Here is a 140,009-nt window from a genome sequence, read left to right on the forward strand (position 1 = left end):
AAGGGAGGATTCAGGGTCCCCTGATCCAGCCCTAACTATATGCTTTATCAAAAAGAAAAGTTTAAGCCTAACCTTAAAGGTAGAGAGGGTGTCAGTCTACTAAATTCAAACTGAGAATTTGTTCCACACAAGAGGGGCCTGAAAGCGGGGCTCTGCCTCCGACTCCAGAGATGGGGTGAGGTCCACCACTGGTAGTGTTTTCATGCAAATCTGTCCATAACTAACAAGCTAATCACAAATAAGGACAGATCTTAATAATAACCCTGAACCAAAGGCTGCCGACAATCACAATGTAATTACATGGTTGTTATTTGAAAGTTCCAGCAATCTAGTGCTTTTAAGTCCTCCTGACCTCTGCCTTTACAGATGGAGGAAAAGAGCAATAGAAAGAAAAGAGGATTTCTTTGATGAGATGTTTTTGTTTTGTATGCACTTTTTCATGAATTTTAGATTAGATTTTGCCACATTTGGGGTTTTAAGACATCATTTCATTCCCCATCAGTCAATGTTTGATCAATCACATCTTCACTGTCGCACTCACTCAAACACACACACACGAAATAAACAATTTGCCCAGCTTACTGTAATCCAGACAAACAGATTTGTTAGTTAAATCTCTGGCACAGCCTCTTTTGTCTGTTGCTGTCATGTGCATCATAAGTCTCTGTTGCCCCCTTAGCTCGAACCCCCCCACCTGTCAACCCATCACTTTTTCTTGTCTTGTTTTATTTCGCACCTTCTACCAACCTGTCTCAGCCTCGTACTAACTTTTCTCCCCCCCCACTTTCATATCTCAAAGAGACACAGATTTAAAGTTCATGCTGAAAACAGAAACACACCCTCTGACACTGACACAAGCACACACACACACATCATCCTCACACCAACATCTCAGGCCAAGTTCTTGACAACAGACTCCGAGCAGTCTCTGCCTCCTCCACAGCTTCATAATTGACCTTCTGTGTGTGTCTAGCCATCTGTGTGACTCCAGTCGCCCCGTTTGAACATTTTCGCCTTGAGTACTGCTCACTGGGCCGTCTCTGCTTATTTTCTTTGCCCCCTCTTTCTCCTTCACTGTCTGCCTATCCCCTCAAACTCTGCAGCTCTAAGTGGAAATGGCAGTATTGATCAATTTCTCCATAAAAACTCCCCTTCTCGTCCTCCTCCTCCATCGCCTCCTCCTCTCTTGTCTGATGGAAAATGTACTGCAGTGTGGCACAGATTTATCCAGTCATGCTCCTGTTCTGACTGCAATGTGGTAACCACGGGGCATATTTTTCACCTCAGCTTTGTGTCTACAGCTCATTTGGAAAGCACAAATATTTAAACGGAGAAGACAAGTTTACCAGCAGTAATGAAGCATGCAGGAGTCAGTGCACTGTCATGATCTGATGCATTCCAGCTCCCAGAGAAAGCAGTGAGGAGAGCGGTAAATGGTAATTGTGTTTTCTTTGCTTAGAATCTAATCTGCAGGATGCTGCTAATGGTAGTGATCAGGGTGCTCCTGATGCTGACCGCCCTGATCATCATGATGATGACGATTACTTTGATGAAGAGGATACTGGCTCTGCAGCACTGTCATCTGACCTCTGAAATGAGCGGAACAAGAGCGCCCCTCTGTGGCAAAGATTGGAAATTTTTTAGCTGAGAAAAGAGATTCACATACATGCTTTTTTTTTTTTTTTTACTTTTTCTTATTAGGAACAGTAAACCGTAAATAATCTTGCATTTCTTCAATTATTTGAAATAGAGTATTTCTTTAAAAGCCACTTTAAAATTACCTTTAAAGATCAAAATTAATCAAACTGAACTGGTGTTAAACTAAAAGCTTTTATTATCATTCTTAAACAGTCTGATCATGTACAGTTATGATGGTTTGCCCTCAGTTCTGATTGACTTTTACACCTGCACCATCACTTAAATCCGCTTCTCATTTTTTTGGCAGTAAAACAGCGCCCTCTAGTGTGACGGACGCATTCCCACAAATTTGAGCCATGCTAATGATTTATGGTTAAGGTTTCATCATGATTATTTGGGCTGAATGAAATACTGCACGTAGGAGGAAAAACTGTAAGTGTTGATTTTACAAGGTTTCTAATTGCTGTGCAATTCAATGTACCGATGCTTTTTATTCCTGATCCCTTTACTGCAAACAAAAACTTTAAATACCATCTGAATCACATGGCTGAGTGGACATGTGTTACGTTTAGGTCTTAAACCAGCAAAGCAGGGGCACACTGGGCCAACTATCAGCTTTCTTAAAAAGCTCTATGATTTACACTAAAGACTCTTAGGGTTTAAGTTTAGTGTTAGGTCACTCTAGTGCAGGGGTGGGGAATCTCAGTCCACGAGGGCCGGTGTCCCTGCAGGTTTTAGATCTCACCTTGGGTCAACACACCTGAATCACATGATTAGTTCGTTACCAGGCCTCTGGAGAACTTCAGGACATGTTGAGGAGCTAATTTATCCATTTAAATCAGCTGTGTTGGTTCGAGGACACATCTAAAACCTGCAGGGACACCAGCCCTCGTGGACTGAGATTGCCCACCCCTGCTCTAGTGTCACCTCACATATGTGTGTGTGTGTGAGAGAGAGAGAGAGAGACAATGTGCTCATAGCCTGGATATCAAAATGTAGAAACAAGGAGAAATTAGATATAAACTCTAACATTCATTCATCTCCTTACCTGTCTCTGTTACCAGTAATAGTCACTCATTACTTTTTCTTACCACCAGAAGAAGACAGCAGAACCCTGTGAATGAGCAATTAATAGGACCAATTGCATTTAGTGCTGCCTGCTGACTGTGCAGTAACTTCTAATTTGCATTCAGCAAAAGCCAAACAGACACCAAGTTGGGTTCTCAGTGCCAGGACTTTCTCGTTGATGGAAGTCTGCATGGAAATACACATGAGGATCCACATCAGTTCATGATGTGGTGATTTAGGGTGTGCAGAGCTTGTCTAAGAGCTTTAACAGCTTTTCCCCTATTGTCCAGATTTCCAAGTACTGAAATGAAAGAAAGTAACAACACTCCTTCATTTTTTGCATAACTAAAAGCACAATTTTTGTGATCCTTATTTGCCCGTGTCTTTTTTTCAGAACAGATAAAGACTTCATTGTATTCAGACCTAAAGGTATCTTCCACTTATATATTACACTAGTATTGGAACATACGTGTAAGTTTAACTTGATCCTAAACCCACACTATGAGTAAATGCCTACAGCTAGCCTTGCTAAAAGTTACTACGGTGTGTAACGTGAGATCATTTTGTGTGCCAATCAGCTTTACGATGCAGGAATACACCCACACGATGCAAGGCTGCACACTCTGCATACACAAAATATCTTTTATACAACTCTACATTTTTAAGTAATAACAAGAATTGTGACTGTTTGAAAGCATGTGCACACTGTCAGCTGTCGGGTGTCTGTTGGCTTTGGTTTGGATTCGTTACCTTGTGAAATTTTTTGGCGAAACTATGCAGGAGCCATTACGAACCCTCTTCAACATAAATGAATGCCGTTGTCATGGTCACTCATGCCTCAGTTGCAGTCCTCACTTCTCCCCCTGTCATTTCTCAGACTTCACATCCTCTATTCGTCCTACATTGTAGGACACCCACCTCCTTCCCCTCAGATCATCGCATTGTTGTAGTGTTCATGATATTTTTATATATATACAGGTAGAATTTTAATTAAAACTCACAATATACTTTTTTTTATCAAACACTGAAACATGAAGGTCAGAAAGTTTGATCATCTAAAATAGCTGAAGCAACATGAATAGAGAAATGAAATAACACTGCATGGCATTTATGAACAATTTTTTAATAAGTTTGCATGAATGCAAAGCTCAAAATATGGCTACTTTTAGTAACAGTCTGTCATGATTTAAATAGATGTCTTTTTCATTAAAATGCTCTTCCAAAAGCAATTGAGCTGGTAGAATGATACAATTTTGGAAAAAGCAATCTCAAACAGAACAGCTGCAGGAGGAGTGCTAACTCATTACGATTTGATTTAACTAACCCTTGTGCTGGGCACCAAAAGTAAATGGAAAACACGTTTTTTTCCCCACTACAAGAAGATTATATTACTGGTGTTGCCAAATAAAAGAATACCAGACAATAGAGAGTAAAAGGAAGGTCACAAAGGTAAAGAAGAAGGAAATGGTGGTGTTGGAGCTCATGGAGCTTTGTGGGAAAATGAACACCTTTCACCAACCACATGTCGTTAAATTTAGACAAAGACCCATATATTGGCCTGTTTTCTCTGGGCACTCAGGAAGGTGAACAGCCACCCCCTAATTTTATTCTCTGACATGAATCCCAGTGTCTGCACTGCACCCTGACAGTTACTTCATGTGGCTGTTTTCAAAGAGCCCACTCTCTTAGTTGCATGTTCATAATTTGGCTTATGGCGAAGTGGAGCGCCATTACATTTGCTGTGCACAGTGAGGGGAAATAATCATTTGATCCTCTGCCAAATTTGTGAGTTTGTAAGTACCCAAGAGGCACACAGATTAAAATCAATCAATCAGTTACAGAAACTCCTGATCTCAAGTCTGTGTATGCCTGTCCACAGAATCAGACCTCTCCGCCACGATGGAGAAGACCAAAGAGAAGAAAAGTGAGGACAGAGAGGAAAGTGCCGTGGTCAAATGAAACCAAAATCGAGCTTTTTGGTATCAACTTGACCCACCGTGTATGGAAGAAGAGAAATGCTGAGAATGACCCAAGGAAAACCATCCCCACGGTCAAGAATGTAGGCGGAAACATTATTCTGTGGGATGTTGTCGTGCTAAGGATACAGGACAACTTCACCGCATTGAGGGGGCAATGGACCGGTCATGTCCAGTAAAGTCTCGGACGAGAACCTTCTTCTATTGACCAGAATACTGAAGATAGTTTGCGGATGTATCTTCTAGCATGACAGTGACCCAAAACATACCACAAAGACACAATGGAGAGGCTAAAGAAGAAGCACTAAGCATTAAGTTGATGGAATGGCCTAGCCGGTCTCCAGACCTCAGTCCTGTAGAAAATCTGTGGAGGGTGCTGAAGATTTGAGTTATCAAGCAGCATTCAAAAAACCTAAAGGATTTGGGGAATTTCTATAAAAAGGAGCGGGCCAAAATCCCTCCTCAGATGTGCACCTGATGATGAACTATAAAAAACGTGTTACAGCTGTGCTTGCCAACAGATGTTTCTCCACCAACTGTTAAGTCATATTTTGCTTGGGAATCAAATAAATACCATGAAAATAAATTTTAAAATTTTATGTAGCGTGTGTTTTTTTCTGGATTTTTCTTTTTTAATATTCTGTTCTGCCCATTGAAATTAAACTACAATTAAAAAAAATAGACACAATTTATTTCTTTGAACAAACTTACTAATTTAGCTGAAGATCAAATATTAATTATCCCCATGTTCTGTCTTCTGCCCTGCTTTCCTCTTTTTCCTGTAGTTCAGTCATTTCTGCTTTCTGCACTGCCAAAATCTCTTCATTTGTGGTGTTGATGTAAGTATGCTTTTCCAATGACCTTTTCTTTAACATTTCCTCTTTCCACATCCAAATTTCAGTCAGCCAAAGTTTCAGCCAAAAAGTCATCTGGTAAGAAGTTTCTGATGTTTCTCTGTGGGGTTTTAATTGTTAATATTTGCTTCGATTGATGAATATGTTTTAGGCAGCAGGATTTACAAAGGGGTATATGAAATAAAGAAATTAACTATTTTGCAAGAATCGTAATGACTTTGAGTTATTGTACCTTCGTTATGTTCTATGTTATCATTAATCAACTCCTTTGGTCACTTAAAATATCCTGATAGAACTGTGATATTGTATATGTTGCAATTTCTCCTGCACGATCTCTCTTGAAACAGACTTTTATAGTGTCAGTGAGAGTTTTTACCTTGATAAGTAAAGGATAGCCCGTATGAAAGTCCCTGTGTCAAAGATGACTTGATGTCATTCATGGGAGATGTGTTTCACATAAGGTGACAGATTATAGGGCTCATTTACAATAGTTTAAATACCGACAATAATTTTTTGGCAATTACAGGAAATCGTTTTTTGCACATCAGCAGTCAAAGTAGATTAAATGAACATTCTACCACTACTACTAAACAAACTAATGGCACATAATAATCAGCAGGTTATATGCAGTGCTCATTAAGGTTAGCGAGCTAACTTATTCACCAATATTTGAACTTTTACGCCGTTCACTACATAAGAAAGCAGTGAAGATAGTAAACATCGCGCTGTACATCACGCTGTACATCACGCTGTACAATACTGTAAGTAAAGTCTGTCTCAAGGCTTCACTGCAAAATGAGATTAACGGCTGGCAAATATGTTGAGTCTAAAAGCCAGACTTTACAGTTTCATCGTTTCATGAAGGTGTTTCTCTTTTTCTGGTTGGATCACCATAGCAACTTGTGCTCAGGATGTAAACTGATACAGAACTAGAAGGAAGCCCTGTATTAAAGTCACTGATATTTAAATTCAGTTTTAATTCTGTCGGTTTTGTAGATTTTAAATAATCGGTCCTTATTTGCTGCCAACTTTGTCCAGTTTGAACTGACCAAAAATAACAGTGGCTGTCATTAGGCTATGGGATACTGTTAGACCTGAACACAGTGTAAAGGCTTTAAAGTTTAAATCGATCGAGGTTATAAGCTGTGCAACATTGTAAATAAATGGCAGCATTAATAAATATGAGAGACTTTTCTTTATTTATCTTTATCAAGGTTTGTGTAGCCCCTTTGTGTGATCGCACACAGAGCCTGGACAAGAATTTAGTTATTATTCTTAATTCCTCACTATAAAAAAGTCTGGATTAGCAAAATACAGAGTTAATCCTGCTATGTCTGACTAGGATCTTGTCTGACGAGAGCCAAGAAAGCATGGCCATGCTGAACTTGCCTTGTAGTTCCTCCTCAGGTCTAATATCCCTGCTCAAATTCATTTTTCCCTTTTAGCCTACCATTTAAACACTTTCTTTATTTCTGCTGCTTCTATTCAAACTGTTATAAATGAAATATTACAGAACATTTTAAATTCTGAGTTTCATTTAGGATTAGACTTTTGGGTCATTTTTATAGGAAAAAAATCCAACTGAATTCACTTCTATTCAATCAGATCCCTTACCTTTCAGCGATGGTAGATAATAATAAGCTGATTTAATTTAGGTGAAAATCAGGTCAAGGTCACACCACATTTGAAAATTAATGCAAAAATCTTCACACTTAACAATGTACTAGGTCTTGGGGTTCAAGAATACTTAGGATGGCCAAGCATTTGTCCTTGACCATCACTGTTAACACACAAGGTCAAAGTTGACCTTGAAAGAAAATTTCAAGAAACCATATCGAGTAGCTAATATATGAAATGAAAGGTCATGGAGAGAGCTGCTTTCCATATTAACAATGCTGACATCAGCATAAAACAAAGTTTTACAATAGCTGGGGGGACTTGTGCTCTTATAATGTACGTGAAGGTTTTCAGCCTTTTATTCCCAGCCTTTCTGCCTTAGCCCCCCTTGGATTTGTTTGACTCCTGTCCCTGAACAGGCTGTGACTGCACAGTACAACCAGGTACAGATTCAGCAAACCCTATGCATCCACAGAAGATGTGACTCAATTAACCTCCTACACTGAGCAAGTCTATATTTAGTACAAGAGAGCATTCGGCAGCTTGAGCCATGGCAGTCCCGCTGGTGTCGTCCACACTCAGGTCTCAGGTTGTTCCATTAATCAGTAATTTTAGCTGCTCACCTGTGGCCAGACCACGGAGCGCCCCATGTCTTCTGTCTTCCTGGATAGCTGCCTTCTCCCCATTTTTCCTCCAGCTCTCCATTTGAGGAAATCTCATTGCTCACTGTCGAACCACATTGCGTCAGGGTGAAGACATTTTTTTGGCACAATGTTAATCTCTTGTTTCAATTTGACAAGGCTTCAATAAACCAATATTAAACCGTGAGCACCAGTGCAGCTCATCACCTTTCAGCTGATATCCACATGTCCACCCTACTGCTGAGAAACTACACATTCATTTAAAATGCAAAGCTAAACTTCCTTGTTGTGTTTCTGTACACCTCACCACATGAACCCCACATTGCATTGACTGTTTATGGCTAATTTGCAGGCTGACAGGCCCAAAAGACATTAATTACGAGCTTAATTAGATGTACCACAGAGAAGCTTGGCATTATAAAAGAGAGCTGATAATTAAATTCTAGGCTAAGGTTGGATGGAGATCATATTACTTAGCTGCTGTCACCCACTTTCTGGCAAAACTACATTATGATATGCCGAGAGAGAATATGCCCTTTCTGTAGTACAAACAAAAGGCTCATGTTGACATACAGAGATCATGAAATTAAATGTCTCCAACTGGGAACAGAGCTCCCCAGCCAGCTCTTTTAGTCTGAAAACACTCAACTGTGAAAGTTTCACTCAAACAAGAGTCTTTTCTACTTCAGAGAAAATAACAACTCTGATCGGCTCGATTGTCTGTGCTTGGACAAGCTCTTTCACCACACCCGCCCACTCTGTGTCAAGTTGCCCAGGATGAGAGCACCAGCCGAAGCTGAAGACCACAGTGGCATCAGAGGGCTTATAACTTTAACACTTAAAACGCTAAAAACATGGCACTGACTGAAAGTAGTCACCAAGGATGCAGTGCAAAGGGTTTTTGCTCCTGACGCTATTGCTCCCTTTTGAATTGCGTTACTCAGTAGTAACAAGTTTATTTCAGTCCAGCTTTGTCAAGGTCAAATTGTTCTTCTAAGTCACTGAAAAGGAGGTAAACGTTCTTTCACTTTAGAAATGAAAAAACAGATTTTTGTAGCATAATCCAAAAGGAGCCTGATGTACACAGCACAAAACAAACAAACAGATAAACTTCAATATCAAGGACATGTTCTGTACTTTGATTTCAACTAAAAAAAACAAAAAAATTCAAGAGATGATTTTTTTCAAGAGGGTTTACTTGTGTCTGTCTCAGTTTGTTTTGCTTTGTGGGTTTGGAATGCTTTCAGCACAGTAGCATTAACAGAAGCACACACATCTTTTTTTGCACACAACTCATCAGCATAAGAGAGTGAATTAGAGCCGTATGCATTTATATCAGCGCTTTGCAGGTCAGTGTACTGTGCCTCAGTGGAACATACCCTCACAAAAACACCCATTAACACTTGAACAGTCACCATTTACACTTCCATGTGTCCAGAGATCACAACTGTATTTTTGGATAGAGAGTTAACAGCATTTTAGAAGTAAAAAAAATAACAAGACCTAGTTTTATATATTAGTATATAAAAAAATAATCCATTCATCCACCCATTTTCTAATACTTATCCTGGTCCTGGGTGTGAGAGCAGCAGACCTGAGCATCTCTGCTTAGGAGCATCCATCCATTAGCCCAACCTCAGATTCAGGGGGTACAGTGTGATTTTCATCCTGCCCGTGGAACAGTGGACAAAGTCAAGTGGTTAAAATGTGATAAATAAAATAGTAATAAAGGAGTATAAAACTGAAAAGGCAGTTTTAAAAAAGAGTAGATATATAAATAAAATAAATCAAAAAATGAAAATGGCCAAAAATGGAGTGGTAGAGCACATTTACTGTGCACTTGCCCAAACTATGAGTCAACTAAGATCTGATTAAAAGCACTGAGAATTGGTATGTCTGAGTTTTTCGGTCAGAAGGTCACCCCGAGGAAAGTTCTTGAGACCACGACATCAGTGACCTGGAAGCAAAATGCATGATTAAAAGATCTGATATTATATTGTGAAACTGAACAATGAAGGCCTTAAAAATAAGCAATAACATTTTAAAATCAATTTTAAATTCCACAGGCAGCCAGTATAGCTATAACAAGAGTGATATACTGTCTTTAGTGTTGGGGTCTTACTCAAAAAGAGCAGTGCATTACGCATTATTCATTACTTTGTTTAGAAGTAATGTAGTATGTTATTTAATTACATGCCAGAGAAAGTAATTCATTACACTCCATAAAGTGACAAAGTTAAAAACCAGCCCAAAGAAACCCTCACAGTGATTCTCTGTAGAAGTACAAACAGGTACTAACCCTCATAGCCACCTCTTTTACCTCTTGAAGTTTGGGGTCTAGCTAAGGTCAGCAAACGCTCAGCTTTCTCATCACTTTGGGTTCCTGACCAGCTTAGTTTAGTATAACGTCTTTACAAATGCTTCCAAAAAGCTGAAGTTAGCAGTATTATATGTTAAGTCTTTTATACACAAAACTGGCCTTGATTTTGCAATTTTGCAATCACAAAAACCCAAAGATTTTTAACTGCAGTTTGGATGTATGTGGCTAAAGGGCCAAGTGCCTCAATGGGAAGATTTTTAAGTGTAGGCAGCCAAATAAAATCACTTCCATTTTGCTATTATTTAGTTCAAAGAAATTTATGTAATGCAGGATTTCAGATCACTCAGTAAAAGAGTTTCTGAGTCACTGTCAGTAGTCTGCCTGTGTTACAGGTAGATAAATCTCAGTGTCATTCACATATCGGTGATAGTCAACAAAGCTGTGGGTTATCATACATAATGGAAATAAAAGAGGACCTAATTGAATCCTTAAGGGATGCCACAGTTAATGTAAGCTGAGGATGACAAACAGTTTCTCATGTGGACAGGTTCTATATTTCAGACATGAAGAACCCAGTGCAAAACTAGACCCAGCAGTCCAACCTTATGCTCTATAGGACAAAACCAGGAACTGTTCAGAAAGCTTAGAGTGGTAAGGTAACTTGGGGTGTGTTATTAATAAGGCTGTTAGGCTCAAGGTTATGTTTCTTTAGGAGTGGCTGTGTGACCGTATTTATAACACATGAAGAAATGACTCCATTTGTCAAACAGTGATCATAGACAGAACACTGGGGGAACACTAATTTGTTATGCACAGAATTTTTAGCTGCAACCAAAGGGGCTCTCAGACAGTCTTGTTCCTGCTCTTCTGGCCACACTGAGCAGCAGCCTGATATGAGAATCTTCAAATCTAGTCCACTGTTATTAGAAGGAAGCAGTGCCCACTCTGAGTGTGGAATCATTTGCTCCACAAGCAGTTTAAGTGTGTTGTGGTCCTGTTCATGAGTGATGGAAAAGTGAAGTGGGAGACTGATAGACAGATTGCTAGAACATTTGCAGCAATGTTGTAAAGATCTGTTAAAAATCCATGTTGTTACCCATGTTGGGTGGCTGCAGCTCAGGTGGCAGAGCAGGTCAGCCACTAACCAGAAGGTCGGTGGTTCGATCCCAGGCTGCTCCAGTCTGCATGCCAAACATCCTTGGGCAAGATACTAACCCCATGTTACTCTCCGATGCATCCATTGGAGTGTGAATGTGTATGAATGTTAGATAGAGCACTTAGAGCTTAGAAGAAGTGCTGGTGTGATTGGGTGAATGAATTAGTTGTGTAAAGCGCTTTGAGTGCTCAGACAGAGTAGAAAAGCGCTATATAAGAACCAGTCCATTTACCATTACCATTCCCTTACTGTACCAATGGTCACAAGCAGAAATGAGCTTCCTCCAAAGAGTGTCTAGGTTCAGCCTTAGAGGTAGGATGGGGAACTTTGTCATCTGAGAGAGCCTCAGAGGAGACTTGCTGTTTCTCCACACTGAAAGATGTTCATGTCCCACATCCAGTTTGAGAATCTTGCCTCTCCAGAAGACCTAGAGAAGGCAACTGAGGAGATCTGGTAAGCAGGATTTATTGCCCCAGCAAATCTTTTCTAAGTATTGAAAAACAATAAAAGATGTCAAATTTACTGTCATAGAATCAAAATGCATGCATGTTTCCCTATAAATTGATTATTTTCCTAATGATGCTAATGAGATTCTTGGAGAAAAGCAAACAAAGAAACTAAATAACAATGTATAGTACTGAATAGTTAAAAGGGTGTTTATGCTTAAATATGGGAAAGTGTCAGTGGCCTCCAGTGTGATAAGCAACTTTTAAAGATGAATAATTTTAACAGTGCCTGAAAGAGGTTGTTAAAAAAGAATATGATGGGAATAACTTTGCATTCAAGATGAGGTAAAAGTGCCTCTGCCAGCAAAGGCAATATCTGGATTTCCTGAGGCGAGTATGAATGAAATGCAGACACATGAGCGAAATATGAATGCTGGGTGTGAATGAAATAAAGCCGTGGAAGATACAGTTGTGCCTTTTGAAGCAAATATAAACAAAAGTAAAAGAATGAAATCCTCCTTCATTACCAAGGTGCAGCTGAAACTTCAAAATAAAGAGTTTTGGTTTTAAAGTTTTAAATGCAGTGAATAGCCAAGTCATTGCAAAGATTCAGAACATGGATACATGTTACGAAACATGCATGCAGACAAAATAATGAGAAAGACAACATGTCTTGGGTTTGAATGCAGAAAGACTGTGTGTGTAATCCTCATGAACATTTAATATTATAGATTTAATAAGAGCACAATAAGGAACACAATGTTTTTATAAAAGCTAAAGTGCAGCTAAAGTATCTAAATAAAGACTTTCTGTACCGCAACCCATTGGCATTAAATGTCTGTAATAACTTGCAGGCTTAATAATGAATGGTTTAGTTATTTTTGTTTAATACATAGGTTATCATCCTCATCAAAAAGTACAAAAAATGAAAAAACAGGCTCACAGATTACTCTTAAAGATGGTATTTAAACTCTATGCAAAGATGAGGAGAAGCTTTTTGGGTTTCACAAGATTAAAAGTTTGAGTAACAGTATTGATCCGTAACCCTGAGGAGAGATATGTATGGGATTTGTACTCAACTCAGTACATATTTAAAGTTATTTCAACAGCTTTCAAACTTTTTCCCACAGCTTTCTCCTAAAGGTTGATAACCTTTACCTAAAAAATCCCCGTGGAGCTTTATAACGAATCCATTGCTATTTGGTACTTTGCATTTTCATTACAATAACACAAAGTTTTTGTTGCAATTTTGAAATTAGCTCAAAACAAGCTCAGGTCCTCTGCCAGAGGCCTGTGAGTTTGAGTGTTCTTCCCAGTATCTTAGCTTTTCCTGGAGTCCTCTCTGCCTGGAATCTACTGGGGACACTCTTCAGGTTTTGGGGTTATAGCTCCTAATTCTCCTATTACCAGTGTTAACCACTTTGAAATTTATCGTCTACATCTGCTCCAGTTGTTCCTTCAGCCCCTGGTCTTTCTCTGTTTTCCTGTGCTCCTCCTTCCTTATGTTGCTGTCCACTGGGATCGACACATCTATCACGCCTGCAGTCTTCTGCCCTTGTCAACTACCACTATGTCTGGTTGGTTGAACAACAAATGTCTGGAACTTGAAGTCCCAGAGGATCATAGCTCCATTATTCCCAACCACCCTTCATGCTTGAAAATAACGACTTAATGTTACCGATGTACAGGAGGCAGCTGATAGTCACACTACTCCTGAATTCATATCTGCTCTTAGTAATAAGCTGCCTCAGGTGGTTAAGCCCCATACAGAATAGTAGTGGGGACACCTTGGTATATTCTGCACTTGGTAATTTTCATAATTGCTTTGGAGTTGTCCTCCATTGTTGTCTTCCACAGAACCATTGAGTTTCTCATGAATGTTATTAATACACTGGTGTTATTAATGTACTGGCCTTCTACAGTGCCAAGCACTCAAGTATCCATGTGTTGTAGGCTTTCTTGTCGTTAATCCAGGCAGTTTCTCTGGTCTTAAGAGTCCTGGTGTGTTGCTTTATCAACCAGCAGCTTGAGTTTGACCTTTGGTGTTTCCAGAACATTTATTGGCAGTGGTCATGTACTGAATCCATTTAGCTTTCCTACTATGATGGCTGACCAAGCATCCATGGAGTGCTGTTGGCATCTTTAGCCATTAAGTGTGGATCATGTTGGGTCCAGTTGCTGTCCAGCTCTTGATTCTGGAGAGATATTGATGGGCGAACAACAACAACACCCTACTTTCTAGCATTAAAAAAAAGCTTAAGGAAATGCCATACCCTGATTCCCATCACTGCTGGGACTTCATTCTGCTGTGATAGGCAACCAGGGTCTAATTGTCAAACAGCAGAAATGAATTCTGTATATCAATAACTCCTGTTCAATTCCTTCTAATCTATCCTTATTGAACTACTAACTAGACTGTAAAACTCTACATCTACCTGTTGAAAAGCCTCTAAGCAAGCAGAAAAAAAATCAAGCACACAGAATGTAAATATGTTATTAAGTTGTTTTATTGTTAAGTGAAATGACTGGAACATTTATTGAAACAGACTCAGAATGAATGTAAAAGCCAAACAACACAGAGGTAAAATCAGCAACTATACACTTGGTTAAATTCATTTTCTGATATGACACAACTAAATATTTTTAAATATCTCTCCCAACTCGTTTTCTTCTTCTCTTCAACTTCTCTCAAGCCTCTGTATTGTAAACAGAAAGGTCAGAGGCCATGGTCACATGCAGTTCCCATGGAAACTGATTAACAGGTCTCTTGACTTTGTGCTGTTGACGTCTGCCCTCCTTGATCATCAGCTGGACATCCTCATCATCCAGGATACGAATAAGGTCACCATCAGGGTCGCGGTAGTTCAGGGCAATATCATCCACCTTGAAAACATTCCTGGAAGAGACGAGCAAACACTTCAATAATCAGTGTGTGTTTTTTAGAGAATAAAAAATATTAAGCATATTCTACAGAAAGAGAAAAACTTTGTGGGTGTCGTTAATTCTTGTTGGCAGAAATTCTGAGAGATCAGCGATTAAGATTATCTCAAAGCCAGTTAATGGCCTGGCTCATACCTCATAAGGGCCATGCTATTCAAGCTGCAGCTGCACCCTGTATATTGTCATCACTCATCTGCAAGCTACTTTGCAACCCACTGCCACCCTAGCTCCTCTCAGCTATACTCCATATTCCATGTATATGGATGGAAGTGTGACAAAATGCCAGAACAGAGCCATATCACCAAATATAAATGACTGCAGTTGGACTAACAACCACATTTTGAATTGTTATGATTCAGTGTTATCAGTGTTTGTATTTTATGTGTGACTCCTCCCACCAGAGGATGGCTGTGGGTTTTTCCTTTTCTCTCTTAGGGGGTGGACACCTGGGAGTGGCTGCTGAGTTGTTGGGTGGAGTTTGCTCCTGTCCTGGGATTGGATAATTGGTTGATCACCCCCCAGTATTTAACCACCAGATGACAGCCCCCTGGCCCCCTCTCTCCCAGCCTCCACCGTCCTCCACCACCAGCCTGTGTTTTCCAATTGTTGATGCTTAGAGTGCCTTTGCCAATTGATTCGCAAGTTTAACCTTGTGTGTGTGTGTCTGGCGTTAGAGCCTTGATCTTGTAAATAGTTGTAAATAGAATTGTAAAGTAGCATATGTGTACCTTTTTTCACTGTGTATATATTGTTCCCTGCAGCAGCCTGGTAGGCGTGAGAAGACATTTTTGTTGACTCAGTTTTCTCCTGTTTTTCTTTTAGAATTTTAGGTAAGTGAACTGTCTTTTGGTTGGATTGGTTGCATAGGGACCTTTTCAGGGAGTTTTGTTTATTGCTCACTGCTGAAGCAAATAAATGGCTGCTTAGCACTTTAAAAGGTATTATTGTTTTTGCTCTTTCTTGGGTGGTGCAAGAGTGGGGGCTAATTTCTTGTTGCATTCAATGCACGCCTAGACTTAGAACGTAACAGAATAAAACAGTCTTGAGATAAAATTGTTGTTGATACCTTAGGAGGCCCATTTTCTGAGCTTCCTTGTTGTACAGCGCTGGCATCTCTCTTTTCTTTTCCTACTTCCTGTCTTCTCATATGTAACCAACACCCTTTCCTCCCTATCCTTATTCTCCCCCTCCCTTTTATCAGTGCTAAGCCATATTAAAACTCAAGACCAGGGTCTCATCCATCCTACTCCAGGGCACAATAGGCCTGAACACAGAAAAACAATAATGAGCAGATAAGCGGCGGAAATGAACTGATTATGAATGGGGAGGGCTAATAATCATAGCGTTCACATATCTAAATTACCAGATAATGAGAAATAGAGGGAGAGGGAGAATGAAAGAGAAAAAGACAGAGGAACGGATACCATAATGAGCACATGCATCCGGTGATGTTGCTGTGGGAAAGATTGCAAGAGGGCGGACTTGGAGGTCCCACAGGAACTAATTTGATGAGTGGTGAGGATTGGCAACTGGCAATTTGCAGGTTTGAAGTGCACAATGACTAAATATGTTGCCCCTCAGGGCAGGTCGGTGAATTAATGGATTCATACCCATCGTTGTTTGTTGTGGAATTTCATTTTAACCTCACAAAAAATGAAATGCTGAAAGCTCACAAAGGTCAGCAATCAGCATAGTTCATCAGTACATGCTGGAAGAAACATCAGATATGCAAATCTGCTCAATTTTGCATGGACAAAAGCTTATATTTGTAATGTAAATTGTAATCTTTTAACATCTAATTGGTTATGTAGAAATAACCAAAAGAAGTGGTGTTTTTTTTAATTCAGAAAAGAATTTGGAAGAATATTTGATATAAGAATATTAATGTGAATGAATGTACAGTATGGTTCATGTTTTTATGGAAAGAGAGTTTACTGAAACTGTTTATGAATTACATACTTATACACAGCCCAGAATTTTAATGGAATAAAAAGCAATTGGATCTGGGATCACATTCATACAACCTTTAGTAAACATCATGAAAGCGTTTAATAAACTGCAACATATAAACTATGACTATGTGAGAGAGAACCAGAAGTAATTTGCTGTTAGATCCTAATCAATCATTTTCTAATGTCTGTCATAGTTAATGAAGTCCGTGCTGTTGTGCCACGTGTGTAAATGAGCGCAATCCTCCTGCTTTGGATGGTTTCTGTTGCAATTTCTTGCCGCTGGTATGCAATAAACTCAGAAGAAAAACAGAATCAGATTATAGTCATTACTGCTGAATCCCTTTAATTTCATCTTTCACTATTTTCACTGGAGTGATAGTAAAGCTGAATTAAATTTGCCAGTTCAATTAAATTTTTCATATATATATATATGTGTGTGTGTGTGTGTGTGTGTGTGTGTGTGTGTGTATTACATTGTAAAGCTGCTTGGACTTTTCTCTAACAATCAGATCTTGTTAGAGATCCTTGGCCAGCACTTGGTGATACTGGGGAAGAAGAACTCCCTTTTAACAGGAAGAGACGTCCACCAGAACCAAACTTAGCTTCTGTAATATTCCAGACCAAGACTGAATATAAATATATAGATGTATTTAGGAGTTATAAGATGTGCAGACAATGCACCAACAGACCAGTAAGACCTCAGTGCAAATGTAAACAGCTGGAAACAGCATGAATGTCTCCTTTAACAGTATTCACAAGCTTTAACCAAGTAAATCATTATCACATTTTAGAAGGTGTGGTAATTTGCTTACATGTGTGAAGTTGCTCACAGTAATTTCTCCCTCAACGCTTATGCTAATCTTTCCCATATAGGTGTAAATGCAAAAAGGGTGCGACATTAGACACAAGCTTTTGTATAACCTAAAATCCAACTCTACTACAACACTGAGAGCAGATTACTGAGGAACTGAGGATAGGTTTACCTCATGCGAGACAGCAGGTCCTTGTATGATGGCTGGATGCTGAGGTCCTCTTGTACACACACATCTCTGTTAAAGAAGGAACACACAATTCTCTGATTGAACCTTTTAGAAAACTGAAGGCCTAAAATTTATATACACAATGCTAATAGGAAAGATTCACTTTCACATTATGTTGCCTGCAACAATAAGTTCAACAAATTCACAGTAAGAAATTCAATCAAAGGTTTTTTGTTTGATTTTGTTACATCTGAAGTCTGACTGAAGGGGATTCAAATCCCTCCACAAAGCTGAAGTGTGTGAGAAATGCAGTATGAACACCTCCTGATGAGAAAGGATTCATTTTCTTTTAACTTCACGAACAAATGTGCAGGATTTAAGGGATGTAATTGTACAAATAGAAGATAGTGCTATATATTAGTGTACGATCACCTGTAACGACTAACTGTACCATTTTCATTACCTGATGGCTGAGACTAACATCTGATGTTAGTCATCAGAAGCCATTAAAGTATAAAATTAAAGGGGACCTATTGTTTTTTTTAAATTATTTTTTTATTCAGGATTATACTCAAGCAGCTTTGCATGATTCACAGTTTGAAATAATCCTTATTTATCTTATCCTGGGCCTCGGTGTATCCCTCAGTTTATCCACTGTCTGAAACAAGCTGCTTATCTACCTTTAAGCCAATATTCTTGTGATTCATTTGAACCGTAATGTGCATATATCTGTGGTGATCATACGAAGGATAATCTCTTCTCACTGGCATGATGCTGTTTCAAGAGTAACATATAAATAAACAATGCGTTTAAAACCTGAAATCTAATCTCACATGATATCGTCTTAGCTCACTAAAGTCAGACAGACCTGGTGTCGACTCCAGAAGGGGTGAGCAGGAAGCAGCGCAGACAGCTGTATGTGTGGCCTCCACCTTCACCTTCAGAGTCACTCTCAGGGAGGGGTTTAATAATCTTCACAAAGGTTTCTGGGAAGATACCGGTCTGATTGTTTACTGTACCCTGAAGGAGAAAAAAAAAAGAACAAGAGGAAGAAGAGCATAAAGAAGAGGAAGCAAATGATCAAAAGATGAGCGAACAAATGAATTATGTCTCAGAGGATGGAGTGATAGGGGACTGATGATTAGACAAGGTGATGATTTAAAGGAGAGAAACAGAAGAAAGCAGCATGGAAGTGCGTCTAGAGAGACGTTTTCCCGACTAATTAGCGTGTTCATAATATGCTGCTGATGTTGAAAGCACTAAACACAATCATACAGCCTTTTTACTACACCCCTGGTGTCTCACTGTGTTACTCTGCAGAAACACATACAGAAGCTGTTTCAAAAAGCATCCAGCACTTTCACACATTTATTGTAGAACAAGGAAGCAGTATTATGTGAAAAAAAGCCTTTCATTGTAACACGCCGAAATCACAACTTTGGATCAAGTACAATGATGATAACACCCAGTCTGTCCTGAGAAGTTGTATATTCAAACCTCTTCAGTCAGCTGACTTGTATGTTATCTAATGGGTGTAAATTTAATAAAAAATGGAGCATTTGTAGTATCTTGTGTTGCAACTTTAAAGCAATTGATAAATGTTAAGTTAAAAAAGTTGGGATCTGAAGACAGCACATTCAGATAATCATTTTGTAACAGAGTGCAACGTAGAAGCAGGCCAGAGGTTTCTATCACAACTTCACATGCTTCTGAGGTCCGTGGAGCAGGGCAAAAGTCGAAAGAAGTTGAAAGAGGTTGTAGCTGTAGAACAACTTTGCTGCTTGATCAATGTGGTTCAGCCTGCAGCACGATTACCAAAAAATTGCCATTTTTTAAAATCCTGGTGAAACCGGCGATTGGTCCTTAAAGGTACAGTGTGTAAAATCTCACCACTAGATGTCAGTAGATTGCAATTGACTCAATTCAGTTTTCTTAACCCTCACAATTCAAGAGTATAATTCTAGGTGCGGTGGCCACTGTAGGACAAACAACTATGGCCACCATTTTTGTACAGTGAGTGTAGGCTGTAGGTTCGCTCTTTACCTCAGCTGTCAATACATATTCATGGCTTTTTACTTTGGAGGAGGCTGTAAAACTTTATGCCCTGGCTTCATTTCAGGAGATTACATAATAATCAACTCAACTCAAAACTACTGACTGTACCTTTAATTTGCTCTTTATACTACTTTATAGTGTTGATGGAGCTTCAACCTCTTCCAATTCAGAGCAATGAATCTATGTAATCATTAGCCATTGTTTTTTTATGAGGATTAAAAGAGGCTAGAAAGGAAAATGGCATGTGCTTCTTTTCTACGTTCAGTAAAAACAGAACACCATTCGAGAAATACATATATCCTTATATACTCACGTGATAATCTTATTGCAAGTTAATGTGCTTAATTATTTGAGCTTAGTCTTTCTTAAATTGGAGTAACAGTACTCTAAGTACTATGAAGTACTACAAGAGGTACTTTTACTTTATTGTGACCTTTTGAAGTCTATTGAAAAAAATGACAAAAACTGGTTGGTTGGTTGGCAGGAATAAGGTTAAAAAACATGGACAAAAAGTCACTGATATGCAATCATGTAAAAAGAAAGTTCACACAGAACTTGTTTGGCACTTTACTGCTATTGAGCAGTCAGATGTGTGTTTACACAATGTGAAGAAGAAAAAACATCATATCTTTAGGCAGGAAATTATGGGACCCATCAGTCTGGGAAGAATTACTGTATGAAGCCACTTACAAATTATTTGAAGTTTATAAATCTACAGCAAGAAAGATTTTTCACAAATTAAAAATATTCAGGACAGCTGCCAATCTTCCCAAGAGTGGACAACCCCCAAAGATTTGCTCTTTTTTTTATTTTAGCAAAAATATTTTTCAGTTTAAAGGGATTCTTGGCTGAAAATACACTGAAAGGGGTTAGATTAATAAAAAGAAAAATCTGATTACCTCTAACTGGATTACAAACCCATCTAAGCTGATATTGTCCCTAGAATAGATCATGTTGAAACAAACCTGGATCATGCTTTGTGTCTCTTTCTACAGACTGTAGATGTACTCTCTGTTGTAAGTCACTCGATAGAAGTCACTGGTCACTGCATTCATGGGCTGAGTATGTTCTACTACCAGTGTACTTCCAGTTCTCCTTAAAGTCAAAGCTGGAGACCAGTCCAAGCCTGCAGGCTTCTTTCTCTGCATTAACACTTCACAGCTGCTCACTTCTATCACTCTCCTTTCAGTTGGCCGCTGAGCAGCACTGTCGCAGCAGCTAGAGATGAAGTCTCTTTCTCACTGGCAGCTTTGCATCCGCTGGATTCTTGGTTTCCAAAACTGTGGTTTCACTCTGGTGTGTTTGAAATGTTTACCTTGACGCACCAGTATGCCAGTTGGATTTGTCACGTTTTCCACCCACATCCACTCTGTCCACTGACTAACTCTACGCACTCAGTCAACTTTTCACAAGTTGTAAGTGTTGCATTAACCTCACCCCCCCATCAAAAAAACTAAAAAACAAAAGACATACTACTAGTGTGGATAACAGCGTTGCCAAAAAAGAACAAAACCTCAGCATTTTGCAGTGTTGCATAAGGACAAATAGATTATGTTTTCTGTTACTTTTTTTCTATCTCTTTAGAAAGCCGGGGGCAGGTTAAGTTCATCCTCCTCCTCCTCTGTGGTGATTCTCACTCTTCCCTCTCCCATCAGGGCAGCTTCCACCTCCTTTCTCTCTCCCACTCACCCAGCGTCGTTCTCACATCTCGACACCTCACATAGTTTTATCAAGCATGTTTCTTTACCTTTTTTTTCTTGACCTTTCTTTAAGTACTCACAAAGTGAGTGAGTGATGAAGAAGAATTACTATGACATCTATTTGCCAGCAGCCATATTCCAGCATTGCATTTTTTTTAAAATGCAGAGTATTAGATAAAAATATCCACTTGTGCACGACTCATACATACACACAGTTGAAACTAGAGCAGGGCTTCTCCAATCACACCAGGGAAGGCACTCTGTGGTCACCGTAGTAGGCTGATTCCAAGTGGGATGTTGTCAATCTTTTTTTTAAATGATTGTTTTCATTATATTTTAACTCACTGGACTACTCTACTCTGATATGTCACAGAGCTGGCTCTTTATGCTCTGCAGTTAAAAAAAAGCAGAGTGAAAACATTTTTAAAATATATAAAAGACAAATAAATCAAAACAGAAGTGAGTGACATTTGATCATTTAAGTGACTGCAGGCGGAAAAAGTGCTGGTGATGAGAAGTTGGTGGGACCCGTGATAAACTATTTGCTACTTCCAGGTGAATAACTGAAGCAACTACCAATGACAATGAAGAATTCTGCTAATTGAAACCACACATGAATCAAATGATTAATTCTTTGCCAGCCCTCTGGAGAACTTCAAGACATGCTGAGGAGGTAATTTAGCCATTTGAATCAGCTGTGTTGGATCAAGGAAACATCTAAAACCTGCAGGACACCGGCCCTCGAGACCTGGAGTTCCCCCACCCATGTGTTAAAGAGTCACCTATGAAACAAAAACCCAGAATAGCTGCAAGAAAACAGCTGTTAGCTTCAAAGGGATGTGTTACCAGCAAATCAATTCCAATGTGTACGAGGGTCTAACAGTCTCTGTACACTAGAGGAACATGTGCATCCCATGACGGTTTCATGATTGCTTCCTAGAGCAGGGGTGGGCAACTCCAGGCCTCGAGGGCCGGTGTCCTGCAGGCTTTAGATAACACCCTGGGTCAACACACCTGAATCACATGATTAGTTCATTACCAGGCCTCTGGAGAACTTCAGGACATGTTGAGGAGGTAATTTATCCATTTGAATCAGCTGTGTTGGATCAAGGGCCCATCTAAAAACTGCAGGACACCGGCCCTCAAGGCCTGGAGTTGCCCACCCCTATCCTAGAGCTTACTGGCTGTCGTTAGGTGAAATCCGCTGCAAGGAGTCTTCTGCACCAAAAACGTCCACGCGACTGCTTTGGTCACAAGCAGATGGCAGTGATTGCATGTAGTTTACAAGGAAAACACAGAGCTGTCTGCAAACACTGTTTACTATTCTAGTGTGTTTCCTTGTGTCACTCCTACTGCAGGATTTATCTTACTTTGTTTATGGACTTCAATGTTGTAGTTTTATTACCAATAAAGTTGTGCTTTTTGTTTATTCCACCTGCCTCCTGAGTTTGCATTTGGGTCCTCAACCTGCAAACTGTAACAGCCTTTAAAGTAAAAGTTGTGCCTTCCTCCTTAAACCAATAAGTTTCAACGGACACTTTTACTTTTACACTGAAGGCGAATGTTGAGCTACACTCCTCACAGCTGCATCTTCCATAAAAACTACAGGTGGGCGCAGCGATCAGTTACTGAAGTGTTTGTAAGGCGGTACAGTGGTTTGAAAATGTGTTTGCCCTCTTCCTGTTTTTTGTATGTTTGTCACACTTAAATGTTTCAGATCATCAAACAAGTTTAAATATTAGACAAAGATAACACAAGGCAAACTAAATCCAGTTCATAAATGAAAGTGCTTGTAATTATATAAGGGGAAAAAAATCTAAACCTACATGACCCTTCGTTAAAAAGTGATTGCCCCCTAAACCTAATGACTGGGCCATCCATAGAATTGTTGTAATTCACCCAAGTTGAGGGTTTTCGAGCATGAACCACCTTTTTAAGGTCATGCCACATCATCTCAATCAGATTCTGGTCAGGATTTTGACTAAACCACCCCAAAGTCTGGTGTGTTTTGGATCATTGTCCTGCTGCAGAATCCTCCAGTACTCTTCAGCTTGAGGTCACAAACAGATGACTGTTTGTAAACAGCAGAATTCATGGTTCAATTATCACAGCAAGTCTTCCAGGTCCTGAGGGAGCAAAAAAGCCCCAGACCATCACAGCACCATATTTTACTGTTGGTATGATGCTCCTTTTTGTTGTTTTAGGGTCTTTTGTGACCTCTTGGATGAGTCATCGCTGCACTCTCGGGGTAATTTTGGCCAGCTGGCCACTCCTGGGAAGGTTCACTATCACAGTGTAACTCAGTTTAACACCATAAAGTAGACCGATCAGTCTCACAGGTTGTGACGTCATTGCCTAACCTGTTTACCAATTAAATTAGAGCCCTTCTTCCTTTTTTCCCTTTTTGACTTTTCAAATCAAGCTGACTTTTCAGTCAGCTTGATTTGAGTGAATTCAGCTTTGACAGCAGAGCTGCCTGTAAGCGCACGAATCTACTGCAACGCTCGCCAAGCAGACACTCGCGTCTACAATGGCTTCTTTGTGCATCTAGCTGCTGAGTTCTACGCGCGGGTTATTGATTTTGAGGAATTTGACTGCACAAGTGCCAAAATATAATTCCATATAAATATATGTGTTCGTATATTTACTGGAATATATCTGTGCACACAGTCCGGGCAAACATTAGAACAGTCTGCGGGACTCAGATGTGTGTAAAATTAAAATATCTCAGTCTTTTGTCCATCAGTTTTGTCCATCTTTTGGAAGAGGTGCTGGACAACTGGAAACTGGATGTGTGTGCATTTATTTAGGCTGCAGTCTCTCTCTGTTCTCCTTACTTTCTTATCCTGCCTATTTTTATCTACTAAGTTAAAAGCAGACAACCATCACTTAACCATTACTTTCTTCCTCTTCTTCACTCTTCTTCATAATTGTATCTCTCATTTTCCCTCTCTTGATGTTTCCCTAATTCCATCTCTCTTCATTACTCCATCTCTTCCTCCACCACTCTGATCTTTTGCTCTTCCATTTTTATTCCTCACTTTTCCCAATACACTCCCAATGAAGACACCACGTCTTTCAACTTAAAAAAAATCTCTTCTTTTCTTGCATCTCCTCTCCACCTCCACCTCTTCTTTATTTTCCCACCCCTCCCTCTCACTCTCCATCCAGCTTTCTCAGGCTTCCACTCTCCCACTCTTTCGCTGCCTCTCTCCTTCTCTACCTTTCTCTCTTTCTCTCGTCCCCCTCATATTCTCGCCCTCTTTCTCTCTCCGTTCTTACCTCCAGCCAGTCGGCATTGACTCGTCGCAGCAGGAAGATCACCTCTCCCTTCTTCAGGTTCAACTCCGCCTTGCCGTTGCCGCGAAAGTCAAACATCGCCTGAGAAACACACACACACACATACCACAAAAGAGAGAGTACACACACACGCACGCACACACAAAGTCAGTGAGAGAAAAGAGGAGCGATTTAAAAGAGCATACGGATTCAACACAAAGAAGGAACAATGACGGGTAAGACACTTTTTGCATGTGTATAATTAAGAGAAGAGAGAGCGAGAGAAAGAAGGGACGCTAGAACAAAAATTAGCCTGAAGATGATAATATTTTTGAGCAGAAAAGATATGTGATACAAAAGTGAAGTTGTGAGTGTAAGAAGACTTTTAAGGTATGTTTGTGTAAGAGAGAAATAAAGCACAGGAATGAGGAAAGGAGGGCTGCAGAAGTAGCAGTGTTCTTGCTGATACTGGTTAATATGTGTAAGCCTGTCAACGTCTACGTGTGTGTGTGCGAGCTAGCACTGCAGCTGAACATCAGTTCCAGTATCAACTATTATATATTTATGGAATTTTGGGAATCAAAAATAAAAGTGTGACAAACGCTTGTATCCAAGGTTAACCATTTTTATAGATGCCTATTTTTTTGAATCTAGAAAACATTTATGTACTTTACCTGCATGTGGCAGTTTACATAACATATGATATACGGTGTCTGTCGTCACTTCTACAAGCGTGAGCGTGTGTAGGATGAAGTCAAAAGCTGGTACGAGGACATTGGAAAACTCAAAAGTTATACAGCCTGAGGAGGCGCCACACTGCAATGTAAAGGTGTGTGTGTGCATGTGTGTGTATGGAGGGGTGGCTAGATACTCGACTGTCCTAGTCCGCATCAGTGCGTGTGGAATAAAAGCCTCCCAGAGTTGAATTTGCATTTAAAGTAGACCTCAGTAGAGTCATTACTGGGGCTCTACACCTATTCCCATCCTTTTGCTAAGAGACTCCTCAAACACACAGATGACAAACAGCCCATTACACACATGCACATTGTGTAATACACAACGACAAACACGCACACACTCAAACTACAATAATCTTTTACTAATACTTGTTCTCTATTAATCTGGAGTGCACACTCAAATATACAAACACAACATTTGTGAACATTCTTGTTGGTGTACCGCACACTCACATTAGCCCGTGTGGGGCGTGAATGCTAATGAGGAAGGGGACGAGGGAGGGAGCTGGCGTGGTGGTGGGGGTAGAGTGAGAGACAATGGGAGGAAAGCCATTACACGAGGGAGTGAAAAATAATAAATACAATTTGGAGAATCAGAGAGGCAGGGAGCGACTGAAAAAAGAATGCAGAGCGGTTAAATCAGTGGGAGGGAGGTGAAGATGAGGAGGAGGAAGAGGTGGAAAAAGAGGAGGAGATAAGAAAAGTTAAAGTTAAGCAGAGGCACGGTGCTGGGGAAGGCAGTGAGTGAGTGATGGAGTGAGATAGCGAGTGAGTAGGGAATCTCTGTTTTTTCGTACTTCGTGATTTGACAGGACGTGAGAAAAACCTTTTCCCATCTGCACTGTGCTCAGAGGTCTGTCTTTAACCTGCCCACTTTCTAACTAGAGAGGCTGCTGAGGGATGTGAGATTGAGCACATGTGTGGACAACAGAGGTAACGCTCTTGTGAATTCACAGTGATGTGTCACATGTGCTGCCTCCTGCACACCATCCGTGCAGCTCTCTGACATAAGTGAATGGAGGATTTATGTGTTCAACCTGATCCTCCTGACACACTGAGAGAGGTTCATGTCTGTCATGTTTTGTTTTTAAATTTAGTGCTTTGCAAGTAGCATCACCAATTCCAGCCAATCTGTGATCTTTTTCTATGCATTTTAGCCGTTTGTCCACACGTAAACAATGATTTAGGTCATTGAAAATGGAGATGTTTTAAATCCCTTCCATGTAGAAGAAACAGAAACTTTTGTCTTGGCGCCTTTATGTTCTTTTTGACACCAGTTCATAATGTTTCTAAGCATATGATTGACCAAGATTTCTGTTCAGTTACATTTATATTTGTTGGCCTTTTAATATTGTTTGTTTGTTTTTGTTTTTTGCATTTTCATGTGGCCATTTTTTCCAAACGAAAGCTGAAAATCTCAATTTTAAAAATACCTGTGTGAATGGAGCTTTAATCAAGAATCACAATAAATGCTAACGCTATGTTGTCTACTGGATGTGTAAAAGCAGCTGTTTACCAACATGCTAGCTTTGATATGTTCGCATGGCATATGCGACACTCCTGCCAGAGACACAAATCCCCTTTGGGGCCATCCTCGTCAAACAAGAATAACTACCTGCTGTGTTGAACCCTTGTGACAAGGGAGCAGTTGACAGTAGCTTCTTCTTCAAGGTCTGTATGGAGTGTGCGTGTTGTTGCACTCCCCCAAATGGTCAAAAATATTACTGCAGGTTCAAGAATTTTGCCCTTTTTGAACTGGTTCTTGTGGTAAGTACATAGCATACTTGAATGCTACATATCCCAGTGTTCCTTTCTAAACAGCAAGCAACCAATCAACAGCCAAATAAAAATTAAGTTAACCACATACAGAGATGGTAATATGAATAGTGACTGTAAATAAATAAATGCTATAAGCTGTAATCAAGAACAACAGAAAGTGCACCGGTGCTTAGTGCACTGGTGGTGTTTTTGTCATTTCCTTCATGGATGTCACTCCTGCGATGTTTGGAAATCCCATTTTGACCACTTGCAGGCACATCTGTAGAGCAAAGTAGATCTCCTTAAACCACATTAAAAGTGAGCCTCTAACTCAAATTGCACTGAACGTACTAGCTCAGGACCTCAGGGAGTTAGAGTACAGCGCGCTCTTAACAGTCTGACCCGGCGGGGCAAGTTCTGTTTCACAACGCAGCAAGCATATCAGTGCATGCTTTTGGTCACGCTGCTGACCTGATGCACCACCTTCTGGCTTGGGTGATGTGGGTGTGTAAATAATAGCCACAGATCTAACTTTTGTCACCATTCAATCCTGTCTGTGTAAATCTGAAGTTCTTAGTGAAACGCCAAAAAAACCCCAAACAGACACAATCGCTGAGCTCTTTGGTCGCACCTGCAATAGCCTGCATTACAAACTTGATTAGAAACTGAATTTTACTTTCAGTTCTGTTTCTGTGTCCAAATCTGAGTGTGAGTGTGAGTGAGTGCATGTGTGTGCTGCATGTGTGTCCACAGAAAATGAGACGCAGACTGGTGGCAGATTAATGAAGCTGGGGAGAGAGGGAGCTGGCTGGATTAACAATCCACTGAGATTACCCTGACCCTGAGGACACGTGCGCTTTGAATTTGGGGCTGCTATTTTTAATGCATTATTCCAGACGCTGTTTTTATTACAGCGTTGACCCGCCGCTGCCTGTAATTTATAGACGATGGGACAATGTGTTGGAGATGATAAGCTGGTATCTGTAGCACAAACACAAAATATGATGTGACAAAGCAATTCCCCATCTTTCTGCACCTCTTTTCTTTCTCTCCAGCTTTATTTCCCCTCTTTATCCTTTTACTTCTACTTGTCATTTTCCCTTTATCTCTGTTTCAGCCTGTTTCATCCAGAGACTCCTTTCTGTTTTTAAACTATGTCCCTCTGCATCTCCATTAATAATTTAGCCTTCTAATCAAGTAGTTAGCTTGATGAGTGTAGACTACGAGTTCTCATTGTTGGTAAGTTTGGGCTGCGCATAGACATATGACTAAGTGTTAGATGCAATAAACGTTATGATGGTGATGTTGGTCGCTGTTAACATTTATGGAAGCTGGGTGGAAAGAATTTGTCCTCAATGTTATACTGAGAGGCACACAGGAGGAAATCAAAAGGGGTTCAGCTCAAGCCCCCAGCAATCATTAGCAGAGCTGAGCTTTGAGGTGATTTTAGCAATGTGATGACATTATGATCATGTGATGCCAAATGACCCAAAAAGATGTCTGTCATACAACACCGTAACAAAATGACCACCTGACTCTTTATCTGGCCAGTACCATGAATTTTGATAGACTGTACTGTACTTCCTTAAGGATGTAAGCTGTATTTAAGTCTAATCTAAAACTTCCAGTCAGGCTAGATGTGGAAATGTATATCTCCTCTGTGGGACCAACCAACACATCGTTTTCATACATTTATAAAGATGTAGATTTTTCTTCTATTAACCAATTGTCTTATTCCAGCATTCATTTAAGATTAAATTCTTCACACAAGAAGAAAAGGAATCAGTTCCTCCCCCCAGCACTGACATCAACAGAGGCAGAACTGAAAGCAGTCAAAGCATCCGTCCCTTAAAATCTGTCTTTACTAATGTATCACAAGACACATTAGTGGTGAAAAAAGGACTTCCTGATGTTCTTCTCTGTGTCATTTCTTGTTGTTCAACAGCCATGCAAAGCAAACTATAAGACCGTAGAGTCTTGTCGTTGTCTACACACACGCTACTTTCATTATCGTACGCCCATGGTTGGTGTTGGTACGCCGCGGGTGCACAGCGAAAAGCTGGTCTCTAAATGTAGTCACACAGCCCTTGGGTTCAGAAAGCCACAGGGGCAATCATCCAGTACAATTAGTCTTTCACTGACCCCGCCTTAATGAGCTTGTTAAACCCTCAGCTCGTTAGTGTGGCAATAGGGAGGATGATGCTTAATGGAAGTGTCTTTTTTAAATGGATGCCCCATTTCCTAGAAGGCCTGGGGTGAAGGATTATAGTAGAAAACATGTCTTTTTATACATATAAGAATGGACACAGGTTGCAGAGGTTGAGTGTGTGTGCGTATAGTACTTCCAATGAGACAGACTTTACTTCTGGTGTTGAGTGATAGTTCTCGAGGGTCTCTAACGGTCTTTCAAAGTGTTTCTTTGGACATTGGCTGCTTTTTCATTCATGTTTCAGTCCAGTCCTTGTACCCAACTATTCTCAGAGGAATGTTCTCTTTTTTATTAATTTGTTAAGTATAACAAAACACTGCAACTCAACAGAAGAACCAGTGTTCACAGCAAACTTAGCAAAGAACCAGTTATAAATTGATTCTTTAGGCACTTTGTTATTAGCAGCAAGTCACAAATATTTTTTTCCCCCATTTCTGAAGTTGATTCTATGGGAAATGCCAAAGACAACAGTCTGACTGGCATAAAATAATATATTTGAACCAATAAGGTGATTCCCTAGAAGCTATACTTAAACTTGGCATATCCAAAGGAAGCAGCGAGACAACACTCTTATGGAGTGAACTTTTCTTGAAGCCTATTTAGACAAATTAATAAAAACATTTGCTGAGGAGAGTTCAGGCTGCATTAAAGAATAAAGAAGGTCACACCAAAAATTGACCTTTAAGCTTGTTAGTAATGCACAAACTCGGTTTTTAGTCATTTTTTTCCTGTTTCTCAAATAATCAACAAATTCATAAGTTAAAGACAATGTTTGGGTTTGCTAGAAAGCGAGACCTTGAATCTCAAAGCCTAGATTATTTTTCGACTTTTGACAGATTTCCACCGATGCAAAACTAGATTGATGGGAGTGATGTTGACAATGAGCGAGGTAATGGTTTCTGAACAGGTAGGACTTTGAGTTTCACACTGTGACTCACCTTTAACATTTGGCTCACAGTCAATTAACTGTTCAACATATTGTTTACAGTATCTAATATGGCCTACATCTAACAGGAAGAAACACAAAGTTGCTGACACATACTGTATCTGTACATAAACATTTCCACAGGGACAAACTGATAAAACCTGCTCTATGACACGAGGGCACTTTGATATTTTCTAGTGTCTGGAATCAAGTCTCCTAAATTCTTGGTTACTTTAACACATTTGTCACATTTTTTGCTAGTGAAGATAAGCACTAACACTTCCCCATCAGTTTTTATCTAAAATTGTAATTTCTGCCTTAACCATCTCACCACTCGATAGGGACCTCTTTGATTTTTCATTTTCTAGTTTTATTGATATTTTTCCCTCCCTTTGTGGTTCTTTAATATATCTTTTTGCCTTTTTTATATCTTTTTTCTATCTTTCTTTTCTTTCCCTAACTCAATTTTCAGATCAGGCAAATCATGCCACCAGCATCTGCCTCGTTAAAGTCCTCCTAACCATGAGCAGCCTGTCCCGTTGACCTTGTCTGAAGCTCATAGTACTACAGCTGACAATTACTCATAGCAGTGTTTTGGGGCTAAGCCTGAGCTAATACTAAGTGGAGTGGAAAGAAGTGCTGCAGCGTAAACGCTAACACTTGTACCGGCTCTGCTGTGACAAATGCTGCGCTCTGCTCTTATCCATCAGGCTCAGGCTGGCCATTGATCATTGTTTGGACAGCCACTTTGGTGTGCTGGAAAACACACAGCAGGACACACACCAACACACACTAACGCACAGAGGAAGGATAAGCTTTTCAGCTAGAAAAGGAGAGAAAGCTAAAATAAATGTTGAGTAGGCTGGCAGCTTCACGAGTAGAGTACACCAGTGTTTTACTTTTGTGTGGGAGAGAGGGGAGAAAGAGAGAGAGAGAGAAGAGGAGAGAGTAAAATGGAGCTGCTTCTTTTAGTTTGGAAATAAAAGACCACTGGAGTGTGCAGAGAGAAATGCAATGTGTGTGTGTGTGTGTGTGTGTACCCTTTTTTCTGTGTCGAGCAAGGTTAGTAAAGTTAAATGCTTTTGAAAGGCGATATAGCACACAGAGTTCAAGAAGTGAAACACACTTTGCCTGAGGACATGTACTCATATTACAGACTCCATACTGTGCAGACATAGCCGCTTACACAACCGAGCAAAGGTGTCTCTCTCTACAAAGTATTACAAATGATTGCTTCATCAAATTAGCTGATAGTGGATCAACTCAGCTATTAGTCAGTGCTGCTATTATGTCAGCTGTGAATACTTCAAGCTATCCCTAAACAACTTTAACTTGCTTCAACAGCTTCAGAGAAATTAATGGAACAATGGTGCGATATAGCCAAAGGGAGACACTTCAGGTGGACAGAGGTAAAAAATAAATACATAAATAAGCCACACATGATCTGTTTTCTTAACTGCTTATCCAGTTCATGTCTCCCAAAGGGCACAATCCTGTAGGTGTGGTCCTACAGGTGTGGTACACTCTGGACAGGTGACCAGTGACTTCAGAAATCTCTTTTCATGATTCAGAAAATACTGACGCAAGATGGGAAAAAGAAAAGGTCGTTCTGTGGCACTGATTTTAGAACAAAAACCTGCTCTGTAAATTAGACAGTAAATGAAATGTGAACAAACACATAAAGCCATAATGTTTATGATTATCTTTCATTTTGCTGTAAATGCTGCTGCAGCGTATGAGACAAAACAGATTTGAAGAAAAAAGCTTTTAACAATATTTGCTGTAAAAAAAACAACAACTTCTTTAAACATTATGTTTTGACTTTTTAACTAACTTGCAACATCCCCATTTGATTTCCTACATTATTACATTATACTGACATTTATTTTGTACTGAAAGTTGGAGGTACTTCAATAAAAAATGTACTTCAATATTGCAGTATAATCTCATTAAACATGCGCTACTTGGCATACATGTCTGAAACACAAAGTTTAAAAAAACAGGTATATACATGTGTATTCTGGACAATAATTCTTCCATCGATCCATTCTCTTCTGTTTGTACTTATCAAGGTCACAGCGGGGGGGCTGGAGCCTATCCCATAGGGTGAGAGGCGGGGTACACCCTGGAGAGGTCACCAGTCTATCGCAGGGCTACATACTGATGTAACTGATGTATTATAGTCTTATTACTATTTTTTCATGAAGCTCCACTTCAGTGTGTGGCACCATTTTCTGAAAATGCTTATTTCCATTGTTTTTCTTGGACTCTACTAAAGTAAATCTACCTTATTAACAGTTCAACAGTTCTGAAACAAACGTCTTTAAAGCTCATTTCCCTTTAAGGCAACTTTTTTTCCTGATTGTTTGCCCCTCAGAAGTAAAAAAGCAGGAGATTGATGCTTCTGTGCAAACTGGGGTTGTCACTACATTTTCAAACCCGATATCAAAATCGAGGAAAATATGTGAGTCTCTCAAGATACTTTCAATAGTGTGGAGCAAAAAGGGCACAATTATGAGGCTTATAAAAAATTTAAACAATACTGATCAGATACTGCAATAATGCAAAAGTATTCAGCCACACCCCCCTTTTATTTCCTGTTTTCCTGCTCCTAGTGACTTGACTCCTTATTAATCAGCCAATAGCCACTAACGTGGGTGACATTAACGTGTGCACCAGTCAGGTTCACATTTATAATAAATCTTTAAAACTTTAATGTTGTTGAAACCAGTGTTTTAATGACTTTGTGAAATTACTCATAAAAACTAGGTTGACATTATTTTACATACTTCTCCAAGTTTGCTCTGCAGCTGTTCACGTGTTCAGCTGGTAGTGAGGGGAGGGGCTGTGTACCTGCCTGTCTGCAGCATGCTGGGGGAAGTGGTGTGCTAGCTGTAGGAGGCAAAGATGGAATTTGATCAATACTGTTGCAAATCACTACCTAATCCATTAATCAATTTTAGTACTGATTAGTATTTGAGTACACATTTTTTGACAGAATCTGCTGCCTGTGGTAGGCTTCAAACTGCACTAATAAAGGAGTACCTGTGCATTTTTACTAAGAGTAGAATTCTGGTATTTAAAGGTATTATAACTATTGGTCATGGTCTCCTTTAACATGTTGGTAAATTAAGTAATAGAACTTTTAGGATTAGATGACAAACAAAAATTACCTCATGAGAATAACATTTCTGCAGTGCAAATTTGCACAAACCAACAATACACAAAGAGAGGAGATATTTTTACACACTGTAATGCAACCAGATGACAGAAGGGCTGTCCTCCATCAGTCTGACTGTACTATCAACATTTCTATTCCCACGCAAACAATATTAAGGCTCAACTGATTAACTGATTTTTTAAAATAGCCATTTAGACTCGCTGCTAAGCATTGGCATATCTGTGTCCTGCTACATTTTTGTGAGGATCATTCTGAATTGTAAACCTTGAAAGTGAGACCTCTCATCACTTTTTGAAGGTTTTAATGTTTTGGAGGGATAAATATTATTAAAAAACACAGTAGGAATAAGATTGGATTTCAGAACAAGTATGGAATTTGGTGATCTTGGTTAAAGGGAATGAGTCAAACCAACATGAGCTCTCTCAGCGTAGAAATTCAGTCCAAGATTGTGCTGACCTTATAAAGAATAAAAGCTTTTTTTTGCACCTCATGGAGAGTTTAATTGGCAGGTCATTACTGCTTCATCCTCTGACCTGACCTCATGCCCGAATCTGCACACCAGCACCTGAACCACAAGCGCTCCACAACCTCCAAATCACACAGCTCCTAAGAAAAACGACTTTAGAATATAAATGCGTTTCTCTTTCCATCATCAGCATCAGGGAGGAAGGTGTGAATAGAATGGAAATGAGAGGACGTGAAAGAGAGGAGGGGGGAGAGAGGGACGAGAGATGGTCGCAACCTTGGAAAGAGACAGACAGAGGGAGGGGCGAGGAAAAGGACAAAAGTTAAGGGATGCTTAAGGGGAGGGGTGTGGAATGGAGGAGAAGAGAGTGCGGGAACGGGAGGTTAATACGAAAAGAGAAACGGATACAGAAAATGAAAAAGGAAGTGAAGCGAAGCAGGAACTATTGATGAGGTCAACAGTGTCAAGGGAGAATGGGAGCACAAAAAGTGCAGCACAACATTTGACAAAAGATGCCGTAATTATTGATTTGTCACATCAGATGACACACTTATGTATGATATCTGTTTTTTAGGGTTTATTTATGCACTTAGTTTGACTTTCACCAAATACTGGCTTCTGTGGGCACGGCTGTATCAAGTTGTGTGTGTTTGTGTGTCTATGCCATGAAAAGCAGTCATGCCGATGGTGCTTATAGGATCACATTGTGCTTCTCGGGGTGATGCGGTGCATTCTGCGTGGTTGTTTGACTACAAAGGTCGTTACTGCGTGGGTTGCAACAGCACAAAAAAAAAGTAATTACACCAACCTCAGCCCTGGGGGAGGAGAAGAGGTCCATCTTTTGTGACTTCACTTGTTTCCTAGAAGACACAGATGGACAGAGACAAGCCATATAAGGGAACACTGTCTGCATACATGTAATGCCTCGAAGTGACCTCAAAGTTTAACGCTCTGATGAATCAGCAAGAGATATTTCAGCAGAGTGATATTTCCTGTAATATCAATAAACTGGGAAGCTGTTTCCCTTTTCGAAAGCCCAGTCTGCTCTCTCTGGTCAGCTCCACAAGGCCTGAATGATAAAACATGGTATGCTTTAGAGTAAGCATACCTTGTAACTGACAAGACAGAGAAAAGCCTGCTGCAGTTATGATAACTGTTTTTCTGTCTAACGTGATAAATTTGAATCCATAACCATTTTAAAGAAAATGAGAAATAATTAAATTTGACTCTTTGTCTTACTGGAGTGACTACATGTTTGAAAACACTCACACTGGGAAACAATGTGTGGTTACACTTATGTCATTTTCAGAGTGATAAACCCTTTTACATTATTTAAGCATACAGATGTATTGATTCCACATAAAAGCTTAATGAAATGCATGATTGCACAATTTCCTTTGATCCAAAATTCATGTGCAGCCCTGAGGGCTCGATGTGTCATCAACATTTTATGTAATTTTGCTTGGAATAATAATTAACATGTACTTTGGCACAGACACAATTATTATTATTAATAATAATAATGTATTAATATTAGACATTATTAAGCACATATACATTTAACTCATGCAACCCTTAAACTTTTCATTCAGCACTTTCATCAGGCCAAAATTTTAATTTGTCCAACACTTGTTGGACAAATTGGTTTCCTTGATTACATTTGCCATGCTATCACGCTAAACTAAGAAGATGACCATGGTAAGGATATTAAAATTGTCACTACGAGCGTGGTGGGTATGGTCACATTTAGGTCAAAGCACTGTTATGCTGCACTGCTTCACAGAGTTACAATGCACAAGCACAAGGAAAGTCTTTTGTATTAAACAAGTCTGGAAATAAAATACCTGAAACACCAATCATTTTTTGTATTTTGCATATAGTGGCAGCGATTTATTGAAATATTCAAACAAAGACAAAAATGCCTTATAAAAATTCTAATGAGTCTAATAGTCAATATTTGGTTTGACCGCTTTTATTCGTTAACAGATCCTGAACTCTCTCAGGCAGCTTTCTTGTAATTTCTTTAACTAGTGTTCAGGAATACTTCTCCAGGCTTCTGTACAGGTATGCTTTTATTGCACTGATAGTATGTTTGAGGTTGCCATGTTGAAAAATGACGGTGTTGCCAGTAATATGCTTTCCAGGTCGTACTGCATGCTGGATCAAAATCTAATGGTATTTTTCTGCGTTCAATATTGCATCAGTTTTGACGAGATTTCCAACACCACTGAGTGACATGCAGCCCAAACCATGACTGAGCCTCCACCGTCTTTCACAGATGGCTGTAAATAACTACTGTGCCTCTCTCCTGACCTCTTATGTACATATTAATGATGATTTAAACCAATAACATGACACTGGATCCATCACTCCATAAGGCCTGTGAGTTTCAGTGCAGCCACTTCTTTCTACTTCCTCAATATTGTTAAGGACACAGTGCACACTAAAGCTCATAACTCTTTGAGATTGCAAAAGTACAATTTCTATGCAACTGTATTACCGGTGACATTTCTTATAGATTCAACTAAAGAAATGGGAACAAATTTTGGGCTCCTAATAGCAAAGAGCTGAAGTTTTCTGTTATTTGTAGACACAACACTTATTCATCCTTTGAGTTAGGTTTCTCTTTTACACATACGTAGGCTACTGTTTGGTCAAGTGGCTAAAGAACCAAAAGAAAAATCAAACATTCTTTTAAAAATGGTCATGTACAAGGACTTGACTGGAAGTGAAAAGAAAGAAGTCCAAAAAAACCCTTTATAAAATTACAAAAAAATGTCAATCTTTGGAATCAAAATCAAAATAAATGAGAAAGGTTGCTTGAGACTGTTGTACAATACCGTCCTTTCACAAAGGTACTGTATTTACTGCAGAATACTGAAACAACAGGAACTGGCAGTGAAAGACCATGTGAAAATCAAATATGTGGCAATTCTTCAGGAAGGAAGTAACAGTTTCTTCAAATGTTCCAACAGACAAATCAACCAAAAGGCCATACAAACCAAGACAGGTCAGATCTAAGAGCAGAAGAAGCAATGAAGTCTGCTTTTGCATAAGTTTCCTGTTGAGAGACTCTGATTTTACCACAGCCTCTGTTGATGTAATCCAGCCACAGGGAAAGGGACCAATCAAAAGTCTAAATGGACATTATAAATGAGGAAGTAGAACAAGGACAAAAAGCCTTTATAGATAGATAGAGATATTCTCAACCTCCTAGGACTGGCGTCCACATATCCACTTACGAGGACGTAATACTGCCACTGTTCTATTGAAATTTAAAGTAAATGTCCTTTTATGTGGATCTCATTTTTCTCAGAAACAAAAATCAAGTAAAAAAAACAACAAAAAAACAGGTAATTATTTGTTTTTACATTCATCAGGTCCCAATCAGCCTAAATAGCAAAGAAAAACTGAAAATGCATGCCATGAAAGAGTTCAGGTCTTAGCAGGTTAATGCCAGATTAAGGTGCCCTTGCCTCAGCTGAGACATCATCAGGTCAGGACACCCTTTGTTTGATTTGACATCAAATATGTAAGTTTTTTTTAGAGCGACAGCGCCTATTCCTCCGATTAACAATATCAATACACTGCTGTTTCTTACACTCAAACTCATCCATAACAAACTGATCCCTACTTTTTAAAGTATCCCCGACTCCTTGAATAATAAAAAAATCTTCAGTAAATCAATACAGATTTATTGAGCAGATCAGGTTTTTACTACTTTTACATGATCAGTCATATCAGCCTGTCTCCCAGCCACTGATGCTCTCATTTCTCAGATGTGTATAGTTCTTTTAAGAATCATATACTATAAATATAGCTACACTATAAAAGCAAACGCACATTGTGTGCGATAAAAGACTCACGTTGCTTTGGGGCGAAAAGTTCAGGCAGGGAGTTGAAGTTGTTCTTGCAATAAGTGACTGAAGTTAGAAGCAGACGAGTGAATCAGTCATCAGCTGTTTGGCTACCAGCTGACTCCTAGGTATCCAATTATATTCATGCAAAGCTGCATGGTGGCCATCACAAGTGAACTCTCTAAGCTTGTTGCTCAACTGATTTACTTCATACCTGCAGTTTTTTGCAGAAGCGCTCGCCATCATCCTGACCTTAGCCATGTTATTTATGACAATATAATTTGCAGTTATGAGAAGAAATTCATTTTAAAAGCAGGCTGCTTGCAACTGGGAGCCGAGCCTTTTAATTCCACATCTAAATGGATAGCCATTACATAAAGTATTAAGTTAATTCATCCTCTGGAAGGCTTTTTGCTTCATATTTCCTGATAAGAGCATATAATAGCCATAAATACGAAGGATTTTGAACGCTCTCTTAGTCATGACCTGGAAAAAAGGTCCATTATGCATTAGATGATGCAGACCTTCCCCATATGACCAACACAAGACTAAGCCCCATGTGGAAGCTTGAAGAGTTTCCATGTGATTTATGATAACCAAGACAACTGGGTGTTGAAGGCAGCAGCATTTCAGTTTTTCTCAGTATGCTCAGTGAGATCTAAGCTGTTATTCAACCCTCAGTGAATTCATTTTGAATTTGTGTGTGGGCTAAATGCCTATTAATGTATTGTTATGGAGGAAGTAAAAGCTTATATAAGCAAAACACATGTTGTGGGTATATGTGGTCAACTGACCCTGAATTCAAAGATACACAAAATGTTTTTGCCTTTAAATTAAAAGTGGAGCACTTAAGCCAAGTTTCAGGTGAAGAGAAGCATCACATGTTTTTAGCACTGATTCACTGCTGGCATTATTATCTCCTTGTGTACATCACCAAAAGCCCAACTGCAAGACTTAAATTGAAATACAAAGTTTCATCTCTCTCTGCTTTCATTTCTGTGTAATTGAATTTGCAGTCTAACTGACCTTCAGTATTGACTGAGTACTCAAAGTTAACAGCAGCTATCGAATTAAAAAAGTTTTGTGATGAACATTCATGAAAATGTTTTCCCTTTCATCCTCCACGAGGAGTTACATAAGTCAAGTCTAAGGACCATGAGACATTCAAAGATGGCAGGAGTTACTCATAAAGTAGAACACAAGTTTATGAGATTAGCTGTATCATAAAATGAACCTAGGTTTGCCTGAACCTGTGCATCTCATCTGGGGGGAATTGACACTGAAGCGCTAATAGCTTCAAGCAAGAAAAACCAGTTTAAATATTTATGGAAATCTGCACTCCTGGGTTTACGCTTTTGGGGGAAATGTATTCTCTTCTCTCTCCATCTTCAGAGAGGCAAATGATGTTGCTGGAGCTTCATCTTGCCTGCTCATATAATTCATACAAGACCTGCATCCAGTCTGCTGTAATTATTTTAAATTCAAAGCACAGTTATTTGAGATGAGGAAACATGTTCCTTAAGAGAACAAATTGCACTAGATTGATCTTAATTATGTTCATTTAAAAAGTTTTTTTTCAAAGCTAAATGAGGCATTTTTCTTTTTGAGGAGTCAAAATGCTTCTGAAATTTCACAGATTAAAGCCACATTTTAACCTTGCAGTTTTTTTCAGAGGTATTTATGCCTTGAAAGCAAGCCCTTCAAAGCCAGCAATTACCCTCCTTTGTCATTATTTGCAGATGCTTCAACTTTAAACCTGATTCACTCAGGCTACACCTTTTGCACAGTTAAATACTTTGTATTTAGAGAAATGTGCAAAAGTCTCAGGCTGCCCCACATTTCTTTATATTTTGACAGGAGAACTCTTGAGTGAGACTGCAAGGTTTTAAAGTTCTTTGAAATTATTATTTTTTGGTCAATCAAGTCCACGTACCAGACCATTTATCTGAAAGTCAAATCAAGCAAAGACCCATCTGGTCCTTCAGTTGATCAGTTGCTGTTCCCCAAAGCCTCATCAGAAATGGTCTCAGTGAACGAGAGGCCGTTAAGAATTCATGTCTAAGAAAGGGAAATGGGAAGGAAAGACCAAAGTATTCCAAATTACACAAGAAGTGGATTGAAAATCGATGGTCAACAGGTCTGATGGAGTCATGAATTTGAAAATTTTGGTTCAAATTGCTGTCAATATGAATGTAAAGGTCCAGACAGGGGTACAACAGTGAGTGTCAAACAGCTATCTCTAAAACAGGGTGAAGGCTCTGTCATGGTTTGGGGCTGCATTTCACGGAGTAGTGTTGGGGATGTTGTCAAAACTAATAGATTTATGAATGCAGAAAAGCTTGATCCACCATGCAGTATCATCGGAAAAGCATTTGATTGGCAGCAGCTTCATTTCTTAGCGTTATCCCAAACACAATGCCAGTGCAGTAAAAGCATACCTGGAAAACTCACACTGGAACACCATCAGTCATAGGTTGGCCTCCCCAGAGCCAGGACCTCAACATTATTGAAGCAGTGTGGGATCAGAAACAGGAATACCACACAGAAACACAAAAGAAAGAAAAAGAAAAAGGCAGCCAAAATCCAAAGAGGAGCTTTGAATGTTCTTCAAGAAGCCTGGAGAACTATTCCTGAAGATTGCTTAAAGAAATGACAAGAAAGGTTCCCTAAGAGAGCTCAGGCCAAACAAAGTACTGACTTTATGTGTTTAAGTCGCTGAACTTATTTCCCATTCACATAGCAAAATACTAGTAAAAAAGTACCGCTTGTAACTGGTGTCTCCTTTGATATAAAACTAATTTCTTCATAGTGACGTCTGACTTGGTGTTAAAGGAGTCAATCTGTGTTTTGGCTTGTTACCATGGGGAACTGTGGGACTTACACTTTGCGGGTATTCGGGCGGAGACGCCTCAGGGCTCGCGGCTGATGCTCAGAGTCCTGTTCCGTCTGGTAGAAAAACATCCTGAGAGCCTCGTCTAGCAACACCCATGTTGGCAAACCCAGCAACCTCTTGATATAAGAGAGAGAGAGAGAGATGGAATGAGGGAAGAGTGAAGTAAAAAAAATGGATGAACGATAAGGACATGCAAGAAAGATGGAGATGAGGAGTGATGTAAAAAGAGGGAAATCAGGGTGGATGAATTGAAACGTCAGCAGAGACAAAAGGGGTGTAAAGAGAGTGGGAGTTTGATGGAAGAGGAGAAGGAGATGCAGGGTGGTGGGAGAGAAGGAGTGGATTAAAAAGAGTGGAGATGAAGCAAGAAGTGTAAGGCGAGTGAAGGCGAGAGAGTGTGGCAAAGAGGGAGCGACGTAGGTTGCGGGAAAAAAGAGAGTAGAGCAGAAAAGAGAAGTGAGTGAGTGGGAGAAAGAGAACCTGATCGTGTTTTTAGCGATGGTGCAACACTGAAACATGTCAAAAGTCCCACAACTACAGTCAGTCAGACGTGATGTGGGCACAGGGCAGAGCAAAGAGAAGAGAGCAGCAACGCCTACATGTTGAGCTCGATCTGCAAACTACTGCTGAAATATCCGAGTCAGTGCTTATCCACCTACAGCATCGTTCAGCCCACTGCGTTGTAGGCTACCGCACTGCACGCTGCAGAAGATGGCAAACACGCCAACAATTCTTTCCTCTGTTGAAAATGTTTAAAAAGAGACCGCATCATGCATAACAATGAAATGTGATTACCTTCATGTACGTGTTGAGTTCAGGGATTCTGCTCTCTGCAATATCCTTTTTGTTTCCGATGAAGATTTTTCCTAAAGAAAACACATTTAAAAGGTGAGATTACACTCTAGAACAGGGGCCATAAAAATGCATTCACATAGCAGACATGAATATGTTTGTTCACAATACAGCTTTTTTTTTTCTAAACAAAGCAAGCATGTAAACATGCTCCGATACTGTTGATGCTCTAGTACACTTAAACAGCAAGAGCCTGTAAATGTGAATTATTCATTTTAGCTTGGAAAATGTGTGCAGGTACTAAAACCCAGGTAAGTATATTCTAGGTAATTTATATTTACAAGCATATATTTTTGTACCTTTCTACTTTATGTACTTAGCAATGAGTGCAAACACTCAAAAAACACAAAAAAAGGATTGGAAATTAAAAAAAAAATCATTTTTATAAACATAAACTTATAACTGCTGATTGTGTGACAATGTTTGTGCAAAGTTTCGTTCAGATAGGCCAACCGACTGACAAGGTGATAAGGTACATATATGAAGGTTCTGAGGTAACATTAGCCCCAGGTGTTTGAGTTTAATCCTTACTTGGTCAAATTCTCACAGACTGAAAGTGTTAAGATGCACGCGTGTCGCAATTATAACTGTTGATATTTAGGTTTTTTTATCTTACCCAACTTGGTTTAGCATGTTAGCATGCTAGCAACTGCAAATTTTTACAATCAAAAACACAACTTCAAGATAAGCTAATGTATGAGGGAGAAAATGACCTCCAAGTTTCGTGGCAACTCATGCAGCCAGAGGAGGTTTGGAACTCTGTCGTTTATTGCATCACCACAGCGTCGGTGACTTTTACACACTATAGACCAGATTTACTAAACAGGGCAAAAAAAATAGTACCAAATGGCGCTCAACAGTTTTGTTAGTTCTACAAACGTTGCGCTGTTTCTTAAACACAGGCACAGTCAGTTCATTTCATTATCAGAGGCAAAATCTAAGACATGCTTTTATTGGCCTTAAATACCGTTGCAATTAGCAGTAAACTGCATGTTGCAGATGTTAGTAAATCCTTTTGCGTATATGATTTAAATATTCTCCTAACTACATTCTGCACTTTAAGAAATGAACTCCCAGAAATACATATGTAACAGGATCAGTTACAAAAATCTGATTTCCCACCTTTTACATATAATCCTGTCACTCTGTAAAAACCAACAGCACTTTTTTGATGCTAAACACAGTTTTGAAGTAGCGTGTTAGCAAATTGCTAGTAAAACTCGCTCTGTAACTTTAGGTGATCTGCTGGTTCATGGCCGTGGTTCCCAAACTCATTCATTTAGCAATAACACTACATACAGCTGGACAAATGTTTATGCAGGCAAACTGATTTTATACTTCTTTTAACTGTGGAACTGAAAACACCTGAATTCAACGATTAAGGGTGTAGCCCAACTCATATGTCAGTGTGTTAGACAGCTAACACGTTTATCCTGTCCCAAACATGGCAAATGCCCCTTACTTCAAAAGATTGTGAAAATAGCATATTACTCTTCCTAATATCACATTACGCCCGGTCAAAAAAATTATGAGGCACAGCACAGACTCCTAACAGTCTAAATCGGGCCCCACCAATTCATCCAAGGCCATCTAACCCTGCTGTTAAATCAAATTTAGCACAGTCTTAATGACCCTCAGCCCTCTCTCTTCACTCAATTTCCCTTGTCTCATTCACTGTGGAGCACAATAACTCACTCAATCACTCGCAGACACAAGTTCATTCATTTACTGACTCACTGAGAATCAGTCACCCATCCACTCACCTAAATGCTCCTTTGACCTTGAATTTATAGCTGTCACGTATGACTCAGAAATCATCATTTAAGATAGAAAAGCATAGCATAGCACCAAGCTCACAAGAAAGAAACAAAGAAACACACACACCTATGATACTGAAATATTATTTACGTCTCATTAATGAGAATAACTTTATTTGAAAAGACAGACCTCTGTCCTCTTCTGCTATCTTTTTTTTCTGCCCTAAAAATCATCACCCATCCTCGCCTGTCTCCCTCCACTCTCTCCCCTGTCTTTCTTATTCCCTTCCCATCCTGATGAGATCTGGCACTGCAATTAAACCCATCAGATCTAATATTATCCAACAGACTCCTCAGTGGCAGATGTTAAATCAGAGTTTGTAGAAAAGTAGAACTTTCCCGATATAGCAGCTGGCATTGAGAGATATGGCCGTACATGTTACAACAAACTGTAAAATTGGAAATTTTTTACAATAAAGTGTTTTTGAGTAAAAACATTCTTGCTTTTTAATAAGAAATCAAACATATGACCTAAGCAGCTGTAATTTGGTATCATAATGATTTATAATGATTTATAATGACCTTGACATTAGCTGCTGAAACAGGAAAGCATTCTGAACACTACTCTGCCCAAAAAGCTTAAGAAAGAAAGAAACCCTTTAAGCAGGAAACAGGAGAAATAAGAAATCAGAGAGTAGGAGCCTGGTTGTAATGGATCACATAGGATTTGGCTCTAGCTATAAGACAGCACCTCCAGAATACACAAAATCACTAAAAGTTTCCACTGGTTCCTAATGTGTAGCTAATGAAGGCTTTTTTTTTTCTAATATTTAAAAGCCAGTAAAATTCCACTTTAAAAATATTTTTAAATAATAATTTAAATAATAATAATTTTACAAACCAGCTAAAATACTGCAGTAGTCACAGCTTACACCCCTTTTAAAGACGGCTAGTGTCGGAGGAAAAAATAAGCGGCTAAAACAACTAAAAGCTCTATGTGTGAAATGCCCTACTTGGATGACAAACTTTCATGATCTCACATCATGAGAGTTCAAGCTCAGTAAATTTTGTAAGTGGCTTTTTTAGATTAGATATGGCTCTTTCAACCCTCTTTCTTTGTCCTGTTAAATAATTGTCTGGGGCATTTGAGTGATGAATCTGGCCTATAAAGGCTTTGATGCAGTTTCAGTGATACTTCAGTAGTTTATGAGGATATTTTAGAAATATTAATGGCATCTCCATCAACACGAAATATGCTTTCAGTTTTGTAGTAATCAGCAAAGCTAGCAAAAATAACACAAAAATAGCTAAAATGACAATGATGACAAACACTACACCTGCTGAACATTAGCATTTTAGCAATGCAACTATGAGGATGTTAGCATGCTAGCATGGCAGCATTAGCGTTTTGTATATAGCTAAACACAGAATCAAAGAAGGGCTCAGGTGACAGTATGTCTCAAAATGAGGCAAATGGCCACCAAAGTTTATTTGACCAACTTTTCCCTGACTTTAATTTACTGTAGTGTCCCACTTCAATACCAACATCCCACCACCATATACGGTATTGATTTGGGAGGGGGTTTAAGCACCATTAACCCAGTACCCATCTCAACTTGTGTTTCCCTACATGCAGACTTTTTAGTTTTGTGCAGGTCCTCAATGCCTCAGTTTTGTAGGCTAGTTTAAATGCATTTTTTCTTTAGATTTGTATTTTAAAATGTATCAAAGGAAAACTGCAACTATAATGTGACTAGTAGCTCTAATGATGAGTCAGAGCCATTTTCCCTGTGCCAAGTAAATATAATGCTTAATAATGACAATAACGAGTTAATAACCAAGCCAAAGCCTGTGAATCCACAGAAATAAATCTGTAATCTATTTGTAATCTACGCACAAAACAATCACCTCTGTCTGTCCTCATCCTTCTTAAATCAATGCTCCGAGCCGCCCATTCAAAGCCCTCAGGCTTTTATTGGTGCACATGTTGGTTTCCAGCCACCGATAATCAATACAGACACTGACGCCGCCTCCCAGACAGACAGACTTATGGGGAAACAATGAGCTGAATAAAACCAAAGCCACAGAGCAGATGAGGACAGACACAGTCACACAGCAGCACAAACAGTGACTGAGGCCTGAATATACTTTGTGCTTTCACATTACAATATTTTATCTCAAGTCTCGGTGCTTATGATCATTTTATCTTAAATCCATCATCAAGGTGAATAGCAGTGCAGAGTGTGATTGCTTTGGCATGTTTGTCTGTCTCTTAGCAGGACTACAGAAAAACTATTGAGCCAGTTTTTCAATGAAATTTGTCAGGTGGAATTGGGAAACAGAACCTATTAATTCTAATTTTGGTGTAGATCCTGATAAAGGGCTGGATTCTGGATATTTTTTGATGATACAGTCACACCAGGTTCAACAACTTGGGCTCCCAACTCTTAAAGATCTCGGAGACAATTTGAAATGACATCTGCAGGGCTGCAATCCCCATGTCAGCTAGTCTTTTGATTGGTCGGTATGCTTTCATCTGATCAAATTCTCACTAAAGCTCAACATTTATAACCTTTCCGGACTAATCCAATGTTATTGGCAATTTTGGAAGACTACTTGTTCAAAATGGGTGTTTTAACGTTCAGTCACGAAGGAGTCACTTGGCTGAGTGACGAAACGTGATGAAACGTTTCTTCCAATGAACAATGGGCTGGGAGATCAAGGAACTGATCTCCCAGCCCATTGTTCATTCAGTGGGCTAGTTCCAGTCATTGTCCAAATGTAACGTTGATAAGGTTGGGGAAACCTGCAGTCAGCTGAGACTGAGGAAGTCACTTGGATGAGTGACGAAACATTCCTCCCACTGAAAACGCTACATCCAGATAAACACATCAACCTTTTGGGATTACTGTAACGAGGTTAGCTAGGTCTAACTCTGAATGTTTTTGTTGACTAAATGTTAACTTGGAGCTGGCAGCAGTGTAACTGCCACTATGCTAAAGAACCATCTGTGTTGCTGCATTTTGGAAAAACAGATGACCAAAGAGTCAAATGTAAACTTGGCAGCTAACAGATATCATCCAAAAATGGCAGGCTTACTGTGTTAGAATGATCAAACAGTGTTTGTGATAAAGGCTTGAGGCCCTGGATTCCAGCCACAGCTACAGCCGGCTCCAGCGCCTGCCAGCAGCAGCAGCTACACGAGTTGGAGGCGATGGGTGCGCTCTCATGTAAAGAAAAAAATTACACCACAGTGGGAACGCTGAAGCCTGTTAGCTTACTGCTCAATAATTCTTGTGTTCGGACCACTAGATGATGTATTTACGGAATGATATGAATATGGGCAGGTGAACGCTAGAGTGGGAACTTAATTAACCAATCTTTTACATTATTTTTTAATAAATGACTATCAGACTATTGGGCTTTAGTGGAGATCTCTGTGCCCCGCTAGTATAACTCTGTCTTTTCATCAATGCTGTCAAAACTGATCAAATTAAAACCTTTACATAATTACTGTATATTAAAATTAGGTGGGTTAGAAACTGGATTCCCATACGTCTTCTCTGCCTGTCACTGAGCTCTAAAAAGCACTTCAGTACTTGACTCATTATCACACTTACCAACTTTTCCTAATTTAAAGTTTTTGTTTCATTGTGGCCAGTACAGGCATTTCATCCAGAGCTTAATCTTCTTCAACAGCAGCTCATTTGCAGTGGAAAGTGACTTTTCTTCCAGATTGTTAACTGTCTAGATGCACTATGTTGGTTGTACTTCTCTCTTATTTCTACTTATATGAGTCAGCCTCCCTTTAAAACTGAAGTTCTGTTCACAGATACTTAAGTAGCCAGCAAGAAGTGACTCAACATGAAACTCTAGACACAAGGTATGGATGTTTCAAAATATTTTTACAGTTGTAGTCTCTTTAAGGTCTCTTTAAGATAGTAGTTTCGATGTGGACAGCATTTAAGAAGTGAAGTAACAGTGATAATACTCCAGCTAAGGAAAGCCATGATGGGAGTTTTCAAGAACTTCAGTGATAACATAAGAAATGTTATCTCTTAGCCATCATAGCAAAGAGCACATTAACCTTGAGTACAAACTAGCATGTATAGTTTAAGCCCAAGCTAGCAGAATAATGGCAATACTTTTAATTTAAGTAATGGTAGGGATATGATGCTTGTTTAAATTGGCTGTTTTAAAGTCACCAAATCATTATGTTAAATCAGTCAAGTCAGTATATTCCATCAGCAAGAAAAACCCTCGGTATCAACTTGCAGCTAACTAGCATGCTAAAGTGAGTCGATGCCCTGCTCTGCTGAGTTTAGATTTGTTCCCGGGCACGATTTACACAGATAATCCAGGGACAAAAGTGGTCACGATGGAGCAATTGTATCCCCCAGCTGGTGCTTCACCAAACAAGTCACTGATTACTACAAAAAGGGTGCTTGGGTTTCTCTGCTCCATCGGCTGCTACATACCTGAAGCCCCTGGAAATGGATGAATGGATAAATCACCCTCTCCCTACTGCCCCTCAAAACCTTCCCCTTCAATTTTGCTCTTCTTTCCCCATCTCTCTTCAAGTTAGTCTCTGTATTTTGCCTGTGGCATTCATCCGCCCTTCTTTCCATCTGCTCTTTCCTGACTAATCTGAATGTCAATCATTGTGGATTAAACTTATTACTGTCCTCTGATGTATGGTTTGGTTTTAAATTGACCTTGTAGGGGCACTATGATACCTGGTGGCTTGTAATGCTGGATTTTTGACATTTAGCCACATAACATGACAGTAAATGCTTTAAGTGTGTCTAAAGATGCAAGCGCCAATAAAAGAAAAAGCACAATAAGGTTCACTGGGTTCAGTAGAATACAAACTTCTTTCTAAGCCAATTTTACTTCAGCTGAACAAGAGTAGATGTCACTCTTCTTTCTGCGGATGTCTCAGTGGAGAAAGAGGATTGTAAATGCAGCATTTGGAGCACTCATGCTTCACATTATTATGCAGCAATGGGTGCCTAAAGTGTGCTATAACTAAGCTCTTGTGGCTTAAATAGAACTGGATTTGAACAGAAGTGAGCTCCCACCAAACTTAGGCTAAATGTAATCAAATCTTTAAGGGACGCAACAGTTTTTATTCTTTATAATATCAGCCCCGACTTCATCTCCAGCTAATGTTTTTTTTTAATTCACCAAAGACATCCAATTATGTCTCAATCTCCCCCTGAATACATGAGAAAAACAAAATCAAAACAACAAAATGTACACAAAGAAAAAAACACAGCAGCCGTATCCTTATGAAAGAGTATTCAGAGGGGTTTCAGTTCTTCCAGACACAGAGAGGTGTCTCTGTGAATCTGCTCTCCTATGCATGAAGGAGAATAAGCATGCAAGCACGTAAGGTTATGGAGTGACAAGACAGCAAGGATCCAGTAGGAGTTCCCTTTGTGTAACTTTGACACAGCAAAACTGTGAAACTAACCATTAGAGTAGCTACCATTTTCCCACACTCATTACAATATTTCACACTAGACCAAACTACTGTTTGACTTTTAGGGAACATATTCAAATTCAGTCCTGTTTGCCTTGTTCTAGGTGAACCCACCAGCTCTTATGTGGGCCATTTCTGCCATGGTGTGAATCACAGCACATACCATGGAATTCGCGTCACCAGAATAGCAATTTAGCAAGACTGAAAATCAGAAGCTGTGCCTGTTGACATAGTCCGAGTTCGAGGCATGCCTGAAAAGATTTAGATAAGCCTCAGAGGGCATAACAGCCAATCTGCCAGCAGCCGGACACTAACAAGCGCATATTTGAGCGACGTGAAATCTTACACCGTGCATGCCACTGATGATCATCAGTGCACACCCACACACACACACACACACCTGGAAGAGGAGGCAAGATGCAGGTGTTTGGGCCCAGTTTGGCCGGGTTTTCTGGGGAGTACCTGGCCTCGAGGATCTGGTGGAGGTTGAAAAATTCCCGGTACCTCCTGTAGATTAGGTACTTACTCTCTCCTTTAGTCTTCACCTCAATCACAAACCTCTGAGAGAGAAACAAAGGCATGAATGAAAGAGAAAGAGAAACAGCTGAGCCTGGTATTGTGAGCCAGTCTCAGTGAGAAACATCTCAGACCTTTAGTTTGTTTGTTTTTTTAATGCTTACAAAGTAGTCGATGAAGCCTTTATTCTCCTCAATATCAGCAATGGTGGCGCTGATTGGGATGTTGAGAGGGAGCTGATCAAAGTCACTAAAGTAACAAGGACAGATCATGTAAGACAAAAATGACACAAAGAAAAACTAACAGACACACACAAGCAAGCAATTAAAAACATAATCTACAATTAAAATTTTTATTTTTTAACATGACGACAGCTCTGCTGTTTGAGTAAAACAACCATAAAACATGCTGATCTTGATGTAGCTTGGTCTTTTTCGATCAAATTAGATCCGTTAAGATTCTTCACCAGCGATCAGAAATGAGCTTCGCAGTCAGTGCGCAAAACATCGGTTCACCGCCTCTAACCTGTCTCCTGTAGACAGACTCACCTTTGGTCGCGTAACTGCTGCGGCAGCGACATGATGATGCACGCAGAAGAAACTCTAAAGCTGCTGGCGAACAAAACACTTTGTCACACACACCACAGGCTGCCTAAACTGACTTTCAAACTTTCAAGCGCAATAGTGCGGAGAAAAGCAACAGGAAGCGAAAGTTCCCTAAAAAAAGATCAGCAGACGGGTGCGCGCGTGTGGCCACACAGATGTGTGGGGAAGTCTCACTGCACGCGCGCACACACACACACACGCACACACACACACACACACACACGCACAGGCGTTATCAGCTGACAATCCACCAGCAACAGGTAGTGCCAGCGGGCATGTGGTAAAAGCGTAAATTTCACTGGAAACAAACACGCATACGGATGGAAACTCAAACACTCGAGCAGGAAAAAACCGTTTGCGGACTTAGCAGCCTTTCGTACGGGATTTTTCGGTCCTTCAAAGCCATCGTAAATGTGCTCCATCTGTTTGATCGCACTGTGCCTGCCTGCCTGTTTACACACTTTACAAGCAAGTACTCCATGAACCCAGCATGTGTGACACCCTTCACGCTTCTTTGCACTGGCAGGGCATCGCGCACGTTGGGAGAGCTGATCTAGGGTTTTTTCTTTCTTTCTTTCTTTCTTTTCGATACAACTTGTAAATTTGATGCAGAATTATAAAACATCAAAACTGATTCACTGAGTAAATCAGACCACATCATCTGAAGCAGCAGGTCTCTAATTTCTCTAGTTTCTGAATGTGCGCCAGGGGCGATTCTAGGATCCAACCTTTAGGGGAGGCCACGGCTCCCAATCGTGTCATTTAAACAGTGCAATATGTTAACAACACATAATAATAATAATAATAATAATAATAATAATAATAGGGTAATGGAAAACGGGAAAAGTTATTAACTTACTTTTAGTGAGCGTTTAATGAGTTTTATTTAAGAAAATGAATAATGCAATATGCTGTTTGTAAATGTATTCAGCCCTTTAATGACTCAAACCACAATTCCACTAGGTACACATTACAGTGTTTCTTTAAAACCCAGCCAAAATATTTTGATGGCTGATTACAGCCAAAATAATAAAAGACATCAGATCCTTGGCTGGCAACAGGTTATATGTCGGAGGATTAATGGCTCAGAAATCTCCAGCGCTCCCACATTAGAAAAATTATGTTTTTAATGCTATTTAATGAACAAATATACAATAAATATACAGTAACTCACAACAATGACCCCACATTATCAGAGCAATTTGCGCTTTAGCTTGCTAACGTTTTTGGTAGTGAGTTTTTAAAGCTGCACCACTGTTTTGAGTAAAAACATTTCCTGTTACATCCTCTGACTAATCCGATTCTTTTTTAATGATGACAAGCCTGGCTGTGCGTGTGTGTGTGTGTGTGTGTGTGTGTGTGTGTGTGTGTGTGTGTGTGTGTGTGTGAATGTGCGAGTGTGCACTGTAATATCATAGAGATAGTAGAAACTTGGTGTCGTGACGTTACGATGCTCAGAAAATCATACTAAAATGTGATATGATTGCTACTCTTACCATAGTTCTTTTTAGGAGTGCTGAGATGAAATGTGTTCTTGACCACCCCTCAAAAGATGCTCGCCAGTAACATGCATTGAATAATATACATTATACATATGTTATGTATATATATTTCAGCTATAAATAAGTTTCATTTCAGCTGTAAGGTGCCACTCCCCTTCTGTAAACCAGTTTCAGTGGCAGATTTTAAAATAGAACTGTGTGGTTTACATGAAGCACTGGGACTCCCCAAGCATTTCTCAGGATTTTGGCCCTTTCACGGTTTATTTTTGAAACACTTCCTTAGAGTATATGTACAACGAGCCACATCCACCACCAGGAAGTTAAAATAACAATAAATAACTTGAACTGATTAGCAAGATTGCTGTGACCAAGCAGCCCCTTCACTAGTGATAGCCTTGTTTGACACACTGCACTGCATCTGTGCAAACTAAATAGGTCAGATTTCCGTCATGAATATACTCTGATATCATACTCAGTCAACATGCCATAAGTTTACCTGCCCTGTCAGGTGTGCTCCACCAGACCTTTGCATCTGCTATATCTCAGTTTAAGCCCAGAGTCACAGTTAAGTACAAGTGATCAATAATCATTGAACTGTAATAAGGCTTTATTTGCCAGCATGTTTAATTGTAACCACACATATTATTTTCTCTGTTATTTAAAATAAAAAACGGGAAGTTTTGAGGCAAAAGGCCAAACATGGGTTATCATTTAATACCCGAGGTATACAGAAGGCATATTACAGGGTACACAGATGGTCTGCGAGCAGGACCCCTCTCACTTTTGTCATTTAGCTCAGAATAATGTACCCGCAGTACAGAAGCACAAGGAGGAAATTACAACTGCCACTGGCGTCAGCCTGTATTAGATGGCATTTTTATGCTTGATGGTTCTGTAAAACAATCTGTAAACCCAGCACTGGCATATTATAACTCCATAAAGCTGTCATTCCAAATGTGGTAATTAGCTATTTTCAAATAGAACAGACTCAATAAAGCTGAATATCCATTCTCATTTTACCTCGGAGAGAAATATCTGGCTCTTAACTACTAAAAGAGCTACATCATAATGGCGTCTCACGGATACGCAGAAGATATCTTTAGATGTGCGATGGTCTCACTCCCAACTCATCATTATTATTATACAAATGCAACTAAAGGACTCCTTAGTGCCATATTTAAATGCACTGAGTATCCTTAAGCATCACTTTTTTATGATAAAGTGTTGAAAAAAGGCACAATCTTTTCTTAAACCTAGCCAGTGAATCCAAAGTTAAATAAGCAAAATAAAATAAAAGTATGTAATGACTGAAAATGTGAAATAAAAACCCGAGAAATCTCCATCCATCCAACCATCTATTTATTTTCTTCTGCCGCTTCAGTTCAGGGTGACGGAGAGGAGAGCTGGCTGCTGTCAGAGGACGAGAGGTGGGATAAACCCCGAACAGGTCGTCAGTCTATCACAGAGCTAACACAGAGAGACGGGCAACCATTCATGCTCACATGCACACCTACAGCTCATTTATACTCCAACAGGTTAACCAGGGATGTTGGACTGTAGGAGAAAGCTGAAGTAGCATGTCTCTCTATTTCATCAATTACTGTTGTAACCATTGCATTATGGCACCAAAGCAAAAGGAGAAACCACAACAATGAGCTGAAAGATGGCAAATTGCTCCAACCGGTTTCTTCTCTCAGAGCAGCACCTTTCAAATAACAGTGTCCTTTTTCCAGCCTTTCATACTGTGTAAAACCCTGATACAGGGAACTTTGATTTTTGAGAGACACCGTTTAAATTTAGCTAATATAAATTAGACAAAATAGAAAGAAAAATTAAAAAACTTTAAGTGACGTGCATGACTGGTAATTTTTGCTGACCGCATTTTGCCATCAGATAATGAATTAGGATGTCAAACAGAGATTTTCACATGTACAGTGTTTTAACTGAGAACAAATGCCTACCAGAAAGAGCTATTTACAGTAATAACGACTGCATGTGTACACTGTGCATGTGTACACAGGCTTTTACAAAGGCTGTTATTGGCTTTTGACTGAGAAGCATAATGTTGAGATCAGAACAGTCTTTGTTCTTTAAGGCGTGTTCAGGACACAAGCTTTCTCCACTATCTATTTAGTCAGTTTTTCTCTCACATCTTATCTCATGCACACACACTTTGACACTAACCTGCCTTCGTTCAGCGTTCACCTGTCGGGTGTCTCTCGTTACTGACATTCATGAGTCAATAAAGGCATCAGCTAGTGATGCTGGCATTCCAGTGATGGACATAATTGTGTAGTAAAATGCTTTGAACAGTTCAAACATTAAATATGGGGTTATTAAAGCTTCAAACACTAGATGGCAGTGCAGTTGTTAATGTGTGGGAGTTGCATAGAAACAAAAAACGAACTGATTTACCATCCAGGCTAAAATGGTTTTCTAAGTGCTCAAGATGCCACGAAGGTTATTGACTAACCAATGACTTTCACATACTCGTTACTCGGAAGGATTTTTTACATTTAGAAACAACATCTGCTTTAAGCCAGCACAGTGATTCACAAGAATTGTAACTACACCTGAATCAGCAGATTAGTGGCTCAGATTGACAAAAGAGATCGGAGCAGTTGCATGCTTCGGTAAATCAAATAGTGTATGCTGAGGGTGTGTGTGCTGAGGTAGTGTGTTCACAGAGACTAAAGTGTTTGCATTAATGGTTGACAGCAGTCATGTGATTTGGTTACACTCAGATTATTAGTGTGAAAACAGCAAAATACTCAACTACAAGAAAGAAAGATTGGGAGAGTGAGAAAATGATGATTTGTTCAAGAAATCGAGTGTAATACAGAGACCTTGTGCGCATGAGAGAAAAAGACAGAAACACAGTGGTGCACAGACGGATGTGTGTGTGTGTGTGTGTGTGTGTGTGTGTGTGTGTGTGTGAGTGCATCACATATTGACTCCATATCTATTTTCACGCAGCCCGAGATGGATCCTTTGAAACGCTGCTCGTGTAACACACCACCGCCAGCCATGAATTGCAGAAGCATTTTTCAAGGGTGTATTTATCTTCAAGGTCAGGCCAGCTGCTGGAGTCTGTTCTGCGCATTTGAGCGTATGTGTGTCCGGGTGAATTTGCGGATTGCGAATGCTTATACATGTCAGTGGAGGAGTGTCCCTATGTGTGTGTGCGCTTGTAAAAGAGGGTACTGTAACAGTGTTTGTATATAGTTTATTGCATGCTGGCCTTGGAATATAACTTTGAAACACAAGCACGCTGTAAAAAAGTGTTGATGAAATCTAATAAGCCATTAAGTTGACAGGTACCAGTGCACACGTATACACACAGAGAAACAGAAGAAGGGGGACTGACAGAAAGTCTCAACACCCAGATTGTGTTTGACATGTCGACAGCTGGTTGCCACGGTAACATCATTAGGAAAGCAGAAAGAGGAAGAGGTGAAGCTGGGCAGTAACCTAAATGCTGAGTCTTTGTTTTGTGTGATGAAAACTCTGAGCCAAAATCTAAAATCTACCTCTGGAATGCCACACAGCATGATGGTGGCACGCTATAAACCTCAGATGGTTGTGTTGGGAAAATCCCAGTGCACCGGCAATTTCTCAAATACTCAGAAAACAACCACAAAAAGTTTCAAATCACTCTAATCACCTTTCTTCCCCATTCTGATGTTCCGTTTGACCTTCAGCAGGTAATCTCCACCATGTCTCATTGCTGTCATGTGATTGGATGATTAGGCGTTTCAATTTATAAGCACTAGAATAGGTGTAAATATTGGATATCCACACACCACCACCAGCAACACTAAAGCCACCTTCCTAACATTCTGCAGATCTCCATCACGCTGTCAGAACAGACCTGTCGGTGCATGGACACAAGACCTCTGGTGGCACCAGTATGTAGACCAGTACAGCCTCAGCGGAGCAGGTTTATGTATTCTGGCAAACGCTGCAGTTGCTCATATTGTATGTGGGGACTTCAGTCAAGATGACATCATAGGCTCACGTTTGTTTTGTGTTTTTGAGGCAGCTCTGAGCAGGTTCTGCGACATTGCAGGGGTCATTGTCTGCTCGAGGAGGCTGCTGCTGTTGGTGAGTGCCGGTGCCACAGGGGGTGCAAATGGTCTGCAGAAGGTGGAAAAGAAAGCGACGGGATTTCTTTAAGTTTCATTAAGATGTTTTACCTCTCATCCAAGAGCCTTCTTCAGATCTAAAACCAAAAGGTGGAGAGTCCCAGAGTCCCAACCTAGACGGGGTTGTCCCTAACCGACTAGTTCCTTAGATTAACATGACCTGGATGACCACAGACACAGGCTCTGCAGTAATGTTAGGTGGGTGGTGTGAACGTAATGTCTGCATGAATGCCAGGATCAAAGTTTTCTCAGTGGTGCACTGCATGATAACAGGATGATCAATGTTTTTCACTTCAGATCAAATTTAATGGCCACTTGTTAACACTTGTTTTGAATAACCTAAAATGACAGCATATTTGTAATTATTGTATTTAACTAATGTCAGATTAGTAAGACACCGTTTTCAGCAACAATAAGCATTAAAAAAGGAGATGTGAGGATTAGGTTTAGCTCTTTTTTAGAGTTCCAGTGTTGTAATTATAGACACAAAGCTAGTCACCCACCGTCCCTAAACATAGCACGTAATAAGCAATGAGCATGACTAACTGGAATCTTTCAGATAATGGAAAAATTTGGTGTCTCATTATTTAACAGGTTGGCTGAGTAACAGGCTAACCTCCCAAGAACTTGGTGCATTCCTTTAAAAACTCACCATCTCCCACACACTCCCACACACGCCGGCCCTAATATTAGAACTAAATATACCACAAAAACCAGTGCCTGTGGTGCACATTTGGAAAACTGCGGGCCTTCCTTCTCCCACTCTACTGTGCATTTTGGCCTGCGCTGAACTGACAAGGTTTCGAGCATCGCTGCAGTCAAGCGCAAACAAGTGGACACTAAGATCTGCAAACCTCACAGGTCAAAAATGAGTCAGTTTCCATGTCAAGTTTTATATATTTGAGACAGAGTCTAAGAAATCTGCTTGAGCTTGAAGCAGTTTACATCACATTAAAAGCAGTTTCATTTAATCCATGTTATCGACCTGATGGACACAGCGGGTGAAGCAGATAAGCTGTGATACCGTTACATATAACCTAAGAGTTGCTATTCACTAGGTGAGCCCACGTCATCATTTTAGGTTTGATGGAGTTTTAGTGGGCGGTGAAGGTGAATGCTTGGACATGAAATGAGCTGCAGTTTGGGGAAGGCCTCGAAGGGGACTGGCGGGGGCTCCCGGGCCTGGCAGATCCCCATGAACTAAATAGAAGTGAAGAAGTTTAAGAACTGAAAAGGGGAGGGAGGGTGAACAGCTTGCAGAACTGGGGGAAACTATGTAGATGAGAACCGGAAGGAGCGTGTTTGGAGGCGTGGTCCTACTCCTGAAATTTCAATACTTAATCTCCAATTAAACACAAAACAGTGATGTGATGCCCCACGTTGACATGGAGGAACACTAACATTAACTAAACATTAGAGTTTTGCTCCTCTTGAGCAAATGTATTACAGTCCAATATTAACCAACTCCTGGCAAAATCAATTGTTCAGTATGTTCATTGGTTAGTCACTTCTTTTGCCTGCAATATTCTTGTGAAAGCAGTGCAGCAGTTCACTGAAGCTACTGCTGCTGCTTAATGAAGGTGATGAGAGAGAAGAAACAGATTCAGTGGTGCTCTGTTCTGCTGGGAGGAACTGCAGAGTCAGGTATTTGTTATCTGTAGGTTTGTTACTTGTGATTCTTACATGGATGAAATTATCTGATCCATTAATACAGAGTTACTCGGCACAGCAGCTTTAATTATGTTGGGGTTTCATTTGTGAACCCAGGGAGTAAATGAACAGATATCACTCCCAAACACATCAGTTCTTCCAGCAGTTGTGTTAAAAGACATGTTTTCACACTCGTGTCTACAAGTGAGTAAGATGCTATGTCTTCTTGAGCGATCGAGGCCTTTGAGTCCCGACTGCACAAGCGAAACGTCCAATATTCTCCAGCTCCACCCCTGATCAGTAAGCACACTGGGTTCCCCTGTGTTTATTTTTAGGGTCAATATCTGCTAATCTTTGGTTAAGTAGACAAGGGATGCCCCACTGATATCAATACCACTCATACACACTTATTCACATAGACAGCTGTGGCTTGTAGCTGCCCCTGCCATGATTTCATATGCCACCTGTTGCTGAACAGCAAGTTGGTGATTAAAAACAAATTTAATTCCTCTTGCTGCCTCTATCTGTCTGTCACTGTCTTTCTCACATTCTCTCTATTTTCAGTTTGATGTGTGTACATCATTTATCTAGCTCTGAATCTTTGTTGTATCTAGCAGTCACCCTGTTTTTTTTCCATTGCCTATTTTCACTTCAGTGTTAAGCTGTCTTTGGCCAATTAAACAGTTTATAATCACGAGTGTCTCTACAGCCTACACTGTATTTATGTAACTCTCTCTGGCAGTAATCACACTCCATTATAACCCCAATTTGTGCCTTCAAACACTTGGTTTTCATTTATTGCACTTTCATTTCATTTGGGGATAATCTAAAATCCCAAACACAATAAAGAAGCCATCAGTTAGTGTACATATAACACATAATTACACATGGACATCACAATTTAAAAGAAAAAAAAACTGCTTTGGTGCATATTTGGGATCATTGGCCTGTTGAAACACCCAATTGGGTCCATGTTTCAACCGTCTAACTGCTGATTTGGGGGGAAGTTGAAAAATTTGGAGATACTTCTCCTTCATCATTAGTCCATCCACGTTATGCAATGTACTGGCAGCAAAACAGTCCTAGAGCATGACGCTACTACCAGCATGCTCGACAGCTAGTACAGTGTTATTAGGTTTGAAAGCCTCAGCTTTACTCCTCCAAACATATCTTTTGTCATCATGGCAAAATAGCTCAGTCTCTCTTTCAACCTTTCTCTAGAAGGCATTTGGCTTGTCTGTGTGGTCAACCTCAAATTTCAGTTGAGCGTGAAACTGTCAATTTTGGAGCGGGTGCTTTTTTGTTGGTGGGCACCCTCTGAGTCTATGCTGATGTGAAACTTACTTTAATGTCAACAGTAATGCTGGTGTGGCAGCAGTTTCTAGTGCATGACAGACCTGAGCCTTAGTGGTTAAAGAGTTGTTCCTGAATCTGAATAACTTGCACTTAAAGTACAATTGTTTGAACTGATGATCCAGGAATCTGGAGTTGTAAAGAAACGGTTCCAAGAGACTTCGCCAACATGTGAAAATCTACAGTTCTCCTTCTTAGATCTTAGATCCTTGGACTTTCCCATTGTTCTGAGTATTGGTCGATCCAATGAGTGCTCTCAAACAAATCATTTTTATGCTGACAAAGAGAAAGTACCAGTTGTAGTCAATCATCATCACTAATGAGAAGTTAATAAGCCTTTGTCTTGTCCAGTTTAAAGACATCGTAGAATCTTTTGACCCTGTGTATCACAGAAAACCCAAAATTCTAAATTCAAACATGTGCACCCAGTTCATGTTTTTTTAAGTCATTACAGAGTCAACATTCATGCCCATACTGTGTGTAAATTTCTGACCACAACTGTAAATAAAACTGAATTGAACTGAACTGATTAAACTTTTCTTCAGTAAGTAGTAAACACTGTGAAGCCATATTTCTATCAATTCTGCCATAAGGATGTTTTGGTTGACACTGTCAAAAACCTTTGACAAGTCTAATAATAAACCAAGACTGTAGAGATCTCATGAACAAGCTGCAAATTCCTCTTTGTGTGTCTCAGTGTTTTTCTCTATCCTCCCTTCCTGACCGTTCTCCACCCCCACCAACTACAAATCCTTCCAGCATGTTGTCCTCACCAACTCACTCCCCCCTTTCCCATTTTTCTACAATGCTGGAAAGTGCTGACGAGGGGGTAACTCAATAGAGAGGTGAAATCTAAGAGTGTCTCAGGACAGAACAGAGGGTCAGCGCAGGACATGAAGGAACAGAGTCGCATTTTATTTTCCGTTTTTATGCTTGGTAGTCTTTTAAATTTAAAATGTTTACATTTTTTTGTTGCTATTTTAGCTCTTTAATTAGTAAAGGGGTTTTTTTTAACAATACTATAAGTCACAGTTCCAGGCACAGTTGAATATATCATAACATTACTACATTTTGTGTCTGAATTTTACACTGGAAACCATGGCAGACATTACTATTACTAACAGCCAACAGTAAAATCTAACCACGGAGGTGTTTGATTATTAAAACCTGTAATTAGCAAGTCATTATTAAGGCTTAAAATGTGCTGTAATTTCCAGCTTTCTCTTCCACACAAAATTTGCAGAGAATGAATATTTGATGTTGAAAGCCTAATACCTTGGCAGTGTGGTATAATCAACCATGAACTCCCAGAGATGAAATCTCATTTAATGCTCATAATGAAAATCTCTGCAGTAAAAAAAAAAACACCTTCATATCTTTAACTGGCTGCCGTTTTATTACAACTAAAGTATCTTACTGACTTTTCTTTTCTTTCATAGATGCACTACTACAAATAAATGTCTCTGTTGGCCTTGACTAACTGGGTGCAGGATGGCCTACTAAATCACTCAGCAAAAGATAAGTGAACAAAAGGGAGAAAAAAGGAGAACAAAAAAGGCACAAAGTTAACAACTTATACAGATGGAGACTGATAAGCACAGAAGTAGGGTGTAGGAAGATATGGACAGAGAAAGGAGATATAAAAAAATAGGAAGATGTTAAGACGAAAGGACAGATAGGGAAAGAAAAAGTTGAGGGGGAAAGTTTCTCTTGGATAAAAGATGGAAAGAACAGACTTCTTCAGCATAACTTTGCCTTGGGGGAGTTAGAAATCCTAGCAAATCAAAAAAAATTTAATGCATTTATTTGGCACAATTCATACAGTGGAATTCATTTGAATGCATTCATAAAATGCAAGAATAAGTTATGAATCCAATATAAAGCTTAGGAAGGTGTTGGGACACCTCGTGCTGCCAGAACAGCCATAGTGTTCCTTGGTGTTGATTCTCCAAGTCTCTGGAGAAGTTACTGGAGGGACGAAACGTGATTCTTTCAAAACTTGTTCCCTCATTTGGTATTTGATGACGGTGCTTTAAAATATCTCCTATAGTTACGATTTCGGTTCCACCGAGTGCAGAGGGTAAAGCATGTGATGCACACTTTTTTAATATTCGTCCAAACATTCAGTGAGCACTTACACCCTGTGGATGAATGTAACAGGACCTTTTACGTTTTTAAATCATTCAAAAGCAATTTGATGTAAGCGGCTTATTTTGGATTCATAGGCCAAAGATAATCTATAACGACGTCAGAGCACAGTAAAAGTGGTCTGTGAGAAAACTACACTCTCAGATCATTGCACTGGCTATAAAAAGCTAGCCATTTCCTACTTTGACCAATCAGTGGTCATTTCAAGTCAGATCAGATAAACAATATAAACATAAAAAGACTTTATATGGCCACAGTGATCTTCGCTAAGTCCTGTGTGTTTTTCTTGCTTGTTTTTTCTTCACAGGATCATTATATTAAGTAGCTTTTAGTTATAAAAATTGAATTTTAGCGTCTGCTCTTAAATCACTCTGAATTACATTAGACAGTGAGTACTGCCATATGTTTATTTACTGCAAAGCACTGTATAACAAAGGTATCTTGTACACTTAACTTATACTGTGCTATTTAAAAATCTTGAGCCACCCATGTATCCTTTATATTTTCCTTCCAAAGAGCCAGACTCAGTGTTGTATCTACAGATAACAGAGAACTTAGCAAAAGACAATTAGAGAAAGTGTATCTTAAGGCAGCGGTCCCCAACCTTTTTTGCGTCACGGACTGTTTTATGTCTGACAATATTTTCACAGACCGGCCTTTAAGGTGTCACGGATAAATACAACAAAATAAAACCTGACCAGTACCAAAAAAAGAAGATTTATTCATAACACACAGGAAAAGACCCAGATAAACCGAGTTAACGATAAAAACCATGAAAAATAACGATAAAAACCGATAAAAACCCTGAAAACTATAAATGTCACGCCCGAGCCTCAACTCTCGCGGCCTGGTACCAAACGACTCACGGACCGGTCCAGGGGTTAGGGACTGCTGTCTTAAGGCCCTTTGTTATTGGTAGCATGTTCCAAAAGTATATAATTTGCTCTCAAATTATGCTCTCTTCTGTTTTTTTCTGAATATACCAAAAAGCCAAGAATTGGACAAGTGATGGACAAAGAAGACGTGGCAGTCCTAAAAAATAATCTACAGCAGATAAACACCATCTGAAAGCCATGTCCTTAAGAAAAAGGTAAAAATCCAATCCAAAAATCTGGCTTTTAAGCAGATCCATCTGCTGTTCACTGAAACTTAGTCAAAAATTGTCTCAATCAAAGGGTCCAGAAGTCGTTCTCAAGAAAGGGAACAGGAAGAAAAGGTATGCCAAACTGAAAATCAGTGCCAGCAGGTCTGATGGACCACTGCATCTGAATTTGACATTTCTGGTTCGAATCTTTATTAATATGTATATGAAGATGTGAGGTAAGGAGTGAGGTACAACAGAGACCATCTGCAGCCATCTGTAAAACACGGTGGAGGCTCTGTCATGGTTTTGGGTTGAGCGTTCGACATCTTGTCAAAACTGTCTGTAATGATGAACACAGAAAATATCAGAGTTTGATCCCCCATAAAATACTGTCTGATTGGTTGTAGCATCATTTATTTGCCTTACATACTGTATTCCCAAGTATGTTTCCTTAATTTTCAATAAACAGCTGCACCTACTCCTCATCTTCCTAACAAAATCTAAAGAAATTAGACTTCACACAGTACTACATGTGCAACTCCTTGATGGCATTTTCTAAAAGTAGTTGTAACTACAGCCTCTCATAACATGGCCAACCCACTGCTATTAGTTATACTGAGTGTGAGAGACAGGACCAAATGTATTGACAGACGCACAAATCAAGACAGAAGATGTGGGTAAGGTCCAACGAAGACAGATAAAGTGGTATTATTACCAGTGCTGTGTGTGATATGGTAGTGCTGCACAGAAAACGATCACACTCTACGGCCAACAGTGCTTGCGTCATATCTTGACACCCCCCCTCCCTCCTCCCTTCTGAAAATAGAGTATAATGAGAGGTGGGGATGTTGGGTGTATGGGGTAAGTGTGTATGTGTTTGGAGGCAGCTATAAAAGTCATATTGTGTCGTCCCCCCCTTCATCTTGCTCATCTTACCTCCATCTCCTGCCCTTCTGTCTTCTCTCTGCTCCAATTCCTCTCCATCACCTTTTGCTTTGCCTTATTTCTCAGCTGCAATCATCCACCCCTTTATTCAGGTAAGACAGAAAATAAATAAACACACACACAAACATTTACAGGTGCAAGAGGCCACACAGAGGACACTGGAAGCTGAAGATTTAACTGCAATTTTTTTCTGGGGATTATCTGTGACATGCAGAGAGACTTCAGCTAAGTGAAATAGTTGTAAATTACCAAGATATGAGTGACACATGGGGATAAACCGTTAGTAGCTGCAGGATGTACATCAGGGGTGTGTTTGTGTAAGCCTGAGGGTGAACGCTCCGCTAGAAACTCGACTAAGAAAATCAATCAGGAGCATCATTGATTCAGGATTTCCGAGGCCTATGAAACACAACTTGATAAAGTTAAAAGGTCCAGTCGATAAAACACTGGGGGGGGGGTCATGAATATTCTTCATAGAGTATTAGAGTGCCAAAGAAGAATAACAAGCTATGTAAATATATCATTTTGAAATCAATTCACAAATTGTTAAATATAAGGATGTTTGGTGGTTTCAGTTTGGTTTTCTCTCCTCTGCAGTAGCTTGTTTTAAATAAAAGGTAATGTTAGCAGCAGGTGTTGGTCTCGTGGGTGTTTCCTTGCTCAGGTTTCACCCAGAACAGGTGTCAGTGGCACAGCAGCTGTGTACTTAAGTAACTTTAAGTACAGTAGCTAATGTCTGCTGTAGATGATTTTAGGTGTTGTTGGTATTTTTAATAGACCGCTTTTGAAAAGAGGACTTAAATAAGACACTCTTCACTGAACAAAACACTTTTCTGTGCCATGACTCAGAATTACCACCACTTCGATCTTTAACTGGCAGAGATTTATATGTGCTTTAGGGTATTATGCTGATCTGCTTTTCAAATCATTAACACCACTATAAAAAATAAAAAAGTTAAGTTGCTGGTTAGAACTGTATCTACTTTTCTAAAGAAACACGACTTATTTATAGCACACTCGCAGGCAAGAGTGGCTTTCAATCCTCAGTGAAGGTCTGTTATGTTATGATACTAAAATATAACCCCACATATCCATCACAGCATGCACATCCTTCACTGCAAGTTAAATAAAGTCACCGAGTGTCATTCATAATATGTGAGCAGAAACGTTCTCACTCTGCGCACTGAAATAAGTGGGCACGCACAATTACCCACCCCATAAGGAAACCCAGTTACCTCGGGCTCTGCCGTGTATGTGTACTTTTTTGTATCATCACTTCAGCCTATCAGAATGTTATCCAACATGTTATACAACTATTATAACTACAGCTAAAATCCTTCATGTTATTTTGAGCATTTTTGTTCTTGTTCTTTTAGAAACATATACATAATATCTTAAATGAAATTAATATGTTTACCACAACTACTATAACTATTATTATTGATGAAAAATGTGTGTTTAAACTTTAAAAGATAGCCAGGCCTTCTTCATTTGTCTCTTTGTGTCGGATTTGAGTGTGAAACAGTTCATACATGTGGTTTAAACACAGGTTTATGTGACTGAGGCCCAGTTTGTCTGCATTACAAGTGACATTACATTTGATGGCACAGTCATGGAAGAAGAAAGCGCACATGCACGTGAACACTGTTGCAAAGTTCATGAACCGTGACACAAAACCTGTGAATTTTGGGCTGAAAGAATGTCAGTTATGTCATCTGAATGTTTAGTTTTGTGTTTTACAAAATACAAAACACAAAATCTGACAAGATCCAGAACAACAACTGGAACCACAAGACTGCTGATATAGGTAATAAAAACAACTGTAGCACGTTCCCAAAAGCAAAAGATGTTAACACTGAGATGGCTTCATTTCATCAACGCTTTCTATTCACATCATCTTATTGACAGAAAAAAATCTGCACATCTCAAGACATTTCACAAACCACAAACAGATGCTCACTAATTGGTTTTTGCTGCCAAAAATCAGACACATAACAGGTGTGGTGACAGTTGAGAAGCTGATTGGACAGAAAGCAAGAGGATGACAATGAATTTCTGTTTTTACTTTTATCATTCTGTCCTTTGGACAGGAAGGCCTGGGATTTTGCAGGGGTCAGGATAGTGCAATCTGCACGGGGACTACTGACATGACCACAGTGGGGCTTTGCAAGTCTCTCAGCACACGTATCCTGACTGTGAGACACATACTCTTACATACTCAGGAGCTCGCATCTCTTAAAGACACAAAACCCATTCATCAAACATCTATCTTGACAACTCAGCACTTGATCCCAGAGCTCTGAAATGAGACAAGTCTGGGATCAGCTCAGGTGTGACACCTACAGGCTAAAGCGATGTACTGCAACTAAGAGGACACTGATCACAAAATAGAACTGAGCAAGCGGATGAGACATGAACCACAACAGGTTACACATTTGTACTGAGCACATGCAGCTCTACAGCACACTTTGTGTTATTCAGCTATAAAGTGGTTTGTATTTCACAATGACTGGATAGGTTTCTTAGGTTTAATAAAGTTATTTTACAAACTAATGGAATTTTCTTTATATGTTAAAGCAAGGAATCAAAATCATCTCACATTGTGGGCCACATACTGGATCTTAACTGGGTCAGACCAGTGAAACTCCCCTTTTAGTCAGTATAAAGAATTTTAGCTACATATGAATAAGTGCAATTTCATGATAAGCTGCTGGGCTTAAAATGTAAGAATTAAATGTTTAAAACTATAGACTGTCATGTAATTATAAGACAGAGATTGGAGTCACTGGCAGGCCACTTCTGGTCCCTGGGCCTTATGTTTGACACCCCTGGATTAAAGTGTGGAAAACATCTGCATCAACTGAGGATAACTAGTTGCAATGTGACTCTGTGATACATGACAGAGAACAGAAGATATTTAAATTAATAACATACAATTAATGCCTTATCCTGAATTAAAAAAGACTCTTTTCACATCATAAGTTCCATCAGAGTTTATTATGCAATGACTACTTTAACTGTAAAATATACCATTTATGCTCCTGATGTCAAAGCACTGTTTGACAAACTCAGTTTTGCTGTACGCTGTTTCACACGTTCTATTTGTCAAAATTGTAAAATTGTAGTCAAAGAGAAAAACTGCAGGAAACTCTCCTCAGAAGTGCTTAAATCTCTCTGACAGAGTGATCCTTTTAAGATAACGGAGAATCCAGAGCAATTCTGAGTGCTTATTTCAGTGTACAAAGCTTGTCTCTCTCCATGGGCGTTTGCCAGACTGTATTTATGTCTCTGTCTTAAATTCTAACGTATGTCCTTCAATTAACCTCTCGTTGTGCCAAGTTCCACAGAGGCCATCTCTCGAATGCCTTAAAGATATTCCTCTCAGGCCTGTCAGGGTTGAAATTCTCCCTGGGTTTGTTGGCATGGATCATCTTCTCTTAATTTACTGTTCTGTAAAATGCAACTTCTGTCCAACTAAAAATACCTTTCCAAACACATGTGCACATAACGAGTTCAGATTTTACTTTCAGCTTTCGTATCACATCAGCTCAGCTGCATAGTTGCTGCTGTCTACACTCACCTCTTTGAAATGCAATACCAAACTTTGCGCCTTTCATGTCCTCTCTGTCTCTCTCTAGGAAACAAAATGGTTATGACAGATCTGCTAAAACCTGAGGAGATCAAGAAAGCTCTTGATGCCTTCGCAGGTCAGTAACTGTTGTAGAGGCTCTGTGTTATTCTCAGCAGACACAGCGCTGCAAAGTACCAAAAGTTAGCATTAGATTTTTTGCTGACCCATAAAAATCTATTTAAAAAAACTATCTATGCACATGGAGTTGATGTAATAAAATCTTTTATCTTTGCCTTGTCTTTTGTAGCAGAAACATTTGACCCTAAAAAGTTCTTTGAAATGGTGGGAATGAAGGCCATGTCGGCTGAAAACGTCAAGAAGGTCTTTCAGGTTCTGGATGTGGATGGTAGTGGATTTATAGAAGAAGAAGAGCTAAAGTAAGAAACTCAAACAGATGCAAAAACACGCTAAAAGCAGACATGATGAAAGATACAGCTCCGCTATATAACGCTGATGTCACATGTTCCTTAAAGCTGCCCTACAGTGATCCACTTTCTGCATCAACCTGCACTTTTCTCAGGTTTGTACTGAAGGGCTTTTCCAAGGATGGCAGAGATCTGACTGACGCTGAGACTAAAGCATTTCTCACAGCTGCAGACAAAGATGGAGATGGCAAGATCGGCATTGATGGTAAGAGAAAGGTGTCAAAGTGTATTCGGTTTATTCTTCAAAAAGGTACAAAGAGGCGATGAGAGTAGGATGAGGACGGGGTGGGAGGAGAGTTAGCAAGTAGGCTAAAAGAAGTTTTCTGCACTTCCACAAATTCTGTATGTTGTGTGGGATTCTTCAGATTTCACCAAAATGTCTCTAATACTTGCTTTTTATTGTTTACATCTATTGAAAAACTGAATATGATACCGAAACAAATTTGCAAGTTTGCAAGAAAAGACACACTGAGAAAAAATGTAATGCCACCTGTGCAAGCTAACGCCAACTTTTAAATATCTAATTTGTTTACTGGAATAAAAATGTCATAAACTAAATCTGCCAATTAGTTTGGGTTTTTTGTAACATAATCATACAAACACAATATCTGAAATGTTAGCTATGGTAACACCATTCAGCGACTTCAAGGTATGACGGGTGGAATAAATGCTTGTGCTGGTGTATAAGGAATCCCATACAATACACCAAAGTGTGGTTGGGCCAGATAGTGAACCTCCTAATGTGTACATTCGCGTGTGAAAGTTGAATAGCAAGCAATTGGGCATAAAAAAAGTCCAAGAAAGAATGGATGAATGAGAAATGTTGGATAGCGTGCTTTGCAGAAAACCAGAACAACAGTGTGGCCTGTTGATGTATTAAAGGTGAAAGATTTGCTTGATGATATAGAAGCTTTGGTCCAGAAGAAAAACACAGTTCAAGGTTCCAGACACCATGAAATACTTGGATCAGTTCCTTGTTGGTGTTTAACTGAATATGCTGACAATGTTTCCCTCATTTGTGCGCGTTTACGTTTTTGTTTTGCTCTCTTTTTTTCAGAGTTTGAAGCCTTAGTGCATGAGTAGGGGAAAGCTGAACTCCCCTCTTGTTCTTCCTGCTCCTCTTTGTCCCTGCATCCACATTTTGTAACTGCGACCTTCAAACTCTTCCTCCCTTTCCTCGCTCTGGACCCCTCACACGGAGTCAGACCAGGCCTGCTCTCTGCAAAACACTACCAAATACAGGCCAACAGGGAGTCCACCTGAGGAGGAACATACAGGCATAACAGGCACCAGTTTCACTTTTCATTTTTTCTTTTTATATATATAGATAGATATATATATATTTAACCACACATGCTGTATGGATTTCAGAAGCATTCTTAATGATTTTGCGAGGATAGTCTGTGGTCAAAAAAGGTGGTACTAGTGTTGTAGATGGTGTAGATGTTCTCAAGACTCCTTAAATCTTAATTTCCTTCCTCTCTGTGTATCAGGTTGTGCATTGTGTCTTGACTGGTTTTATTTCTGGATGTTCACATGTCAGTGCACTTTCCTCCCACTCCTCCTCTTTAGCCACCTTCATTCACCTCCCTCACCTCAACCACCTCCTCCTTCTCCACCACCTCGTCCTCCTCCACTCCCTGCCTCTGATCAGATCATGTAGTAAATAAAGTCATATAAGGAGAGCTGTGAAGAGAGAAAAGATCTCAGTATGAAATGATAATAAAAAAGAAAACTTGACGTGAAGTGTCTCTTTACTTATTGTTACTCGCAGTGAACACACAACATTGAACTCACACAAATGCAACACACTGAACATCGCAAAACATGTCAATCACTGGGATAGTGGAGAGAGCTTAAGCTTAACATTTTGGGAAACATGCCTTCTTTCTCAGGTTGCTTGCTCACACACGCATATAAATATTTTGCCAACAGCCAGATTTCACAGTAAAGAGACTGAAAATGTGGTGCTGATACATCAGTGAGATGCTAAACAAACAGCTGCTGTAGCTGTAGAAAACAGCGTAGCATCAGTGTTTTCTTCAAATTTCTGGCAACAAGCATACTTCCAAAAATGTTTAAATATTCTCTGAATATTTTTACCAATAGACTCAAACAAATATTAACATACAAACTCAAATTGCTGTACAAAGTTTTGTTAAAATAACCATTTTAGTTTAGTTCAGTCAGGGGAGGATGGCTGATTTGGACATTGTAGCAATTTATATTTGGCGTCCATCACTATGGAGCAACAGGATCCTGGTACAGAACAGAGTGAACATTAATAACAAGAGATGGTTAAGACAGATACAGACAGAAAGAAGGCGATGGGGTGGAGGCGGGTTGCAAAGTGGCTTGCAAGTCTGCAGCAAAACTTATCTGGTCCTTTGTAGGTTTTATCAGCCAACATTGTTGTAGAGGAACTTTGATCCACTCTTCTTTGTAACGTTGCCTGAGTTTATTGAGATTTGTGAGCTTTAATTTATGCACAGTTCTCTGAAGGTCCGATCGCAGAATTTTAGGTTGAGGTCTGTGCTTTGACTGAGGAGTTCAAGGTTGACTGTAAGGTTTCCAGGTCCTGTGGCTGCGAAACAAGCCCAAATCATCACTCCTCCACCACTGTCCCATTGGTAGGAGGGGTTTGTGTTGATATGCTGTGTTTGGTTTTCTCCAAACCTGCTGCTGTGCATTATGGTCAACAACCTCCACTCATTGTTCCCAAAGTCTTGAGTTTTGTGCAGATGCAACTTTGCATATCTAAGCTGTGCTGCAATATTTTATTTTTAGAGAGAAGAGGCTTTCTTCTGGTAACCCTTCTCTATAAGCCATATCTGTCCAGTCTTTTTCTAATTGTACTGTGAAGAACTGGCTTGTAGATGTAGCTCTGTGCTTTTTTGTAATTGTCTGAGCTCTGCACAGTCTGACTTTGGGGTGAATTTCCTGGGGCATTCCCTCCCAAGAGGTTTGTGGCATTGTGTTCTGCTTATATAGTGGTGGTAACACCAGCTGATGATTAGTTAATCAAGTCAATCTGACCAGCAGCGACTAGCTGCTACATACTCTCTTAATTAAAGTACCGCTGTGCTTAGTTTTTCACATCGTTCTGTAGTTCTGCTTAATTTTTGTTAAACAAATTATGACACAGTGTAATATGTCATGTTTTGTAGTTCAACTAGGCTGTATTTAGCTAGTTTTAAACCCTGGTAAGGACCAGATTAGTTTTACCCTGTCCTGATATATAAAACCTTACAATTTACCATAACTGTAGGTAAGTTCATAGTAGGAAGTTTTTACAACTAAAAATTAGTCACTCAAAGGTTAATCAGTGTTCCTTATATGAAATTATTAAAGGGATGTCTATGAGCTAATGTGGGCTGAGACTGCTCAGCTCAGCTTGTCTTTGTGCCCTGTCTGAATTAATTCTATGATCAACTTAATGGTTTTGATATTTAATCTATGTGTATTACAGTATCTTCTTTGGTATGGGATATACCTTATGTTAAAACTGTACAAACCTTCTGGCCATTTCACTCAGAGCATTCACATTTCAGACACGTCACGTCATTCACTACCAAAAATGTACGTCCTGCCTCCACATCCTGATCTCACAGCATCAGTAACAAACCCTGCATGCACGACTGCCAATGGATTAATGGATCTGAGGAGCAGATCTGTCATTGGTCGTCGTGGGACGAAGCTTTACCGTGGCGAATGGGTTTGTGCCTCTGAAACGAGAGGATGATGGAAAATGATATACAACACCACATGCACTCAACTGCTTTCTGCCAATACCAAAACCACACAGACAGAGGCACACACACTCTAGGTTTAGACACTAACATCACACCACAGCCTGAGGGTGGTACATTTTGACAGCGTGCAATGAGCACTCTGTGGAGGTCTTTGTTTCAAGTAAACTTTGACCAGGGTTTATTGTTTGCAGTCGGAATTGGGATTCAAAAAGATGTTCCTTGCACATGCTCTAGTGTAATCTAGTTTTCTGGGAGGACAATTCATAGGATTCATATATATTGGCATGCAATCAAAGCAGCGTTGCACTGGCATTTTTTTTTCCTGAACAATACATAACGATAACCCAAACATGCATTCCTAACCCATGTCTAATTACCTGGGAAACAGTGGGTTTTCATGGGGTCCATGTGGTGATAATGCCTACAAAAAATACAAATGAATAAACAAATAAATACAAATCCACACTTAGCACTGAAGTGTTGCTTATTTTTCTGTGTTAAAGAGACAATTTTCTTTAGAGTTAAACATGTAACACCTGGACGTCAGATGCTGCTCCACCCTTTCTGTCAGTTAGGGGAGAGGTGGGCCGAAAATCTCCTGAACTCCTCCTTGCATTCTGAATTGGTGGAGGGGGAGGCGGTGGGGGAGGAAGTGGATGTTCATTGTAGCTCCTTGTTTGACTCGGCTTCGTCTCCAACGCCTCTTCTCCCTTCTTCTCAGGGAGTGGAGAGATAGGCCTGAAGTCCACTGAGGCTCTACGATTGGGTGTGGCCGGGGGTGGGACGTCTCCGTAACTCTTGCTCTCTGACTGGTCGGCGTACGTGTCACTGTCATTCAGATTGTTCATACTGTGACTTCTTAGAGAACTGCCACTGTTGGGGCAAACGGAGCAGAATCTTCTAAGTGATTCATAGTGGGACAAATATCTGGAATATTTTATTAAAGGATAACAAAATAATAACATCTCCTCCCAGAGCAGCAACCTAAATATTCACCTATCATACAGATTAGATCCTGTGGTTTGCCTCAATATCTTTTTTTCTTGGTGTCCAGTGTCATGCCAGAGAAAGAAAACTTTGTCCTACAGATTTGAGATTAGTATCTGTCTCCTACCTTGTTGCTAAATTATTGGAGAAATCCTCAATAGGGGCAACGTATGCAGCAGGGAACCAGCCCTGACTGGAGGAGATAAGACAGAAAATTAAACATCATGTGTCTTCCTGTCCTTTTACATACAGCAAAAAACTAATTCCTGCAATAGACTCTGTAATTCTCAGTCTTGTGTTTTTTTCAGTGTTCGTGCAGTCTGTCAACAAAACACAAGAGCAATCCTTTAAATCACAGGTTCTTAACCTTTTCCCACATAATAATCATATCCCTCATAATCCTAACACTGATGGTTAGATGGTTCAGGCTTAGCATCGCACGACGATGCGAACTAACCCAAAGCTGATAATCCGAGGAACCCTGAGGGAGATTTCATGAGAGACGGATGTGATGTGCCAGAATCACATCAGAGTTTCTCCTTGTTTTACTGGTTTCTGGTCTTTTGAGTTACTATTATTTGGTTTTACAGTAATAATTGTATTTTTTTTCAAATAGTATCATGAGCAAAACAAATTTGTGACTTGATCTAGGAGCTCAAAGTGGTAAAAGGTTGACATCTTTACCCTTTTATTGGACAAACCCTGCGAGAGACTTTTTTTATAAGGCCATCAATTTTAAGATTGGGTGCAGATGATAACTGAACACTGTACAGACGGAGCATTTCAAAAAACGGTGCATGCACATAAATGTTTATTTCCCACCGCAGGCTGCTGTCAGTGCGCCCATACAGCCACCCGTTGCGTGGCTCCTGGACCAGGACGATGACAGTTTCACCCCTGTTGAAAGGCAGGAGCTTTGGGTTGGATGAGGAGGGATGAGAGACCAGCGCTCTCATGACTCTCCCTCCTCCCAGGCCTAAAGATTCCCCCACTGAACTGGAGCGAGAGCGGCTGGGGAGGGGAGACGGTGCTGGAGGGAGAGGAAAGATGAAGGAGAAACGGAGAGGGGAAAAAGATTAAAAGAATATCAATAGGAATATTTTAGGCATGCATGAATGAATGCATATAAACACGCAAAAATTAATACTTCTAACCTCCTTCGGCTTCAAAGGTTATCAAATAATCACATATTAATATACAGGTCTTATAATTAGTACAGTACACCTCCCACCTCTAGAAGGGACTCTGCCCAGTGCCTGCTGCTCCCGCCTGGCCCAGGACATATCCTCATCTCTGGCTACTGTCTGCAGGAGGGAGCTCACTGAACCTCGCAGCTGAGCAGACACAGAATACAGATCCCAGTGATGTGATTTTTTTATTTGAAGTCTGGCAGAGCAAGGTTTGCTTTCAGCAGGAATATTAGGATTATAAATAAACAAGCTGGTGCTGGTGCTCGATTTAGTGTGAAGATTTCTAAAGAACCACAGAGACTAATGCTGGAAAAACTAAACAACATGTTGTACAAATAAACCAAGCAAATATGTGCTTACACTCGCCGTGAAGCACTTCAGCTGTAGATGATGGATTAAGCAACCTTTACAGCACAAATAGTACATTATTAGCAGTGAACAGACAGATGAGAATACAAATACAGCTGCTGAACTAGACCAGGCATCCTATTAAAAATAACAGATGCCACTTATTAAGTGAATTAAAAATAAATTATTTTAAATAGACTTTGGTTTATTTATTAAACTATAAGAAAAATAAGACGGTGAGACTTGGTTTCTGTTCCTATATTTCCACAAATTCGAACGCAGCAGAGTGTGCAGTATTTCGCTGAGAAACCACAGCCACTATACCTTGTTTTATAGTGCGTGACGTACTCATGTCTAATGTTCCTCCTGGCTAAAAAAAACTGAGTAAACCTGATAAAGTGCTGGTACCTGTGCCTCTTGGTCCGAATGGGTAGGTGTTCGAGATCTGGAGACTTTGGTGTCGTTCACTTTCTCCTTCCATCCGTCTGCCTTCTGCTGGAGAGATGCACCAGTCTGAAAACAGATGAGAGGTGAGCGCCTCATTCAGCAACATGACTAAGACATATTGCTTCAGTAAATAAGACACATGACACTGAGAAGTGAGTTTCATCAGATGAACAAGCTATTGGCAAGATCCCACATGACTGGAATAAAAAGGCTGGGCAGTTCAGTGTCTTGGTGGCAAAAGCACTCCAAGCTCATGGCTGATGGCTACAGTCGGCCTTCCCTTCACAACATGATGGATTGCAGCTGATGTAGCTGATACACAGAATACTAAGCTCCATCTACTACCATGAAGTGGGAAATGCAGCTTATCAGTCCAGACAGTAATTATATATTCATAATGTTATGAAAATTCGGCTATATTAAAAGGCTGCAAAAGTTTTGTTTCAAAGGAAAATTTCATTATAAATAATCTCACTTTATAAATGTATTAGTTGGATGGTGTTTGCAGTGTGTGAGTTTTTTTTCTTATGCATGTAAATTTTGCATTTCTGTATTATATCTAACATGTTTTTTGTTCCTTGTTTTGCAGAGCAGATTGTAGCGAGTATTTCTTTAAAAAGTATGTAATAAGCAGTGTTGGGACTAACGCGTTATTAAGTAACGCGTTACAGTAACTACGTTATTATTGTGGTAACGAGCACGGTAACTAGTTATTATGCCAAAATCAGGAACGCGTTACTCGTTACTGGGATTTAGATAGGCTCGTTACTCGTTACTTCGTGTGGTGGATATCGCGGAGCTTCCACAGATTCAGTAACATTAGCAAGTGGTGGAAGCCAGCAGGTGGATGAAGGAAAAGGGAGGCAAGAGGAGAGACCCGAAGCGGCCACCGCACTTCAGGTAAGAAGTTATGACCTGCAGTCTATCTGGGTCAGATATAAACCAAGTTTAGGTGGAGTTTATTTTCGGTATGCTGACTTTTTCGTACTGCGTGCTAGCTAGCATGACGGAGTTTCTATACAGCTGTGTGGGTGCTATGTTACTGATGTTGAACTTTATTTTGTTCATAAGGTTAATTATTAGAGTTGCCAACCGTCCTGTAAAAAACAGAATCGTCTCGTATTCAGAGAAAACATTATGCGTTTCGTACTGAGGTGAAAAGGAACACAGTTTGTCCCGGACTTCAGCTACAATGAAAAAAAAGACACAAAGCTGAAGCTGCACAGCTGCCTCTTCTTCTCTCATTCTCTCCCCCTCCCTCTCCTGTTTCTACTTCAATCATGAAACTGATCAATGATCAGCTGATCGGCTTTTCTCTCTTGTTTATTTATCGCCCACTTTGCGCCAGAAAGAGGAAACCAGCGGATGTTGCGTTAAACAACAGCAGCACGTTTAATCTTGATCAGCTGTTGTTAGAATTTATTTAATATTAATTTCTAGTATCAGCTGATGTTTGCTGGAGCCACAGCTGTAAAGCTGCTGGTCATGATATCGGTTTGTATATCTGGTGAGAGGGAAACATGCAGATGAAACCAGGAGATGTCCTTACTGAATCATTAGAGCTGAACAGGTGATGGAGAAACAGGTTTACCTTTTAGGTGACATGAATGAGTTCAAGTTATGAACTGTTTCTGAGAGACAAATAACACCAGGATCCTTTTCTATGTAGCTGACAGCTGGTAACTGTGCAGGGGCGGGTCTAGCAAAGTGATGCCAGGGGGCCAGGTAGGGCATTAACAGAGAAAGGGGGGCACAAGGAAATACTTTTCTTTCTTATTCTCATTTAAAATGTCTCGCTTTTATTAAATAATTATCTGAGTCTTACAACAAACAATTGATAGATTGATACATATATACCATCAGAACAGTGTACATCACTGTCACAACAGTGTTTATTTTCATTCAAAGGCTTTATGATTTTTCCTATAATGGTGGGCCGGTCTCTAGTCAAAATGCCCGGGACGATTTTTTTGTCCCAGTCCAGCTCTGTATGCAGCTCATCTGCAGTCTGGTGTTACCTACATCTTCCTATTCAGAAGGCAGAATTTCCAAGTTCTGAGTACAATCAAAAGCACCACGACTGCAGTTTTTGTGTTGGATGTAAAAAGCAGGCTAGAATCATGCGGCGGTCAACGACGGTCCAGGCGTGGGATTTCTCTCGTGGAAATGTGCACATTATTTTTTCCTTTCTGTTGGTAGGTGGCACAGTGCACTTGTGGCAAGTAAGCAAGCTAGAAGACTGGCAGTCTGGCTGGGTATCCAGTTACGGAAGCAACACATTAACAAGAGAATTCTGAGTAAAACCAAAGTTACTTTGCCTAGCAACTAGTTACTTTGAAAGTAACGAGTAACTTGAAGTAACTGAGTTACTTTTGATAGAAGTAACTAGTAATGTAACTAAGTTACTAATTTAAAGTAACTTACCCAACACTGGTAATGAGGATCAGTTAGCCTTGCAGCAGGTTACTAGGTTACAGCTGACTAAACTGACCCATCATCATGTCACCTAAAAGTCAGATTTAAGGCCTTTACATACTGAACACGTAAAATTTGTGAAAATATTTCATACGTTAAACATTTTTTGGGGGACCCACCTATTAATGGAGCTTTTCAATCCGCCAGCCTAATCTTGCAGGATGGATTTACAACATTAATTTTTTCTGCTCAAACTCCATTTTTCTGATTTCGTTGCATGCGACTCAACAGAGCTGACCAGTTACACCATTGCATTTAGCTACAAGCGCACTTGTAGCTCAAAGAGCGCACTAGTACTGAATAAATTATGACAAAAGTAAAATAATACCATTTTACCTCAACTTCACACAGTTAGATGCTGCTCAGGGTCAATCTCTGAAAAAAATTCTCTCCCGTGTTCAAATGTGGTCAAAACTGCTATGAAGAGCTCAAACTGCCCCACTGACATCCTGAAATATGTATGAAAGTAGTTGTGATACAGCTTTAGCTCCTGGGTCAAACCATGAAACTCTCCCTGCTGCTGCCTGTTTTGAGATATGAATATTTCAGTTTCTTCCTTTTCTTGTTTTGAAAAAATCAGGACCAGCTCATCATCGCTTCATTTTTTTTCACAGGGCAATTTTGACAACAAACTTTTGGAAAACTCACATTGGTGTGTATATACTTCACGCAACAACACACGACAAGTTTGCATCGGAAAAATTTGGAATTTCGTTTCGTTTTGTTCGCAACACGCTTGGTGCGTAAATGCCTTTACTGTGTAGGATGGCCAGTGTGTATGAATACCTTGTTAATTAGGAACAGCAGTGACTGAGTGAGGCCACAGTGTTTCTCTGCCAAGAAGCGATACCTCCTCTCCTCCTCCTTTAAGATCTCCTGATGGCTCTGCCGCAGGTACAGCATGTATTCACTGTTCTCCTAAAACCGCACGCACAGGGAACAATGAATTACTGGAATTACTGTATTACTGGACTCTGTGTGTGTGTGTGTGTGTGTGTGTGTGTGTTTGTGTGTGCATTAATATGAATGTGCACAATGTGAACACATAATATTTTTCTATGTATGTTTGTGTAACTACCAGAGAGTCTCTGTAGGTTCCCCGTCTGAGCTGCTTCTCCAAAGCCTCTGCTTGGTTTCTTACTTCCAGCTCGTACACTCTGCGACTGCCCTGCAGCACAAAGAAAGTTTACTTGCAAACGATCTTAAATTTGTAAGAGGTTTAGCAGGTCGTGTTTATCCTAGTGCTGGTCAACCGCTCTCCATCTCTGTCCTCTCACCTGCTTGTGCTGCTGGCGATGCAGCACCCCCCTGTTTCTTATTCTAATTAAGTCTACAGACGAAATTGCTGACAAAAGAACCAGAACCACTCAAAAAAATTACGTGGAGTGATTTTTAAAGATAAGATAAGGGAACCTTTATTAGTCCCACACATAGGAAATTTGTTAAAAATAAATCTTGAGAAGAATATGGCCTGTTTCTGTCACAGATTGCAGATCTGACTCGAAAGAAAGCTTGGAAGCTTAAAATGTACTTTGTTAATTAAAAAATAAAAAATAAATGAATGATTGCAATAGTATTTTTGAAACTATTACATTCACACTGTAGGATAGTTAAAGTTTGGTTTATTTACCATAAACCAAAAAATCTAAATTAGTCCAGTAGGTTTCCTAATTTGACAGGCAGAAAAACAAGCTTTCCCAATGCATTACACTCACATCGATATACTCCTCGTCCAACTTGATATTCTTCTCCATTGCTTGCAACACTTCTATCTGGAACCATCGAAACTGCAGCAGAAAGAAAGAAATAAACTGGCCCAGTGATGAACCATCTGTCCTCTTGTTTAAACACAGGCTTTAATTATCAGGTTCATTGTGTTGTTTGACTAAATCTAAATGCAAATGTGCTCCTTCCTCAGGCCAACTTTGTAATCAGAGGCCATGCTTTGATTATTCACACCACAATTAGGCACAGGGATTTTAGTGTCAAAAGAAAAATAACATACAGGGACAAACTAGTGTCCTCGAGGTTTTATGTAGCTAACTCCGATGAAGCAGTTTGTAAGAAGTGAAATCTGCTTTTACCAGCATCCTACAAATGCTGAGCTCACAAATTCAAAGATTTTGGGACAAATTGGCGAACTTACATTGGAGTAAAATACTAATTGTAGCTGTTTTTACTCAAATATAGCTTAATACCCACCAAGCATTATTTCAGGCATTTTTAGTTTTGTAAAAACTTTCAAACAAACAAAATTAAATTCACAGAAGTAGAGCTGTAGTATGCAGTATTTTAAAGACTGCAGAAATTAGCATTTACTGAGGAAATGTACCAACCACTCCCTCCATCTCTGCAGTGAGCCTCCTCTGTGTTTCTGAAATCTGGATCAGGACGTCCCCTGTTTAAAGAAAAAACAAATAAACAGTTCTGTGCAGAAAAATATTTGAAGAAGGCGAAATCTTATTGGGAATGTCAGTAATTTGATCTAAAACTTTAACACAGTGTAAAACCACTTGAGCCATGAACGAGCCGGGCTGCTACGATGGTGGAAAGTTGGCCAAGCCTTTATACTGTGGGCGCCTCCGGCCTTGTCTATTGTCATGGATTGCGGTTGAGCTAATAAATTGAGTGGGGCTGAAAGACTGCCCTCATCTATAATTCAGTGGCTGCCACTCAATAGGGCTCCTGGTCACGCTGTGGTTCCCTGACCTTCACAGTTAGCCAACCTACCAAAACCACATGTATGCTAGCCAACATAGTGGCATAGTCTTAATAGTAGCATAAAGCTAATTACCACTAAGAATGATAACACACATCACTAATGACAAAGTGAAAGCTTCCATACAATATAGTGCACACACACTAGAGAAAAAATATCTGAAAATACACACACACACACACAAACACACACACACGTGAATGCATGAAAAAAAGGAGACCATAATTTAAATTTACTTTGTGTGGTTTAAAATCTAGACTGTGTTTGTGCAAGTGCAGTATCTCAGTAGAGCACTTTGTCATCTCTTGATAACAATGCTTCTCTAATGAAAGCAATAAATCAAAGGTGAAACCTGTTTAGTAATGAGTCACAAACACACACACTCGTACCAAGGGAGCGAGATGAAAGTGTGTGAAGTGCCTGGTCGCCCATCTTAGCCACAGCGCTGAAATAGGCCTCACTGCAAACGCCTAAGGCTGCAACATACAGACATCGACAGACAAATGTAGCTTTTCGCATTTAGACAAATCAAACTGACAAATCTATAAACTTCATAGTAAAATCACAACCATTTAAACTGCTTCTTATTTTGTCAGTCAGTTCTGCTTTTATTCATTACTTTTAAAAGACTGGCAGTGTTATGTGATATGTGATTCTGGTCTAAGAATAGCCTCGTGCCACTTGGTATAGTTTTACGGCACAGCCCCACTGCCCTGTGGCTGATAGCCTGAATTGTTTTATCAGGCACAGAGATGCATGAATGATGCATGCTGCTTGCACAGTTAACAATGTGACACACATGATTAAGATTGGAAAAATGAACAATGGAAAAGTCAGAGAAGTCAGACAAGCAAATAAAAGGTGATGCACACAAAAAAAGACATCTCTGGAGAAAAAAGGTTAACCACTAACCACTCTACATATTACTGCATGCATACAAACCAAATACCGTCTACAAATCACTAGGTCTTTGATAGGCATTTACAATTTTTTGATTTGAATTACATCTTACAGCCTCCTTCTAGGGTCTCCATGGGCAGTCTTTACTTTAATCATCTCTGTACAATCCTGCTCCAACATCTACACTAGTGCTAACAACAAAATCCACATTATCCACAGTGTAACTGCTCCTTTCAGTCATTCACAACCTCACTCACCTTGAAAGGCCTTGATGTAGCTGTTTCCAAGAGCAACGAGCTTCTGAAGGCCCGGGTTGAAGTGCTCCATCAAGTTCTGCAGAAACACACGAAATATAAACACAACCAGGTGAATTCAGCAGTGACTTGAAGCGTAACGCTAAAATGTGTTTTTATACTCACCTCTAAGTGCACCCCGGCCTAGTTTAAATATACAAAATCCTTCTTTAAATAATGAATACTATACCGGTCCCCAAGTTTCAACACAATGAACAAAAACAAAGAAGAGACCAAGGACATGATGTAAACTCACCGAATAGACAGATAAAGTTGATTTGTGCAGCTGATCACTACTGACTCCAGACATATTGATCGATTTCAGGTTTAACGATAAAATAAGAAAAAGCTGGTCAGAGAAAAACTAAACTTCTGTAAAAAGTCTGTATTCCCATGCAGACTTCTGAAGAAGTTTACTCAGGCCTCTCTCTCTGACCCGTGTGTATCAGCGTCTTAAGGCGGTGAAAGTCACCTTCACTGCGGTCCCACTGCTTCTGCTGTTTACCCAAAGACCAATAACACCTATCTGACAGTTCCCTCTCCTTTTTTTCAGTCATTCGTTAATGAGCTCTTATACCCTTATGTCATCAGCAGTTTTTATGGAAAGAGCAAGTGAGCGAGTGCTGGGAAGAGGTAAGGGAGTAGCTGACATCAATACGGCCGGGCAAGGTAAATTATTGATTGGAGCCCTGAAAGGAAAGGAGAAGGAGGACGGCCAGCTGCCTAACCAGCTGTGACGCATCCTCACACCTGAGGGAAAATCCTGCCACAGTTTGTTTGACTAAGGAGAAACAAACTTCCGTGTTAAAAAGGTACAAATTACTTAAATATAGTTAGATCACAAAATGAAGTCAAAGTTTTAATGCAAACTTTTTTTTGTGCTATGGGGGAATTTATGTGTGAAAGTAGAAGAGAGTGAGAGAGAGAAAAAAGTATTCCTCCTTAGAGTTTGTATCAAGTTTCTTCTCTTCTTTCCAATAATTCTGTCCTGGTTTCTGTTTGCTGTTTACTACTGCTATCTTTTCCGGTCGCTCCCCTCTACTCTTCACAGCCCCACGTGACTTTTTACTTCATGAAATTACCTTTACATTCTTCTGTTGTGTATTTTGTCTGCATTTGGATGCAATCTGATAAGCTGAACTTTCTTTAAGTTCTTCTGTTTTGACTTTGTCTGCTCGATTCCCTTTCAAAAAAATGAACTAAATCATCAGTGAATCTTCAGCCAGTGCATGTGAGTTCTTTATATAAAGCTGAAACAGTTTCAAGTGGAATTATTAGCAATCATTTTATTAACACAAATCAAGGATCCCTCAGGTTAACAACCAGAAAAACAGAAAATGTAGATGGAAACTTGAATTAAAGCTCAGATTCACTCATAGTCACTGTTTTGTGCACTAAACCAAGTACATGAAAGTCTTTTTATTAGGTGCTTTGTAGAAAAGTGTTGAAAACACATACAAAAACACCCAGTACCAGGCAGGCCCACAGACCAGGACACATAATATTGCAGGGAACTGACTAGCTAGCCTCCTAAAAATTATATCCTATTTGTGACAATACTGCTTCATTACATTGTGTTAATCATTTATCATCATGTGTCTGACAGTTACTAATCAAAGAGGGTTTTAAATGTATATAGCTCCTATAAATGATGTTTTATAACTCTGAACTCCTGCATCATGTTGCAGAAGTATGAAAATAAACAGATATAATGTGACAGATATGTGAGACTGCTCTAACCAGCGGGAGTAGCCACGTCTTTCAGAGAGGCCGTGTCCTCATAGAAGACGTCTTCACCGTTGCCATTTCTTTTCTGCTGCTTTTGACAGCGACTTACAGTTCCTAGGACAGTTTTCAAACGTCGATCTAAAGCCGTAAGGTGGGGCTCTGCCAGAAGTGGGGCCACCTTGTGAAGGGGATCACGAGAAAGTGACGCTCTCATAACATCGCTTAAACGATAGTGAGGCAAAGACAGGAGACGCAGGCGTAACCAAGTGGAGCGACGGATTCTGGAGAGACAGCAAAGTTTTAAGAAACAGAAGACAAATGGAAAAAGGAAGTTACTTTAGGATGTTTCGAAATTGCCAAATGACTGGGTAAGAGAATAGGATGAAGAAAAAGAAAGAGGAACAGCATCTGATGGTTAAGGTGCAATGTGATTGTTCTCTCACACTTTCTGAACTAAGCCAAGGAACTTTGTCCTGTCTCCAACCATCCACGCCAGATGGCCCCGCCCCTCCCTGAGCCTGGTTCTGCTGGAGGTTTCTTCCTGTTAAAAGGGAGTTTTTCCTCCCCACTGTTGCCAATGCTTGCTCATAAGGGGTCGCCTTAATTGTAAATCTATTACTGTAGTCTTTATCCTTACAATATAAAGCACCATGAGGTGAATGCTGTCATGATTTTGTGCTATATAGATAAAACTGAACATAATATTAACCTGATGTGTGAGTAATTCACTGCATGTATGTGATAGTCTTGTTTGTACCTGCAGCACTGTTTTAAGGGAGTTAAGATCGAAGGCTCATCTTTGGAGTGACGCCCAAACCTGCAAAAGAAGACAGATCCAGAGTCAGCTATGTCAAAGTTACAGTCTGAGCAGCACCTCTGCCCAGTATATGAGCAACACATCCAGAACAGAAATACTCACGCCCTCCCGTTGTCAAGGTGTAGCAGAAAAGTATTATTGCCAAATTTCTCAAATGTTTCATAGTGGTGCCTGTCCATGTTACCTAAAGAGAGAAAGTAAAAGAAAGGATTTGCTTAATAATCGGTAACCAAACCTGAAACATTTTACATCCTGCATAAATATAAATATTCTGGCATAAACATCTTTATGCTTATGCCTGCTGTGTGTACTTTTGTGCGTCTGCCATCTACAGATTGATTCACATTTTATTCAGAAAAGTACTTTCAACTATTTCATCCAAAAGAAGACAGTGTGGAACTGAAATAATCACCTTATAAAAGTTTGTTAAATTCATTTTTTTATCAGAACAAGAATGAAGAGACATGAAAGTGGAATTATAAATTTATTTGAAGGTTCACATAAAATCACAGGAGCATCAGTCCTCATAACATACTGTATACTACAATCTTTGCATCAGTTCATTTGACAATCACAGAAGATAAGGCAGCTGAGTACAGTCAGAGTCTGCTCACTAGTCTCACCCTTCTCAAACTACACAGAAGAGGATCTAGCTTGGTATGAAGGGGGACTTTTGTGATAACGTTAACATCAGCCAGTCCTGAGTTTCCACTCTCCAACCCTTCGTCCAGATAGAGTGGGCAGTGGTAGATTGGTACCTGAGGGGTAGTTAAGGGAACGACGCCTGCACAGCGAACATTCCTGTTATCCATTAAATATGAACTTTTACAGGGGGCTGTATCATGGGAACTGTTCGTGCTCCTGACTTGAGCTTTAACACAAAGAAGTGGCTCTGAGCAAGACTGCGGAGAGACTGTGTCCTGTAGGACTTGCAGTTGTGTATCCCATGCTGCCCCTTTAAGTTCCAGGCCACACAAATACACAGCATCCAGAGGAAGTGAGACGGGGTATGTGCTGTAAGACAGAACCTGTGTGGACAAGAACATCAGAGCTTATTATCCTTACTAACATGTTTATTGGTAAGGAAATAAGTGTTTACTATAATTTTATTTGAATGCTTTACCTGGAACTGTAGAATTATATCAGTGATATATTTACGATTTACTTGAGCAGCCTCTCTCATCACTGCCACCAGCAGGCCTCTGGCGTTTTTAAAAGCAGATAGTCGATAAGCACCAGGTGGATCTGAAGCACCATAACGCCACAGATAAGCACTGAGCAACTCTGCCCTCCTCTCCAAGGCAGACAAGTCAGTGAGCTTGAGGAGGGAAGCGAAGGTTAGCGAGTACTGAACAGGCTGCTGCAGCTGTGAGAGGAGCAAGGACACCGAATCAATGAGATCATCCCACTCAGCCTGGAGGAAGTCCCGCACAGGACCGCGAGAAAGAGCTCCTGCATTTGTTACTGCACTTTCATTCTTGCTTGTGAGGTAGCGCTTCAGACCCTCCAGTCTGACTTTGGCATCGCTGAATGCTGGCAGCATAGCAAGCTGCTTTTCTTGGGTGCGAAAACACCTTACTGATCGAAGGGGAGTTTGCGAGGTCCGTAGTAAAATGGTCATGTTGTAGCTGTTGATCTTGATTATCTCAGTCGTTATGTCAGCACTGAAGCCCAGCACCACGGGCTCGCTGATGTTTGCTGATTCCCACAGACCATGCTCCACGACCTGCAGCTGTCCAGACAAATCTGAGGACATAAAACATCCCAAATCTATTTTCCACAGAACAGCCAACAGAAAACATTCTCACACACACACACACACACACACACACACACACACACACACACCAGCTTTAAGTCCGGAATTCAGTCTCTTTTTGGTGCAGTATTGATGCACCAGTACTCTGAGAGCTTTAAAGAAAAAATGGAACCATTGCTCATCAATAGTGCCATGTTAGTTAAATTGGTAGAAAACTGTTCAGTTACCAGAGTGACCAGAAGTTCTGACAAGTTTTGAAAGGATGTGCGGTCCGCTGTTCAAGTGACGTGAAACTGTAGTGAAGCAGGTCTCAGCAATGTTCTCCAACACCTCCAAATCTGCAGAGTCTGTCACATGGCCACCATACACTAGACTAACTACGAATGGAAAGCAAAAGTTAATTAATCGAGCAGTAACTGAATTAGGGGCCCGGTTTTCTATTTTCATATTGTTTCACCTGCTAAATATTGCAAAACCTTAGTCTTGTCATGGCACAGATGGGCAACATGAATATATGCATCCACTAAAGCATGAAGGTCCTCCTGACTCCTTCAAAAAAACAAGAAAAAAATGTATACATTTATTTAGATTATAAATATTTAAACATCATACAACACCTCTACCTCTCCATCATAAACAATTTATACGATGCATATTTACTTCCTTACCAGTGATAGATTCTTCCTTGGCCTAAATACTTATAGGTCTGTCGCTGCACCAAGACAGAGTGAAAGATAGCGCAGCGGAGGAGTGACTTGTTGTCAGCCATGACAGCCGACTGTGGCTGACTGATGGATGCCACCTGTCGCAAAGAACAGCTCAGCTCCTCCTTCAGATCCCAGGAAGAATCACAGACCAGATGCAGAGCACACATTCGCACTGACGCTGTTTAAAAATAAAGACAGTCATTTCAATCATTATGATTATTACAACAAGAGCAGAACTAGAGTAGCAGTTTTTCTGAAAGCACATTTATAACACACACTTCCACCACGCCAGCCAATATTACACACTGGAAAAAGAGCATAGGAGAAACGAAATGTGTAAGTGCACCTTTGGTCACTGCCGACCTACATAAATCACTCTGAGACTAAAAACAAACCATATCATGGTCTTTGCAAAAGCTTCACTTTAGGAATCTTTTACATATACTTGTGGAAAATAGCTCTCCTTACACTGTAAAAAGTTGGAAGTGAACTAAAGTACAGAGTTACATTTTAATCTTCAAGCTGAATGGACCAACAGTGATGCTACTTTTAACAGTTGTTCACTGTCAAGACAAAAGTATGCTTCAGTATAACAAGATCTTTATTTCATAAATTAGGGTCACATTTAGAGTAAAATAGAACAGATGGAAATGAATATTTGAAAAAGCACATAATAGATCTACCTGGTATGAGGTGTGATGTGTTTTCTTGAGTTATAAACCACAATCGGAAGCAGGGGTGACTCAGACAAGGCTTCTCTGTATAATAGGATGAGGCACATAAGTAGGCAGAAGCATCCACAAACATAAAGACTGGACAAGTTCTAGAAATAAATTTAAACTGATTTTGATTTACCCCCTACCTTTGACTGAGGAGATTACATGACTGAGTTTAGCCACTACTTCATCATCCAGTTGTTCTAACAGATGACTGTTGTTAAACACCAACCAGTGGCCGTCATTAGCAGCTTTGTCCAGCATTGAAAGGAAGAGATTTCTGTCACAGAGAGCCCAAAAGGAAAGGACTTTCACCTGAACCTAAAGCATAGAAAGAAATGCATCAAGCACTGTATTACAGGTGTAACTCTATAATAGCAGAAATTAAAAAACAAAACAAAACTGTGCTGTCACCTCTTTTTTTCCTGGTACACATTTGGCCAACTGGTTTATTAAACAAAGAGGCTCAACGCTTGTCTGCATATCTCTATTTGGATTGGGCAATGTAAGAATGATGGGCTCCTTATGTTTGACCAAATATAGTGAGAATGCCTCTGGGTTCCCAATGAGAGGGGCTTCAGTCTCTGCTTTCTTTTGAGGCAGGCAGAGTTGACAGGCATTTATGGCATCTGCTAGTCCCTCCAGGCAGTCGGGGATCATGGTCTTCCAGAGGAGAGCCCGCTGCAGCAAAGAGAGATGGCAGTGAGAACGACAGGGAACAGGCCCTAACACTGTAGAGGAAGGAAAGTGAAGGTACTCCTGCCATTGCTTCGGGGAAGCACAGAGTGAGGCAATTAGGCCTCTGAATGAAGGAATCTTTTCCAAGCGAAGTAGCTCTGAGTGGATAAGTGGGGAAATCCAGCTGGGAAGATCAGCGATGGAGGATGGTGAATCAGTCCCAGGATGCTGTGTGTCTCCAAGGCCTATGAGGAAGGCCAACCTCTCACCCTCAGAGCACAGCTGGTTGTGCTGGAGCAGGGCCAAAGACACAAGCAGCTTCAGAACAGCAGCATGGGTCTTGAAAAGACAAGGCCTGTATTGTACCAGCACTTTGACTACCATGGTGTTTATCAACTCTTGTATTATGCTCCCTGGAACTTTCCCTACTATCCTGTCCTTCCCAGTGAAAGCTTCTTGCATCACAGTGATGAAGCCATGTAGGGAGAAATAATAGGCAGGGGAAAGACTGGACACAGCCTGCAGGGTCTGGTAGAGGGCGGCACCCAGCCTCACTAAGTGGCGAGGCACTGCCAGCAGGGACTCATGGTGCTCCAGCTGCTCCCTCAGCTGCTTCATCTCATCCTGCAGCTTCTTCGTCACTTCTTGACAAACTTTTACACGGGGAAGAAAATCCGGGTCTTGCAGCAGGACAGTGTTAGACTGCAGGATGTAACCCATTAGAGCGTCCTAAGATGACAATCGGAAATAACTATTAAAATTTAACATAACAAGACTTTCAGGTAAGACTTAAAGCTGACATTGCAGTTTGACTGAAAAAAAATACAACCAACCTTAAAAATTCAGGACACAACTGGTGCAAAGTACAATACCAGTGATAAAATAGGCAATAAAATCAGGACTAAATATTCTGCATGAATGTGTTCAGCTTATAACATGAACATGACATGATATAAAATGCACAATTTTCAGAAGAACTACAGCATAAGCAGGCTCGTTATATGGTCATGATGGATTGGGTTTTAAACTACTTTACATTCAATACTGTTTTGTTTAACACAAGGTAAGTCACTTGGCATCAGTATGATGCAAAAGGCTGGTCTAGTCACCTCCTCTGTGGCCAGTTTCTCCTGCAGCTCCTGTTTGTAATTCTGGAATTGCAAGTGTTGAATCAGCAGCTCCTTACACTCAGGCTGCGGCAGCTGTGTCAGCATCAGCTCTGGGATGTCTTCTGAGCTCAGAGAGAGGTCAACCACACGTATCTGAGCCAAGATAGATGGATGGATCCCTACAGAACAAGAACAAGAAAACTGCTCTCTAAAAGTTTTCCAGAGAACTTCCAGTCTCTATATTAACATTTGGTGTTAACCAAGACAAATGTCTTTACTCATTTATTTTACTTGCTCTACAAATAAAATCAGGAATGAAATCTGGTGTAAAGTTAAATTGTTGCCACTAATCAAACTAACCACTGTTAAGTAGTCTAATTGGCAGACATGTGCTGAGGAAGAGGCAAAACTCAGGATGGACCATCTTAATAGGTTGATTTAATCCTGGAAAGTAACATCCAGCAGGACGCGACAACTTGGCCAGGAATTGAGGACTGGGGATTGCACGCTCCACATGAGTAACCAGTACTCTCAAACCTACAAACCAAAAGATTAAAAATGATTATTATGGTGAAAAAAAACACACTATCAGCTTTCACTTGTATTTTTCTTATGTCACCTTTCTCAGCAGCCTGGTCCAGCTTGTGCACCAGTTCCACGTCATCTCCACAAATTACCATCCCAAAATCTATTTCTTCCTCAAGCTTTGTGTTCTTTCCTGTTGAGTAGATATTTATCATGCACTGGTCCAATACAATTCAGACACTGTCTTACATGGAGTTGTGTGATTTAAAAATCATAAAAACATTTTTTGTATAGAAATAAAAAGGGTAACAAGCATGCAGTGGATAAAACAATCAGCCACAGCAATCAAACCACTAACAGGTGAAGTGAGTAACATTGCTTGTCTTGTGTCACCTATGAAAGGATTATATTAGGAGTATATTAGGCAGAAAATAAACAGTCAGTTCTTAAAACTGATGTGTCAGAAGTATAAAAACATGCATGTGTTACATTGTAACAAACAAACTGTGATGGCTAGATAAGTCTCCAGAAAAGCAAGTCTTGTGGGATGTTCACTCTACGCAGTACTTCCTGTTTGCTACTTCATATCAATGTTCTCCATGTGGATCCTTGTACACAAGCACCTACACTAGACACATGATTGTTGGAACTAAACAATAGAACAAGAGCAGAAGGGCTGGTCTGATGAATACCATTTACCATCTGGGGATGAGATGGCAGCATATTGAACTAAAAGAAGGTAGCAGGCCAGTAGAGTCTCTGGCTTCTCTGTGCAGTGCTGGAAGAGCTGAGATTGCATTCATGCAGATACTACTTTTACGCATTCTACCTACATAAACACTGTTTACACCATGCACGACCTTTCATGGCGACAGTCTTTCCTATTGCCTCTTTCAGCATGCTCATACAAAATGCTACATTTCAACAACTTTAACTTTGATGAATGTCCCAAAAGTGTTCAAGGTCTTGACTCATCCAATCTGATCAAACATCTGTGGGATTTGTTAAAACAGCAAGTGCAATTCATGGAGGTCCTATCTCACACGTTACACAATCTAATGGTCTTCTGCAAAGAAGCTAACGGATAATAGCACAGCACACCTTCAGAGGTTCTGTGGGGTCCATGCCTAAGTGAATCAATCCTGTTTTAACTAAGGACATTTTGTAAATGTCGGCACATACCTGGGATGAGCCTATTTTTAAATTTCATCTCCAGATGTTGCTGGCTGTCTGCTAGTAGAGGCCAGTGCTGGATGTAGGTACTTCTGTATCCACACAGCAACAGCTTAACCACCAGCCTGGCAGAGAGAGTGTCTTCAGTTTGCCACTCATTCATCCCTAATGCCTGACCCAAAGGCAACTGCAACCTCTCAGTTACAGGGATGGGAAAACCAAGAGATGAGGAACCAGATACAGTGTCTAGCTGTGTAAACAGAGAGGTTCTGGGGTCGTTGGGGTTTATGTTGATGCTTCCTGTCTGGCACAGAGTCCGCCACTTGCGCAGCAGTTCGGTGCGTATATCAGGTCCAAAAGGGCCTAAATACGAGATGATCGCAGCCAAGAGCAGGGCGTCTCCTGGCACGCTTTGATTACGTAACTCTGTGTCCTGGGCAGAAAACGGAGAAAAAATCATTTTCAATAAAGAAAAATACAAAAATAAGTATGTTAAATGTTCAAGTGATGCACAATGTTTGCTAATTACCTGAGCAGCAGCCCTCCAAACTTCACCATACGTCTCACACTGCCCAGCACATGCAGAAGCTTCTCGCTCTGCACTTTCAGCTTCATGTAGCAGCATCAGTTGTTCCATCAGGTCATTTTGAACACACTGCAGATGAAGCTCAATGGCCTCCAGTGAGCTGTAGGCCTCCTGCTTGCGCTGCTCGGCTTGATTCAACCGACTTCTCGTCTCTGCAGCCTGCACCTCCAACTGCTGCTTTAGCAACACTCGCTGCTGAACACAGCAGTACTCATACACAGCCTGGACCCATCGACAGAGGGATTCGCAGGCCTTACTGACCTCTCGCACAGCCTCAGGCACAAACTGGGGACTGTGAACTATCTGTCCAAGCTGTTGCAGCTGTTCATTCGTCAGGTTGTAGCGGTCAAAATATTCCAGCTCCTGCACAAGGAGACGTTAGCAAGACAGTAAGATTAGAGCCTCAAAGCTACATTGACAAATAAACTGGAAGATAACTACACAAACTGATAAATGATGGCACAACATCAGATTTATTTTTACCCACTTGTGATACTCTATTTAATTCACTGACCACTGCAATCAGTGAAATCTATAAGAAATTTGCTGCAAGACATTTTTCTTCCCACCTGGAAAAAGTCTGCTTGGGAAAGAAGTTGTTTAGCACTTTCCCAGCCTGGTGGATGACTAAACAGCAAACAAATAGCATCCATGACTTGCACAACTCCCACAGGTGGGTCTCTGTAGTGGCGCACCTCCTCCACATCTGATGGATCCAAACACTTAAGAATCTGAAGGCCTGACAAGAATGCGGGTTTTATCTGGGGGAAAAAATTACATGTGAACCTAAAGTTCATTTTTGTGCAACACTACTATTAAATGTTCCCAGTTTTGTTCTGTCAAACTACCTCAAATGAATAAAAAAAACCTATTTTATAATGGGTGAAGAAATGCTTTCAATTACTTAAAGGATTTAGAGCCACTTATTGTAACAAAAAGAAAATAAATTGACCTGTTTTTGAGCCTGATTAATCTGCTCCTCCAGGTAACACAGTTGTTGTTCCTCTGCAGCGCACTTCTCAAAGGCTTCCTCAAACAGTTTCTTATGATCTTCTACAGCTTGAAGGAGCTCTTTCTCACACTGCAGGACAGAGAGGGGGGAGGCGTGGCGTGTATGTAGTTAAACAAATAATTTTTTGCTGCTGATGTGCTATAAACTGAATGTTGCACATTTAAACTGAAATATTAGCGGAGGTTACTTTAGCATAACATGTTCTTTAAAACTACATTTTTCCCTGATGTGTAGTATGTTCTTCACCCCCTCCATAAGCATTTGAAGTGTGATGAACAAACATATCTTTTACATAACTTTTCAATGTGAATAACCTTGTGTAGCAGACAGTAAAACAGTACATGCTAAAGTTCTCCACTTTACCTGTTCTGTTTCAGAAACCATCTTCTGCACACTTATTAAGTGCTCTTTACGCTGCATGGATGTGTTGTTCACTGCATCCAAACGAGACCCAGCAGCAGCAATTCTAAAAAATATATATATAAATATTATTGTGGACAAACATGGTCATTTCTGTTTAAAACATAACAGGATGTTAGCCTGCTGGTTTTGGTTACTGTGACTCATGTAGCTGTGTGACATTTTGTAGAGGATGTAGTCTGTGGTACAGTTGTGATATAAACTGGTGCTTTTTGTACCAATTATAAGTTGGCTTTAACAGGAAAAAAGGTGCTCACAGAAATATTTTCACAAATGTGTTGTTATATGTGCAGCAGGATATCAAATAATGGAGATAAAGGAAGGAAAAGAGGGAAACCTCCTGGTCTCAGAGGTACCTGTTGGCTTTGTCCTGGCACTGCTTGTGCAGGTGGCTGCAGAGGTAACCAAAGTGGGCAATGAACTCCATATAAGTCCGAGGACTGAAAGGCTGATTTCTTAGAAGGACAGAAGCATACTGGTATGCAGACTGATGGATCCCTGCCATAGCTACAGACAGGCTGGCCTCTGAGCTTTCTCGAACCACTTAATAAAAAAAAAAGGACAAAGGTAATGTCTCGCTACAGTCGAGAGAAAAACAGAAAAGCAGGGGTTTAGATTAATCCTGGTGTTGTGTCTCACTTTTACAGGCGCTTGTTTTGAGGCACTGAACAGCAACTTCCACCAAAGACTGGTTAGACCACGGCTGGTACACCTCTACACAACAGCTGTGCCTTAGGGCCTTGGCCATTTGTCCCTGTACAACAAGTAATGCTCAAATTAAATTAGGAATAAACCCTGAGCCAATTTGAAAAGCTGTTAGCTCTTTTGGCCACACTGCAGACTTTCAAAAGTAGTTTAGTGTTTGAGTTGGTTTTTTGGTATGAAATAGAGGCATAGGATTCAATGAAAATACTTACAACCCAGCTTTGGGCTTCATTTTTGGAAGGTATGTCAGTGCTTTCTGACATGCTGTATGGCATTAGCAGGAATACATGGATATTTCTGTGGACTTGACTCAAACGCCTTTGTTAAAAAACAAAAACAGTACATCTGGTTTAAATGTTTGCACACATTGGCTTAAAAACTGACTGCAAAACATTTTTTCCAATATATCCCTTCTTATAAACGTTTTATCCAAATCTACAGTATAACTGAGTGTTACATAAACATATACCATCACTTTACATACTGTATTTAAGTACATTTAAATTGACACTGACTATACCAAACGTATTTAGGTCTGTTTTGGGAGAGTTATGTGGTGATAACCTAGCTCTAACATGATGAGCAATAGATCAGCTACTTTTTCCTCTTACTTCTCAAACATCCAGTTGTCCATAAGATATCTTCGTGAGTATTTTGCTGCAGTCATTCTGGAAACAAGGTCCCTCAGCTCTTCCTCTGTGTAGCGTGCTGGACAGGCACCGTGAGCCATCAGTACCAGTAATTCTTCTCTGACAGACTGGCTGATTTCCTCATGGACCAGTATGATGACATTGATTCCATCTGACCTAGTCTGATTCCCAGCTTCTTTCAGGATTTCATGAAGATTATTTTCATTGCCAGCATGTATCTCTAGTAGCTCATAGCCTGTAAGGTGGGCAGCTAAACACACAGTGGTTTTGCGGCCTGTGCCCCTGTCTGAGCCAATCAGCACTCCGTGACCTCGAGGTAGCAGCAAAGCCCTGATAATGTGTAACAACTGACTCACCCTCTGTCTGTGTACAATGTATTTGGTTGTGATGCTGCGGTCAGGTCCTTCGCCTTCTTCTTTTCCGTCCGTGAGTACACACAGCTTTTGCACTAGGGTATCAAGGTCTTGCTCCTGATAAGAAGGGCTAAATTTAAAATACTGTTGTTCTTTTATCGATTTAAGGGCCTCAGAGAGATCAGGACCAAACGCAAGCCGTGCCATCGTGTCTTCCAGATGCTGAAGAATCTGTGGTTGCTGACGGATGTTTTCAGGTTTAGTTAATGCGCTGTGCAATTGGCTTTGCTGGTTTACACCTTTAGGCAGATCTACAGGGTCTGTATTTTCACCTGCTGGCTGACTGTCCCCATCAATTTCATTAGCCACTTTCATTCCATAGTGTGTTGCTGCTGTCTTGGCTATGAGTGACACAACAGTTTTTCTATCCTTCTCTGAGCACAATCTGTCACTGAAAGTACGCATGCACTCATGCATCCACACCTGTACTATGTTGAGAACCGATGCTGGAGCAAAGCCTGGTTGTGAAACCTTCTTGTTCTCCTTGTTTGAGATTACAGAGCTCCATAGGTACATCCCCTGAAACACCTTCTGAAGATCACGATGGGAAAATATGAAATGAGGCCTCTGCACAGAGGGCTGAAATCTGTCACTTACTGCATGATACAGCTCATTAGTAGCAGTGACGATGCAAGATGGCATATCCTCACCAATGTGCCTATTAAGTGGCATTTCATTGAGCCAGATTTTTAGCCAGGGAGAATAGATAGACATTAAAATGTCTGGGGATACGCCATCAAGCACAAAGACAGAAAACAGGCGTGAGAGCCGTGGGGATATAACACCGCTGTGGGAATGATCCAATCCAGATATACAGCATGCAGCCAGGTAGCTGATAGTTCCCGACTGTAACAACTTGGAGCTGTAGGTGTCAAACGTTAGAATCTCTCCTTTTGAAATACTCTGTCTTAGTGTCTCTAGAGCCATTGCAGATGTTCCAAAGACGTCTATGAACAAAATTGACAGGCATAATGACAACATAAAGATTCACACTGTACAAAATCTGGTTCAAACTGAACATAAATTCACATGAATCCTGTTATAAATTTTGTTACTCACCGCAGAGGGCTTCATGTAAATCATCAACAAACAAAAACAAGCGTGGCTGGTTTGCCATGAAGCCAGTAGTCTCTTTACAGTTCTTCTGGCATCTGATGCTTTTCAGTATAGTGTGAAAGTCTCTGGAGCTCAGAAGTGGACTCGCTGGTAGGTTAATGTGTGGTTTGTCAAAAGTCAACACAGTTTGGCACAGTGTGGTTTTTCCAGAGCCAGGCTCTCCAGAAACCAAAACTGGCTGTTTTGCCTCCAGCATGAGGTTCAGGAGATATGTGTATTTCCTGTACTATGAAAAACATTTGAGACACCTGTAAATATTCAAAAGCAGCGACAAATACTGTATGTATTCTAAGTATAGTAGGTACAATGTTAAGTACAAACCATTGGAATGACAGAGCCTGTCGACAGCGTATTCTTGGGGCACATCTTAGTGTCGATACTAAAGAAGTGTTCATACACACTGACTTCATCAGGGACCACAATTTTGTATCTGCAAGTAAGGAGCACTTGGCGCGCTAATAAATCAAACTGTGGCCAGTGGCTAAATAAAAACAGAAATATATGAAGAACGCTGGTTACAGAGAGTAACATTGACAGGCGGTAGTAGAACTCAATATGTGTAAATATATAATGTGTGACCAAGCAAAAAAGTTTAATAAAAAAAAATCTTACCGAGAATGAAGGCGACCACCAAATCCCCAGATATAAGCCAAGAGAAAAATGTTTCTGCTGAGTTGCTCCTGCTTACTTTGGGCACCTGTGGCTGCTGGAGGCATATCTGGTAGAGGGGAAAGACATGACATTTTTGTAAGTGTAACATAATTATGCCATGCTTACAGGGTTTTACATTTGTGAGAAGTTATTTTACCTCTTGTGTCGATATGTGCCACTGACTCAGGTTTTTCTACTTCCTTCCCAAAATGTTGTAGGAGGGCATGCAAGATCCTGACAAATGACATGACTTCTTGCAGTCCGTATGTGGGGGCTTTGCAAGATTTTCTTTCAGTGTGGATTGCAGAGGTTAAACTCCTTTGCCCAAGCAAATGAAGGGTGCTAGAGAAAAGATCTTCAGCCAAGTGATTCCACATTTTCACAATTCTGTCATCTAGCTTGTATTTAAAGGATAGAGCATCTATTTCACTCTTCCACACAGACTTCCACAGATCATCTCCTGTGACATAAAGAAGGCTGCAGCGGGTCACTGCAGAGGGGCTTGCATTGCATAGGTCAGTGACTTCCATAAGGAGCTTTAGTTTTGACTGAGACAACAATGTCTCACCTGACGACAGACCCAGAAATCCATCCTGAGAACTGCACAGCATGGTTAGGAAATCTAGCCAGCCAGGCTTCCCCACAGGCTCCCCATCCATTACCAGCCACTTCACCATTACTGTCTCATCAGTTTTCTTCTCATTGTTACAGAGTTTAAAGCTTGCATGCTCACGCCGTCCTGCATCTCGCAGCACCTTTGCCAGAGCTCCATCTATCCATCCTCTCTTTTCACAGAAGCAGCCAAATATCTCATCATGGGACATAGCGTTAGGAAATAAGACTAAAGTGTCAACAAAGCTCCAGTTTGAAAGAGATATCTTTTGATCTGCCTGTGGAGAGCCTGCTTTAATCGTATTGCCCCTGTCAAAAACCAACTCCACTGTCTTAGCAGCCAGGCTATTTAGTGCTCCAGTCAGAGCAGTGTAACAAGTGCTCTTTCCGCTCCCGGGGGGCCCTATAAGCATAACTGCCTGAGACAATTTCATGGTCTGGTAGAGTGTAAGAGCATTGCAAATGATGTCTGTGTCACAACAGAAGTGTTTTTGTTGTAATTCTTCTCTAAGTGCATCTTCAAGTTGGTTCTTTTCAGCTTCTTCAATAAATTGTTGGACAAGCGGAAACTGGCATGCTATAGGGAAAGCGTCTTTGAAAAGGATATAGAACTGTGAGGTGCCTTTCTTCTCGGGCAGCAATACAGAAAGAATGGCTCTGACAATCGCTTCCTCTTCCATTAAACTTTGTACAACCGTCAAATAACAACGGTGTGACTTCGGAGGCTTTTCAGTTTTCCTTCCGTCCTCCTTAAAAGGTTTGATAGGCTCATTTTGTGACGACATAAGATCAGTGTCAAGTGAATCTTTGGACTCTATTGAATTTTCTCGTTCTCTTACAACCTGCTGCAAATGTCTTTCAGAAGCTGAGATGATCTTTTGCAGGATAACAAGAAAGCAGCTGTGATTGTCAGAGAAAAGATCAGGTAGACAATGGGACTCTTGAGCCAGGCTAATGAGGGACACCAGACGTTGACTTAACGACATCGCGTCTGAAAAACCAATGGAAGTCAGCATTACTTCTGCCATTATTCTGTAATCTGGACGTGTTAATGCAACAGATCTTGTAGCAAATCGCAGACTTTCAGGAACTCTGGATATATTTCCTTTCGATGAGATGGCAACACATCCATAGCTGAGGCTGGCAGAAATGTGTTTTCCTGCAAGTGTCATGTGACATTCTGACTCAGTAGCATTTGTGAACCCCGCGACCCCATCAGGAATGTTTATCTCTGTCTCACAATTCAGCCTCTCCTTTTTATTTCTTCTTAACATGTTGAAGGACTGCTGTATGTCAACTAGATGCTGTCCTAGTATCGACAGATCACTGTGTGTTAGCAAGTCCACAGAGTTCAACACAAGCCATGCACCTGCCTGAAGGGCCCCAACCAACATCCGCTGAATAACACGAGGCATCATGCTTGGATAACACTGTTTTAGGACAACCTGTCGCCCCAGTGCTTTTCCTAACTGGATCACAGTATTTTTTTTTCCAGACATGGAAGGGCCACCCACAGAACAACATCTGTAGGTTGTCAGAGCAATGAGAATCCCTAGTATTGCCCGGTCTGTGCAAGGGGTATGCACCATCTCCCACTCTTCTGGGCCAGAGTATTCAAAGCTGTACTGGATTTGATGGCCCAAAATATCCACAAAGCATGTTGGATCATTATTCTCCTCTGAGTTAATATAATATTTCATACAACTGAGCCATTCAAAAGATGACTCCCGCGCACACGGAACATCCATGAGTCGATGTAGCTGCTCTGCATGATCCATTGTCAGCTGCAGTAAAGCACGCAGACACATCATTGTGTACTTGGAAACCTGAGTTCCACTTTTAGACCCTGTGACTCCATCTCTTATATAATGGCTAAGGTCTTTCAGCTTTGCGGAGATATGTGCCTTTATGGTGCTGAACTTCACTGAGCTCGATTCTTGGAAAGCTTGTAGAACAACACTGCACCACATTGCCTTCTCCACCACCAGAAGGGACTGAAGAGGATATTCAGAAAGCAGGCCCAGCACAGCTACTGCACTGGGGAGCTGGTTGTCTCTAGCTTTCGTGTCACTTGGGAAATTTTGACTGGATAGTTCGAGCTGTTTTCTCACAACAGCACACTGTGTCAGAAGCTGTACCATGGTCAACTTTAATTCTTTCTCAAAGTTACAAAACCACTTCAAGGCGTCTGCATTTGGTTCTAAAGGAGACTGAAAGGCAACATGTTCTTGCAAGCTGCCAAAAACACCCATCACCTTCATCTGCCTTTGGCACTCAGATATAGAATCACCATCTCTTCGTATTTCACAGTCAACTTCAAGCAAATGAACCCCTTTAAAGCATTTTTGCACAAAGGGTTGAAATTCAAAAGGTGTTGGGTCCAAAGAGAGTATCTGCATCACTTCCCCTTCACTCAAAAACCAGAATCTGGGACACTCTTCACAGAGGTCATCAAGAAGATCTGACATTTGTTTTGAAATGACTTCCATTGCAGACAAACCATTAAGAAGAACCTGGCAAAGGCTATCACCACAAAATCTGCCATTTGTTTCAGTGGAAACTAAGTTCAACACACGGGGTTCGTTTGATATAGAGGTCATCATTATCTCGAATGTCTCATCAACTGGTTGAAAATGCTTCAGCTATAAAAAAAAAAAAATTAAAAATCATCATTAATCAAACACACTGACTTCCTCAACTGTCATTCATGACAGGTTTAAGGCACAGAAACTTACCAGGTCCATTCTTTGAGTGTGGAAAAATGTCCCACCAAGCATGTTGGTTAGGAAGGCCCACATTTGCTGATATCTTTCAAGTAAAGCAAGCAGCTGCTCTACAAATATTTGAAGGGAAAATAATTCTTACAAGTCTGTTTGACCTTTTTATTAACTTTAAGATAAATTCTTTACTCTCTTAATCTTTAAAAAAATTTTTTAGATAAAATTAGTTGCTGCTTTACCAAGTTCTTGTAGTGTTTGAATCCAGTGTTCCAGTGGTAGCCTGAACTCAACACTGTATGGGGACTTTAACATTGTAGACAGCATCATCAAACTGTTCTCAATCTCAGCAAAGTATACTCCCAGATCTGAGTGAGGAAACACAAAGCAAATGTAAGCAACACGTAAGCTGAATATACCACTTACACATTTCCTCCAAGCAGGGCAGCCAGAAGGTATTTCAAAAATGATGCTTACAATGACTAGAGCCTCACCTATAGTAACTCTGGGATCACTGGGGTGTTTCCTGTCAGTTAGCACATTTAGAAGGGTGCCTTCTGTGGCCTTCCCCTTCTTTGTTAATCCAGTGTGTTTGCACTGTGTTTCCACGCAAAGGGGAGCAAATACATCCAACTGAAAGAGTTTGCCTTCCCATCTGTGACAAAGCTTTTGGAAGGTTTGCTTCATGTCACACTCCCTTTGTGCACATCTGCATACCTGACAAAATAAAAACACAGCGTCTTATGTCAGATTCAATATGCGTGATTTCAAAAGCACCTATTTCAGCAGACTGTTTGCCTGTTATTTCCCTTTAGCAGAACTGCCAAAGCTGCTCTAGTTAAAACCTCTCTCGTGTTTTACCTTGTCAATCAGATTCTGATGACTTTCAAATTGTTGAGACATGAGATCAGCAACAGTCACATTCTTCTCTGATTTATATTTTAGGCCCAGGTCTGCAAAAGAGAACATATATTTCAGTTCTATTATATTTACTGTGATTTAAGAAGTATGGAAGTGCTATAGAATAGGCACACTCTCTGACCTTCTAAAATGGCTCTCCAGTGTTTTTCTTTCAGTGTGGGGCTCTGCAGCTTGGCCAGGACTAAAAGCTGATGGCTTATGTTTTCCAGAGATCCTAAAATCTCCTGCAGCACTGCATCACTGGCAGGTATGGTGGTTGTTAAAGATTGAGCCTGCTCCTTCCACTTTGCAATTTTATCCTGAGCTTCAGAGACCACAACCTGACAGAAAAATGCATGTGTTAGTTGTTTGTGGGCAATATTTATACCTCAGGGTTTGCTATAATAACAAAACATTATTTATACATCTATACAGTTTCAATAACAGTAGATATAATTTATGTATGTACAATGCTTAATACATTTATTTGATGACCTATTATAAAAACAGAAAAACATGTCTTGTGTCAAAAACTAAAAAAAACGATTTCACGGCTCTACTTAAACATACCTAAATTTTAGGCACCACACTGGACTTTTTTAATTAATTAACAAAATTAATCAAGCATAACATTCAACCACTAATTCTTATGTTCAGGAATGCCAGCAAATAAGCGTAATTTGACATCTAGATCAAAAATAATAATTTGATTTACTATTTTTTTTGTAAAACATCAGATTAAAAAATTCACATATAACATTAATTATATTTTAGCAGTAAAAGTATCATTTTGATTAATGGGCTTGAACATACTGGTGGATTAACCAGTACAGAAGCATCAAAAAGGACTTTAGCCATTATGTACATAGCATAGCCGTGGCCTTGCATGAAGGTATCATGGGGTAACCTGTGATCGCCATACCCCATTGCAATTTTTTTGTCCAAAGAAATAAAAGATGTCATCTCATTAACGTGAGAGGCGGTTCCTGACTCTGAATATGTTTAACACAGAAAAAGATTTATTTCATGTTACCTCACTAAAAAGCATTGGCTTCCATTCTTCCAGCCATGTAGTATACACTGCTACCAGTTCCCACAAGTCTTTGCGGGCTACGGCCTTCTGAACATCTGTGGTCAATACGGTGAGGTCTATTGTATGTTCTAATAGGAAGCAGAACAGAGAGAATAAACATGCTTTTTGTAAGCACCTGTTTGTTTAATCTTTACCAAACCACACCTTTCAATCCTTCAAATATTCAAAATATAGCTTCAACTCACCTCCCATCTCTTGACTGCTCCTACTAAGCAGTTCCAGCTTTGCACTGAGAGTGTTTACATGCATGCACATGTAGTTCAGTTTGGACATCATCTCTTTGGCATTTTGGCCAGGATCAAGGAAGGGTCCAGATGTAGAGTCAGAGACGATATTTTTAAGGTCACAGAACAGAAATGAGAACATTGTGTCCAGTGCTTTAGCCATTGAAGGATGATGGCGGCAAACAAGGTCGTCTGCTTCCTTCAACAGGGGAATAAAGCAATTCCACAAGTTCAGCATCTAAATATAAAACACAAACGGAAGCACGAGGCGTTACCTGAGCACACTCACATCCCATGTAAAGCTATTATACACTTAATATTGTGGTTATTTATAGCGTATTTGCCATTTCTTTGCATTCAGACCTTTTCTTCCACAGTCAGCTCTGCCTCTGTCATATTCCTATAGTTCATGCAAATCGTGTTTTGAAGAGAGTGAATGTACTCCAAATGTTTCTGTTTGTCAGGCAAGACCTTCACAAATTCCCTCACCTGTCAAAGGAAAAAATTTGATTTACATTTTGATTTATAATTTTAACGACAGACAGATAGAGAGAGCGAGAGAGAGAGAGACTAGGGTTCTTCACTACTGCGCCTTCAAAAAACAGCATGTAGATCTTAATGCAGTAAGCATCACCTGGATAAAGGAATCTAAATTCAGAACACATTTACCCTGACAAAGCAGTCTTTGATGTAAATAATTTAGCTGAAGTCAAGAGACAAGACAAGAGGTGCCTCCAGAGGATGTGAATGTTCTGACCACCATCCTTCTTTGGGTACAACACAAAAAAGTAGCATAAAGTCTTTACTGAGGACTTTTTTTCTCCTTCCCTTAAAAAGTTATCTATCTGTTTTTTCCTATATTTTATCATATTCTACACTTTTTTGCAAATAAGTAATTTTTAAAAGTTTCTGTACCCTAAGAGCATATTTTGAGAAGTCACGCAAGTCTTGGGGTGCTGCCTTGAGTTCAGCAGTAGCTCCCTCCAAATATGATATGAGGCTCTCTGACTCCATCCTTATCTGCTCAACTAGTTGCTCTTGCACTTCCTCTTCGATGAACCTCAGCCGTTGCCCTGGAGAAACACAGGGAGAGACGAGGAGGGCATTTATCATGAAGAACAAAGCGTAAGTAATGAATTTATCTACCGAGGGACAGAACATTAAAGCACTTCACGATTTTAAAAAGTCACGGAACAATTAGTTCCTCCTTTTTGAAGCTATGCTGAATTGACCAAAGAAAGGTCCTTGTACATGAATGTATTTGAATCTTCAAGCTACACTCAAGATACAGTTTCCATTTCATTCAATGAAGACATACCTAGAGCTTCCTTTGTGTGGATGCAGTGGATGACGAACAGCTGATTGGAGGAAGAAAATGATGAGTCAGCTGCACTGATTCTTTCAGCCCAGTTGCGCACCTTCCTAATGTTCTCCTCGTACACTGACGCAGGCCGACCCCTCATGGATTCCAAAGAGGCTCGACTCCACTGACAAATAAACAAATGGATCTGCACCACCCATGCGTAGCTGTCATACAGCTGTTGGATCTCTAGTTCGACTTCCTGTCCAGAAAAAAACAAAATACCTGTATAAATGTAATTTGTTTGAAAGTGACACTTGAACTTGAAAGTAACAGTCTTGCCTGCATGATCCTAGACTGCTCCTTCTCAACTTCTTTTGTGATGTCATTGATGCTGATGTGCCACTCTAGCTGGCTTTTGGAGAGAGGAGAGTAGCAACCATGCACCATGTTGCCTTGCACCACTGGAAAAGCAACTTTAGGCAGTGTCTGCCAGCAAGTTGACATGTCTCTCAGAAACTGACTAGTGTTCCCATCAGTGTTTTTGTCCACTGGGAATGAAAAAAAGAAAAAAAAATCTGTGACACATTTAGACCAGGCCCAGGCACATTTTCACATCAATACTGAGGGTTTATATCAGAAGGAGCTCATATAAAGGAAACATTAAGAGCCGTAACACTCCAATACAAAAGGTCATACCTGTATTTACAGAAGGGTTAATACAGCTGAAGTCATGGTTTAAATCCTGAGCAGAGATGAACACATCTTTGCTGACCTCAAGGAAAAACCCGCAGTCATCACATTTCTACAAGTAATGAAAGCTGATGTGAGACAAACTCATGGCTGCTGCTTGACTAAACATGAAGAAAACACTGATGTGATTATACTATGCATAATTGTTTGATGTGAAGTAAACACAAGCAGACAGTCTCAAAGGCCAAATTAAAATCAGGCTTATTCACAGAACATAGAGTGAGAGAAACAATTATTTGACCCCCTGCTGACATTGAAGTTTGCTTATTCACAAAGAAATGAACGGTATCTAATTTTTATGGTAGTTTTATTTTAATGGAGAGAGACAGAATATCAACTTCAACAAAATCCAGAAAAAACAAATTACATAGAAGTTAAAGTATTCTGTATGTTATTGAGTTAAATAACTATTTTCTGCCTTAAAACGCAGCCCTCATGGCACACAGATCACAACCAATCAATCAAAGCACACCACTTACATTCCTGTCATGGTCCTCCAGTCCTCCTGTGCTGGCTCATTCATTTCCTCTCACTCCTCTCTGAAATTTCTATCTCTCCTTTCTCTGTGTGTGAGTGCATGTGTGTGTCTGTGTATGACTAACCACACCTTGGGTTTCAGTGGCATGTTTCTCCCCTGCTTTCTGCCCTTCAGGTCAGCGCAACTGAGTTGATTAATTCCCATGTTGGTAATCGTGTGATCAGTATTGATCAGCTGTTCACTACTTAGGATGGAGGACCTTCATTTGTCGCCTGATCATTAAACTGGAAACAGAGAAGTTGGCTCATCTGCTTGTTCTTCTCTGCGTACTTTCAGAGTGAGTTACTGCGAGAGACAGAATTCCTGTGGAGAAATATTCTGCGGACCTGTCTGAACCAGAGCTTAGGAATCAGTAACTGGAAATCCTTCTGTTGTCACATTCTAATGTTATCTCAATTTAATTCCTCCGAGTCTGCATCTTGAGTCTAATCAGTCCATTAGTTATGACAAATCCAACTTCCCTACCACAATGGGCAAGGCCAAAGAGCTGTGAAAAGACGTCAGGGACAAGACTGTAGACTTGTGAAGTTGATCATGAGAAAGGTGGTGGATCTGCCCAAAACTACATCATAGGAGCTTGTTAATGATCAAACATTGGTCAAACACTACACAGCAATAGAGCAATAGCAATTGAGATCTTGAAGGCACGTGTATAGGCCTATCTTAAGTTTGCCAGTAAACATCTAAATGATTCAGAGAAGGTTTGAAAGTGCTGCAGTCAAATGAAACCAAAATCAAGGTCTTTGTGTTTGGAAAAAGAAAAATGTTGCCTATAATCCAAAGAATCCCCAGAGTCAAGCACACAGGTGAAGACATAATATTTTGGGCTGTTTTTCTTTGCTTGCTTTGGGGCAGGATGACTTCCCCACATTGAGGGGAGAACGGATTGAGCTATGTACTGTAGATCTTGGATGAGAACCTCTTTTCCACAGTCAGAACACTGAAGATGGGTCATTTCAGCATAACAATGACCCAAAACATACCACCAAGACAACACTGAAGTGGCTAGCGAAAAGTACATTAAGATGATGGAGGGGCCTTGCCAGTCTCCAGACCCAATCTTGTAGAAAATCTGTTGGAGGAGCTGAAGATTCGAGTTACCAAGCAGCAGCAAAAAAACCTAAAGGATTTAAAGAGATGTGTGCAAACCTGGTGACCAAGTAGAAGAAACGTGTTACCGCTGTTCTTCTTCACCAAGTACGAAGTTGTATTTTGCTTGATGATCGAATGCTTATTTTATTCAGTAATTTTCAAATCAAATTATAACTTTTCTGTAATGTTTTTTGTCTGGATTTTGTGTTGATATTCTGTCTCTCTCCATTAAAATGAAACAACCATAAAAATTAGAAACTGTTCATTTCTTTGGAAGTGACCAAACTTACAAATTCAGCAGAGGATCAAATAATTATTTCCCCCACTGTACATGATTATGTTGCAGAAATGAAAACAAAATCACAAAAAAGGAAAACTGCTCCTGTGTATGCATGCATGCATACACTGCTGAAACGTGTGAATTACCTGAATAATAAATTCTCCTACAGTGAGAAGTGCTTGGCTCACTGCTTCTTTAAACAGATGTATTGGCGGCTCCACCGTCAGCCGATTATCAGCACTGAAACGCAGCTCGGTGTGGAAGAGAGAGCACTTTGTCAGTTCCTTCCTCTAACAAATGAAAATACACATGAAGATAATTTCATTAAATATAACTTCATTGTGATTTTACTTCATCTAACACATCATCTGTTACTTCATGCAGCAGTGGTGCTCCACAGTTATTGTAGGTTTATATCAGTAATTCTTCTGGTTATTGTTTGAGGACAGTAAACAATGAAAATACTGGGTGAAAGAGAAAAATAAAGACTTGTACAGCTAAAATCAACATTTTTTCCAACCACAAACAGAGTTAATAAGAGTTCCTTTTAAACCTTTAATAGATCGAGAAATGAAATAGCATCTTCTAGTATGACTGTCACGAGACTCTGCACAATCATCTGATGCACAAGAGCTGCAAAATTTCCCAATTTCTTCAAGGTGCTTTCAGACTGGGCCAACTCTTTCTTCAGCTTGCGCTGATGAGCCATGAGCAAATGCATAGGTTTGTGGAAGCTCTTTGGATCGTTAGCAAGTTTTAAGTGTAGCTGCAGCTCCTGGTGTTTCTTATAGCTGTCTTCTTTCACCTGAGGATATAAAATTGTCTTTAGAGATCATTTGATTAAAAAAAAGGCTTTGTTCTCTCTTATGATGAAACCATAAAAGTTGACTGTCGTGTAGTACCATATGTAGGATGAGAGTGTGATACTGTGATAACTTCTCCAATATCTGCAGACACTCTTGATTCTTGCTTATCAGTATGTTCTTGAATTCCATCAATGTGTAGCCTTCACAGACATCCAGAGGCATCCAGTGGGTCTCTTTTAGTTCTTCAATTACTCTGTCAAAGATATTTTATTGTTGAAAATCTGAACCTGTCTCAAAGTTGACGACTTTAGACTGTGGTTGGCTTTAACTCACCCTTTTAATAGATGCAGGGCATTCCTGAACTGAGGTACAGCTATGAGCAGCATGTCCTCCAGATTCTTGCTCCGGCGCTGAAAAATTATCTTGCGCGTGTTTTGATGCCACCTGGGGAAAAAAACAATTCAAAGGAAACAATAAATGTAAAGAAAAAAGGAAATAGTTTATACACTGAGTTATGCAAAAGGTATAAAATTAACATTTATTACCAGAAAAAAGCTTTCTGCAGTCTAAAGTCCCTGAAAAATGCAATTTTCTGCAAATCTGTCCACAGCACATACTGTCTATACCACTCTGCCAGACTGACAGTTCCACCAATACCCGTCTGGGTAACATGCAGGACAGTTTTAGGGGTGAAGATATAGTGCTCAGGACCAGCTTCACTGGAGTGGACAACTCGCAGGTCATAGGGTCTAACAACAAAGAGGACATGCGGCAGTGGATTTATGGTTTGACAAGGGAAGATTTACCAAACTGTGAAACTCAACTCAAGTGTTAAAAATCCTTTACCTGTAAGCATCCCCATCCACTGTTTTGAGGTAATAAATCTCATATTCTCCCAGGTCTCTTTTCTGAAACAAAGTTTGAACAACTTCTGCACCAGTGAGGGGAGACATACTTGGTTTGGTAGCCCTCCCATGTTTCAAGGTTGCTATCTTTTTATCCTTGCAAGCTTTGGCTGTTTTTGATTCACTTTTTTCCTCAATACTGAAAAAATAAAACACAAGAAATTCATTTAGGGGTTTCTCTCATTTACAGGAAGTGTGACAACTATTTTATTTGTTGATGCCATAAATTATAACTATCTTTAACATAAATGCTATCTGGAATGACACTTACACCCAACAAATACTGTATTGAAAAGTATCACAACAGCCAAAATCTAATTATCCGTAAGTATTATTATGTACCTCTGTGTTGTCGACTGAGTAATTCTAACAGGGATTTCCGTCCCTAGTGTTGAGGCCATTAATCGAGGTCCTTCTTTCCATTTTGTGTCACCTATAGCTATCCCAGGTCCTACTTTAGCAATAACATGAGGCAACTCTGCCAATGACAAACGTCCATCAGAGGGGACATTTTTGAGCAGAGAGGAACAACTGAACAGGGGCTTGGCTGCAGAAGCTGATAAGACACGAAAGGGCTCCGGGCACAGAGGTGGTAAAGTCACTTTAGGAGAGTGAGTCTTTTTCTTCGCCTTGTGACCAGGCCTAGCAACATCTTTACCACAGCTCTGAGACGATCCATCACGGGATCTTTCCTGTGAGGCGTCAGCAAACATGCTGATCTCCCAGGAATACCATCAGCAGATCTTGTGTCACAAACCGGTGTTAATCATGCAATAGGACTTACTCTGGAATTTCTGAGGAGGGGGACAAATAGGTAAATTTAGCCTGAATCACAAACACCATACTGGCACAGTAAATAAACCCTGCATTTTTAACTAAGCTTTAAAACTGTAGACAGAAGTACTGCATATGAAATTGTATGCAGACTGTAAGAAGCAAACACAATTTTAGGTAGTGATTAGCTTTAAAGTACTACTACTTATACTTCTTTCTAGTTAAACCAGTTCCACATTCACACAGATGTTCATTCAGAGCTTTTCATTGATCAAATAAAAAAGAATTCTGTACAGAATAGCAGAGGAATGATTGAGATGACACTACAATACGTTTAAAAATTCGGACTTTCTGATAAAATTGAGGAAGTCTCTCAAATTTAAATCGAGTAAAATCACTGTCTAGTGCAAGTACATCCAACACAAACAAACACACAAAGAGACTCTTGGCTACAGTATATATTTCGCTGGTTTAGGCAGATCGTGCAGTTGAAAATGACATTTTATCCTTTCAAATAAGCATAAGGAGACGAGCCTCAAATAAGCTAAAGCCGGGCTCCGCTAGCAAGTTGCTAAACTTGTTATAAAAAGTTAACAGATACTTTAGTAAACCAAAGACGTAGTCCGTACCCAAGTTTACAGTGAAGCTCAGCGTTTACACAACTAGAAAGCAGCGGGCGTTAGCTCCGAAGCTCAAAAACTACTTTTAATAAACCAAATATTAAACTAAGAACTAACAAATACTTCGGCGAGTCTTACCTGTGAAGTTGACACTACTAAGGCTCGTTGCCACAGTAACGCACAGACGCTTACGCTGGTCTGCAGAGTTGGTGGGTCTGATTGAGAAAGTCAAGTACGCCGAGTTTAAACTTATCGTGGTGACCTTTCACCTCGCTACTTTTCGGCATAATAATTTAGCAGCAGGAAACAATGTATGACATTTTTTTTATGTTTTTAGGTGGCAGAACGTTTATTAAGTGTCTTATAAAAGCTATATTTAATGTAATATAATCAATGTTCTAAACAGCATCTCTTCATACTCAGAAAGCAGGCCTAAACTCCAATCTCCAATAGATATTTTTTATTATAACTTGGGAAAATAAAATCACAGGTGGAATATAGCATATTTTAAATATTACTGATGGCTTCACTTTTCCACTACATGTCAAGAAGTTTTTTTTCTCTCCTATTAGATGTTACCTGCGTGTGTGTGTGTGTGTCTGTGTGTGTGTGTGTGTGTGTGTGTGAGAGAGAGAGAGAGAGAGAGAAGAGAGAGAGAGAGTGATACAACTGCAATGTAACCTTCAGGTTCCCTTGTTTGCTGGGTCATCTGTAACAGAAATTCATCCTTTAAACATCCAATGTGGACAATGCGACAGACAAAAACATACTCATCAAGAAGTCCAGTATGACCATGTCTATGAAGTCCACCAATCGCGTGCCCTTGTCGTACGGCGGCGTCTTTTTCACCGTGGAGCAGTACTCAGGTTCTGTCTCCCACCTGAAAACCACGTTCTTTGTAAGATAAAATAGAGCAGGAACATCCAGCTTTTTATTAGCATTCAAATGAGCTACAGCTCATTATTCAAATGGATTGAGTAATCACCTCCAGCAGAAAACTAAATCATGTTAACTACATCCCATGATGTACAGCGTAATTAATCAAAGTTTTATGAGTTTCTGTTAAAGAAATGAACATCAAGTTCACAGCCTACTTATACAGACGTGTTAAGTATAGGAAATATGAGGACAGCTATCTGGGAACTGCAGGTAGTTTCTATTCTGTTTTTACACAATATGTAAGACTACAGCAATTAGATATTTGGGAGGAACTTATACTTAAAGTAAGTGTACCTACAGGTTAGCTGCTCTGTTTCAGAAGACAGTATGACAAGAACAGCAGGTTACATGGGATGGGAGTTTAGAAGATGCTGGGATACTGAATCCTGCAGCACTTGGTAAACATTGCAGTAATGGGGTATGATTGTAGCTCAGCTGCAGGGGGAGAGGTGGAGCAGAGGTTTCAGGGGGCAGTGCCAGGAGAGGCTGGCTGGCACAGCTGTTTCACAACCTCTGATTTTGCCTCTCTTATTTATGCAGTAGTGCGGTGGGACCGGAGGGTGGGAAGATGAGTATGAAGAGCAGCTGGCAAAGAAGCAGTCCAGAGATCAGTGTGCAGTTGTGCGTGTTGGCCAGGAGGTGCTAAAAACACGCTATGATTTGTATTGTGAATTTTACAAACCAAATACAAATAGTTACTCATGGGCTTCTCATATTTTTCAACGACTTTGATTGACGAATAAACCAAATGAATGCAAATAATCAGCAATCAGCCAACAAACCGTCACCAGCTTCATGCACGGATCAGGCAGGAGTGGAATCACCAAGGAAACAGGATTTGGTTCACAAGCTAATATCCAGCCTGCCACGGGGAACTGCAGTAGTTATGAAGCACAAGTGTCAACACTTTAATGCTGACTCTTTGCATATCTTTGATTTATTTGCCAGTTATGACAGTTAGAGTTATGACATGCTTATGTTTGCTATTTGCTACACCATAGAAACAAAACAAATTAGGTGGCAAAGTGTATAAAATTTATGCCACTGCTAAAACTTTTGATCACCACTGTAAACACTGTATTAATAACGTTGTACTAATATAGTACAGGGTGTAAGCTTTTCTTTATCACTGAGCACAATTGTTTTCTCCATGGCTGGACAGCCCAGGGTGTCCACTAACTTTGCCAGCTTGCTGCGGCTGTAGGAACGTCTCCATGGAGATCTCCAGGTCTTGCGCCTCGCCAGGGAGAGATCTGGCAGCATGACAGCCAAGGAGCCCTCCAGGTCCCTGGGGCAGCCACACACAGCGTGCTCTGTTGAGCAGTAGTAGGAGCACTGGCCGTAGAAGCACTCATTTCCCACTAGGGGGAGCCAGAGGTGCACGGAGAAGGAGAAAAGCAAGCAAATGAACAGGAAAAAAATGACAGGAAAAATCTTTTTGGTGATGGAAAAATATGAAAAATAAAATGAATTTATAATACATATGAGGGCATTTAAAGCCTGCTGAATGAATAAAGGGTGTACTGGAGTGTTACCAGGGGAGGTAAAAAAGGTTCGTGCCAGCTTGCGGTCAGTAGTGACGTCTTTGATCTCCTTGACCACATCCACCAGCCTCCCAGCCACAGGGGGGATTCTCCTGTAACCCAAAATCCTGCAGAGAGTGTTAAAAAAAAGTGTGAGATGAGGATAGAATTAAGTGCAGAGATAAAAGACCCCAAAAAAGGCTGAGAAGGGAAGAGATAAGAAACTATAATAGTGTTACATAACTTGCATTTTTTATGTGGCTATTTTGTCCACCATTTCCCTTGTGGTGCTCTCTGTAACAGTGTTTTGCTGTGCCCTTTTGGATAAGAGAAATTTGACTTGATACCTATCCAGATGAAAAGCTGCAATTTCTGCATTGTGCCGCTCAAAGTCAGAGAAATAGTACAGGTTGTAGTTGGTTTCTTCATCTCTCTCCTGCCTGTCAGTAAAGACACAAATGCACATCAGAAAGAGTCTTTTTATTGACTCACTAGATTTGGATAAGCGCACACAGACAGTAGGAGTTTGAGACACCTTTTTTCTACTATTCACTCAAACAATACAGCTGTCTGACGACTTAGACATCCATGTTTCCCATCTCCACTTATTGTTCTTGATTCAAGAGGCCATAAAGGAGTCGTTTTATACACACTGAGAGCTATGATGACTGTGTAGGGGTTTGCCATTAGCAGCTTACTTCATAGGCTTGAACATGGCTTGTCCATAGTTGGGAAATGACATCACCAGCTTCAACTGAGTACCCCCAGATTTCTGCACTGGAAAACAATACAGAGGATGTTACCATAGCAACAAAGCGCATACACACACACACACACAAAGACACAGATACACACAATACGCCACGCTGTGACAATACACTGGCCATTGTTCAGGAAAAAGCACACACACACACACACACACACACACGCACACACACACATACACATGAATTGTGACAGCAGAGACTTTATATCCTAGGAAGACTTTGGAAAAAGCAGAAGTTTTCAGGTGTGTGTTAAAACAATCATCTCAAGAATGGACGTCCCAGAAAATTCAACCCAGGTCAGGTCAGACCCTGTATTGCTCAGAAAAACTGCAAAAAACCCAAGAGCTACATCTCAGACTCTACAAGCCTCAGTTAGCAGGTTAAATGTTACAGTTCGGAGCACCAGGCAGTCATTGTGTTGACCATGAACTAACAATGCATAACAATTATTTTAGGGTCAAATGTGTAAGGCCGTCTGTCTGACAACTAAAACTGGGTCATGCAACAGTATAGTGATCCCAAGCACAGCAGCAAATCTAGAACAGAATGACTGAAAAAGAGGTGCTGCTATGACCCAGTCAGTGTGCAGGCCTTCACCTGACTGACTAAATTCAGTTATTCAAGTTATTGCTGCTTTCAAGTTGGTTCTACAAGCTACTGAATCATTCTTCGTTTTTCACAAGACTGCATTTTATAGAAACAGACGGGCAACTTGTCCAGGAAGTAGCCTGACTGTCACATATAACAACTGGGAGAGGCTCCATCACCCACAACCCTAAACTGGATAAATGGAAGAAAATGGATGGATGGATGGATGGATGGATGGATAAAATCGTATCCTCATTTTTTTTTAGCACTGTACAGATAGACAATGCAGTAACATTTTAACAAGAACCTCTGTCCTTTACTTGCATTTTTTCTGGAAGGCTACTCTGGAAAAACTTTATGAAGCAATCCTAAGAACTTTGAAAACTCTAAATTTAAGTGATCCTGAACTGAATTCACAAATGTACAAAAGGTTAAAGCTTTTCACAATTATGCTTGCAACTGTGCTACGATACAAACAACTGTAGTTTTAGTGAATCTCTGTGAATCTCTTCTGGAATCCTACAATTATTTACACACATGGAGCGTGCGGCCTTGTGCTTTTCAACGACGGTTTCTTTTAACAAGGTTGTATGAAGTTTCATTCACATGCCATGCCACACAAGGTAACAAAAACCCATCCTAGCCTGTGTTTATGACCTTGCTTGTCCAACCAAGGCTATATTGTCTTTCAAAGCTGAAATAACATTTTGTTCCTACCACAAATTAAATGCTGAATCCAATCAGTGAAACACATCCTACGCCAACACTCCGTGTTTTTCTACCTGAGCTATATCTGTTTGGTATGACCACTAGCTCGGGGTAGGTAATGTTGGGAAATGTTAGAGAGATATTGCTGCTGAATGTACTGGAGCAGCTCTGATAATATAGTTTTCCTAAAGATGGAAGGTCAAGACTGCACTTCACTATCTTTGAGGACCGTTGAATATGTTAACATGTTAGTATTACAATATATTTCCCATGTGCTGTATGTGTGATTCAATTTTCATTGCTATTTTTGAGTTTCTTCTTTTTAAGTTTCCTTCAGTTTATTTTGGTAAAAGGAGTCATTAAGGTCTGACTCTGGTGAATAAGGTTATACATGGATCTATTTACAGCATGAGCATTTTTCAAGAAAAATATTAATATTTGACACCATCACTGACACCACCATTACCTATCATAACAGGAAGCAATAGAATATATTTTGATATGACATTTTATCCCAACTTCATGGCACCAATAGACAGATGGTGCTGTGAAAAACTATTTTCCCTTTCTTAGTTTTTTGCACATCGTCACACTTTTCAGATCATCAAAAAAAAATGGTTAATATTATGCAGACACAACCCAAGTAAATAGAAAATGCATTTTTTCAAATGATGATTTAATTTATTAAGGGACAAAAGCTATCCAAACCCCGTCCTGGCCCTGTGGGAAGAACTAATTGCCCTCTAAACCCAAAAACTGACTGTGCCACCATTGGCAGAAAGAACAGCAATTAAGTGTTTCTGATAATTGACAATGAGTCTTTCACATCACTGTGGATGAATTCTGACTCTTCTTTGCAGAATTGTTGTAATTCAGGCACACTGGATGGTTTTCAAGCATGCATAGCCCCGTTTAAGGTCAAAGCATCTCCGCCAGATTTGAGTCTGGACTTTGACTGGGCCACTCCAAAACCTTCATTTTGTTTTGTTTTTTAACCATTCAGAAGTAGACGTGCTGGTGTGTTTCAGATCAGGGCATGAACTGACAGTCGGGCTTCTCTATCAGGATTTTCTGGCAGAGAGCAGAATTCATGTTTCCATCAATTACAGCAAATAGTCCTCGTCTTGAGTGAGCAAAGCAGCTACAAACCATCACACTACCACCACCACGCTGACTGTTGGTATGATGTTCTTTTCATGAATTGCTGTGTTACTTTTACAGGAGATGCTACGAGGCTCAAACCTTCCAAAAGGTTAATCTTTTGTCTCTTCGGTCCACAGACTATTTTCCCAAAAGTCCTGGGGATCATCTGCATTTTATATTTACTCAGGTTATCTTTGTCTAACACACAAATGTGCAAAAACCTAGGAAATCAGGAAGGGGCAAACACTTTCAGGGCACTGTACATAATGATTAATAGTATATACTGTTACACTTTTTGACAAGTAAGTCGTGTTTGTGGACCATCCAGACAGTCCCCTCCCACCCAAACTTTATTATCAGTGTAGAAGTTCAAGCATAAAGAAACATGTATTTTTAAGTTTGCTACATGATCAGTAGTTCAAGTATTCCTGCTCATCCCCTGCTGAGCCCCCAAGGTCCCTCACAGTGGCTTTCACTTCACTGAAACTTCACAGTGAATCTAAAATTGAAAGACAGGCCCTAAACCTCAGGTGTCACACACTCACAACAAGCCTGCTCTTTATTCTCCTCTTACCCTCCCTGTAGCCCACAAACCTTTACAGGTTGAGCGTAATTTTAATGTTGGTTGTCCTGGAGCTACTTCTTTTCAAGTCATTTCATAAGCAGGCTGCAGTCTGCGAGAACTCTTTAACACACCAATTTATTTATCTCAACTAAAAAGTGACTCAGATGCTTCTGTTTGCCCACTCTGAAAACACCCAGCCCATGGTTGTCTGACACCTCAGCTATGGTGCATCATCATTAGCATGTGGTTGGAGTAATAGCATCAGGCTCTGCTGTAACCATACGTTGATACTGTTGAATAACTGCAAAAGGAAAGCATTATAAAGAGGCGTTTACTAGATCGCTCAAAAGAAAACATAAAACTTGGAAGCTGAATATCACACCTGCGCTGACGATGCGGTGCGTGGCGAGCTGCTGCATCAGGGGCTCCATGTTGGGGTCATGATGGGGGTAGAGCTGCCAGCGGGAGATGCCCAGGTGAAAGCGCAGCCACGGAGGGTGGCTGCTACTGCTGCTGTTCCAGTGAACATCCTCATAGCCGTCCTGGCTCGCACTCACCCTGAATAATGATTGCATTTGGTGAATGAAATGCACCTACAAAGCACTCTTCTACTTTAACCAAGCATTTAAAATCAGACACACATTCATCCAGTCATGACCATTCATGACTACAGATCTCCAACCCATACCACTGTTCACAAAGAGACTGAGAGAGCGACCTCCCACACTACATTATAAAAGCGAGAGGGACAAGTGGAGCACGGAGCACTCAGTCAGTGTTATTTACCTAACTGGTGAGCACTTTTTAGGGCTTTAGTTTTATTCTAGCTGAGAGCCTCTGCTGTGTCACTGCTCTCCTCTACTCGCTGTTTCACTGTGTGTGTGTGTGTGTGTGTGTGTGTGGGTGTGTCTGCTCACTGTTAGACAGATGCACAGGTAAAGACAACCGAAGGGGAGAGGAATTACTTGAAGATTAACTAGTGTTAAACACGTTGATTGCTTTACTATAGTTGCAATGAACGCTTAAAGACGTCAACAGAACACACAGAAGCGAGGCCAAATGTAAAACAGGAGCCAGCTGGGAGCGCTTTCATCAGCAGCAACTGCAGCATATTCAGTGTATTTCACAAAGCCAGCACGGCATCTTCACATTTCTTGTTGTGCCTGCGAAAACTGTAGCCCATATGTTTAGTTTTGCTTAGGTTACATCAACATGGGCCACAGTAGCTGAATACATGGAGCAACACTGTCAGCAGCAACGAGATACTGTGTGTGCTCCCTGCAGTCTCACCCATCTGGTGAAAATCTTGACCGACCATGTTTTCAGAGGAATATACAAAGAGGTGCAATAAAACCAGAATTACTGTGGAATACTGTGAAATTAGAAATACTGTGATTAGGTTACAGCTTTTTATTGCTTCATCTAATGTCTTGTAGTTACTGTGTTTGTGGCCTGTGGAAACACAGTGTGTACAGTGTTGCACTTACAGTTAGGCTCATAATTTTTAGGACATAGATACATTTTTGCACTTCTGCCTCCAACACCATAGTGGATTTTCAATTAAACAGTTAGCATTTGACTGAATGCACACTTTCTGCTTTAATTCTTTTTTTCTTTTTTTGAAAAACTGTGCATGAACTCTTTAGGAATTACAGACAGATTTTTATACAAAGGCCATTTTTATGCATTCGATTGACTGAAAAGTAATTATATGGCCAGGTGAGGCCTGTTCTCTTATTATTTCATGACAAATGGAGTAGAATTAACATCTGAGGTTGATTCAATTTATAGCTTTTCCGTGTTAGTTCAAATAGGAGGCCCAAGGAGACAGTGTAAGTGAGGGAGGCTATCATTATGCTGAAACAATAGATATTCTATCAAAGAATTAATAATTAAGGGGTCAGCCAACAATCTGGCACATTCTGAAAAAGAAAAGAATCCCGTGGTTAGTTCATTGTGACCAAAAGACCTGCATGGTAACAGAATTATTCCTATGCAACTCAAGGAAGGAAACACAGCTGAAATTCTGCCCTTCAATCATGTATTAGTTTGACTTAAACTCCACTGGGATGGTGTACGGAGGCAAAAACTACAAAAGCTGTATCTGTATCCAGCAAATTATGAATTTAACTGTATGAGACGTTTCAGTAACAAAGTCAAACTGAACTGAATATGAACTGAAAGGTGCTAAAGCAAAATATCCAAAGCAAAGATTGGTGAATGAAAGTGGTTTTAGAAAGCTAAAGTACTTTTGATTGTGGTGTTGAGGAGTGATGCTGTCAAAGGAAGCACATAGTCACAAGCATACGGTCTTTGCATATTAACTGCATCATACTGACCACCTCTGGGAGCTCCTCTCACTCGCCTTGACTTTTGGTTTCACCCTCAGCAGCCAGTCCTCTTCAGGGACAGGAGGGCTGGGCATGTTGTAGAGTGGGTGGCCAAACAACGCTTCCAGTTTTAGCAAGTCTGACTCAATCGAGGCATTTTTGCCTCCTTTGTCAGAAAGTGGTCGTACATGACTCTTAACCATCTTCTTTCCATCTTTATGGGAAGAATCTCTTTGTATGTTATCAGTTGGTAGCTCAGCTGGACCTCTGATCACCACAGAGGTGTAGTTGGTGTGTGCCAGGTCTCTCAGAATGTGTGTCCTGGGTGGCAATGGGGTGTGACAAGGCTGGTGGTAAATGGAAAATGAAACAAGAGCCAGGAGGAGGTGAATGAAAATGGTGATGAAGGCCAAGGACAGACAGATTGTCCTGGAGCGCCGGCGTATACGCCACATCATCCTACTGAAAAGAGAGTGATAAGGAGTCAGGAGAGGGGAATGCATGAGGGGGAGAAAAGAAAATGGAAGAAGATTTTTAATGATACATTAGCAAAGTGTAAAATTTAAAGCAAAAACATACCAAAAAAGCAAAATACCGGTATTAAGTAGAACATAGCCTTGATAAAGGCTGATATTCCTTCACCTGCTCTTTGTCTAATTTGACCTTGTAATGCATTCATGAATCACAGGAGTCTCCATCTTGCATATGAAGAGAAAATGTGAGTAAAGAGTGACGTACACAAACCTTTTAAATGTTGCCTGACACCTCTCAGCTGTTGTTAGTGTGTTTCCCAGAGGAATAATAAAGAGATTCAGTATCCAGTCAGCCTTGTCGTCTTTATCTACATGCTACCAGGAGTGGTGCCAGGTTAAAGTGATCTGGAAATAAATCAGTGTGTTTACTCATCTCTTTCAACCCAAGTGATTGGGGGAGAGGGGGTTGAGGGTTGTATAACGTCATGCTTCTCTGACAAGAGTAAAAGCAAAAAATGTAGTTTATGGCAAAAAAAAAACCCAAAAAACTACTAAATACACCAAAATCTACTAAATCCTGACACAGTTTAAATAAGTTTTCAGTTTTAAAACCCGATTTTGTCTGTCCTTACAATAAGCATGGCTATATTGCTACTGCTGCAGAAAGACTTCTGTCCTTCATTTCAGGACTTTCCAAATCGAGTTTTGCTCTTCTGTCTGTTTGCAGGAAACTTCTAACTTTCAGCTGAAAGCTTCGGGCCTGTTTCAAATCCAATGACAATGTAGAGATGAAGACACTTTGAAGAACACCTTATTCACACTTTCAGATAACAAGATGAACTTTATTCCATGGGGAACATTCAGTTCACACACGGTTACTCATGAGAAAGATACATCTTTCTAAACCATACAAACGCACAAAATGCTAGAGCAGAGTCAAGTGACAGAATATTTTATCTTGCAGAACCCTTTACTAAAGAGTATTAGATTAGCTGTTATTTTTGGATCTTATTGAAATTTTGTAACCTATTCAGGAGGCTAGGCTCAGGGTGTTTTCGGATTGTCAGACTGATTCAAAATGTTACTTAAATGACTTAAATGTTCATTATTTTGGGAAGCTTGCAAGAGAGAAAAGGCCAGAAAGCAAGAATTAAACTCTCCAATCATCCATTATCTTAACTGCTTATCGAATTTAATGTGACATAACACAAAAGACAGACAAACCTTTCACACTTCTGCACCACTGTGCTGTCTTCGCAAATCATGTAAACACAATATTTTATATGAAAAGTACTATGAGAAAATATTAATGTTGATACTGAGAAAAACCATGTTTTCATTCTGAACTTGATAGCAGTGACATGATTTTTAAAAAGCCTGGGACAAGAGCGTGTTTACCACTGCGTTGCATCACCTCTTCTTTTCACCACACTCTGTAGGAATGTGCTTTGGTAACACACGCAGAATGTGATCTTTGGCACTGGCCTGTTGAAATAAGCAAAGTTTTTTCTGTCATCTGATCGGCACTATATGTTGCTCCAACACCTGCAATGAGCAGTTTTATATTTTATATTTTGATAGGAAAATGGGAAATAAATGCAAACATACTTATATACAATATTTAAGGTTAAAAATAGTTTATATAATTCTAATGAGTTTGAAAGTCAATATTTGGTATGATCACCTTTATTCTTCAACAAAGCATGAACTCCCTAAGGTAAGCATTCTTCTAATTTCCTTAAGAAATCTTCAGGAATAGTTCTCCAGGCTTCTGGAAGGATATTCTTCTTTGGATGTTGGCTGCCTTTTGCGCTGATCTGTCAAGATGGTCCCACACTGCTTCAATAATGTTGACATGCTGAGGTTCTGTTTAGGTCGGTGCATGATTGGTAGTGTTCTATTGTGTGTTTTTCTATCCATGTTCACTTTTATTGCTTTGACAGTGTGCTTGGGACCATTGTCATGCTAAAAAATGAGTGTGTAGCCAATCAGATGCTTTCCAGATGGTGTTGCATGGTAGATTCAAATCTAATGGTACTTTTCTGCATGCACAATTCCATCAGTTTAGACAAGATATCCAATGGCACTGGCTGAAATGCAGCCCAAACCATGGCAGAGCCTCCACCGTGTTTTACAGGCTTCCTTCAAACATCTTGTTGTTGAAAAGATCGTAGTGTATGTATGCATGTCTGTTCCTTAACTGTTCCTTTCTCCTGAAATGAAGGACAGAAGTCTTTCTGCAGCAGGCTGGATCTTCTTGGTATTTCTTGGAATGGTAGAGTTCATTTTTGGAAGCGTTCTTAAATTCATGCAGTGATTCCCAATGTTTTTTTTTTAAATGCAATATCACTAATATTCAGTACTGTTTTCTGTAGATGTCTTTATAATGAAATCTGATTACACAAAGCCTGCAGGCTTTAAGTTATTAGAAATCATTGAATTCACATTTTACACAGTGTCCCAAATTTTGTGGAAATGTGCCAGATACATATCAGTTTATCTTCAGTCTTTTGGAAGCATCACCGCAGCAGACTTCTTAATCAGGCAGTGGGCGAGTCAGATGTTTCATATTCTGCATGTGTGTTTCTGCTGAGACTTTGATTCAAGTACCTCAGGACTCGTTCAAAATCCCACAGGATACGCTGTTTCTGTGAAGCATGACTTTTTAAAGTCTGTGTGTGTATGCGTGTGATCGTGTAGAGAGATCCACGTGAACGATATGGGAGCACTCCCCAAAATCCACGTGTCGCACCCACCTATATGGTATGTGCTGACATCGTGACTCATCTATATCAGCTTAATAGAATAATTAAACTAGATTTACTTTGAGGATTTTCCTCTATTCTCAGAGGTGATTGTTTTCATTTAATTATTCATCATCATTTATAAAACATCGACGTTTTGGATAACAACATGAACTAAATGCAAATGAAGAAATAGAAGTACACATTATAAAACCCACAGTGGGGTTGAAAGCTGTTGGAGACTGGAGGAATTCAAAAATATTTTTGCATGTGTCTCTGAAAAATGAATACCCAAAGGTAAAGGACTATTTTAAGGCTCATTTTCATTACTGGATGGATGAGAAAAAAGGAGACCATGTCCAAACAGTGAAAAGGTAAGGGTGAACGTTTATCACTGTTTATTACAGAGCTCTTCTGCAATCAAGGAAGGGGGAGCTTTTGTTAGTAGATGCAACAACTGTGCTGAAATGAGGAATTTAACGTAGGCGTTATTATTATGCTATTAGCTAATCAGTGGTAAAGAGGTAGCCCATAGCTGAGGCTAATTGGAAAGTCTCACAGAGTTTACAGGCATTTGTGTGTAAGTCAAAGAACCAGATAATCTTGGTGTAAACTACATTTTTTTGCCTTAAGTTGAATTCACCCCTGGACAGCCAAAGTGAGGCTAGCCCTAAGCTTAAACTCAGAGAGTTTAGATGCTAGCTGTATGTTAGCTTACAGTGGATTGTGTGTGCAGTGGTGCGCTTCTGCAATTTTTGTTCATCCATTGTGAGTAGAATAAACCAACAATTAGAAGAGAATATGCTTAGGTTGAAGGGGGGTGTTCTGGGGGTGGCTGGAGATCCGAAGAACAGGAAATGATTTGTAAGTGTGTGTTTTGTTAGGATGACGTTGTCAACCGCTGTTTAAAGGACAATTGTGGACTTTTATTCTCAAAGCATTTCATTTGGCCTTAAAGTTCTCAAGAATGAGATTAAGTTGCTGAACCCATCCTCTGAAGTGCCAAATGAGTTGGTTTAGCTGTAAACTTTGGTGTGTAACTGTATAGGGTGAGGAATTTATTGACAGTGGGGGTCTGCCTGTCATAAAATGAGGAGTAAGAGCTGCCTTAGCCAGATAAACAGGAAGCCCCAGTTACGAGCCTGGGAAGGACAGTCCCCCCGACACTGAACAATAGAATTAGTGGAAAACTACTGAAGAGGGGTGACACAGGGCAGCCCCCCCCTTACTCTGTATAGGTGTGTGTATGAGGAAAGCTCATCAGATCCACTTGATGCTTGCTGCGGCTGCATGTAGGGGGATCTCCCAATGCGCACTGGTGATAAAGCTTTGATGAGAAATACTCCAGCCTCATGTGACTTTTCTTCTCCAGCTGAGATATCAAAAAGATCGGTGAGGTTAAGAAGAAGTAAACCTCAACAATCCATACCAAGTAAATACAGGGCCAGTATTGCCAACACCAATACTGATACAGATACCTGTAACCAAAAATTTATGAGACGGATCGTAACTTATTTTTCGACAGAAACAAAATATCGATCCCATCTCACTAGTATCATATCGATACCAATACCATCACTGGTATCGATACTTGAATGTCGGCCCACTTCTACTGTTTTTGCTTGCCTGTGTTTATCTTTTGCTCAGCCACTGACTCATTTCAGTCCACCTGGAGTTCTAGTTATTTCTGTTATTTTCCTAAAGTCTCTCTCCTTTTTTACCCCTTCTCTCTCCAGTTGAAGCTCAATTCATGAATGATGTTGGCTCGACTTGACATTTATGACTCATTTCCACTCACATCCACTGAAACAGAAGCTAAAGTTCAGCTTAAACTGTGTGGTTTGGATTCCATGCACCAAATTTTATAGCAGTCCATTCAATAGTTGAAATATTTTTTTAATATCTTTTTTATGTGGAACTATGCGTGTGTTTAGTAAAGTCACTTTAAAGTGTCTTAGTTGATGATGACCGTCACAGTACTCAAGAGCTACTTTAATGGTCCTTGGCATACCATCCAGGTCTCCGACACTTAAGAGCTGAAAAGCCTTCTTTCAAAATATGTTCCCTGAATGGTTGTTTTTTTATCGTGGAGGAGGACACTCTAAACCAGCGGTGAGCAACTCCAGGCCACAATGGCCGGTGACCTGCAGGTTTTAGATGTGTCCTTGATCCAACACAGCTGATTTAAATTGCTAAATTACCTCCTCAACATTTCTTGCCTGGTAATGAATTTGATTCAGGTGTGTTGACCCAGGGTGAAATCTAAAGCCTGCAGGACACCGGCCCTTGAGGCCTGGAGTTGCCCACCCCTGCTCTAAACCATTAGGTAGGTCTTGAGTTGGATTGCAATGAGGTGACTTTGAAGGCTGCTAACAAAAAAAGGTAAAATAAGTACAACATGTCGGTTTTGATGCTTTGTGTCCTTTTAATTACACCAAATTAATTAAGGTAAACACTTTTTCCCGCACAACAGGATTATGTAGTGTTCAAGACTGTCACCTCAAAAAAAGAAGGTCCTAAGTTTGAATCCACTGGCTGCCTAGGACTTCCCTATATGCACCTTGCATGTTCTCCCTGTACCTTTATGTCCAAAGATATCAGTGCTCTAAATTGGCTGTATGTGTGAGTATCTGTGTGTGAGAGAGGCTTTTTCGCCTCTCTGTTAGCCCTGAAATAGACTGGCCACCTTGCCGTGGTGTATCCCCATCTTTTGTCCTATGACAGCTAGGATAAGCTTCAACCCCACCATGACTCTGAATTAGATTAGAGCAAGAAAATGGATGGATGGAACTTTAAAAAATGCATTATTTCTGCAACTCTTCCTATCATGGTAAAAAATGGACCTTGTCTAGTACGTCAAAACAAGAACCCTCCAGGCTTACACGTTGCTTTGAGAAAAAGGAACCAGAAGCAAGAAGACAATGACTGGGGTAGGTCACGTGTACCAAATATTCTTGTGTACAATGGGACTTCAGTGGGGCACTCTAAAAGTAGCAGATACCATCCAGAGGTACACATAGTGACAACCTTGTAAGGAAGATTGCGCTCCTTTAAATCAGATACGGGTTATTGATGACTGGATCGTATACAGATTTCTCTTTTCTTATCACTCCAGTGTAATAAACCTTTTCAACCACTATTTCAAAGGTATGTTTCTGTCCATGTGAACACAAACTATAAACTCTCTGTGAGCCAGTATAACGTAATAAAAAAAAAAACATAAGAAACCCAACAATGATTTATATATCAATTTTTAAAAATCCACCACGTTGCTGAGGATGATAATTCAGTAACTGGATCTATGGCCACTTTGAATTAAATTTAGAGAGTGCTTGAACTCTTTTGCCCCCCTGCTTATTTAATTGAAGCGGCATCTTTGTTTAGCCTTGCAGCTAGTGAATATGGTTTGTATTTCATGTGGTTTTCAAAGTTTCTAGCACCGTCCTCAGTGCAGATCATATTTCAACAACACCCCCCTCTCCAAGCCACTAACAAGATGTAATTTGTATTCGGCCTCTTAGTTTAGCTCACAAATTTTACAGGTGTAACAAAAAATTTTCAAGATAATGAAAGAAATAAATCATAAGCTCGGACTCAAGCAGCAATCCAACTGCTACTTGGTTATCTTTCCTTCCAGCCTTTTATTTGCTTCTCTTCTGTGACTTACGTTTCATGTGATCCACTCTCTCTGTTTCTCTTATAATCAAGCCCTTTTAGGTTTTATCCTCACGTACACTGAAACCATCTCTTCTTTGCTTTAAAATCCCCTCCATGTTTTTACTCTCATTTGATTTCACCGGCCTCTCTATTTTCCAAAAACTCATGACTCCCTTTTATGTCAGTCTGGAGAAGAGCTAATGAAATGCACAGCCACATCTACTGCTGGTCAGAGCTGGGGCTGACTCATGCACACATTTGCAAAAAGACCCACATGCGCACGCTCATATTAATATTGGATTGTGTTTCCTATTTCTCATAAAAAAGGAAGCCGCTAGCAATGTTCAGATGAAAGATTTATCCCTCCTGCTCTCTTCTGTCATCCTCTGTCACCACCCACCCCCCCATCTCTAAATGCTGTCTCCTGACACTCTCCTCTCACTCTTCTGCCCTCCAACTCTCTGCACCTTTGTGAATCTGTGGAATTTTTGAACCTCTAAAAGGCCACATTCTCTCTTTACACTTATCCTCATTTTTCAGTACTAGCTACTGAATTTTGAGAGTTGTCACTCACTATATTTTCAAGCACCAGAGGGTTTCTTTTCTCTTTTACCTCCTGTGTCATTCACTAACACACACACACCCAGGGACGCTCCAACCTTCCGCTCACCATCACAGGTGGTAAGGAGGTTGCTAAGAGACAGCACTGAGCTTTTCCAACACAGAGAGATGCTTCAAATGAGGACACAGTGTGATGACAAAAAGAAAAAAAAAATGATTGAAGTTCGGCATCAACAGTTAGAAGACTAATGTTTGGTGTAGTTTTGTGGATAATAAAACCCCATTTCACGTGTGTTTTGCCTGCTGACTGTTGCCATGACAAGACGAATAAAAGGCTCACCACTGCTATGCTTTCAGGGACATCTAAGAAAAACAAAGGACACTGCTGTGATGCTCTTTAATCTTTCCCTAGATGATGGTTAAAGAGCTTTCCTTATAAATTTACTGAATTATTCTTCCTTCTTTGTTTTTACTCTGAGGAGGGCTGGAAAAGATCAACTTTAATATGTGATCTCTGTATCTCCCTTTATGTAGTTCATGCAACTAATATGACTAGAAGAAGTGAACATAAAGATTCAATAAGTAATATTTTAATTACATAAATAAGATAACTAGTCATTTGCCTTCAGGTCTTTAGTATTAGTCAATCTGTAAGCAGCCTATAGATGTCTTCAGTCTTGAACTCTTTCAGGATGTTGCAAAAAGAAGATACAGATCTCTACCTGTGTCCACTATAGTCTCTTTTCCACTATCACCTACTCATCTTGACTCAACTCAACTCTACTCGGTTTTGGTCATTTTCCATTAAAATTAAGTAAGTGATAAAAACAAAACACAAAAATAGAGGATATTGAGGTGACAGTATACATGCTGCTTGGTCTGTGGCTTTTTCTCAGACTCAGGGTAAAAGAAGAAAGCAAGAGAAGGCAGCAGCGATTTCCCTTATAGCCGGGTTTCAAAAATGACAGGTTTCGTTTTCGTGAAGGACTCATTCTTATGACATATCCAGTGACATCATTCCCTGGGCAAACATTGGTATGCAATCTGCTGTGATGTCACATTTTCGACTTGACTCTGCTTACTTGGAACCCCAGCTGATAAAAAGTATCTGGTACCAGGTACTACCACCTAATAAATAAGTAATAATATTTCTAAACTATACACCATGTTACTTTATCAGGTGTAGAATGCACCATGTAAACGTAATGTAAATCATATTTTTGTCAAACAATGCCAACTTCCTGTTACCACCTGGTGGCTCTAAGACTACAAGTTAGCATTAATACATAGTGGAAAGGTCAGGACTTCTATTGAATATGAGAAGCTTTAGGAGAACTGGCTACAAGAATGTCCTATTTCATAGAAAAACATCAAAATTTGCTACCAGGCGATTTTTGCGAAAACCTTAAAGTGTTGCAATTTAGCACTGGAAAGGTCTCTAAATTATGAGGCTCCGGAAGGCTGAATGATCCCGTGTTGATTAATATTCCTGAAGGAATTCACAAAAGTAAAACAATTTTTAAACAAAATCACAAAAAAGTGTGACCACCATGGACAAGACCAAAGAGCAGTCAAAGGACGTCAAGGACAACATCAAGGACAAGATTGTAGACCTGTACAAAGCTCAGATGGGGCACAAGACCAAGCAAACAGCTTGGCCAGGCAACAGAAACCAGCAGGAAGCTTGTTGAGATGGTGACAACTGTTAGTGTGACTATTCAGAAATAGAAGAAATATAAAATGGCCCAAAATCCATGCAACATTTTGACTCATGGGGTGAGGATGATCATGAGAAGGTGCTAAAACAACCCAAAACTGCACGAAAAGATCTTATTAATGATCTGGAGACAGTTGGGACCACAGTCACTAAGGACACCATTGGTGACACACTATGCTGTAATGGCCTGAAATCTTGCAGCATCCAGAAGGTCTCCATCCTCCACAAGGCACTTGTGCAGGCCTGTCTTAGGGTTGCCAGTAAACATGATTCAGAGAAGGCTTTGGAGAAAGTGCTGTGGTTGGATGAAAACAAAATTGAGCTCTTTGGCATCAGCTCAGCTTGCTGTGTTTAGATGAAGAGAAGGGCTGAGTATGAGCCGCAGAACACGATCCCTACAGCCAAGCATGGAGGTGGAAACATTATGTTTTTGGCTCCTCAATGCCAACACACTGAGGAGCCAAAGGACGGGGGCATGTATGGTTAAATCTTATTTATCTTTCATTCTCCAACTGTAAAAATTGTTAACCAAAGTAAATGTGTATCACTGACTGCATCTTCCTGACACATTATCCTCTTTTGATGAACCTTAAATGAGTAGTCATGAGTCACCCGAGCTATTAGTCCCAAATCATAAAATTTAAAGTCAGAGAGGGAAAACAAAGAATGTAACCTTTCCAAAGCTCCTGGCTCATCAATATGTGTGACCTGAGACTGTCTTCAAAATTTTATTGAAACTATTCATCCATTTATTTTCTTCCACTTATCCAATTTAGGGTCATAGCCTATCCCAGCCTTCCTGCTTATTTATTGATTGATTGATTGATTGATTGATTGCATTTTAACATTCTTGAAACTATTAGGCTGTTATTTTTTTAATAAAAATAGGCTACTTTTAATTTCATTCATTTTCACAAACACAGATGGGACTCACTCCACCCTGCAGAGCGTTATAGCCAGTCTGTTTCATAAATGCTCCGCTTTGTTCATAATAAAAACTAATAAGTAAACAAAGGTTGTCATTTTAGTGCTATAACTTTATGAATGCAACAGAACTTGGTATTAGTGTAATGAAAACGCAAAGTTAAAATACCAAATAATCGCAAATGCAGAATAGTCAGTGACACAGGGATAGGATAAAAAATGAGTACATCAGAGGGACACCTCAGGCTGAAGGGTTTGGAGACAAAGATAGAGAAGCAAGGGGAAATGGTTTGGACATGTGCACAGGAGGAATAGTGGATATATTGCCAGGAAAAACAGGAAGACCTCAGAGAGGGTTGGTGTGACAGAACGTTAGGGATAGGGTTAGAAGGAGGCAGATGATCTGCTGCGGTAAACCCTAAAGGGAGCAGTGAAAGAAGAAGAGTAGTCACATGTGGTGAAAAAATGTCAATTATTTACATGTTAGAAATGTTGGTAGGCTCATCTTTATTATAAGGCACAAATATGTCGGGGCTGTGCAAATGTTTTGGGTCAGAAATTGCTCACCAATGGCTATTTTAAGAGTAAAGACATCAAAGAGTGCCAACTATAGAACAAGAGAGTCTGTTCAGTTATTCATCAACTCGCACTTGCGAACTGCTAAATTTGGCATTGTGGAACTGCGCGCAGTATGCAATATTTAAAAAGAGCAGGAAACACAGCACCATGCACATTGGTTGTGTTGTATTTTAGAGATGTGTACATGCTATTTAACACTGTCCCCAGGTGACGATGTGCCTGTAAATTCAATGACAGCTCCAACGAGCCTCTTGCTGGATAATAACCCTTTTCTCCGTGCGCTGTGGAAGACAACATTGCAGCGCTGACACTAAGCAAACCAACAGCGTGACTCCGTGGTTCACTGTATAAATATTTAACAACGCAAGGAGACACAAGGAGAAGGAGGAGATTTATAAAGACTGTCTGAGGTGAATAATGAATGAGGTGCATCACAGGGTGGAATAAATGTTTACTGTCACAGGACCCACGGGATTAATTTGAGCGTTGTTACAATAATTGCACAGCGAACAGGCTCCTTCGCATAAAAACGGGCCGGGCGAATCTGGGTGAACCTGTCATTGTGTTACGCTGGCTTCAGCCCAAGCAAATCCACGCGTATCCCTGTCAAATCCATGTCAGCCGTTAAGCTGAGGTGTTTACAGTGGTTGTCGCGCTAATGGAGAATCGCAGAAGAAGGGGTCTTACTGTAGTGATTCTAAAATTGGAACAGTCTGTATAAACTGCATAGAACAGAGGCTTTTTTCACCAGAAGGGAAAAATTTTAGTGTTTATTATTTTTTTATTAATATTGCATAGTGTGTTAAGTCATGCTACACATGCACAGCAGGAAGCTGATTGATCACCTGTCCTATGGTATTGTAAAGGTGACACTCCAAAACCGGATCATCCTTAAAACAGTTGGTTTTCGAAGAAAATTTGAGGAATTTTTCACATCGGTTATTACTTTTATTAATGACTGCTACACAACAAATCAGTTTACAGAGAACAGCAGGGCTGTGGCCTGCTATATTGTATTACTGAGTGTAGCTGTTGACCAGGGGTTAAGAAGGAGGCCAGCTGCAAGCCTGACCTCCTCCTGTGGAGAGCAGGGTCAAGCACGAGTGTGTGGGATTGGTGCATGCAGTCTGAGACATCACAACGTATTCAGCTCAGTGGAGGGATCTGCATGCTTCAGAGGTCGGTGTGTTTAGAAGAGGAGGTGGGCGACTACGGAGGCAGGCTGTAGGCTGTCCACCTAATCAGAAGTTAAAAATGCTGCTGGAATTATCGACTGAATAGTCTACTGCACATTTTTTCGTTACGCTTTTATTGAGTGGGGAAGATGCACCTTTAGTTGGACTGGCACTGGACGGGCAGTGGGGATAGAGGTGTTTCTGATTAGGTGGTTAGACTAAAGGTCAAAAGAACAGAACTGTGAGTGGCCAGAGACATCAGAGCACGGAGCACAAAAAATCCTGAACAGAGAAGATGACAGCTGTGCTACCTCTGCCCTCACTGAGCCAAGCCACAGCCAAACTCACGAGCCCACAGAGCTGCTGCACCAACTCAGCATGCAACAGCTCAGGGCATCTAGTCATTATTGTGGCAAAGATATAGCCAAGTGTACTTGTCATTTCTATGGGCTCACTGTATTAATTAGCACAGCTATTATTACCATTGTAATTACAGTTATGGCTCCCGCCACATTCATTATCTATCCATTCATCAATCCATTTTCTGGAGCCGGGTCACAATTCTGAGATTAATGTCAGAATCCTGACTTTTCTGCTCTTTTTTCTTCCCTTTTTTCAGTGTCTGTAATCCTTTTACTTATATTCCACTACAGCTTCTCTAGCTGTAGTGGAATATAAGTAAAAGGCAGCTAATTTCCACTAATGCTGTCTACCCTAAAGAGTGGTCCCCCCATGCATAGATTTTAGAGGCCAGTCGATGAATCTTCTCTATGGTCTTCCTCTGTTCCTCCTTCAGGGCATCTCCACATTCAGCATGTTTTAGCCAATATACCCACCATCCCTTCTCTGCATATGTCTATATACGCCATAGCTGATCAACTCTGGATAAATGGATTGTGTCAAGAATGGTGTTCAGCATAAAATCTCTGTAAAACCTAATATGCAGATCATCAAGAATACATACTGCAACTGATCCAATATGATTAAACAGAGAGCTATGAGATTAGCGATATTTTAAACTGTTAGAACTGCGCCAGCTGACTTCTTGGCTCATACTTTGAGGAATACTTAATGATTTCTGGCATTTCAACAAAAGCTTTCAAATAAAAATCAGATTTGACGAAAGATATTCACCTCTTAAAAGAGAAAACTCACTCTGAGGTATGCGGACAAAAACACCAAAGCCTCCAGAGAGGCATTAGAGGCATACCCAAAAGAACTGTGTGTTTTATTACCATTTATGTGTGCTAGTTTTAGAGCTAATATATAAACCCCTAAAACTAGAATGTACTTCTGTTTTGAAGGAGACAGCTTTTTGTTTTGTTTTTTGCTGAACCAGAAGTGCCAGAAAAATAGACACTGCCACTTTGTCACCATTACCTTCATAAGATGAAAATATGGTGACACTGCAGACAACAGTGTGGACATAAAAGCAAAGGTAAGAGGACAGCTTGGCAAGCATTGTAGTCTCTGTGAGTGCAGGCTGACCCAGTGTGGGGTCATGGTGCTTTGGGTGCACATAAACTGGGGCAGAAGCTGCCAGATTCTGCTAATCTGTCAATAAAGGTGGTTTCTCTCCCTCCAGAGCTGAGCCAAAAAAAAGCCCTCTGCACACTTTGAACGCAAACAGACACTTGATTGAGTCACAACAGAGTTCTTCCTATTTGGCAGACAGGCTTCACATCTTTGAGTTTTTAAAACCACTGGTCAAAAAAATGAATGGAACATTTTTAAATCAGAGTAAGGAATCAAGCCAGTTAAACCTCTGGGATATTGATCTGCTCAGTTAAGTAGCAGAGAGGGTTGTTCATTAACACCAAGGCAGTTTCAGCTGCTTTGGTGTTAATGAAATGAACAGCAGGTGCACTAAAGGGGCCACAATGAGACAAACCCCAAAACAGGAATAGTTTTACAGCTGCAGGGCAATGACATTTTTTCCCTCCTCATCTCTCCTGGCTGTTTTTTCATTAGTTTTGCATTTGGCTAGGGTCAGTGTCACTACTGATGGTACAGATAGTCCATCTCCTCCACGATGCCACATGTATTTGTATCATTACCAGATGGTTTGTTATGTCTCCCAACACAGTCTCAGGAGCACAGAGGAAATCCACAATTTTATTGTACATGTACACTGACAATAAAGGGCTATTCTATTCCATTCCAAGAGACGGGCAGTTACTTTAGGAGAGCTGGACAGGACCGCAAAAGGTCCTTAGCCAATAAACAGGACTTGTATCTGCTCCTTTGTGCAAGGAGGAACAGGATAAGCACAGCCAGAGCTACAAAATGACCTTCAGCAGGATACTGGAGTGAATTTCTCTGAGCAAACAATCAGACACAGACTTCATGAGGGTGGCAGACATCCTCTATTGAGCCCTGTGCTCACTGCCCGGAACTGTGGAGCCCAAATGGCATTTGTCATAAAATACCAGAACTGGCAGGTCTAACATTGGCACTCTGTGCTTTTCACAGATGAGAGCAAGTTCACCCTGAGGACACGGTCTGGAGAAGCCATGGAGAACGTTATACTGTCTGCAACATAGTTCAGCATAACCAGCTTGATGGTGGGTCAGTGATGGTCTGGGAAGTCATATCTATGGAGGGACACACAGACCTCTACAGGCTAGGCTGACTGCCATTAGGTATCAGGGTGAAATCCTTGGACACGCTGTGAGACCCTATGCTGGTACAGTAGGTCCTAGGTTCCTCCTGCTGCATGACAATACCTGACCTCATGTGGCGAGAGTACGCAGGCAGTTCCTGGAGGATGAGGAATTGATACCACTGGCCCCCAGGGTAACCTGACCTGAATCCGACCATCTCTGGTACATTATGCTCTGGTCCATCCGACACTGCCAGGCTACACCTCAGACTGTCCAGGAGCTCAGCAATGTCCTGGTCTATATCTGACAGGAAATCCTCCAGGACACCATCCATCATCTTATTAGGAACATGCCCCCATGTTGTCAGGCATGCATACAAGCATGTGTGGGCAGTACAAACTACTGAGTATCATTTTGAGTTGCTGCAGTGAGATTTTAACAAAAGGACTCTGTGCATAATTTTTCCACTTTGATTTTCTTTTAATTCAGCCCTCTGTTGGTTGACCATTTTCATTTTGTGCCATGCTTTCATACTGAACACATTACCCAGTCCATATCAGTATAAATATCCAACATCTTTTTTTCCCATTGAGATCTGATGTATTTTCAAAGTGTACATTTTTTCTGAGCAGTGTATTATTTGTACACATTTACCACAAAACTGAGCAAATTGGCTCACTTTTGTGAGGCCACAGCTAGTAATCATCTGCAGCTGGTGCTTTCCAACTCACAGTAATTTGTCTCAAATATGTAAGTAGCTGCATTTTACTTCTAAAAATAGCTTTATGATAATTTTTTGGAGGCCAAGTCAACACCTAAGAGTGTTTGTTGTGGTTCTTGAGTCCACTGAGAGACTGCAGTGGGCTTAGTCAGGCTTGTGCCAAGTGTAAAACTAACACCCATATAAATGTCAGCACCTGTGGTCTCCTAGGAAATCATTGAAACAAGGTTATTAATGTTGTTCACATCAACCTTTAATCTTGTGGCTGATGGGTTTAGAGCACCGGACTTTTCATTTCAGGGCTGAGTTTAACATTAGCATGAGAGCAGTGTTTATATTCAACATGCCTTTAGGGAAAATATGTCGTTTTCGGGCCAGAGAAAATATTTTTTAAACCTTATCTGTGCTCACAAGCTTGAATTTTTAAGCCATTTTCAGCGATCATGTAGCGCCTGAGAAATGTTTCATGTAAGTGCTGTGTGTGTGTGTGGAGTGGGGGTTGTTTGTAAAGCCGTGCTCGGTCATGTTTAGCAGCCCCGTAGAGCAGTATACCAGGGTCGTTTCACCGAGACCGATTTTTAGAGATGCTACACTGATGCATTTAAAATGGAATACCTGAACTGTAGAAGAAGCAACAAGCTAGATGTCCCTGACAAATGCAACGAGGAATTCTTTAAGGACATAAGCACTGACAGTTTAACTTTGTGTCATCTCGTCTGTGAAGATTCTCAGTCATCCAGGTCATCGTAGTCAAAGGAGTTTGCAAAGAAAAGCATCTGGACGAGGTGGGGCCAGGTTTCACAATGGGCTCACCCGAAACCCTGGCTGATTAGGTCCCACACCCGCTTTCACACCTTGGCGCATGTGATTAGAGGATCACCAGGGGGTCCTTTGTCCCTCCTTGGGGAGGATACTCCCACTGGGTTTAAATCTGGGACTCTCGGCCATTTGACCTTAGAACTGAAGAAGCTTCTCGGATGAGAGGTGAAACGTCTTCAAGCAACTTAAAGAAGTCCAGAGGCTTTTCTTTGCAAACTCCTTTGACTTTGTGTCATCTCACTTTTGTCTGACAAATCACATCATTTGCCTTTAGTGGAAAATAATATTTAAACTGTAAACCAGACTAATGCTTCTTCAACAAAAAGCTGAGTCAGGCTTCACCATCCCTCATGACAAGTCCCCATCGCTCCATCACAAATGTTTTCCTTTTTCCATATGAACATAAAGCCTTGGCATGTTTAAACTTTTTTTCCCCTACTTTTTGTATTTTTCGATTCTTAAAAAGCCAAGCAGAAGCAGCTGGCACCATTTTATTCCTCTGTGTGAAGCATATATTTCCTTTATTCATCCATATTCACTTGTACTGATACATGAGAGAAATGCCATTTTCTGTGCTGGATGCAATCACTCATGTCAGTATAATTGCTCGACTACATTTCAAGGACAAACGGTTCCAATTTGCTCTCAAACCGTTACAAAAACCTCCTTTTCATAAATTGCATTTAATCAGAAACGTAACCGCTAAGTTTGCAGCATGCTGTGCAGTAACTGTAACGAAGCTCGCAGAAACAGCAAAGAACAAAACAGAGGCAGACGTCGGGCTCTGTTTTACACATTTCAGTTTATTATACAATCAGGTCACTTCACGCATAATGATCCAGCAAAGGATCATTAAAACTGGCATCAACATGAAAACAATCACACTGCTGTTATCACCCAGTGGGGTGATGATATTATTAGGGATAATAACAAACACCTTAACGAGGAGAAAAGGTGAGGTCGGGTTCCGTGTTCGGCTCAGAAGACTCCGAGCCTTTTTAATCGTAAGAAGATGAAACTGGTCCTTAAAAAGAAGTGTTTTCAAGTTGCATCAAAATATGTACACATAAAAAAATCTTACAAATTTTATTGAAACACTAGTGCAGTTGGATAGAGAAAGACACGTGTAAAGTTACAGGCGGAGTGGACGGCTTAGTGTTGCGCAGTCTTGTCAAACTGCTGAGCACGGCGATGACGTGGTGCTACTTAAAAACGAAAAGAAAGAAAGAAAAAACAAAAACGTGTGTGTGTGTCCAGCACACACAAACATAAAACACTCACACATACACACACTCCCTGCAGAGGAATGAGGGTAAAGGACTTTGGAGACCCTGGCTGGCTGTAATTGTTGTAGAAGTTGAACTTGCTTGCACATGCATGCTCACAAATGTTCTCGACTCTTTTTTTTGTAATGCACTGAATGGAGAGACGGATGGTTAACAACAGAGAGGAACAGACCGGTGACAGACAAGGCGAGACACTATTTTTAGGCCCACCAGCCAAAGTCGCAATCAAAACCCCCTTTCTTCTATTCTCGCTGCATTTTTAAAATCAACGAGCGCTTCCCGGTTCCTGCCACAGTGGCTGGTAGCGACCTGACCTAACCTGCCGAAACACAAGTATACCCAGCATCTGGATGGTAGCTGGTGGTTTATTTCCAGCCCGGCGAGAACGTCAGAGAAGGTGCTACGAGCACTTCCACACGCAGACGGCCAGGCTTCCTCCGAAGAACATGTACAGAAGGTTCTTCACCTCGTGTGTGACCTCAAAGCCGAAGCCTTCGCCAATGACCACGTGCCACGAGCTGCCAAATTTCTTGTCCATGGACTCCTTGATCATCTTTGCTGCACTCTATGGAAGACCGCAAGAAAAAACAAAAGAAAAACAGAGGCCCTGACCATCAGCACAACACACAAGAGAAATTTAAAAAGACATCCTGAATATTTTACTCAAGACTGAGAGCAAAATATACACACCTCATTGTTGGTGGCATACTTTTCACAGGCTGTAACACACAGCTCCATGGTCTCAACCCTCATTTCCTCTGGCATGTCTGTGTGCTGAGGACAAACAGAGCTATGACATGAATGTAAACAAGTCAGATAGAAACAACACTGCACTGCCCTCGATATGGTCAGACAACTTGCCATGCGAGCTAGTTCTTCCCTAGTGCTGTCTGTCACTGTGATTCTTGGTTCAGTCAGCGTCCTCTGACTGATCAAATGTGTGAAGACACAATAGCTGCAGGCTTTATTTTGCAGTTGGTGCTTAGCAGCTGTTTGTGTGAGCCACACCTGAGCCTGCTGTGTTGGCTAGGGTGCATGTATTTAATGACCAAACAAATATTGTGAAGTTTAGTGTGCGCTCTTTTGTTTTCTCACAGAAAGAGGAAAAACAAGGTTCCCGGGTATAACTAAACTAACTCCTGCATGAGTGTTACAGTTTCTGTGTCCCTGAGACGCAAATGTCACCATCAGATAACGGACTCGTTCATGACACTGCACCAGCTACACAGGCGTCCTTAAGTGACAGTGCAGCACAACTTTTTAAGACATGTACAGTTTCTAAATTTCCAACTAAACTTTTATAATAAATACAGCAGAGTATGTTCTGTGCCCCCTTTACACTTATCCCTGCATGCTGCAGGTATGGCAGTGGCAGTGTGCTGCTGTCAGCCTGCAGCAAACTTTACCAGAAACTTCCCACTGGCAAACTAAACAGGCAGCTGTGTGCGTGGGCGTGAGATGACTTTTTCACACTGATGGCTGCTGATAGGGTTTTTAATCTGTTTGTCAAGTTCTTAGCGATTACATAACAAGTATCTTCTAAATTATTATTTTTTGAGTGCAGGTATATTGATTCTTAGTCCCAAAGATGAGTGAAACTGAGTGCATACCACCACTTTCCTACTCATTTTCAGCCTCTTTCTTTCAGGGTCGTTAAGCAGACCTCAATGTGAAAATACTGACTGCAAAACTGCTCATTAGTGAGGATTTGCTTCACAGGTGAATTGTGATTGGTGGAAATACTGTCACAGGCCAATCAGCTTTTTTTTTTTTTTAAACTGGTGTTGCATTAGTCATGTTTAACCCTACAACTTTAAACTACGAATTAGTCCTTACAGTGATCTGTCGCAACACTAATTGGCATCTGAGCCATCTTAGTCTGCAGTAGTTGTTTTAAACTTAACATTAAATAAAGCTCACTGAGTCCTTCACTCATTTACAGTCTGCTTATGCATCACAACTACATCTACTAAACCCGAGCAGCCTCACACCTGCATAATCTTTTTATTCCACAGTATCACGAAAGTCTCATCCACACTCAGGACCTCCTTGTCCTGGTCCTAGGTGAACAATGTCACTTCATTCCTACCCTGATGAGAGGGAAGCTGTGCAGTCTCTTGTAGTCGGCCTCTTCTTTCTTTCCCTCGCCAGTCCCGGCCATTCCGACTCCTGCAAATAAAGCATGTGTGTGCACGTTAAAAATGCTGTCCCCGGAGCGTGTCACCGAGTGTCACTTCTTCAGGAGTAGCGGCTATCATGCACAGCAAGCTCACATCTGTGGCTAACATGACCTGTGTTGGGGACGAGGTTAGCTAACATCGCTTAGCCTATGCTGGCTAACGACAAGGAGTCTCACATCGTAGTTCACACCAGAATAATAAGCGGTTCCACACTTAAACAGTGTCCACAGGTATCGCGTCACGGCAGGTTTGTTAACGGGACAGCGTCTTATCAGGTTAGCAGCCCTAACAGGCTAATTAGCTTAGCATGTTTTCATAGCAAACATTTGATGCCACTGGTTGTTTTCTAGCTAAAACTCGCCTTATTTAGATCCACCGTCGCGCCGTTATGGGTTGCCGTGCGTTATCGAGACTTGATGAATGCGCAGTGACCCGGAGATGTGTCACTAACGAAGCGTTTGCCCCACGAAAACTTCTGCTGTTTGACTTCCAGTTCGGTTGTTAAGGAGACATTTTAAACAAGCGATATCCGTGGAGTTGGGCCCCGCCCAGCTCTGCCGAGCTGAGTTCTTATTGGTTGAGAGTCCGTCAATCAAATGGAAAGCCACCCTCCCGTTTCCGAGAACGCTAACGTAACCAAACTTAAGTTTTTATTCTTCTTTTCTTTTTTTTTATAAATTAAAAAATGTACATAAAATGCAAGGAAAATTAAAAGGAAACAAAAAGGGAAAACTACACAAAATTTAACGACAGAAATACCATGTAACTGTGTAATTACTTCTGATGCATTTATTACATATAGAAAAAGGGAGAACTCTTAATACTGACACTGGTTAAGGCGGATCTATTATTAACAGCTTTTTGATACAAGATGTTTATAATAACATATACCTTAAGAATAATTTTATAAAGGTGTCTAATTCTGTCATTTAGTGGAAAATACACAGAAGGTCTCTTGATTTGGACCAGTATAAATGATTTTTACTGTGGTACAGAGCTTGAGCTAACACACTTATCATCACTGTCTAACTGCATGCATAACTGTTTTTAAATTAGGCCACTCTCCTGTCGATCAGGCAGAGCATGGGTAAAACCTTTTTTATCCATCCTAATCAGCTCTCTGACAGTCTCTGACCCACATTCAGCTGGAAACATCTGCGAGGAATCCCCCAGGTGGATTGATTTGACCCAGAATCGTCAGTCTGCTCTACATACGTGCACCCACAAGCACACAAAACCAAACCCAAGCTCAGAAAACCCCACAGTGCTTTGAAAGAGAAATAATTGCACTGTCTGTCAGTGAGAGGTGCGTTTGCTGGTTGTCCATTTAGCCTCAAACACTCTATGGTATAATCCAACCTGAAATACCAACCCGAGCATCTTAAAAAATAAATAAATAATCGACTCTGTTGTGGATTAGAGTGGATTATCAATCAATCCCAGAGAGGAAAAACAATCAGATCACTTGATAATCTTCCTCTCCTTCCACTCTCACGGTCTCCTCTGTTCTTGTCTCTATGATTAATTTCTGGAGAAAAATGCATGCTGTTGACCAAATGCTGGGACATTTCAACCCTCACATCACCTCCTCTTTATCCGCTTCTCTGAAAAGGGAGTGCGCTGGCTCAGAGAAACACCGAGCCATTAACTAATTGCACAGCAGTGCATTATGTTATGACATGATTTGGCAGGATTTCTGATCAGCCTAATTGACCCATTTGGGTTACAGCATCAGTTTGAGCACCTGATATGTGTAGTTTGACAGCACATTCTGACTCTGTTTACATTCTTTGTTTGAAGCCTTTAACCAACGCACACAGTGTTCAGAGTCACAGAATGATTTTGGTCACTATGATTCTCAAAGATCTCAAGTTTTTCTTTTTTAAAGTTAAGGATCAGTCCTTACTTAACTTTCTCTTACACCTTTCAAACCACATCTCCTATCTCTATATCACATGTTGTTTCATTCATTTATTATTATTCAGGTTAAAAATGAATTTTCATGCTTATCAGAAAAAAAGGTGCATATAAACTATGTGATCTGTACCCCACATAGCTGAAAATTGGGTGGACAGATGGAGATAAAGCAGAGGCAACATAAATTGCAGTTCCCCCAATGTCCACTTGAAGCTGGCAGTAGCATTCAGCGCCCCCACAGACTCCCATTTTAAACTGCTTAGCTTTAATACGCACATGTATAAGAAATTACAATACAATTTCCACTTTGTAGCAAGTCTATGGGAAGGTTCTTTTTTTTAACTCACCTGTTTAAGTTGTCTCAAAAGTTTACTAAAGTTTGCATTATTAGGGGCGTGGCCACTATGACTGTCAGATGTGTGCTTCCCAGGTGTAACATGTTAACATTTTTAGGATGTTTTCTGACACATAGTGTGGCTCTGTGGTACATTTCTTCCACAAATTTTGTGCTTAAGCTTCACCTGAAATTACACTATTCTTTTTTTTTTCTTTCTCTATCTGTGCCGAAAGAGTGCACATTTATATGGAAATGATAATGCACGTTGCTACCCAAGCATGTTAGCACAAACTGATAACTTAGCACTCAACCATCTCATCTAAATATGATACAGTTATTTTAAAAAAAACCTAAGTTTTCGCACGATTCGATGCAGCCCTGTAGAAAAATAAACTCACCCTTACTGTTTCCCTTGGAAACCAGCAGCTGCTAATCAAAAGCAGCTGATTAAGAGCTCAACAGAAAAGCACCTGTATAAAAGCACAAATTTTGGCTGCCTGTGCCTCTGGAACATTCGAGTGTTTAATAGCTTTATGCCACAATCTTCCCAGGAGTTTAAAATTTCCCCCAATATCAGGCGACTCAATGTAGTAGAAACTGCAAGAAACCCAAGAGCTACATCTCAGACTCTCCAGACCTCAGATAGCATGTGAACGTTCATGACAGCATAATAAGAAAAAGACTGAACATGTTTGGCTTGTTGGGAAGAGCTGCCAGGAAAAAGTGTCTTCTCTCTAAAAAGAACATGACAGCATGACTTATGTTTGCAAATTTGCATATGAAAACAACAATAGCAAGGCTGGCCTTTACTTTTTTATATGTATTTGGATTAGATACATTCAACATTACATTCATAATCATCAAGAACTTATTAAAATAAATGCTGAGTGGTATAAAAGACTTGTACTAATATAGTATTTTTCTACACAACTTGAGCACACAAAGTGCTTTCTTACTCCAAGCTTCATTCACCCACACTTTCTTTTTTCCCCTCCCCCAACTATGCATAAGAGATCCTAACCTAACATCCACACATCCACACTCCAATGGATGCTCTGGTGGCAAACTGGGGTTCAGTATCTTCCCCAAGGATACATTACTTGACATGCCAGGGATCGAACCATGAATCGCCTGCTCCATCTCCTTAGCTACAGCTACCCTCCTCAGCTGTTTCACATTCAGTCACATGTGAAACAGCTTCTAAAAATACACTGAGCAGCAGAAAGCAAGCACTGCATACCCAAGTGAGAAAATCACAAAAAAGGAGCCAGAGGGCTGGTGGGTACGCTGAAATGAGAATGTCACAGTAAAGGAAAGAAGGACATGGAGATGTTTTTGACAAAAGATGTGTTGAAACTATGTCAAGAGAAAAGCTGGTGATATAAAGACCTTGAGGAAATTATTTATTACAAGGGGAAAACACACTGTAAATATTTTATGGTAAGTATGAGATGAGACCAACAAAAAGAAAGCAAAGCAATTAAAGGTGAATAACTGCTTAATTGTAAAATTATGAGAGGATCTGTAAGAGCTGCATGACTGCAGGGCTCATGACAATGAAGCCACGAGTTGCAGTGACAATAAAATCCATCTGTAATCTTCTGTTTCTGTAGTCACGAGAAAGACTGGCGCTCGCCTCCCCGCCAAGTCTGTCCTGAATGAAATGAGAAAAAAAATGTTCAGAAAGATTCTGAGAGGGTGTAAGATTAAATGTAAAAACTCGTGTTAGACTTGTCGCTGGTTGGTGGTGTGTCACATAAGGTTTTTCATAATAAAATGCCGCCCTTACACAGAGGTAATAAGGTATCTATAATTCAACAGCTGGGGAAGCAGACTGTTGGGGAGAGGAAAGGAACACTCCATGTGACTCTGCTAACAAGCTGTGACAGAGGCGATATCAACAGAAAGATGGAGCCAAGAATCAGAAATTAACAATGAAAAACAATATTTGCTGCTTAGATGATTCACTGACTGACTGACTAATTATCCATCTGAGTGATTGGCTGATGACTCTCGAAATATGTCCTCTAAATCTCTATGTTGAGGAGCCAGCTTCAGCACAAATGTGGCAAAAAAGTGTGTTCAGACAGAAAGAAAAGCAATTTTTCGCTGTCTTGTTCTCACAGATTTGGCTGGTTGTGCTTATTTGCCTCAAATGGTCATTGTTATATACAAGCATTGTTTGATGTTGCAAACCAAACATTCCACAGTAATCCCATCCACAAGAAACTATTGTGCATCTAAACTGAAGCATACAGAGTCTCATAATTCAAAATTATCTTTATATTAAGCCACCTTTGCAGCCACATGCATGGCTAAGAGCCATGTGGTTAACACCCATGTTAATGTTTGCATGCTAACATGCTTGTGTTTAGCAGGTGTAAACTGTGTTCACATGCTACGAACACAACATGTTTCTCCTCATGTTAAATGGCACTTTTCTATTCTAACTGAGCACTCAAAGCGCTTTTATACAACTTACCTCATTCAGCACTTTTTTCTATGCTTTTTCAATGT

The 140,009-nt window shown here is 40.3% G+C and overlaps 6 protein-coding genes across 12 annotated transcripts; 1 reads left to right on the plus strand and 5 right to left on the minus strand.

The window, feature by feature from the left end:
• Nucleotides 1-14,201: 14,201 nt before the first annotated feature.
• Nucleotides 14,202-49,966, minus strand: ncf4 (neutrophil cytosolic factor 4). The gene is made up of 10 exons (XM_003459352.5): nucleotides 49,807-49,966; nucleotides 49,423-49,507; nucleotides 49,143-49,302; nucleotides 41,444-41,514; nucleotides 40,637-40,764; nucleotides 34,707-34,758; nucleotides 24,626-24,724; nucleotides 18,457-18,608; nucleotides 17,592-17,657; nucleotides 14,202-14,612 (listed from the first exon to the last, which is right to left on the minus strand). Exons 1-10 carry the CDS (start codon nucleotides 49,836-49,838, stop codon nucleotides 14,405-14,407), a joined length of 1,053 nt encoding a protein of 350 aa, XP_003459400.1. The 5' UTR covers nucleotides 49,839-49,966; the 3' UTR covers nucleotides 14,202-14,404.
• pvalb7 (parvalbumin 7) lies at nucleotides 24,610-68,486 on the plus strand. Of its 2 annotated transcripts, none has more exons than XM_003459353.3 (5): nucleotides 24,610-24,858; nucleotides 66,329-66,397; nucleotides 66,569-66,698; nucleotides 66,842-66,951; nucleotides 67,804-68,486. In XM_003459353.3, exons 1-5 carry the CDS (start codon nucleotides 24,852-24,854, stop codon nucleotides 67,827-67,829), a joined length of 342 nt encoding a protein of 113 aa, XP_003459401.1. In that variant the 5' UTR covers nucleotides 24,610-24,851; the 3' UTR covers nucleotides 67,830-68,486. The 2 variants fall into 2 exon arrangements, with proteins under 2 accessions (XP_003459401.1, XP_005464931.2); XM_005464874.4 differs by lacking the exon at nucleotides 24,610-24,858 and adding an exon at nucleotides 62,639-62,782.
• baiap2l2b (BAR/IMD domain containing adaptor protein 2 like 2b) lies at nucleotides 68,483-81,395 on the minus strand. Its single transcript, XM_019360345.2, has 14 exons — nucleotides 80,114-81,395; nucleotides 79,822-79,897; nucleotides 79,054-79,140; nucleotides 78,282-78,343; nucleotides 77,661-77,732; nucleotides 77,024-77,113; nucleotides 76,732-76,863; nucleotides 73,432-73,536; nucleotides 72,717-72,819; nucleotides 72,308-72,515; nucleotides 71,613-71,678; nucleotides 71,035-71,371; nucleotides 70,876-70,919; nucleotides 68,483-70,471 (listed from the first exon to the last, which is right to left on the minus strand). The coding sequence occupies exons 1-14, from the start codon at nucleotides 80,165-80,167 to the stop codon at nucleotides 70,396-70,398; spliced, it is 1,512 nt and encodes a 503-aa protein (XP_019215890.1). The 5' UTR covers nucleotides 80,168-81,395; the 3' UTR covers nucleotides 68,483-70,395.
• Nucleotides 81,396-81,548: 153 nt separating this feature from the next.
• Nucleotides 81,549-116,667, minus strand: LOC112841764 (extracellular serine/threonine protein kinase FAM20C). 4 transcript variants are annotated; one of them, XM_025907797.1, is made up of 12 exons: nucleotides 116,544-116,667; nucleotides 115,809-116,258; nucleotides 113,852-114,027; nucleotides 110,397-110,475; nucleotides 110,046-110,138; nucleotides 109,711-109,826; nucleotides 109,356-109,536; nucleotides 108,029-108,116; nucleotides 107,918-107,945; nucleotides 82,505-82,586; nucleotides 82,343-82,402; nucleotides 81,549-81,866 (listed from the first exon to the last, which is right to left on the minus strand). In XM_025907797.1, the coding sequence occupies exons 2-12, from the start codon at nucleotides 116,255-116,257 to the stop codon at nucleotides 81,593-81,595; spliced, it is 1,626 nt and encodes a 541-aa protein (XP_025763582.1). In that variant the 5' UTR covers nucleotide 116,258; nucleotides 116,544-116,667; the 3' UTR covers nucleotides 81,549-81,592. The 4 variants fall into 4 exon arrangements, with proteins under 4 accessions (XP_025763582.1, XP_025763581.1, XP_025763583.1 ...); XM_025907796.1 differs by having other exon boundaries at nucleotides 115,809-116,261; XM_025907798.1 differs by lacking the exon at nucleotides 107,918-107,945 and having other exon boundaries at nucleotides 108,007-108,116; nucleotides 115,809-116,261.
• dnhd1 (dynein heavy chain domain 1) lies at nucleotides 82,874-107,583 on the minus strand. 3 transcript variants are annotated; one of them, XM_025907793.1, is made up of 44 exons: nucleotides 107,375-107,583; nucleotides 106,185-106,636; nucleotides 105,784-105,981; nucleotides 105,483-105,686; nucleotides 105,271-105,381; nucleotides 105,034-105,190; nucleotides 104,685-104,936; nucleotides 104,278-104,421; nucleotides 102,168-102,273; nucleotides 101,811-102,019; nucleotides 101,487-101,730; nucleotides 101,084-101,241; nucleotides 100,532-100,657; nucleotides 100,130-100,406; nucleotides 99,885-100,012; nucleotides 98,994-99,192; nucleotides 98,813-98,904; nucleotides 98,446-98,668; nucleotides 98,194-98,319; nucleotides 97,970-98,067; nucleotides 94,780-97,876; nucleotides 94,584-94,689; nucleotides 94,293-94,452; nucleotides 93,915-94,197; nucleotides 92,404-93,802; nucleotides 92,005-92,110; nucleotides 91,727-91,841; nucleotides 91,444-91,630; nucleotides 91,031-91,133; nucleotides 90,608-90,736; nucleotides 90,225-90,416; nucleotides 89,599-90,018; nucleotides 89,079-89,502; nucleotides 87,991-88,089; nucleotides 87,732-87,908; nucleotides 87,372-87,550; nucleotides 85,999-86,991; nucleotides 85,731-85,905; nucleotides 85,552-85,626; nucleotides 84,830-85,046; nucleotides 84,619-84,710; nucleotides 84,389-84,538; nucleotides 83,526-84,148; nucleotides 82,874-83,430 (listed from the first exon to the last, which is right to left on the minus strand). In XM_025907793.1, exons 2-44 carry the CDS (start codon nucleotides 106,553-106,555, stop codon nucleotides 83,002-83,004), a joined length of 13,353 nt encoding a protein of 4,450 aa, XP_025763578.1. In that variant the 5' UTR covers nucleotides 106,556-106,636; nucleotides 107,375-107,583; the 3' UTR covers nucleotides 82,874-83,001. The 3 variants fall into 3 exon arrangements, with proteins under 3 accessions (XP_025763578.1, XP_025763580.1, XP_025763579.1); XM_025907795.1 differs by lacking the exon at nucleotides 107,375-107,583 and adding an exon at nucleotides 107,246-107,365; XM_025907794.1 differs by lacking the exon at nucleotides 107,375-107,583 and having other exon boundaries at nucleotides 106,185-107,361.
• A 15,888-nt stretch (nucleotides 116,668-132,555) lies between the features above and the next one.
• Nucleotides 132,556-135,762, minus strand: LOC100711253 (dynein light chain 4, axonemal). The gene is made up of 4 exons (XM_005464875.3): nucleotides 135,600-135,762; nucleotides 135,148-135,227; nucleotides 133,749-133,832; nucleotides 132,556-133,623 (listed from the first exon to the last, which is right to left on the minus strand). The coding sequence occupies exons 2-4, from the start codon at nucleotides 135,217-135,219 to the stop codon at nucleotides 133,459-133,461; spliced, it is 321 nt and encodes a 106-aa protein (XP_005464932.1). The 5' UTR covers nucleotides 135,220-135,227; nucleotides 135,600-135,762; the 3' UTR covers nucleotides 132,556-133,458.
• Between the last annotated feature and the right edge of the window lie 4,247 nt (nucleotides 135,763-140,009).

This window comes from Oreochromis niloticus, linkage group LG6 (assembly GCF_001858045.2).
Source record: "Oreochromis niloticus isolate F11D_XX linkage group LG6, O_niloticus_UMD_NMBU, whole genome shotgun sequence".
In the NCBI taxonomy this organism is placed as follows: Eukaryota; Metazoa; Chordata; class Actinopteri; order Cichliformes; family Cichlidae; genus Oreochromis; species Oreochromis niloticus.

Coding starts and splice junctions, on each gene's coding strand:
- LOC100711253 (XM_005464875.3), bottom strand. CDS start 135,219: ATGGCCGGGACTGGCGAGGGAAAGAAAGAAGAGGCCGACTACAAGAGA. Junction 133,833..135,147: donor ACAGCTTCCCTCTCATCAGG/GTAGGAATGAAG, acceptor GTTTGTCCTCAG/CACACAGACATGCCAGAGGA. Junction 133,624..133,748: donor AGTATGCCACCAACAATGAG/GTGTGTATATTT, acceptor GGTCTTCCATAG/AGTGCAGCAAAGATGATCAA.
- dnhd1 (XM_025907793.1), bottom strand. CDS start 106,555: ATGTTTGCTGACGCCTCACAGGAAAGATCCCGTGATGGATCGTCTCAG. Junction 94,690..94,779: donor GGCACATATCGACACAAGAG/GTAAAATAACTT, acceptor CCCCTCTACCAG/ATATGCCTCCAGCAGCCACA. Junction 85,906..85,998: donor GTGTACCAGGAAAAAAAGAG/GTGACAGCACAG, acceptor TCTATGCTTTAG/GTTCAGGTGAAAGTCCTTTC.
- pvalb7 (XM_003459353.3), top strand. Junction 66,398..66,568: donor AGCTCTTGATGCCTTCGCAG/GTCAGTAACTGT, acceptor TGTCTTTTGTAG/CAGAAACATTTGACCCTAAA. Junction 66,952..67,803: donor TGGCAAGATCGGCATTGATG/GTAAGAGAAAGG, acceptor TCTTTTTTTCAG/AGTTTGAAGCCTTAGTGCAT.
- LOC112841764 (XM_025907797.1), bottom strand. CDS start 116,257: ATGATGTGGCGTATACGCCGGCGCTCCAGGACAATCTGTCTGTCCTTG. Junction 107,946..108,028: donor TGGTGGACTTCATAGACATG/GTCATACTGGAC, acceptor TTTCTGTTACAG/ATGACCCAGCAAACAAGGGA. Junction 82,587..107,917: donor GCAAACAAGGGAACCTGAAG/GTTACATTGCAG, acceptor TTCTCTCTTTAG/GTAACATGGACAGGCACCAC.
- baiap2l2b (XM_019360345.2), bottom strand. CDS start 80,167: ATGTCTGGAGTCAGTAGTGATCAGCTGCACAAATCAACTTTATCTGTC. Junction 76,864..77,023: donor GAACCTACAGAGACTCTCTG/GTAGTTACACAA, acceptor GTGCGGTTTTAG/GAGAACAGTGAATACATGCT. Junction 73,537..76,731: donor TGCTGTTCCTAATTAACAAG/GTATTCATACAC, acceptor ATCTGTTTTCAG/ACTGGTGCATCTCTCCAGCA.
- ncf4 (XM_003459352.5), bottom strand. CDS start 49,838: ATGTCGCTGCCGCAGCAGTTACGCGACCAAAG. Junction 41,515..49,142: donor CATCTTGCCTCCTCTTCCAG/GTGTGTGTGTGT, acceptor TGTTTTCTTTAG/GAAAAATCTTCATCGGAAAC. Junction 34,759..40,636: donor CGCCCGAATACCCGCAAAGT/GTAAGTCCCACA, acceptor TGTGTCTTCTAG/GAAACAAGTGAAGTCACAAA.